The sequence below is a fragment of the Schistocerca americana genome, chromosome 10 (assembly GCF_021461395.2).
Source record: "Schistocerca americana isolate TAMUIC-IGC-003095 chromosome 10, iqSchAmer2.1, whole genome shotgun sequence".
Lineage (NCBI taxonomy): Eukaryota > Metazoa > Arthropoda > Insecta > Orthoptera > Acrididae > Schistocerca > Schistocerca americana.
The window spans coordinates 91596864-91712752 of record NC_060128.1 but is presented as its reverse complement, the minus strand read 5'-3'; the positions used below and the strand labels follow the sequence as shown (position 1 = coordinate 91712752).

Genomic DNA, 115889 nt, shown 5'->3' with positions numbered 1-115889 from the left:
TTCATCGCAGTTAAAACGAGGTAAGCAGGTGCCGTATGAAGATGGCGGCCCGTTTTGATGTTTTATGGGCCAGTTGTACAATCTTGGGCTGTAAATCCAGGGATGGCTAACCGCGAAACAGGCTAATCACGGGTTGGAGAGTGCGTTGTACGACACCTTCTTATTCCCCGATTTGTTATTCCCGCAACTGCGTTCCCGTTCAGTTAAGTTGGCAACAACTTAATATCACACTGGCTATTTTCATGTACTTCATTTCTATTACTTTAAATGTCGTCTGCAGAAATAGCAAGTCTAACGTTAGCAAAATTATTCGTTTGATGGTGGTAGATACTGTAGAAGGATTCAAGAGTGTAGTAGAAAACTTCAAGGAAGACATTAGTGCAAAACATTTAACTGAGTTTGTAGGGTGCTTGCATGTACAACTTGTAACGATCTATCGAAAAATTCGTTAAAGGATCATCAGGTATTTGTTGCTTACCAGTAAGAGATCTTTCATGGTTTCCAAATAAAGTATGAGAAAAAGTATGCAACAGTTTCCATTCAACTTCATAAATATCGACAGAGCAGCTACAGCAGACGTACGATTTGTTTTCTCCCAAAAAAGAAACGCATAAATATTACACCTAGGCGAGAGATCGCTGGCGTCTGATACGTGAAATCTAAGCTTCACGTTCTATACGATGAAATTTACGATTTGATAAAGTCAATGGAAGGACATCACAGTTTAAGTAGGGACATAATATAAAAGCAACTGCGAAATACGGTCAATCATAATCAGACCACGAAAATAAATAACTTTAATTTAACTGACTAATATGTCAAAATTAGATATATGATGATTAAAATCTTTATCTTATCTTAAATCTTTGAAATTTTTTTCTTCATACATTCTTTTTTGTTACATTGCTAAATAATGTCTCTTTTGTTGTTCTAAATCTTTATCAGCTCTTTTCTTCTTTATAACTGCTTTTACAATTGCTGCAGATGGGAATGAAGTTAATAATAATGGTAAAAATCCACTTCATGTTTCGTTTCTTGTTTGTTCATTAAATATTCAACAATGTTTTCACAATAGGAATACCTAATCTAATAATTAAATTTCCAGCAATTTTTTTACCTCTTCTTCATTTTTGTGCATCTGTTACATGCTGATGAATGTTATTTAATTATTCATTATTCAATTAACTTTTACTGATTTTGGTTCTATTTTGCCATTTGAATGTCTAGCATAATGAATAATAAAGTTATTCATTCATATAGATTAAAAATTAATAAACAATATTTTTGTACTCCTCATTCATTTTGATCAACATTTAACCCAAGTCCTAATTTTCGTTTTCCATACATTATTCTTCTAACTGCAGTTGAAGCTAATTCTCCACCAACTGGAGCACCTACATCTACATGTACATGGATACTCTGCAAACGACATTTAAGTGCCTGGTAGAAGGTTCATCGAACCACATTCACAATTCTCTATTATTTCAGTCTCGTATAGCATGCGAAAAGAATGAACACCTATATCTTTCTGTACGAGCTCTGATTTCCCTTATTTTATCGTGGTAATCGTTTCCTCCTACGTAGGACGGTGTCAACAACATGCTTTCACGTTTGGAGGAGCCAGTGATTGGAATTTCGTGAGAAAATTCCGTCGCAACGAAAAACGCCTTTGTTTTAATGATATCCATCCCAAATCCTGTATCTTCAGTAACACTCTCTCCCATATTTCGCGTTAATACAAAACGTGTCCTCTTTGAAATTTTTCGATGTACTCCATCAATTCTATCTGATAACGATCCCACACCATGGAGCAGTATTCTAAGATGGGCAAGTGTAGTGTAGGCTGTCTCCTTAGTACATCTGTTACATTTTCTAAGTGTCCTGCCAATAAAACGCAGTCTTTGATTAGCCTTCCCCACAACATTTTCTATGTGTTCCTAACCAATTTATGTTGTTTGTAATTGTAATTCCTAGGTATAGTTGAATTTATGGCCTTTAGATTTGACTGATGTGTCTTGTAACCGAAGTTTGACGAATTCCTTCTGGCTCTCATGTGGATGACCCCACAGTTTTTGTTATTTAGGTTCAAATGCCAATTTTCGCAACATTCAGATATCTTTTCTAAATTGTTTTTCAATTTGTTTTGATCTTTTGATGACTTTATTAGTCGATAAACGACAGCGTCATGTGCAAACAACCTAAGACGGCTACTCAGATTGTCTCCCAAATCGTTTATATAGATAAGGAACAGCAAAGGACCTATAACACTACCTTGGGGAGCTCCAGAAATCACTTCTCTTTTATTCGCTGACTTTCCATCTATTACTACGAACTGACCTCTATGACAGGAAATCACAAATCAGGTCACATAACTGAGACATTATTTTATAAGCACACAATTTCACTACAAGCCACTTGTGTGGTACAGTGTCATAAGCCTTCCAGAAATCCAGAAATACTGAATAGATCTGAAATCCCTTGTCAATAGCACTCAACAATTCATGCGTATAAAGAGCTAATTGTGTTTCACAAGAATGACGTTTTCTAATCCCATGTTGATGGTGTGTCAATAGACCATTTCCTTTGAGGTAATTCATAATGTTCGAATACAATATATGTTCCAAAAACCTTGCTGCATATCGACGTTAATGATATAGGCCTGTAATTAAGTGGATAACTCCTACTACCTTTCTTGAATATTGGTGTGACCTGTGCAAATTTCCAGTCTTTGGGTACGGATCTTTCATTGAGCGAACAGTTGTATATGATTGTTAAGTATGGAGCTAATGCATCAGCATACTCTGTAAGGAACCTAATTGGTATACAGTCTGGACCAGAAGACCTGCTTTTATTAAGTGATTTAAGTTGCTTCACTACTCTGAGGATATTTACTTCTATGTGAGTCATTTTGGTAGCTGTTCTTGATTCGAATTCTGGAATATTTAATTCGTCTTCTTTTGTGAATTCATTTCGAAAGGCTGTGTTTAGTAACTCTGTTTTGGCAGCACTGTCTTCGATAATATCCTTATTGCTAGTGCGCAGAGAAGGCATTGATTGTGTCTTGCCGCTAACATACTTCATATACGACCAGACTCTCTTTAGACTTGCTGCCAGGTTTCGAGAAAAAGTTTCGTTTTGGAAACTGTTATAAGCATTCCATACTAAATTTCAAGCTTTGTAAAAGATCGCCAATCTTGTTGACTTTGCGTCTGTTTAAATTTGGCATGTTTGTTTCGTTGTTTCAAAAACAGTGTTCTGACCCATTTTGTGTACCAGGGAGGATCAGCACTGTCGTTTCTTAATTTAGTTGGAATAAATCTTTCAATTTTTGCCGATGCTGTTTCTTTGAATTCAAGCCACATCTGGTCTACACTTATATTATTAATTTGGAAGGAATGTAGATTGTCTCTCAGGAAGACGTCGAGTGAATTTTTATCTGCTTTTTTGAATAGGTATATTTTTCGCTTATTTTTGGGGGATTTGGGGGTAACAATATTCAGTCTCGGTACGACAATCCTATGTTCACCAGTACCTGTATCAGCATTGATGCTTGTTATTAATTCATGATTATTTGTTGCTAAGAGATCAAGTGTGTTTTCACTACCATTTACTATTCACGAGGGCTCATGGACTAACTGGTCGCAATAATTTTCAGACAATGCGTTTAGCACGAATTCGGATGATATTTTATGTGTGCCTCCACAATTAAACATGTATTTTCCCCAACATATCAAGGGTAAATTAAAGTCACCACCAACGATAATCGTATAAGTCGGGTACATGTTTGAAATCAAAGTCTAGTTTTCTTTTAACATTTCAGCAAATGTATCATGTAAATTGGAGGGTCCAATAATTATATTATTCCGATTGTCAACAATGACATCTTACCCATACTAACTCACAGGAACAAACTACTTCAATTTCGTGACAAGATAAACTACTTCTAACAACAACAAACACCCCACCACCGACCATGTTTAGCCTATTCTTTCGGAATACCGTTGAGTTCTTCCCAAAAATTTCGGCTGAGCTATAACGATTTGAACATCAGTGCTTTCTATTAGCTCTTGGAGCTCTGGTACTTTCTCAATACAGCTACGACAATTTACAACTGTTATACCAAAGGTTCCCGTATCTACATTCTTCCTGTGTTCAGCCGCACCCTTTGTGACTGAAGCCCTCCTTGTGTTTTCCTGAGACTCCCTAACCTAAAGCATATGCTTTTTCTTTTGCAGCTACTTGTAGTTTTTTATCAGTATCATAGTTTTTCTACTTGTTTTTCATCTCTATACAAAATATCATATTCTTACATTCTTTATCTAATGGATTTATTCCTTTATCTCCACGTTCTAATCTTTCATTTACTTTAGTCCCAGGGTCATAACAATTACGACCACGTTAATGCATTTCAGATGGTAAATAATTAATTCCATTTCTTTTGGATTGTTAATCATTGAATTCATTAGTAAACTTTTTTGATATTCGTAATTTTTCATTGTGATAATTTTTCTTTCCAGCTAATTCTTCTCTGAGGATTGTTGTTCTGCTATCAAAAAAATGGTTCAAATGGCTCTGAGTACTGTGGGACTTAAAATCTGAAGTCATCAGTCCCCTATAATTCAGAACTAATTAACCCTAACTAACCTAAGGACATCACACACATGCATGCTCGAGGCAGGATTCGAACCTGCGACCATAGCAGTAGTGCGGTTCCAGACTGAAGCGCTTAGAATCGCTTGGCCACACTGGCCGGCTGTTCATCTATCAATTAATTAACTTACATTATTCATCCACATATACTCAACTGGTTTTTCTGAATATTTTTTTTATTAAATCTTCACCAACATTTTGAAATGAATTAGTAAGATTCTTTCTGAAAAACTAGGAAAATAATCGTCAACAATTTTTTTATCAAATAATTATTCTTATTTTCTTTAACCCGATTTTATTTTATTTGGCTTATTCTCAGAATAAGCAACATTTGAGTCATATAAAATTATAGCATAAATTTATAACTCAAAAGAATGGAATTCCTTGCCTAAATCATCCAAAGTAATTTGTTTTTCAGTTCAAATATTCGTCAATCCATCAGGAACTAAATATTCTTTTTCATCGGTTTTTAATTTATCTTAACTGAATTCAACTGAATATTCACAGGTTGCAATCCAAAAAGAGTAGATTTACTATGATTGATAAATTTTAACATTCTTTCACTTATTTTTTTTAATAGCTTTTTTTTATTTTTTCCATCATTAACTTCTTCTTCATATATCTTAAATAAGTCATGTAATTCTGATTCACTTATTGGATAATGTCTTTGATCACTATCTATTGTTCAATTAATGGAATATCGTTGAATTCTTCTAAATATTGTTGACTATATGGAACATTTGTTTTTCAACTCATATATTTTGTTCACTTGCTTTTATCACATTATCATCCATCCTTTCCTTGTTTAACTTGTTCAGTTACATCGATAACTGGTTTTTACTTTTTCACAATCTGTTCTTGGTTGTTTCTTACATTTTTTAAACTCTTCTTTTAATTGTTCTTTCACTTATCTATTTCGTTTAGCTTTTTTAACAATTGCTGGGTCGTATTCTGGAAACATTTATTTAGCATAAAAATACAATAATCATTTTTTATTTCTTGTCCATCTTTTATGTTCAACCTCTTTATGTTCAACTTTTATTTAACATTTCAAATTTAAACAATTTTTAAGTTTTTTTCTGTATTTACCATTATTAATTTTTCTTGTCACATCTATTGTTATAATCCAGATTCATCATTATTCCAACATTTGCTTCACATTTCTTTAAAAATGTCAGTGTTTAAGTTACCACCAACAAATTCATGATAAATTTGTGTCATCTTGCCTGAAAATAGTTAAAAAGTTTAGATTATCTAACCTATGTTTTGATATTATTGAATAAGTTTGAGCTAAGTAAACACAATCTACTCCTTTAATCTAGTACAATATTCTCTTACTACATTTTGATTTTCAGGAATGAAATCATCATAAACTAGAACTGAATTTTTTTGCGTTCATCTAATGGAATAATTTCATCATTATTTTCAAGTAGCAATTTTTAATTCATCTTATCTTCAATTTTTTCACATCTTTTTATAAATTCTTGATATTTTGCCTCATTGAAACTTTTTGAACAAACTTACAAATGATTAGTTTATTTTCAGTTTAACCATCCTGGAGCTAGAATATACTTATCATCCATTAATGTTGTTTTTACACAACCACTTGGTACTATCACTGATCATCGAATTGAGTGTGGCACAAGTTCATCATGTTTGGTTTTTTTTTATTTTTTCACGAATTCTTATTTTTGGTTTCCAATCTGAAATTTATTTACATAATTTTTATTAATATTAATGAGTAGATTATTTCGGCTGATTGATAAATCATCTGTTCTGAAGAAAAGACTATATGTTCCATTGAAAGAAACTTATAAAAATGTTTCACTGGTAGGTTTATATTTAACTTTTTTAACTCCAAATATTACAACAAAAAATAGTAAATATACTAATGAAGAAACGACAGAAATTCCAGTTGGTCAACACAGTTCGAAAAATTAAGAAAACTTTATACGGTGGAAAAAAATACAACATACATACTGAGGAAGATAATATTTTGAATAGAGTTGTTTGAAAGTTAAATTATTTATAGATAAGAAGATTGTATTGTACAACTTTTACGAGTTAATAATCAAATTACTGAAGCTAATGTATAAAACAATTGCTAATAATGTTCCTAAAATTAGTTCATTTGAATTAAGAAATATTAATTTTGATCTAGCTAATGGAATGTTAGTTAAACACAATGATAATTTTCATAGAGAAACTAATATTATTTCTGCATTTAAACCAAATTCTGAATTTGGAGGACCAATCATTTATGAACCAAATTATCCTATACATGTAACCAATTTTTGACACTATCAAAAATTTAATAACTACTATTACTGATGAGAATTTAATTGACTTCAATGGTGCTCATGTAACAGCAATTTTAGAATGAATTAATAATTTTTTCCTTAAAAATCATGAACAAAATCGAGCATTATCAGTTTTAGTCATTTCCTGTAAATGAGAAGACAAAAAGTAGTTTAAACCTTTGTAACAAGGAAACAGAAATTAATATTAATATTAGTGATACATGTATTCATTCTAATTTTTCACAACTTTATATGACATTTGATGTTATTCATACAGATGAAACAGATTTTTCTGCATATGATTGTAAGTTGAATATTAAACTAATTTATAATTATGTGTTAAAAATGTTTGATGTTATTACAGTTAAAAAGAAGGAAACAATACTTTATCTAGAATAGAACATCCATTTATTCCTTCACCAAATCTTATTCCATTAACTTCATTTCTGTCCAATGACTTTACTACTGAAGGACATATTATTGACAATGATGAAATTAAAAACTAACAAAATGAATTGCTTCATCAATTAGAATTACTTGATGGATTTTTAAGGAGTTTAAAGAAATAATTTTGTAAGGTGATCTAACAGTAAATTTCACCTGGGGTTCAAGAAAATACCAAGAAGATTCTATTCTTCAATGGCCTATTAATAATGAGAGTGGTACACCACCAAAAGATGGCAAAATTGTTGTAAAAAGTATGGAAATTCGTGTTCCTATTAATAAATATGAACCAGAATATTCCCTGAACTGGAACAAGAAAGTCTTAAAAAACGCAGATAATCCCATTTCTTTCCTTGAACTACAAACAAAAGTTTGTTGCATTACAGGGAAAAGAAATTTTGAACCAGATACTACTAATTATTGTAATTTTGCTGAATCTTGTGTGCCAAAATTTATTTTTTTACCAAAATAATCGAAAAAATAGTCAGTTTTATGATTCTTCTTTATTGTATCATGTTAAATTACAAATACTTAAGTTAAAAAATTGAAGAATTGAAGTTTTTCCTCAAGAATAATGGATTCTTGATCCTCCAAACAATTTTTAAAAGCTTTCAATGCTTTTGAAGGTATTAAAAAAATAATGCAATTAAATAACGATGTAAATGTAAATATTCAATTTCATTCAAAATTATCCTATCTATGTCATAAATAGAAAAAGAAGAATGAATGTTTTAACTACTGAAAAAACAGCAATGAAATTATGTGCACTTCTTATTGAAAATATACCTAATCATACAATAGCATATATAATTATATATGCTAAAAAGAATTTAATTTATGATTCACAACATACAATTTTAACTGAAAATTTTTAATTACGCAAATAAATAAAATTTTTTAACAAGTTATAAAAGTGTTATCTTTATTTTTCATTTCCTTTTGAAATGTTTTCAGAAGATTAGAGAAGACAAAAGCTGAAAACATTACGGTTTTAATTCTTGGAAACCAGTTTTTCTATATACATAAAATCAAAACCAAGTGCACATGAATGGTAGAGTTAAAATTCTTGTAAATCAACTTAACAGTTAAGCAATGGTTGTTTGTAAGTGTTCACTAAATTATAAGAACTTAAAGTAAATAAATCTTACAATATTTAAAAAGCTGGAAGTTTAATAACTAAATATGGTGAAAAAATTCTGTTTCTTTTAGTTTGTTATACTAAATATTTTCAGACACGATGATAAATTAGAGAAAATTGTTAGATTAAATTTTGTTTATTGGGGTGAAAAACAAAACAAAGATTGTTTGGTTCTGTTACTGAATTTGAATAAATTTTAAAATTTGTATTTTTTTTTAAATTGAATGATAATTTTGTTTGCAGATATAGACAAATTTTTAAATGGGGGAAACAGCAGAACTAAGATCTTGGCTTCATATATTTTCAGACACGATGATAAATTAGAGAAAATTGTTGGATTAAATTTTGTTTATTGGGGTGAAAAACAAAACAAAGATTGTTTGGTTCTGTTACTGAATTTGAATAAATTTTAAAATATGTATTTTTTTTTAAATTGAATGATAATTTTGTTTGCAGATATAGACAAATTTTTAACTGGGGGAAACAGCAAAACTAAGATCTTGGCTTCATATATTTTCAGACACAATGATAAATTAGAGAAAATTGTTAGAATAAATTTTGTTTATTGGGGTGAAAAACAAAACAAAGATTGTTTGGTTCTGTTACTGAATTTGAATAAATTTTAAAATTTGTATTTTTTAAAAATTGAATGATAATTTTGTTTGTGGATATAGACAAATTTTTAAATGGGGGAAAAAGCAAAACTAAGATCTTGGCTTCATATCGAGAAATTTTAAAAAATATTCTCTTTGGTCCAGATATCCCATACATATACTACTGACTATGGTGTCATCAGCATATCTTACTAGATGTGGCTTTGAGGGTTGTGTCATGTCATTGATGTAACAAAATTAAAAAAAGAAAAGGACCAACAATTGACTCCTGCAGCAACCTCTAAATTGCTGTACCCGTAGAAGACCGGAACTCTATGAACATATTACCTACAGCGGTACAGCATGTGTCACAGACGACTAGGGTGAACGATGGCTGTGGAGATGTGTACGGGTGAACAGATGTTCCACTGTTGGGATGCCTCCTAAACGGCTGTTTAGCAAATATTGGTGTAAATCAACCTCTACAGCAGGCGCTTGGTTCATGCATTCTAACTGCTGTTCATCAGTGACAAAAGCTGGAATTTGCATGCCAATACTGCAGCTGGATGTCCATTGAGTGGTGACAGGTGGCCTTTCCAGATGAATCACGTTTCATGCTGCACCAGACAGCCAGACATTGGCGTGCATGGCATGTAAACATCTGGAAGCAAACACCTTGCAACCAGGAGGTAACATTATGGTCTGGGAATTGTTTTCTGGCATTCCGTGGATGACGAAGTCATTCCGGAAGGCGCGATGGATCAACACAAATACGCATCTATTCTTGGGGAACATGTCCACCATTACGTGAAGGTTATATTTTCTTGGTATGAAGGCATCTATCAGCAAGATAATGCAACATTTCACACAGCTCGCAGTGTACACGTGTGGTTCAGAGAGCAGCAGGGTGAGCTTATCATACTCTTGGTCGTCAAACTCTCTGAATTTAAAGCTAGTTGAGAATCGGTGGGACCTCAATCTGGCTCCTTGTGCCATTGATTCTCATCCGAGAAACCTAACGCAGTTGGCCACTGCACTTGATTAAGTATGGCTCCACATCCCACTTGGAACCTTCCAGAACCTCACTGTCCCTCTTCTTGCATATCTAGTATTGCAAAAGATGGTTACTCAGGCTTTTGATGGGTGCTCACATTAATGTAACTGGACAGTGTGGATACTTACAGGTCTAGTATGAGAAGGATATGACACGTAGTTGTACATGACCTTATAGTAGGGAACATCTCGGCTTCTGCCTGAAGTAATTTGAGAAAACCTGGGAAACCAAAATCAGGATGAAATCAAAAGAGTTTTATAATCAATAACTGTTTATAGAAGTCGTTGATTTTCAGCTGTTTTGCCATACAACTGTCTCACTTGTACAAATTTAGATAAAGTACACAATAGAAATATTAATATTAGTTAAGGTGCTGAACAGTTCATATAACAACAACAGGTATGTTGATTCAAGTATTGCAATAGTAGTAGAATAATTATTGCTAAACTAACATATCATAAACACAGAGTTCACTATTTTGTCATATGTTGTTTAGATATTTTCTCACTATGTCATAGACGGTGACTCTCCAAGAGGTTGCTACTGGAAAGAGGGACATGTACACGTTTCTGAAACAGATTCTTCAGTAATTCTTCATGGTGAATCCTTAATAGGGAGCAAATAAATGGGAGGCAGTGCACATGAGCAACTGTTTCATTTCCTCCTCACAATAAGCTGCCTTATTAAGACTGAGGAGGTACAGCTGGTCTGGTAATTTCCCATGAGATAACCTCAACTATATTAAAATGGAGCTCCTTCTTCTCCTGTAGTTTGTTTTGTGGAACTGACGTCACAATGGGATCTTGAACTTCTGTGTAGTGCCTGCTCTTTAATTACCTTGATGAAATCTAGTCTTCTTGCCAAAGGATATTGATGCTGGATATGATGATGTAAAATTCTGTATGAAGTAATTTTATACTTAAAAGTATCCCTGTTGTTAATACTGCCATTGCAAGTTCGTCCACTTTTTCATTGTTTCTGACTTCTCTGTGTGCTTTCACCCAAGGCATCTCTATGACTGTTTTACTTTTCTGTTACACCGAATACAGTGTTCTATTCTATTGATAGTACAATTATACAAAATTGAACTCCAGTTTCTTGTTGACATAGAATTTAAGAGAGACATTGAATCATTGACCATCAAAACTACATTTGGGACTATGTGCACAGCATAATTTAGTTTTTCAATTATAGTGAATGATTCTGGAGAAAAAATTGAGGTGTTTTCTGCTAACTGATATTTTCTATCATCTCTTAATCGTGGGTACTGAAAAACGCATCCTAATTAGTCATTTAAAGTTTGCTTAGATCTAGTATAGTTGAAGAAATAACCTGGCCATTTATTGAGCATCTCCCCATACATTTTTGAGTAAGTATTGACATGATTTTTTTATGGACTAACAATAAGACGCATAGGTAATTTGTACATTATAACGGAACATAATGCTTCTTGATGACAATAATTTTCTTTTTTAAATAATTCCATAACTTGTGATTATGGTACAAGGTTTGGGTGATTTTTCTTCTACAGTTACCTTTGGCCACAATAGAGAAGGGGCTTGTACATGTGATTGCTGGGTGCTCACAAATGGACAGTCGCTTTAAGCTCAGTTGCTTGTGAATCTACATAAAAAATATATTTTTACTTTTTCCTCTTAAATCAAAGTTTAAAGTATTTTGAAAAATTGGTAGTTAAAAGAATCTGGCTTCAAAAAAACATTTCAAGTGTCTGCTCTTTAATTACCTTGATGAAATCTAGTCTTCTTGCCAAAGGATATTGATGCTGCATATGATGATGTAAAATATATTTTTACTTTTTCCTCTTAAATCAAAGTTTAAAGTATTTTGAAAAATCGGTAGTTAAAAGAATCTGGCTTAAAAAAAAACATTTCAAGTGTGAAAGCAGTGGAAACATAGATATGGCCACACACAGGGATCTTCAAGCTGGTTTTTAAGCAACCCCCACCCCCAGTGTCCAAAGTACAACCATGTTGAACTTCTTGTGGCACAACAAAATTTACGTCTCTTAAGTTGCACTACTGAAAATTGGGAGTTCACAGAATCAACTGCATTGCAAATGCAGTACGCCACTAGCTGTGGAGACCCTTTTTTTGTGTATGTGAAGCTGACTTAAAGACGACATTTGAAGTGTGAAAGCAGCGGAAACACGGGTACGGTCACACAGTCGGGGATCTTCAAGTTGGTTTCCAAGCAACTCCCCAGTGTCCAAAAAGAGTGGCACCACAGCTATAGCCCATATCACATAGGGCAGCACATCCGCGCATAGAGGTGAAGGGGTAAGAAAGCACGGAGGGATGAGAACTGCGCATGTAGCTGCAGAGAATGGGCAAAGTAAGTCCATTTTGCCTAGCTGCACTGCTGAGGACAACAGTTAGACTCATTTGCCTACGGTACATCGTATTATACGTTCAGATCAATGAGGGGAATAGTAAATACACTCCTGGAAACGGAAAAAAGAACACATTGACACCGGTGTGTCAGACCCACCATACTTGCTCCGGACACTGCGAGAGGGCTGTACAAGCAATGATCACACGCACGGCACAGCCGACACACCAGGAACCGCGGTGTTGGCCGTCGAATGGCGCTAGCTGCGCAGCATTTGTGCACCGCCGCCGTCAGTGTCAGCCAGTTTGCCATGGCATACGGAGCTCCATCGCAGTCTTTAACACTAGTAGCATGCCGCGACAGCGTGGACGTGAGCCGTATGTGCAGTTGACGGACTTTGAGCGAGGGCGTATAGTGGGCATGCGGGAGGCCGGGTGGACGTACCGCCGAATTGCTCAACACGTGGGGCGTGAGGTCTCCACAGTACATCGATGTTGTCGCCAGTGGTCGGCGGAAGGTGCACGTGCCCGTCGATCTGGGACCGGACCGCAGCGACGCACGGATGCACGCCAAGACCGTAGGATCCTACGCAGTGCCGTAGGGGACCGCACCGCCACTTCCCAGCAAATTAGGGACACTGTTGCTCCTGGGGTATCGGCGAGGACCATTCGCAACCGTCTCCATGAAGCTGGGCTACGGTCCCGCACACCGTTAGGCCATCTTCCGCTCACGCCCCAACATCGTGCAGCCCGCCTCCAGTGGTGTCGCGACGGGCGTGAATGGAGGGACGAATGGAGACGTGTCGCCTTCAGCGATGAGAGTCGCTTCTGCCTTGGTGCCAATGATGGTCGTATGCATGTTTGGCGCCGTGCAGGTGAGCGCCACAATCAGGACTGCATACGACCGAGGCACACAGGGCCAACACCCGGCATCATGGTGTGGGGAGCGATCTCCTACACTGGCCGTACACCACTGCTGATCGTCGAGGGGACACTGAATAGTGCACGGTACATCCAAACCGTCATCGAACCCATCGTTCTACCATTCCTAGACCGGCAAGGGAACTTGCTGTTCCAACAGGACAATGCACGTCCGTATGTATCCCGTGCCACCCAACGTGCTCTAGAAGGTGTAAGTCAACTACCCTGGCCAGCAAGATCTCCGGATCTGTCCCCCATTGAGCATGTTTGGGACTGGATGAAGCGTCGTCTCACGCGGTCTGCACGTCCAGCACGAACGCTGGTCCAACTGAGGCGCCAGGTGGAAATGGCATGGCAAGCCGTTCCACAGGACTACATCCAGCATCTCTACGATCGTCTTCATGGGAGAATAGCAGCCTGCATTGCTGCGAAAGGTGGATATACACTGTACTAGTGCCGACATTGTGCATGCTCTGTTGCCTGTGTCTATGTGCCTGTGGTTCTGTCAGTGTAATCATGTGATGTATCTGACCCCAGGAATGTGTCAATAAAGTTTCCCCTTCCGGGGACAATGAATTCACGGTGTTCTTATTTCAATTTCCAGGAGTGTATTAAAATCAGTTCTGATCAATCATCATGAGAGAAATATTAACACTTACCATGCTAAGCTCTTAACTGCATGCCACTCCCTGTGTGCTGGTTGATTTTTTCTATTTTCAACAGATTTTAAATAGCTGTAAAGGACGTTAAGTTAGAGATACATAAAAACTACAGGTATGGTTTAAAACTTTAAGGTTTCAACTTTACATGGGTTAACATTCATGTGTATGGGGCATATACTGCTTCCGAGAAGTGATGCGGATTTCTCCTCGATTTTGCGAAAATAAATTTTTGTCAAAAATTTATTTTTACTACTTTATTCAATTTAAAGAAGAAATAAATTTTGGAAAGTGATCATTTGACACAGAAAAGACATTTGTTATACCATTTGCACATAAAGCATAGCTACATACACATAAGCTATTTTGCATAGTGAACAACAGTGTGATAAAGCTTGAAGCACGGGGTGACACACAAACCTACATTACACTCACTGCACTCATAAGACGTATCTTTCCTCCCAGCTTTCCCAGTAATGTTCTTTTGTTTTCCACTACACACTACACAATGTCTTTGTGCTTTCTTCTTCCCTTCTGCCATTTCCACACGTTTCGGAAAATGTTTCTGCGACAATCGAGCAATCGTTGCAGATCCATGAGAATCCTCAATTCTCTCTCCTCTCTGTAACACTAATGCAGTGCAGACCTCCTGAATAAACTTAGGAGTGCTCAGTTTCTTCTCATTGATGCAATTGTGTAAAATACAACCATTGGAAACTGCCATAATTGTACAGTGGAAGGCAAGCTTTCTCCACCACTTCGCTGTTTTGTGATCAAGTGCTCCATATGAAAGACGCTGATCAAAAAGTTCTACACCAGCTTTATGTTTGTTGTAATCCAGCACTGCCACTGGTTTCAACTTCTCATTGGCTTCTCTTGTAGCAACAGGCAACATTGAGGATGTGTGCCTGGTACTTATCATCCACGCATCCCTCTTGTCTTTCCATTGCAATGCTAGCACATCGTTCGTGTGGCGAAATATTTGTTCACCCTTTTTGAGTTTACCCTCTTTGAGAGCCTTGGGCAATCCTTTTCTGTTTGGCATTACATTCCCTACAAGACCAGTGTTGATTCTAGCCAGTTCTTTGGCTAGCTGAACACTGGTGTAAAATCTGTCAACATATACAGTGTGGCCCTTACCTTGGAGTGAGCCGAGCCGGTGGGGTCTGGGATGGGGGGGGGGGGGGGAACACAGGCGCTGGCTCGCCTTCATCTGAAGACAAATCTGTGTCTGAAATAATACAGAACAAATCGGAACATGAACTGTCTTGTTCTGCATCGATTTAGTAAGATGTTAGACTTACCTGGACTATCGTTATTTTCCGGCATTTCGTAATCACTGTCACTATCGAAATCCGAAAAATCATCATCAGTAGGTTCAGCAAGTACTTCTTCAATCATTTTTCAAAGTTTTGCATCTTCATGACTTGCCATTGTGAGTAAAAAGAAGATAAACCAGCTAAAACCAAAATACTAGCGCCAAAATCAACGGTAAACAAACGACAGGATACCACAGAACACGTAACATACGCGTGAAAAACACACGTGAATTCGTTCGGAAATAAATACGGATATATCGCACACTAGGTGCTGCGACCTAGCGCTCATATGATGAACTACAAGCATTACAAGACCTACAGGTTGTAGCGGGAACGCTAACAATGCGTTTGAAACACTAAAACAATGTGGAATGCAGCAGGACGTAATATTACGGCGGCCGCATTTTCTTCGTTTCCGCCCGCGACGTAATATCACGGCAGCCGCACGGTAAGTGTTAATTCACATCTTGATGACATTGCATCCACTGCTCCACAGATTTACTCTGCATGATGTTGGGAGGTGAGAACAGCTGACACAGCTTTGTGAAGATGTGAAGTACAATTTTTCTCAAAATGACAATTGTCTAATGACAAGATCACTGAAACTGCTTGAAATAATTATCATTTATTGCTCTAAGCTCTACAACCATGTTATCTGAATAACAACTTACATCACACAGTCAAACATGAAAATATATATAGGTATATGAGTTGAGAAGGGATATAGTGGGAAATATTCAGTCTTCTCAAATAAGAACAGCAATTTACTAAAAATATACTTTTGTATTTTTTCATTAGAGAATATATAATCACAAAAATTTTGTTATAAATGTCTGCAGAAAAGGCAGCAATCACATATGCTGCCAAGAATTTCATCAGACGTCCCTGATAAAGCTTCCAATACATTGTCTAGTGCTGCAAGTACTGAAATATCAGTATCTCTCGTGGAATGGATACTCTGGATGTTTTGTTCTTCTGGAATAGGGAAAAAGAAAGATGAGAAAGCAATCAATAATACATACACCAACTAAATGAAGCTATGAGGCATATTATAAAATTAAAGGCCATTTGCTAACAGTAAAATTTAAACTTTTACATCCATAAAAGACACACTTCTTAAAATATTCCGGGCTATTATGCTGTTGTTTGATATATTTCTTGTTAGCTTTCAACAAGAAATTCATCTGACCACAACATAACAGTTGTAATACTTTAATAAGGGTGATATTTGTTAATATATAACAGCATTCAGCTCAAAACAATGTTGCAGTGTCATGTATTAATTATTTACAGAGCCATACAAGTCAGCATTTTGAAACAGTAGAAGAATGGAAAAACAGTTAGAAGCTGAGCTCAGGAAAAGTCAGTTTATGTTCCACATATAGAAAGGAACACACAAACACATACTGGTCCTGATGTATTCTAGAAGATAAGTAGAAGAAAGGGAAAACCATGGTTGTAGCATTTGTAGATTTGGAGGAAGCCCGACATACTGTTAACTGGACTACATTCTTTGAAATTCTGAAGGTAGTAGGGGTAAAATACAGAGAGTGAAATATTGTTAGAACTTGTACAGAAACCAGATGGCAGTTATAGGAGTTGAGGGGCATGAAACAGAAGCAGTGGCTGAGAAGGAAGTGAGACAGAGTTGTAGCCCATCTCCGATGTTATTGATTCTGTACATTGAGCAGGAAACCAAAGCAAAATTGTGAGTAGAAGTTAAAGTTCAGGGAGAAGAAATAAAAAATCTGAGGTTTGTCAATGACACTGTTATGCTGTCAGGGACAGCAAAGGACTTGGAAGAGCAGTTGAATGGAATGGACAATGTCTTGAAATGAAGGTACAAGATGAACATCAACAGAAGTAAAATAGGGGTAATGGAATGTTGTTGAATAAAATCAGGTGATATTGAGGGAATCAGATTACGAAAAGAGATGAGTTATGCTATTTCGACAGCAAAATAACTGATGATGGCAGATGTAGAGAGGATACAAAATGTAGAGTGGCACGATGAAGACAAGTGTTTCTGAAGAAGCGACATCTGTTAACACTGGAAATTAATTTAGTTGTTACTAAGCCTTTTCTGAAAGCATTTGTCTGAAAGTGTAGCCTTATATGCAAGTGTAACATAGATGATAAACAGTTCAGACACAGCATGGATGATAAACAGTTCAAACAAGAGGAAGCTTTTGAATTGTGGTGCTACAGAATAATGGTGAAAATTAGAGGGATGAGATGGTGGTGGTGGTTTTCAGTCCAAAGTCTGGTTTGAAGCAGCACCCCACACTACTTTATATTGTGCAAGCCTCTTCATCTCTGAATAACTACTGCAACATACATCTGCTTACTGTACTCGCCTCTTGGTCTCCCTGTACGATTTTTAACCCCTCACACTTTCCTCCAATACAAAATAGATGATCCCTTGGCATCTCAGAATGTGTCATATAAACCAACCCCTTCTATTAGTCAAATTGTCCCATAAATTTCTTATCTCTCCAGTTCTATTCAGTATCTCATTAGTTACGCTATCTACTCATCTAATCTTCTACATTCCTCTGTAACACCACATTTCAAAAACTTCCATTCTTGTGTAATTTGTGTATTGTCCATGTTTCACTTCCACATATGACTACACTCCATACTAATACCTCCAGAGGAATGGGGAAAAAAGGAATTCATGGTACACTTTACTAAAAGAAGTGATTGGCTGACAGACTACATCCTGAGGAATCAAGGAATCACCAGTTTTGTAATGGAGGGAGTTTTAGGGGGTAAAAATTGTAGAGGGAGACGTAGGGATGAATACGGAATTCGGTTCAAGTACATGTAAGTGGCAGTAGATATGCAGAAGCATACATGCGGCACACTAGCGCGGAGACCTGCATCAGACCAGTCTTTGGTCTGAAGACCACAATAACAACAGTCCTTTGGCTGCAAGTGTAAGCAAAAAAGAATGCCTTTGAAAACTGTTGATTCAACCAGAGGTGAAGGGTGCACTGTAATTCAATGCAAAAGGATCTCGAGACATTCAGATTCATCAAGAATAGTGACTGGTTTATGGGCTTACAGTAATGAGTCACAGGGAACTTGAAAAACCAATAAAAGGTTGGACATAATTTCCAGCCTAAATACCTTGGTGTCACACTAGATTGGTCTCTGACATATAAAAAATACTTGGCAAAAACAAGTCAAAAACAAAAGACCGAAAACAATGTTGCAAAGAAACTAGCTGGTACAACACGGGGTGCTGACGCATCAACTCTACGTACTACCGTACTTATGCCGGTGTACCCAGTTGCTGAATACTGCGTTCCTGTGTGGCAACATAGTGCCCACACAAGGAAGCTGTACATACACCTGAATGAGTCAGTGAGGATTATTACAGACACATTAAAATCCCCTTCAATCCCTTGGCTGCACCCAGTCAGTAGCATCCCACCACCTCAATTGCGACACCAAGAAGCAATCGATCGAGAATGGGGGAAACTACACCACACCAGCTACCCACAAGACCTCTCAATTCATACAGTCTTGAACAATCCTCCCCCAGACTCCTTTAAATCTTGCAATCCACTGTGGCATAATGAAAGGAACAGTAAGAGGCTTGACATTAAAGAAGTTGTTGTTGTTGTGGTCTTCAGTCCTGAGACTGGTTTGATGCAGCTTTCCATGCTACTCTATCCTGTGCAAGCTTCTTCATTTCCCAGTACCTACTGCAACCTACATCCTTCTGAATCTGTTTAGTGTATTCATCTCTTGGTCTCCCTCTACGATTTTTACCCTCCACGCTGCCCTCCAATGCTACATTTGTGATCCCTTCATGCCTCAAAACATGTCCTACCAACCGATCCCTTCTTCTAGTCAAGTTGTGCCACAAACTTCTCTTCTCCCCAATCCTATTCAATACCTCCTCATTAGTTACATGATCTACCCACCTTATCTTCAGTGTTCTTCTGTAGCACCACATTTCGAAAGCTTCTATTCTCTTCTTGTCCAAACTAGTTATCGTCCATGTTTCACTTCCATACATGGCTACACTCCATACAAATACTTTCAGAAACGACTTCCTGACACTTAAATCTATACTCGATGTTAACAAATTTCTCTTCTTGAGAAACGCTTTCCTTGCCATTGCCAGTCTACATTTTATATCCTCTCTACTTCGACCATCATCAGTTATTTTACTCCCTAAATAGCAAAACTCCTTTACTACTTTAAGTGTCTCATTTCCTAATCTAATTCCCTCAGCATCAACCGACTTAATTCGACTACATTCCATTACCCTCGTTTTGCTTTTGTTGATGTTCATCTTATATCCTCCTTTCAAGACACTGTCCATTCCGTTCAACTGCTCTTCCAAATCCTTTGCTGTCTCCGACAGAATTACAATGTCATCGGCGAACCTCAAAGTTTTTACTTCTTCTCCAAGAATTTTAATACCTAATCCGAATTTTTCTTTTGTTTCCTTTACTGCTTGCTCAATATACAGATTGAATAACATCAGGGAGAGCCTACAATCCTGTCTTACTCCCTTCCCAACCACTGCTTCCCTTTCATGCCCCTCGACTCTTATAACTGCCATCTGGTTTCTGTACAAATTGTAAATAGCCTTTCGCTCCCTGTATTTTATCCCTGTCACCTTCAGAATTTGAAAGAGAGTATTCCAGTTAACATTGTCAAAAGCTTTCTCTAAGTCTACTAATGCTAGAAACGTAGGTTTGCGTGGTGCAAATGTGGAATGCTGCAACAATAGCACACCTAGGTGTCCGAGATCCAACTGACAGCCTACCAGGATTTCATCTGCAGAGAAGTGAGTGGACAAGGCTGAACAGAATAAGAACTGGCCACGCCAGGTGCAATGCTATGGTGCACAAGTGGGGACTCCGAGATCCTCCAGCCTGTGATTGTAGGGCCTAAGAACAAACTATTCAACGTATGTTAGAGACTGTCCTCAGAGGAAGAGTCCTGGACCATATAATAACTTTGTTAATGCTACTCCCTGTGCTGTTAGTTGGCTTCAATCATTAGATATTGAAATATAATTAAATCAAACAATGGAAAATCCAGATGGAATGTAACAATACAAGAGAAGGAAAGTTGCTACTCACCATATAGCGGAGATGCTGAGCCACGATAGGCACAATAAAAAGATTCACACAATTAAAGCTTTCGGCCATTAAGGCCTTTGTCAGCAGTAGACACACATACACTCACGCACACACACACTCATGCAAGTGCAACTTGCACACACATCTGCAGTCTCAGAGAGCTGGCAGTGTAGTTTCAGCTCTCTGTGACTGAAGACGTGTGTGCAAGTTGCACTTGCGTGAGTGTGTGTGTGTGCGTGTGTGTATGTGTGTGTGTGAATCTTTTTATTGTGCCTATCACGGCTCAGCATCTCTGCTATATTGAAATATGATTAAATGTATCTGGCTTTTTAAACTTGCAATTATATCAGTTAAGTAGTCAGTAATATTAAGTTAGTAATTTTCACAATTTAAAAATGTGTATAAAATTTGTGCCAAAAAGTAAAACTAGACTATATGTAAATACTTAACTAGTTATACATGTATAATTAAATTTTATGTACTTGTCACTGTTTGCTGTTGTTCCCATACGATAAATAAATAAAGACTTGGAAAGTGGTAGCTTAACTCCGCATGATAAACAACCTAGTGTCAGGCATAGTATCCATACTGACAAATCGTGCAACTCGTGGAGGAGTGGGCCAGAAACAAAGATCTGATCAACAGATGGCCATCGGAGCTGTGGCTTACAAATTTTCTCACGACAGATGCTCCATTATTTACACAATTATCACAAAACTCAGATGTAGTGAGTTGTAGGCAACATGAGTACTGAAAATGGTTACCGAGTGACACACTGTCACAATGCAAGTGGAATACAGGGCTGTGGAGTAATTCTGGAACACAGTGATCCTCATACTGTCTGAAGGTATGTGGTTGATCACACACCTGCCCTGCTAACTGCCCTCTGCATTACGTCGATGTGTGGACCACTGCCATAACAATAAGTCGATACAGCATTTCATCAATCGGCTCTGCGCAATACCTTGCCGGACAGGAAAATAACTCGACACAGGGGTGCTACAAAGGGGTATGCTCGACAGTTTACCAGCAGGTGAGAGTACTGCGATAGAGTGCAGATTGGAGGGGACCTTTGTGTCAGGTCAGACAGCCTCTACCAGGCAGCTGTCTGCCACACTCGTCTAGTCCTGAGGTTCAACACTGCCGGGCTGCCCACAAAACCTTTGCCAAGTTGACACAAGTTGTAGTAAGTGAAGTCACTGGCACACGAGGGCACTGCACGGGTACCGGCCAATCACCACAAGTGCTTTGTCATCACACAAACTCCCAGCAGAGTATGCGGCTTTACAGCACGACCATCCTCTCTGCTCCAGATAGGAAGCTGTCGTGGACCGTCACCGATCACACCCGACAGAGGAGACCACGCACCCGTATCGGCTCCTGCTCGACGTAACAATAAATAGTTTTACTGCGACCTATTGGTCTCGCTGCAGCTACCTCTGACAGTCTCGAGCCCTGCCTGCTGACCAAACCCACAGTACCTGGACAGGAGAGCAGCTATATCATCCTGACAGACCGAAGCAATGTTCTCCCACCTCACAATGATGAACTGTGACACCCATCCATTACAGCAAAGAGCAAAGAATGTCCACTACCGACAACATGGAGAGAATTTGTCTCACACTGTTACAGGCAACTAGATTCAGATGCCCTACACTGACATAGTATCAAAAGAGCAGTCAGTGCAGTTTTAACATTTAAATTTGCAAAGAAAAATAATTGCGTACTCTTCTTACTCGAGTTGCAAATTATGGCTGCCACTTTCTGGAATGAGAAAGGCATGCTTTAGGTTGATTTTATGGAATGCTGCTCAATAATTACAGCTGACACGTAATGGGCAATGCACACCAAACTGAGACATACCAGCCGATATTAACGGTGTGAGGAAATTGTCATGTGCGGTAGTATTCCTTCGTGACAAAGCGTGCCCACGCACTGTTGCCTGTACTGATGAAAAGATTCATTGTTTGTGTTGGGAACTTTCTGATCATTCACCCTACAGTTCTGACTCTGCACCAGGTGGTTATTACCTTTTGTTGCATTTTAAAAAATGGATTGGTGGTCAATTATTTGAACATGACAAACTCAAAACTTGTTACTAACTGGATCAACTGACAGGTAGAGAACTTCTAAAGCAGACAGGTTGAAAAATTTGATCCAACATTACATAAAATGATCAGCAACATAAAATGAATAGCAGTTATCTAGAACAGCAAAGAAGGTATGCAGGAAATAAAAGCCACTAAAAAAAAGTTTTTTCTAAAGAAGAAAGAAATGGAATCAAACAATGGAAAATCCAGGATGGAATGTAACAATATTCTGAGAAGGAAAGTTGCTACTCACCATATAGCAGAGATGCTGAGTTGCAGGTAGGCACAACAAAGAGATTTTCACACTTAAAGCGTTTGGCCAATGGCCTTTGTCAACAATAGACACACATACATACAAACCACACTAACGCAAACGCAACTCACACACGTGTCCGCAGTCTCAGGCAACTGCAACAACACTGCAAGCAGCAGCACAAGTGCACGATGGGAGTGGCAACAGGGTGGGGGAAAGGAGGCTGGGGAGGGGAGGGGGAGGGATAGTATGGTGGGGATGGCAGACAGTGAAGTGCTGCAGGTTGAGCGGCGGGCAGGGAAGAGGTGGTGACGGGGGAAGGAAGTAGTAGAAAAGGAGAGAAATAGGCCGCAACCTCGGTTAGTCGCCGTCCTCACCCATCCAGCCCCTTCCCTGCTCCCATTCCAGCACTACACAGCCATCACTCCACCACCGCACCCAGTCATTTATTTTATTTTATTATTTTTTTATTTATTTCTCTCTATTTCTCTCATTTTCCCCCGCCCAACCTGCAGAAATTCACTGTCGGCTATCCACGCCATTACTATCCCTCCCCCTCCCGTCCCAGACTCCTTCCCCACCCACTCACCACTCCCATCATGCACTGGTGCTACTGCTCACAGTGTGGTTTGGGTTGCCTGAGACTGCAGTCGTGTGTGTGAGCTGCATTTGTGTGTGTGTGTGTGTGTGTGTGTGTGTGTGTGTGTGTGTGTGTGTGTGTGCGCGTCTATTGTTGACAAGGGCCGTTGGTCATAAGCTTTAAATGTGAAAATCTTTTTGTTGTGCCTATCTGCAGCTCAGCATCTCCACTTCATGGCGAGTAGCAACTTCCTTCTCAGAAGAAAGAAATCGAAGATTCCTAGACAATGCTTCACCAGTTCTATGACCAAGCATTACAGAAACATAGAATAAAAAATAATTATTGCTACACTCATTAATAAATATGACTGTAATGTGATACATTATGCAACTATAAAGCAGTTTTTAGACCATTTTCATAATTTTCAATACCATACTGTGACTAATTTTACTTTTATACGATCTTCATAACGTTGTTGTTGTGGTCTTCAGTCCTGAGACTGGTTTGATGCAGCTCTCCATGCTACTCTATCCTGTGCAAGCTTCTTCATCTCCCAGTACCTACTGCAACCTACATCCTTCTGAATCTGCTTAGTGTATTCATCTCTCGGTCTCCCTCTACGATTTTTACCCTCCATGCTGCCCTCCTATACTAAATTGGTGATCCCTCGATGCCTCAGAACATGTCCTACCAACCAATCCCTTCTTCTGGTCAAGTTGTGCCACAAACTCCTCTTCTCCCCAATCCTATTCAGTACCACCTCGTTAGTTATGTGATCTACCCATCTAATCTTCAGCATTCTTCTGTAGCACCACATTTCGAAAGCTGCTATTCTATTCTTGTCCGAACCATTTATCATCCATGTTTCACTTCCATACATGGCTACACTCCTCACAAATACTTTCAGAAACGACTTCCTGACACTCAAATCTATACTCGATGTTAACAAATTTCTCTTCCTCAGAAAAGCTTTCAGTTGAGTCCCATAGTGCTCAGAGCCTCAGAAAAGCTTTCCTTGAAATTGCCAGTCTACATTTTATATCCTCTCTACTTCGACCATCATCAGTTATTTTGCTCCCCAAATAGCAAAACTCATTTACTACTTTAAGTGTCTCATTTCCTAATCTAATTCCCTCAGCATCACCCAATTTAATTCGACTACATTTCATTATCCTCGTTTTGCTTTTATTGGTGTTCATCTTATATCCTTATATCCTCCTTTCAAGACACTGTCCATTCCGTTCAACTGCTCTTCCAAGTCCTTTGCTGTCTCTGACAGAATTACAATGTCATCGGCGAACCTCAAAGTTTTTATTTCTTCTGCATGGATTTTAATACCTACTCCGAATTTTTCTTTTATTTCTTTTACTGCTTGCTCAATATACAGATTGAATAACATTGGGGAGAGGCTACAACCCTGTCTTACTCCCTTCCCAACCACTGCTTCCCTTTCATGCCCCTCGACTCTTATAACTGCCATCTGGTTTCTGTACAAATTGTAAATAGCCTTTCGCTCCCTGTATTTTACCCCTGCCACCTTTAGAATTTGAAAGAGAGTATTCCAGTCAACATTGTCAAAAGCTTTCTCTAAGTCTACAAATGCTAGAAACGTAGGTTTGCCTTTCCTTAATCTAGCTTCAAAGATAAGTCGTAAGGTCAGTATTGCCTCACGTGTTCCAGTATTTCTACGTAATCCAAACTGATCTTCCCCGAGGTCGGCTTCTACCAGTTTTTCCATTCGTCTGTAAAGAATTCGTGTTAGTATTTTGCAGCTGTGGCTTATTAAACTGATTGTTCTGCAATTTTCACATCTGTCAACACCTGCTTTCTTTGGGATTGGAATTATTATATTCTTCTTGAAGTCTGAGGGTATTTCGCCTGTTTCATACATCTTGCTCACCAGATGGTAGAGTTTTGTCAGGATTGGCTCTCCCGAGGCCGTCAGTAGTTCCAATGCAATGTTGTCTACTCCGGGGGCCTTGTTTCGACTCAGGTCTTTCAGTGCTCTGTCAAACTCTTCACGCAGTATCGTATCTCCCATTTCATCTTCATCTACATTCTCTTCCATTTCCATAATATTGTCCTCAAGTACATCGCTCTTGTATAGACCCTCTATAAACTCCTTCCACCTTTCTGCTTTCCCTTCTTTGCTTATAACTGGGTTTCCATCTGAGCTCTTGATGTTCATAGAAGTGATTCTCTTATCTCCAAAGGTCTCTTTAATTTTCCTGTAGGCAGTATCTATCTTACCCCTAGTGAGATAAGCCTCTAAATCCTTACATTTGTCCTCTAGCCATCCCTGCTTAGCCATTTTGCACTTCCTGTCGATCTCATTTTTGAGACGTTTGTATTCCTTTTTGGCTGCTTCATTTACTGCATTTTTATATTTTCTCCTTTCCTCAATTAAATTCAATATTTCTTCTGTTACCCAAGGATTTCTACTAGCCCTCATCTTTTTACCTACTTGATCCTCTGCTGCCTTCACTACTTCATCCCTCAAAGCTACCCATTCGTCTTCTACTGTATTTCTTTCCCCCATTCCTGTCAATTGTTCCCTTATGCTCTCCCTGAAACTCTGTACAACCTCTGGTTCTTTCAGTTTATCCAGGTCCCATCTCCTTAAATTCCCACCTTTTTGCAGTTTCTTCAGTTTTAATCTACAGGTCATAACCAATAGATTGTGTTCAGAGTCCACATCTGCCCCTGGAAATGTCTTACAATTTAAAACCTGGTTCCTAAATCTCTGTCTTACCATTATATAATATATCTGATACCTTTTAGTATCTCCAGGGTTCTTCCATGTATACAACCTTCTATCATGATTCTTAAGTTGTGCTCTGTGCAAAATTCTACCAGGCGGCTTCCTCTTTCATTTCTTACTCCCAATCCATATTCACCTACTATGTTTCCTTCTCTCCCTTTTCCTACACTCGAATTCCAGTCACCCATGACTATTAAATTTTCGTCTCCCTTCACTATCTGAATAATTTCTTTTATTTCATCATACATTTCTTCAATCTTCATAACAACTATTCAAAATGGACAGGCTCCCACAGGAACAGAGAAAATATTTTCAAGTTACTTTAAAGAAATTAATTACACTCATATTTATACCAATGATGAACAATAATTAAATGTAATTGAGAACAAATTATAATCTCCCTAGTGTTAAATACATTAAAACATCGAACTTATATATAAGAGCTTTGCAACAACTGTTTGAAAGTAATGTGAACCGGAGGTATCAAGAAACCTTTACTAATTTATTTAATGACAATTACATGCAGTCATAGCCACATACACCGCACATAAGATAAAGTGAATAGCAGCAGAAGGCATCATGAAACCATTCAATAAATTCATTGCACCTGAAGACCCTATTGAAATGAAAATTATAGATTTTGTGTCTTTTCTTTTTGTGACTGAATGGTGCTTAGTTTCTGAATACGCCTTGTACAATTATATAAAGGTAGAAAACATACTTGCTAGGCTGCCATAGACTCACAACCAACAAATACACAGTAACGAATAAAGCAATGAGAAGAGAGAATACTTACTCTGGTGCAATAGCATCATTAAACATTCGGCCCTTTGGTCCTTTGTCAAGAGCATCTAGTTCATACATATCTTCTTGCGTCAGTTCAAAATCGAAAATCTGAAAATTTCCTGAATGGTAATGTTATTGTATCACAGGTATATGACAGGTTTTCATTTAATACCTCAGAAACTGTGTACAGGTGCGTGCAGCAGTTTGTTTGGAAGGACGGAGGGGGAAGGGGGAGGGGGGGAAGGAAAGTATGCCACAATACAAACAATCGAAACTCCAGGTTGGAATACCCATGATACAATGAAAAAATAGATTGCTACAGACTGTAAAGATGACACACTGAGTTGCAGAAAGGCACAACGAAAAGACACTTACACAACAACTTGCAACCAAAGCCTTCGTCAGACACGTGCATTCGTGCAAGCAAGTACACCTCATGTACACACGGCTGTCATCTCCGGCGGCGTTAGCTGAAAGCTATTGTGCATCTTTTTGTTGTGCCTGTCTGCAACTCGAAGTGTCATCTTTATGGTGAGTTATCTTTTCCTTACATTGCTGATATGCCACAATACAGGTATACTAGTAAGGACTGCAGCAAAGGCACAATTTCTGGGAGTGGGCAATAGTGTATTTGATTAGAGCTATCACAATAAGGTGCAAAGGAGGGGAAATTAAAGAGATGGAATCTGGGCAAGCTGAAACAACCAGAGATAGTTGAGAGTTTCAGAGGATGTACCATGCAATGACTAAATGAAGCAGAGGTAAGGTATATGGTAAAAGTAAAACCAGAAGCTAGTTTACATATCCTGCCTACTTATGATGCCTATATGTTACAAATAATGTGCACAATTAGACAGACACAATTAAATGACATATCAGACTACAGATCGGATTTGGAATTTTCATTCTTTTGTGGAGCACACACATCAAACGAAAGAAAATTCTAGAGTTAAACATTTTCCTATCATACAAAAGTATTTTTCAAGTATTAACCTCGGTTATTGGATACAGCATACAAATTATTGGAGTAATAATGTGTTTATGTGCTGTCGTGATTGTACATAGAAAGGTACAATAATATGATGGTGAATGAAATGCAATCACATTCAAGAAAACTGTGACTCTGGACAAAAGTTTGTTACATGTAATTAAAATCTGCCTGTGTAAACAAAATACATTAACAAATAAATAGTATCACTTTATGTTTCCTGCGAGCTCTGCTGTCACTTGATACACATGAAATTCTCTTTAGCTGGATCACAATATAAAACTGTTTGAGTTGTAACCCTGCCTACAGAATATTCATCCACTTTCTAGATGTAACTGTTTGTTGTGCCACAGACATGTACACTCTGGTTAGCCTTGGAAGGACTGAACTATGCCTGAATAGACATCAATGAGAGCAACTGAAGTTAAACATGATTTTGAAGAGAAGAAAAATGTTGGACATAGTAACAGTGGTGATTCTGGATAAATATATGTAGTTAAAAGTACCATTTATGAAACTCATAGGTAACCACTATAAATGCAAACTTATTTTTTTATCCCCCCCCCCCCCTCCCCACCAAAGTTATAACTTGTTTGCAGAAATCTGTGGTTGGAATTCTTTCTACTTTAAATACTGTTATTCTGGTATTGTGGTACAGAAACATAAATCAATTTAATTTAGTTGTATTTACTGAATTAAAGAAACAAAAAGAATTATTGTATTCAAATACAACAGCAAACTGATGAAATTTTGATTTAAATTCCTTTCATAGCCAATTTATACATATAAAACACAACATCAAAGTGTAGATCTGCATCCATAATGCAGTATAATGTCTGCTTGTGCAATTTGATGTCTACGAAGTGACAGTAGTAGGTGTTTGAGTGAACAGACATTTTTACACCAATTCCAGCTGCTTCTGACATCTGGTGTTCAATGTAGAAGCTGCGAACTTTCTAGACCACCACAGAGATTCACAAGAGTTGTAAATATATTTTCAACATTGCGGTAAAACATGTCAACTGAGCTGACATGATGTAAGGTTACATCCAATGCACTTTCTGGCACTTCCTCATTTTCTGTTACCACCATAATATCATGTGAGCTGCACACTAACTGTTCAAAATTCGTAACTATTTTTTGTGCTGTCCTTTTACTATTGAACACATATTGTATTAAAGTAGATGTTAAATATATTTAACACATACAACTGTGAATATCAATAACTTTTTCAGATTTAGCATTATTACGTTACAACTAAGACACACTGTCATGAACATTTGAAGCCAAAGGTATTCACATTTTTGAAATAAAATTATGATAAATCTACAGCACTTTGATGCCTATGTGACAGACTACAAGTTCACAGGTTTGGGATTCTATCCTCGGAGTGTTGTAAATTTATTCTTGTAGTTAATGTGGCTTTTATCTTTGGCAACACCACATATGGGAAAAATCTAGATGCATTACTATTTTAATTCCACATTAAACTGTAGGCCTCCTAGAATGAGTAAAACAGTTGTAAAGATGGAGGAAGATCTCTAATCGGACAAACCGATCTTAAGAGAGATGATGATTACTTTTTGGACCTGTGGTACTACATTTACGACAGTGCAGGCAAGTATGTCTTAAGACAATAAATTAAACTATAATCATACTGAATCTGAGAATCAATTGCCTGCTGCTCTAATTTACTAGATAATTCACCAAAGACAAACACTGAATATATGTTCTGAAGCTACATCTGTAAGTTATATACTGTTTTCACCAATTAGAATGGGGATCACAAAGTTAAGGGGACTGCTGTACGAACACATGCGGAAATCTTGCAAAATTTGTCAGTTTTCTAAATAGTGAAGCTCAAAGAATAAGAATTGTAAGTCTATGTAACACCTATACCATCTTTTAACAGATCTTTGGAGAACATTCATACAAGTGGTTCTCTTCTCTCCAAATGTCTCTTTAATTTTCCTGTAGCCAGTATCTATTTTCCCCCAAGTGATATGCGTCTCTACATCCTTACATTTGTCCTCTAGTCATCCTTGCTTTGCCATTTTGCACTTCCTGTCAATCTCATTTTTGAGAGTTTGTATTCCTTTTTGCCTGCTTCCTCTACTGCATTTTTATATTTTCTCCTTTCATCAATTAAATTCAATATCTCTACTGTTACCCTTGGATTTCTATTAGCCCTCATCTTTTTACTTACTTGATCCTCTGCTACCTTCACTATTTCATCTCTCAAAGCTACCCATTCTTCTTCTACTGTATTTCTTTCCCCCATTCTTGTCAATCGTTCCCTAATGCTCTCCCTGAAGCTCTCTACAACCTCTGGTTCTTTCAGTTTATCCAGGTCCCATCTCCTCAAATTCCCACCTTTTTGCAATTTCTTCAGTTTTAATCTACAGTTCATAACAAATAGATTGCTGCCCCTGGAAATGTCTTACAATTTAAAACCTGGTTCCTGAATCTTTGTCTTACCATTATATAATCTATCTGAGACCTTCCAGTATCTCCAGGCTTCTTCCACGTATACAACCCTCTTTCATGATTCTTGAACCAAGTGTTAGCTACGATTAAGTTATTCTCTGTGCAAAATTCTAGCAGGCAGCTTCCTCTTTCGTTCCTTAGGCCCATTCCATATTCACCTACTATGTTTCCTTCTCTTCCTTTTCCTACTATGGAGTTCCAGTCACCCATGACTATTAAATTTTCTTCTCCCTTGTCTATCTGAATAATTTCTTTTATCTCATCATACATTTCTTCAATTTCTTTGTCATCTGCAGAGCTAGTTGGCATATAAACTTGACTGAGACATGAATGTGAGCTCACTGTTATGCTCCTCAAACCACTGTAGCACAGACGTTACCCTGCTGGAAGAAGCCATTACCATCAGGGAAGACATCGAGGGCAAAGGGATGCTGGTGCATTGCAGTAATATTCACGAAGTCCACAGCTGTTACTGTGTCTTCAATTACTATGAGTTGCTCCACAGACCTATATCTGTGGCACGATGCACATTTCGAGCAGCCGTTCACTGGACAATGGTGTATCCAGACAAGAATATCGACCTGGTGTGACAAAGAATGTGATTCATCCAACCGGGCTAAAAGTTTGCACTGATCCACAGTTCAATCTCTGTGGTCTAGTACCCACAGCAACTGCAACTGATGATGACGATGTGTCACACGTGCCGCAAAAACCCACATTCGACGAAGTATGCGGGATGGCGTGCTCCAAAACACTCGTGCCTCCTATGTTACTGTACTCTGTCATTAGACACCGCTTTCCAGAGCAGCAAACCTCCGACCTCCACATCCTGTGACTCGAGGTGTGGAAGTCCGACAGCTTGTTGCCTACTCACAGTTTCACTGTCCTCTATCCACAACAGTAGCACACTAACAGCTTCACCATTTTTGAGGTGCCTGTTCCCTGGGGCCGGACTGTAACAATGTGTCCTTTGTCAACATTTTTTACATCAGCAGATGTCCGCATTTGTCAGTAGAATGATTCCTCACTTGTCTGCTCTGCTTGTACACTATCCTTACAGCATCACATGTCCACAATGCCACCAGGAGGGACTCTATCTCACAGTTTGGATCATCAGTGTACTTTTGAGGAGGATAGTCCCTAAGTTTGCACTCACAGGTATCAAAACACCGACAGTATTTGCGCATCCTCATACTGTCTCCCAATATCCACCATTGCAAGTAGAAGCACAAATATCAGTGTATTCATTTATAACAACAAATGTTGTCATTTTGATAGTAAAAACATAATTGTGCATAAAATACAATAGTGGTCACTGTTAACACATTGCATGCACTTTCAAACTGACAAACAAACTGTCAGTGCTGTTCATGTGGAAAGCAAACTGACAGGGAGACCATGCCTATTTGTCACCACCAGTTTCCTCCAAATTTATGGTGGCCTCGGCTAGAAATAAAACTGACTAAGTGTGAGCTCTACATGGCCATGCATTTAGGAAGAATTGTGGCACAGATCTGGTGAGGCACAAGCCATTTGTGTTAGCATAGTTTCCAGGCTGCAGTCGTAATGTTTGAATACTCCATTAGTAGTGTAGCACTTGACACAGTCGTGTCGATTAATTATTTGGGCGTAACATTGCAGAGCGATATGAAGTGGGACAAGCATGTAATGGCAGTTGTGGGGAAGGCAGATAGTCATCTTCGGTTCATTGGTAGAATTTTAGGAAGATGTAGTTCATCTGTAAAGGAGACCACTTATAAAACACTAATAAGACCTATTCTTGAGTACTGCTCGAGCGTTTGGGATCCCTATCAGGTCGGATTGAAGGAGGACATAGAAGCAATTCAGAGGCGGGCTGCTAGATTTGTTACTGGTAGGTTCATGAGTGTTACGGAAATGCTTCAGGAACTCGGGTGGGAGTCTCTGGAGGAAAGGAGGCATTCTTTTCGTGAATCGCTACTGAGGAAATTTAGGGAACCAGCATTTGAGGCTGACTGCAGTACAATTTTACTGCTGCCAACCTATATTTTGCAGAAAGACCACAACAACAAGATAAGAGAGATTAGGGCTCATACAGAGGCATACAGGTAGTCATTTTTCCCTTGTTCTGTTTGGGAGTGCAACAGGGAGAGAAGATGCTAGTTGTGGTACGAGGTACCCTCCACCACGCACCGTATGGTGGATTGCGGAGTATGTATGTAGATGTAGATGCAGATGTAGATGATGTAGAAAGAGTACAGAACACTAATCCGTGGGTCGCGGGGTGGTTCTCTATGTGGAAGCTTGCTTTATTTTAAATTTTCGCATTTCTAATACTGCAAATAAACAAAGTAACCCAGTAGTTTACAGTGGAATATGCTACAACCTTTCACAAAAAAAAAGTTACCCACAGTCTTTGTATGCCTACAAGGAGTACTGGCTCCATTGGACTGAGGATTCAAAGAACACTAGATCAGTGCAAAGCAAAATGGAGGAATCCCATCATTACTTGTCAAAATCTCGGAAACTTATAACAACCTCATACAAAAATTTTTTGACTGATGTGATGAAACCCAATTTATAACTGACTCTTGGGGAAAATAAAAGAAATGATACAGGATGAGATTTTTCAAGATGAAGAAGGACTGCTATCATGCAGCATTAAAATGATTCCTTTCAAATCACCTCCACTAGTGCAAGACTTGTAATGTCTATTTTTATTCTACATCTACATACATATTCCAAAAGCCATCATAAGATGCAAGGTGGAGGGTACCAAGTAGCACTTGTAATGGGACACCCTCCTCTAGCATTGCCTTTTTTTTATGTTGGAGTAGCCAATAGCAGGATTAATCTCGAATCTAGTATGGGTTAACATTATCTCAGCTGTTTCACTAAATGAATTTCATATGATTTTGTATACAATGTATTATATTTTGGCTAAAATGTATAAAAAGAAATTAATTTGTTACAATCGATATGTACAGCTAAAATTACTCTTATTTTAGAAATATTTGAAACCAAAAAATATCTGGCATACTTAAAATTCATTTATTAACTATGCAATCTAATGCTAATTATAAAATTAATTTCTGGCCTCATTTATAAAGTAATGATATAACTTGGTGAAGATTCTTCATTTGTCAAGAAAGTTTGTACACTCTTTTGCTTTGTAAACTCTTTGGAATACTCTGAGGACTGCAGAATGTAGGTAGTAGTGAATATGCCTCTGATGGAAATGCACAAGTTTTTTAGTTTTGTCAATAACAAAGTAATTGTTGGTTTTATGAAAATGGAGATTGTGAAGTCACTGTGATATAGAACAATGGGATAAAATACATTACTGGCCATGAAAACTGCTACACCACGATGACATGCTACAGATGCTAAATTTAACTGACAGGAAGAAGATGCTGTGATGTGCAAATGATTAGCTTTTCAGAGCAATCACACAAGGTTGGCGCCAATGGCGACACCTACAACGTGCTGACATGAAGAAAGTTTCCAACCAATTTCTCATACATGAACAGCAGATGACCGGCATTGCCTCATGAAACGTTGTTGTGATGCCTCGTGTAAGGAGGAGAAATGCATACCATCACATTTCCAACTTTGATAAAGGTCGGATTGTAGCCTATCGTGACTGCGGTTTATCGTATCGTGACGTTGCTCCTTGCATTGGTCGAGATCCGATGACTGTTAGCAGAATATGAGATCGGTGGGTGCAGGAGGGTAATACGGAATACCATGCTGGATCCCAACGGCCTCATATCACTAGCAGTCGAGATGACAGGCATCTTATCCGCATCGCTGTAATGGATCGTGCAGCCACATCTCGATCCTTGAGGCAACAGATGGAGACGTTTGCAAGACAACAACCATCTGCACGACGCCATTTGCTGCAGCATGGACTATCAGATCGGAGACCGTGGCTGTGGTTACCCTTGACGCTGCATCACAGACAGGAGCACCTGTGATGGTGTACTCAATGACTAACCTGGGTGCACGAATGACAAAACGTCATTTTTTCGGATGAATCCAGGTTCTGTTTACAGCATCATGATGGTCGCATCCGTGTTTGGCGACATCACGGTGAACACACTTTGGAAGTGTGTATTCATCATCGCCATACTGGCGTATCACCCGGCGTGATGGTATGGGGTGCCATCGGTTACATGTCTCGTCACCTCTTGTTCACATTGACGGCATTTTGAACAGTGGATGTTACATTTCAGATGTGTTACGACCAGTGGCTCTACCCTTCATTCGATCCCTGCAAAACCCTACATTTTAGCAGGATAATGCACGACTGCATGTTGCAGGTCCTGTACGGGCCTTTCTGGATACAGAAAATGTTCGACTGCTGCCCTGGCCAGCACGTTCTCCAGATCTCTCACCAATTTAAAATGTCTGGTCAATGGTGGCCGAGCAACTGGCTCGTCACAATACGCCAGTCACTACTCTTGATGAACTGTGGTATCGTGTTGAAGCTGCATGGGCAGCTGTACATGTACACGCCATCCAAGCTCTCTTTGACTCAAAGCCCAGGCATATTGAGGCTGTTATTACGGCCAGAGGTGGTTGTTCTGGGTACTGATTTCTCAGGATCTATGCGCCCAAATTGCGAGAAAGTGAAATCACATGTCAGTTCTAGTATAATATATTTGTCCAATGAATACCCATTTCTCATCTGCATTTCTTCTTGGTGTAGCAATTTTAATGGCCAGTAGTGAAAAAGAAAGTCATAGCAACAGAAAGTACTACATTAACTATCTAGTCATCTGGAACCCACACAATTAACATTTCAGCTTCAAGAGTCTACCCCTAGATGCAAGAACTGCAGCCAACAACAAGAGAAAATGAAGATAAGTAAAAAGTTTTGTATATCTTATGCCTCTCTAAGCTTTCGACACTTTTGTAGAGACAGAGAAATTTAATGGTGATGTGTGGGAGGGTAATATTACACACTATTAGTCACGTCCTTTCCTGTTCAACTCACAAATAGTGAGAGGAAAAAACAACTGTCTATATGCCTCTATATGAGCCCTAATATCAGGTAAAGAGTAAAAATAAAGTGTGACCAAAAAGCTTCAAAACTGACTAACAACCAAAACATGGTATGATCACTTACATCGAAGTTCTGCTTGATGCGATCGGGGTTGACACTTTTTGGGATGACCACAATGCCTCGCTGTACGGTGTGACGCAGTAACACTTGGGCAGTCGTCTTCTTGTACTTCTCTGCAATACGTGACACTACCGGATCTGTCATGGGGCTCAAGCTTACTAACCTGAAAAGGGAAGCAAAGGAAGGACATCCACCCATTAATCTCATTTAACTCTAGACTCTAAAATATTCTGCTTTCTTACAGTAAAGTTATAACAGTGACACTAAAGCATTGTCAATGGGTCTGTACATGGGAGTTGAATGTTCAATAAGCCGCTGCAGATAATTGTAAAGGCAGAAAGGCTTCAGTAATGACGTCTTCTTTGGTTATCAGCTGAGTCAAGATGTTACTCTGCCACAGAACAACACCTCGATTTGGCTGATAATCCGAGAAGATTTATCATCAAAATTAGTTGAGAAACCTTGCACTCCCATAAGGGCTTCAGTACTCAATTCTTCCTCCTAACCATCACTCCCACCTCAAACTAAAGCTGCAAATGTTTTTTTTTTCAGTTTTTATTCCATCACATCAACAAATTACTGGAACATGTATTTCATGCAATGCCACTAGGAAGAAGAGTGTAAAAAAACTTTAACTATAAGTGTAAAATTATTTAATTGTATCTAAAAACAAAGATGATGTAACTTACCAAATGAAAGTGCTGGCATGTTGATAGACACACAAACACAAACATACACACAAAATTCAAGCTTTCGCAACCAACGGTTGCTTCATCAGGAAAGAGGGAAGGAGAGGGAAAGACGAAAGGATGTGGGTTTTAAGGGAGAGGGTAAGGAGTCATTCCAATCCCGGGAGTGGAAAGACTTACCTTAGGGGGGGAAAAAAAAGCTTGAATTTTGTGTGCATGTTTGTGTGTCTATCAACATGCCAGTGCTTTCGTTTGGTAAGTTACATCATCTCTGTTTTTAGATATAATTTTCCCACGTGGAATGTTTCCCTCTATTATATTCAAATTATTTAATTGGATAGATAAGAATTCTACTCACCAAGTGGCGGCAGAACACAGACATAAAAGACTGCTGTGATTGGCTAGCTTTTGGAGCCAGTGGCTCCTTCTTTACACAGAAGGGTTGAAGGGGAAGGAAGAATGGTGAAGGGTGAAGGAAAAGGACTGGAGAGTCTGGGAAAAAGAGTAGATTTCGGGAAAGTCACCCAGAACTGCATGTCAGGGGAGACTTATAGTATAGGATGAGAATGAAAGACTCCTTTTCCTTCACCCTTCTTCCTTCCCCTTCAATCCTTCTGCCTGAAGAAGGAGACACAGGCTCCAAAAGCTTGCCAGTCACAATAGTCTTTTATGCGTGTGTTCTGCTGCCACTTGGTGAGTAGATTTTTTATCTGCCCAATTAAATAATTTGAATATAATAGAGGGAAACATTCCACGTGGGAAAAATATATCTAAAAACAAAGGTGATGTGACTTACCAAACGAAAGCACTGGCAGGTCGATAGACACACAAACAAACACAAACATACACACAAAATTCAAGCTTTCGCAACCAACGGTTGCTTCGTCAGGAAAGAGGGAAGGAGAGGGAAAGACGAAAGGATGTGGGTTTTAAGGGAGAGGGTACGGAGTCATTCCAATCCCGGGAGCGGAAAGACTTACCTTAGGGGGAAAAAAGAACGGGTATACACTCGCACACACACATATATCCATCCACACATATACAGACACAAGCAGACATATTCAAAGGCAAAGAGTTTGGGCAGAGATGTCAGTCGAGGCACAAGTGCAGAGGCAAAGATGATGTTGAATGACAGGTGTGGTATGAGTGGCGGCAACTTGAAATTAGCGGAGATTGAGGCCTGGTGGATAACGGGAAGAGAGGATATACTGAAGGGCAAGTTCCCATCTCCGGAGTTTGGATAGGTTGGTGTTGGTGGGAAGTATCCAGATAACCCGGACGGTGTAACACTGTGCCCAGATGTGCTGGCCGTGCACCAAGGCACGTTTAGCCACAGGGTGATCCTCATTACCAACAAACACTGTCTGCCTGTGTCCATTCATGCGAATGGACAGTTTGTTGCTGGTCATTCCCACATAGAATGCATCACAGTGTAGGCAGGTCAGTTGGTAAATCACGTGGGTGCTTTCACATGTGGCTCTGCCTTTGATCGTGTACACCTTCCGGGTTACAGGACTGGAGTAGGTGGTAGTGGGAGGGTGCATGGGACAGGTTTTACACCGGGGGCGGTTACAAGGGCAGGAGCCAGAGGGTAGGGAAGGTGGTTTGGGGATTTCATAGGGATGAACTAAGAGGTTACGAAGGTTAGGTGGACGGCGGAAAGACACTCTTGGTGGAGTGGGGAGGAATTAAATAATTTTGTCAATAATTGATTGTTTACATTGTTCTATTAACTATAAGTGTGTAACATTCCGTGCAATATTAGCGATGGTGCTAGATTACTCTTTCTCCCCAAATCCATTTTTGGTTTCTCAGTTGAGGCCCCATGGCATAAACAGCACAACCAACATGGTGACACATATTCTTGATTGGGTTTAAATCTGGGTTGTTTGGTTGCCAGGGGAGTACAATAAACTCATGCTGGTACTCCTTGAACTTGCTTGTAGTGGTGACATGTTGCCCAGGGATATATGCATACTTTTCTTGGTCCATCCTGCCTTCCAGATCTTTGAGATCACCACGTACAGAATGCTGAGTTGGGGATTTTCTCCACTCAGGGTCTAAGTGTTTGTGTTGTCCTCGTCATTCAGGAATCAGTGATACTGGAAGGTGAAAAGACTGGGAATTTGTACAAGTGCTGATAACTGCACTGTTGAGTGCCCCAGAAACCAAAATCATCATCATCATCACCACTATTGAGGAGCATTTAGTGACAAGGTGATTACAGATCATCGTCCAGGGCTGACTTAGACAGGGAAGTCATTTAGTGAACTCTTAGAGACAGTTGTTGTAAATTGCATTTGCTATGTACTGTGAAGTTTACCTATGATTATTTGCACTCAGCCATTGAGGGTCTTTTTTGTGTTACATTAAATATAGTGTTGCAGACTTCATTATTCGACAAATCACACGGATAAGTAAACCTTTTTAACTCATTTGTGTGACTTTGGTCCTAATTTGTTGCAGTGTTGTAGAATCTTCATTCTCCTATCCTGTTACCTGACCCTGGGGCATGGCTGTGTAATAGTGGCAGGGAGAAATTGTTTTAGGAGTGTACTGCACCAGAAGCCATTTTACGAACTCACAACCTTGGCCTACTGTAACAACAGTGGCAACTTGGCCTCCACAGCAGTAGCGACGAGGCCTTTACAAAACTGACAATTAGGGTTTACAAAACTGGTGACGAGGGTATACAAAATGAAGCAAATATTTAATAAGGCTCAACTGCAAAAGGCAACACTTCTGGATCGGGAGAGGCGTACTTTTGTTTTTGGCACTCTTAAAGACAGGCTGCAGAGTGGAAGGAAGAAGACACAAGATGAAAGAAGTGCCGGAGTCTCTGCTACAATTGAACAATCTCCTACAAAATTGACATGGAAATGTGCCTCAGAACTTGGTATACTGAGGACAAAAATGTGAGATCACATGAAAAAAAGTCCTTAAGGTGAGATTTTTCTGAATGGAGTTCGTAAGTAAGTTACCAGATGAGTGCCCTTTAGCATGCCACATTTTATACTTAATTTCCAAATGCAGTGAACTGTGCCAAGGTCATGTTTTCAGATGAATGTGTTATATATTACACCTCACTTACTATAAATACAGGGTGTCCACAATGAGACTCGAACATTTTAATATCCTACATCTTTTTCATTTCAGATGGTGGACCTGTGAATCCTGAAAGGGCAGACAGAGCAACTCAACAAGTTTCAATTGTTTTAGCAAAATGGAGGATATGAAGGAGTGTGCACAAGTGGTCTGGTGGTATGCAGAGACAAAATCGGCAACACAAGTGCAAAGAAACTTTCGTCGAGTTTACAACAAAGCGCCCCCATCGTTGAAGACTATAAAGAAGTGGTCTGATCAGTTTTTGGCTACTGGGAGTGTTGCGAAAGGGCACGGTGGTGGTAAGCCTGGGATCAGCGAACATCATGTGGAACAAGTGCAGCGGTCATTTGAACAAAGTGCACAGAAGTCAGTGCGACAGGCAGCACGAGAACTTCGTATGAAATGTTCAACAGTGCACAAAGTGCATCAGAGATTACGTTTGTACGCATATAAAGTGCAGGTTGTGCAAGAAATCAAGCCTGATGATCGATCAAAGCGAGAAGAATTTGCACGTGTCATGTTAGATTGCATTGCTGTGGGCGAGACATTTTTATCACGCATGATGTTTACTGATGAGGGAACCTTTCACGTATCAGGGGCAGTCAATCGTCACAATGTGCATCTGGGGTCTGAAAATCCACATGCACCTAGGGAACACATGTGTGACAGTCCGAAAGTTAATGTGTGGTGTGGTTTGATGATAAATCGCATTGTTGGGCCATTTTTCTTTCAGGAGCCGACTGCGGATGGAGCCATCTACCTGGACATGTCGGAACAATTTGCCATGCCACAGATAACAGACCTGCAGCCAAATGTGATGTTTCAACAGGACGGTGCACCACCCCATTGGAGCCTTGGCGTCTGAATATTTTTAAATGACACATTCCCGCAACGATGGATTGGCCGTGGAGGTCCAATTCCTTGGCCGCCACGTTCGCCCGACATAACCCCCCTCGATTTTTTCTTGTGGGGTTATGTGAGATATCGGGTATACGCTACACCACTAAAGGACCTGCAAGACTTGAAACAGCGCATAAGAATTGTCATCAACTCTGTCACAGAACAGATGCTCCGCAACACATGGCACAAAATCGATTACAGACTTGATATTCTTCACGCTACCCGTGGTGCCCGTGTTAAAGGGTACTGAACCGTCCACCTGTGTATGAAAACTTGATGAGCTGCAGTATGATTTCCCTGTATTTGTTCGTCAATAAATTGTGTTTCTCCTCAGATTTTATGAGTTCAAATGTTGGAGTCTCATTGTGGACACCCTGTACTGTCATTTGGGTCAAAGGGAATCCTCATCACATAGTCGAGTTAGAAAGAAACCTGCCTCATGTACTGATACAGGCTGCAAAGACACTGCAACATCTGCTTGGACCGCAGTTTATGGAAGGGACTGTCAATGGTGCAAATTATTTGCACATGCTACGAATATGATTAATACCTCAGCTAGAGGAAAAGGGGCCTCACAGTACACACACAGTTGGAGCAAGATGGTGCACCTCCATACTATGCTTTTGCAGTGCCCGAGTTCCTAAATGAACACTTCCAGGATGTGGATAGGTCGTGGTTCAACAGTAACACCAGTTCCCTCGAAATGGCCACCAAGAAGTCTGTCCTCACCACACCTGACAGCTCGTTAGGGGAGTCATTAAAGTGCATATGTCTGCTCGTCGTCATGCTATGAACAAAGAATTGCACACACTGTTGATGATGTATTTCAGACTATAACACCAGACATGTTCAAGAATACGTCAAGAAGAGCATGGAGGCATATGGAAATGTGCTTAAAGTGTGATGGGGGACATACCAATATCCTGGAAACTTAATACGTAAGTAAATACTTGTGCTAAAACAAATCAAATCAATGAGCATTTGGTACTAGGAGGTATGCGGTGTCTCACACACTGTGTAGATGTAAAAGTCTAGTGAAGATGCTACTGTTCCACAGAGAATAGCAGTTGATATTTGTCCTTTATTCATTTTCATTTCTTCTAGAACAGTGGTCAGCCTGGGGGCTGCACGGACCAATTTCGTCTATCCAGCAGAGCTATCATCTTTTCAGTCACAATACGTACAACAAAGCTACCAGAGATGAAATGTTCTCGGGTGATCAGCTGAGAGGTGGCATCAGCTTGTCACAACATTTCAACAAGTTTCGTACACACGGTCCTCGCTTGATGGTGGGAATGAAATTCATCGAAATGTTGCGACAAGATGACGCCACCACTCAGTTCATCACTCTAGAAGACAGTTGTTTTCAATTTTATTTCACTACTCTGTTCAAGAATTCATGCCCTCAACACTGTATTGGGTAAGAAATGTCAAAGCACTGTCAAGTTGCTTTGTTTTGTGGACATCTGTAAGCATTTTCAGAATACAATGGAACACAATTTGTGAAAATTTAAAAGATACGTGACAATCCCATGTAAAACAGTTTTTGAAATTTGTGGTAACTCATCACAAAGTATTCTTATTGTGAACCACCTGTTTTCACAAATTTTCTCATTCACTTTCTCAACTAAACCACCACTGACAATGGGACCCTCCATACTGTAAATCATGGATTTTGAAGCTCTTCCAATATGTTGTAGAGGCACTTACCCTGAGTACCTGGCTATCCGCTTTTTTAGTGATGGGCCTCGGTTTTTGAGAAAATCAATTTTGAAGTTTATTGCGCCCTTTGTATACCCATAACATTACGTATATTCCAAGCAAGTCAGTGTAGCGCAATGGTAAAGGGTCACGGCTACTGTGCTGAAGGTACCATGTTCAGATCCTGCTTTTTTTTCCAAAATCAATCAAATTTTTCAATTTTATTTCAAAGAATATCAACAAACAGTGTAAGGTGTGCAAAATTATGAAGATATATTCAGTTATTAATTTTTCCAAATATTAATTCCATTTGTGGTTCGCAGTTGGAGTTCCAAATGTTTGTACAACGGTCGCTTCTTGTATTACCTGAGATCGATCTCCGCCCATTATCGTCCCCTCTCCCACGAAGAATGTTTGTCATAACAGGAACCCCAGCTCCTAGCGGCAGCCAATGACGATGTAAATTGCTTTTCTTTACGTTCACATCTAACTTCAGTGTCAGTTGCTCACAAAGCGTCTCTAGTGCCGTGTGTTAGAAAAATTCTGTGAAATGGAAGAACCAAGTGTTTCTGCAGTAGTGCAGCCAGAAGAAGATCCACAAGGAGATGAGTTGAATGAAGGATCAAAAGGCGAAATCACAAATGCCATTAAATAGGCCGAAAATCTACTTCGCGATTTGAATCTCATAACGAATACACCGCCTAGCATGATCTCTGCCAATTCTGTTGCAATTGGCAAAGAGATATGTATCGCAATACAGGATCTCTTGGCTGAAAGACAGATCATTATTGATGATGAATTGATAGATTTCATCGAAGAAGATGAACTAGGAGACTATGTTGCGAACCACAAATGGAATGCATATTTGAAAAAATTAGTAACTGAATATATCTTTATAATTTTGTACACCTTACACTGTTTGTTGATATTCTTTGAAATAAAATTGAAAAATTCAGTCGCTGTTATCAAAAAAAAGTACACGAGCAGGATTAGAACACAGTACCTCCATTGCAGTAGCCATGAACTTTTGAAAAGTTATGTGTGCTTCACTGTTTTTTTTTCTTTAACTAATTTGTGCCTGATTTTATTCTGAGAAGCTCAGTAATGTATGTAAATACCGTAAATGTAAATGTGATTCAAAAAGTAATTGAAGTGAAGTGAAGCACAGCTGGACAGCAAGAAACTCTTTTGCGCACAATCCCCGCAACGATAGTATTAGAGAAGCTTTGAGTATGGACTCTAAAAAAAAAAGCAAGACAATTGATTTCATTTAAAAGAAGACTGTTAATCTGTATCTTGCGAAAAGAGGACGTGTTGCTAGGCCATCACTCAGAACGTATTGTTACATTCAATGAAAATTGATATTTTAGTGATAGAACTAAGTAAAGTACGAGGGCTATCCAAAAAGTACATTACGTTTTCATTTGTGTCCGTTAGGGGCGGGGCTAGTGCGGCCATCTTGGTGTCATGGCATTCCGCCGCTCAGTCGGCATCCTGCCGTGTTAGTGAGAGGTTCGTGCTGTACTCTGTTGAGTTACTGTGACAGTTTGAAATGTCAGCGTTAATTGAAAATGCCGCAAAGTGTGAAGCGCGTGCTGTAATAAGGTTTCTGACTGCAAAAAACTGTACACCGATAGAAATCTATCGGCAGCTTTGTGAAGTGTATGGGGACAACATAATCACTGAAGGTGGAGTGCGTCAATGGGTCATAAAATTTAAAAATGGGCGAACTAACGTTCACGACAAAGAGCGAAGTGGAAGACTCAGCATAGTGACTGCCGAACTTGTCGAAAAAGTCGATGTCGCGGTTTGTGAAAACCGTAATTTCACAATAATGGAACTCTCTATGAGTTTTCCACAAATTTCACGAAGTTTGTTGCACAAAATCATTACCGAAAAGCTTGGTTACCACAAGCTTTGTGCAAGATGGATACCAAAAATCTTGACAGAGATTCACAAAAATCAGCAAATGGCTGCAGCGTTAACGTTTTTGGACGCTTACGAGAAAGATGGCGACTCATTACTCGATCGCATCGTTACTGGTGACAAAACATGGGTTAAGCATGTGAACTGTGAGACAAAATTGCAGTCAATGCAGTGGGGGCACACAAATTCCCCCCAAAAGCCCAAGAAATGCGTGCAGACAATGTCGGCAAGGAAGGTGATGGCGACTGTCTTTTGGGACAGAAAAGGTGTGATTTTTGTGGATTTCCTGGAAACAGGCACTACAATAAACTCTCAAAGGTATTGCCAAACTCTGCACAACCTCAGAAGAGCAATACAAAACAAGCGCAGGGGAAAGTTGGCCTCAAAGATCTTGCCGATTCACGACAACGCCCGGGCCCACATGACAAATGCCACTCGTGAAGTCCTCGAATCTTTTAAGTGGGAGTTGTTTCCTCATCCACCGTACAGTCCCGACCTGGCACCGAGCAACTTCCACTTATTCCCAGCAATGAAGAAGTGGTTGGCTATGCAGCATTTTGATGACAACGCACAGCTTCAAGAAGAGGTAACCACGTGGTTGAAGGTGCAGGCGGCCGAATTTTACGACGAAGGAATTTCCAAGCTCGTCCATCGCTACGATAAGTGCCTTAATTTAAATGGCAACTATGTAGAAAAGTAGTATTTAAGTATGGCTTTCATCTGTATATAATAAAAAAATTTCCAATACTTTATTTATTTTTAATTCCAAAACGTAATGTACTTTGTGGATAGCCCTCGTATGTGTAAGAGTTGCCAAAAATTTATGTATACAAATTTTCTGGTAGCGAAGAACAGAGATATCTTGTTTTTGGAAAAGGAGGTGAACTTCATTGTCGTCGCCGTCTATCAATCGACAGAATTGTAAGTGTACAAAGTTCACTAAAATACAGGAAAAGAAATACATTCTCTATAGTTTTCATTCAATAAGTAACAATCTCTCATAATTTCTTGATTACAGTAATTGGATTATGTCCCATATCCATCCACACATATACAGACACAAGCAGACATCAATGTCTGCTTGTGTCTGTATATGTGTGGATGGATATGTGTGTGTGTGTGTGTGTGCGAGTGTATACCCGTCCTTTTTTCCCCCTAAGGTAAGTCTTTCCGCTCCCGGGATTGCAATGACTCCTTACCCTCTCCCTTAAAACCCACATCCTTTTGTCTTTCCCACTCCTTGCCTCTTTCCTGATGAGGCAACAGTTTGTTGCGAAAGCTTGAATTATGTGTGTATGTTTGTGTTTGTTTGTGTGTCTGTCGACCTGCCAGCACTTTCATTTGGTAAGTCACGTCATTTTATACCTTTACTACTGCGCTACACTGACTTCCTCGAATTATATGTAATGTTACAGGTATACAAATCATGCAATGAACTTCAAAATCAATTTTCTCAAAAACCAAGGCCCGTCACTAAAAAACCAGATAGCCAGATACTCAGCGTAAGTGCCTCTACAACATATTTGAAGCGCATCAAAATCCGTGATTTACAGTATGGAGGGTCCGATTGTGAGAACAGGAGACCACCCCCTCTGTGCTTCGTCATGAACACACCCTGAGGAGCTGTCACCAGAGTTATTGGGGGAGGTTATTATTTTTCAAAGATCGACCTGGCAGAGGCGTATTTACAGCTGCCACTTGACGAGGAATCTAAATGCCTTCTAGTTATCAATACCCCATTTGGATTTTATCAACACCAGCATTTGCCTTTTGGTGTGGCAAGCATGCCAGCTATACTTCATTGCTTTTTGGAGCAACTTATTGCATCAGTTCCAGGCTGCATCAATTATTTTGATGACATGGTAGTGTCTGGTGACTCCACAGGGGAGCATCTGCAGAACCTTCATGCTCTGTTTTCTGTTTTACAGCCTGAGGGTGAAAGTGCAGGTTGCACAAAAGACAGCTTTTTCAACTGCCAATCATTTATTTGGGTTATGAAGTGTCATATACTGGCATTAAACCATTGTACCAGCATAGTGATGCTATTACCACCCTGCCACACCCCACATCCATCAAGAAATTACAGGTTTTTTTAGGAAAAATTGCATACTATCACAAATTCATACCAGACGCTGCTGCTGTGCACAGCCACTCCACGAATTATTACGTGGGTCACTCCAAAAGAAATGTACGCTATTTTTGTAAAAGTACAGTTTTCATTCTGCATGTGTGAAAGTTTTACAGTGTGTAGATACATCCTTCCCACTTGTTTTCAAACTTAGTTCAACCTGTTCCCATGAATGGCGCTGTCACAGCATGTCTTCAACATGGCTGCTACACTTGACGTTCGTCAGAAGCAACGTGCTGTCATAGAATTCCTGTGCTGTGAAAAACGAGACAGTGGGAAACTTCCAGAAGAGGTTGGAAAAGGTGTACGGAGATGCTGCTGTCGATCGCGGTACAGTTAGTCGGTGGGCAAGCAGGTTACGTGTTACGTGATGAAAGCAGAAACAGCAATATTGAGGATTGTCCTCACAGCAGCAGGCCTCGTACTGCACACACTCCAGACAATGTGCAGGGAGTTAATGAATTGGTGACTGCTGACAGATGCATCACAGTGAACGAATTGTCATGCTACGTTGGGATAGGGGAAGGAAGTGTTTGCAGAATACTGAAAGTGTTGGCATTAAAAAAGGTTTGTGCCAGGTGGGTTCCCAGGATGTTGACAGTGGCTCCCAAAGAAACGAGAAAAACGGTATGCGGCGAACTTTTGTAACAGTACGAGAATGGTGGAGATGAATTTCTTGGTAGAATTGTGACAGGTAATGAAACGTGGCTCCAACATTTTTCACCAGAGATGAAGAGGCAATCAATTGAGTGCCATCATGCAAATTCACACAAGAAAAAAAAATTCAAAACCACACCTTCTGCTGGAAAAGTTATGGCTACAGTGTTTTTTGATTCCGAAGGACTCTTGCTTGTGTACATCATGCCAAGTGGAACCACCATAAATTCTGATGCATACGGGATGACACTGAAGAAACTTCAAGCTCGGCTGAGTCGCGTTCGACCAAATTGGCAAAAGCAGGATGTTTTGCTGTTGCACAACAATGCACGGCCACATGTCAGTCAAAAAACCATGGAAGCGATCACAAAACTCGGATGGACAACACTGAAACACCCGCCTTACAGTCCTGACCTGGCTCCCTGTGACTATCATCTCTTTGGGAAACTGAAAGACTCTCTTCAAGGAACGAGGTTTGAAGATGATAACTCCCTTGTGCACGCTGCCAAACAGTGGCTCCAACAGGTCGATCCAGAATTTTACCTTACGGGTATACAGGTGCTCGTTCCAAGATGGTGTAAGGCAGTTGAGAGGGATGGAAATTATGTGGAGAAATGAAAATATTGTTCAAGGATGTATCTACACACTGTAAAAGGTTCAAACATGTAGAATAAAATATGGATTTTTAAAAAAACAGTACATAAAGATGCTCCTTTCCACTGGGCCCCAGGTTGTGACCAGGCATCCAAGCTGTTGAAATCTAATCTGCAGTTGGCCCCTTGTTTGGCACTTTTAAGCCAGGCCAGTAACTTGTGTTAGCAACGGACATGTCTCAGTCTGGCCCCGTGTCATCCATGTTCATAACCGTGTGGATAGAACTGAATGCCCTACTGCATATGCCTCTGAATCCTTAAATTCAGCACAAAAGCATTACCCTCAGACAGAGGACGAGGCTTTGGCAATCGTATATGCTCTAAAAAAATATTAATGTTTTTCTATACGGATCCAAGTTTCACCCGAGCACAGCCCACAAACTGATGGTTGTCTCTTTTTAAGTCTCTGTTTTAGAGGTCCAAACACATAAAAGTCACACAGTGAAAGGTCGGGACTGTACGGTGGATGTTCCAGCGTTTCCCACCAAAACTGCGGCAATGTCATCTTCACCGCTTTGGCTGTATGTAAGAGGCATTATCGTGCAGGAGGATAACGCCGCTGGACAACATGTCTCGGCATTTCGACTCGATGGCTCGTCTGAGGTTCTGTAAGGTGGCTTGATAACGCTGGGCATTGATGGTGGTTTCCTGTTCCAGTAACTCGACAAGCAGTGGGCCCTTGTGGTCAAAAAAGGAGGACATCGTGGCCTTACCGGAACTGGTTGCACGGCCTTTGATTTCTTTGGAGGTGGGGAATTTGCATGTTTCCACTGTTTGCTCTGATGCTCGATTTCCTGTTCAAAATGGGGACACCACATCTCGTCACCTGTGACAATATGCAATAGAAAGCCGTATTCCTCCTGACGATAACATTGCAAATGACTCAAGACAGTACCATTTGAGTATTGCACTGTTTGGCTGTCAGTTGGTGGGGAACCCTCTGTGCACAGATTTCTCAAAAGTTCAAGTGTTAGTGCATTACAGTGTGGGCGGTGCTCGCGCTAATACCCAGTAACCGATGGATCTCCTCCACAGCGATTCTGCAGTTGTCCGAGACTAAAGCATTCACTTCCGCAACCATTTTCAGTGTGATGACACGAAGATCCTGTCTGGGACGAGCATCGTCTTCCAGTGACTCGCGACCCTCGAGGAATTGTTAGCGGCATTCCACAACACTTGAACGAATCGGACTGTACTCACCCTACATGGCCTTCATCCGTCGATACATTTCATGGCCTCCAACTCCCTCTGCCACCAAAAATCGAATCCCTCCTCATCGCTCCTGCTTACTCGCCTGCACGTTCGGTAGTGGACAATAACTTGTGTGATCACCTCCTCTTTGGCATGAGACCGCACTGGCACTATGCAACATGAAACGGTGTGCGCGCGTCAATCTCTCTGCCGATAGATGGCGCCACCGTACCCGCAGTTATGTGGTGCCACCTTACGGGTGAGGCAAAGGTAGACACATTGACCTGGTTTCATTTGAATGAACCTCATAGTTCAAATGGCTCTGAGCACTATAGGACTTAACTGCTGAGGTCATCAGTCCCCTGGAACTTAGAACTACTGAAACCTAACCAACCTAAGGACATCACACACAGCCATGCCCGAGGCAGGATTCAAACCTGCAACCGTAGCAGCTGCGCGGTTCCAGACTGTGACGCCTACAACTGCTCTGCCACTCCGGCCGGCTGAACCTCACAGTTCCCTTCTACAGCTGTAGACTGGTTGAGTCATCATTCCCAGTCTTGTTAGCAATGCTGAAAGGCTTCAACTGGTGGAGCCTTTAACATGTCAGTCACATTCTTTTGAATGTACTACAGAGTCCCACAATTATGTCGTTTTAAGGCATTTTTTCAATTTTGGGGAAAGAGAAAAGTCATAGGGACTCAGATCAGGTGAAAAGTGACTGTGGAATAACAGGAACGCCTTTTGAAGTCAAAAATTCTGTGATGGAAGTGGGTGTGTGACACGGAGTGTTGTCATGATGCGCCATCCACTTGCCTGCAATTTCCGGTCTCACTCAGTTCACCCTCTTCCTGAGCCTTTCGAGGTCATCTTCGATCTTCGTAAAAAACCTGGTTGACAGTTTGTCCTGGAGGAACAATCTCACAAGAGGATGCACACATTCAATGTTTTCATTGGTTTTTAAAGCTGAAGGTCTCCCTGAGAAAAGTTCATCTTCAGCGTGTTCTCGGCCTTCGTAAAATGATTTGTACCACAGAAAAACTTGTGCTCTTTATGAGAAATTTTTCCCCGTAAGCCTGATTCAACATTTCAAGGGTCATACTTGTGAATTCCCCAAGTTCGACACAAAACCTGATGGCATAACATTGCTCTAAATTCCGCTATTCCATTTTTTGTACCACACAACAAAATACAGCTTTGGTGATGGCACTTTCAAAACCATGCAATGACTGCATGGAACTGAAACTAAGACTGAACATCAGGAAGGGATGAGCATACCAGTCTACACAAGTAGAACAACACAGCATTGCCATTTCTCTCACAGTGTAGTCAGTCTTATTGTTTTTCTCGTACACCTCATAAATTTGTGAGAATGTACATTTGGAGCACAGAACTGTATGGCACTGTGGACTCAGAAAACTGGAAAAGAAGAGGAGTGAATCATTTTAGATGTGGTACTACAGAAGGATTTTGAAAATTAGGTGAAGTGTTAAGATGAAAAATGAGGTGGTTCTCTGCAAAATCAGCAAGGAGGTGAACAAATGGAAAATATTGACGTAAAGGAGGATGGGACGAAAGGACATGTGTTCAGCCGTTTATGAACAACTTCCATGGTACTTGATGGAACTGTAAGGGGAAGACAGATTTGAATACACCCAGCAAATTTTGGAGGAAGTTGAATGCCAGTGCTACTCTGAGATGACGATGTTGGCACAGAAGAGGAATTCACAATGGGCTCCATGAAACCAGAGAAAAAAACAAAAGGACAAGTCTAATTAGGACTAGTGCTGTGGAGTTTTTGTACAAACTTAATTATGTACAAGATTTTCAGAAACAGACTGAAAAGCTTGTAATGGTGTTGTAGGGTAGATTGTGCTGAGAGATAATTGTTAAGAAAACAGTTTGATAAGTTGTAACATTACTCATTTAATTAGCATTGCTGCTAGCCAGTCAGGTCATTGTACACCACTGGCCATTAAAATTGCTACACCATGAAGATGATGTGCTACAGACGCGAAATTTAACCGACAGAAAGAAGATGCTGTGATATGCAAATGATTAGCTTTTCAGAGCATTCACACAAGTTTGGCGCCGGTGACAACACCTACAATGTGCTGAAATGAGGAAAGTTTCCAACCGATTTCTCATACACAAATAGCAGTTGACTGGCATTGCCTGGTGAAACGTTGTTGTGATGCCTCGTGTAAGGAGGAGAAATGCATACCATCACATTTCCAACTTTGATAAAGGTCAGATTGTAGCCTATCGCGATTGCGGTTCATTGTATCGTGACATTGCTGCTCACGTTGGTCGAGATCCAATGACTGTTAGCAGAATATGGAATCGCTGGGTTCAGGAGGGTAATACGGAATGCCGTGCTGGATCCCAACGGCCTCGTATCATTAGCAGTCAAGATGACAGGCATCTTATCCGCACTGCTGTAACGGATCGTGCAGCCACGTCTCAATCCCTGAGTCAACAGACGGGGACGTTTGCAAGACAACAACCATCTGCACGAACAGTTCAACGATGTTTGCAGCAGCACGGACTATCAGCTCGGAGACCGTGGCTGCGGTTACCATTGACACTGCATCACAGACAGGAGTGCCTGCGATGGTGTACTCGACGAAGAACCTGGGTGCACGAATGGCAAACCATCATTTTTTTGGATGAATCCAGGTTCTGTTTACAGCATCATGATGGTCGCATCTATGTTTGGCGACATCGTGGTGAACGCACATTGGAAGTGTGTATTTGTCATCGCCATACTGGCGTTCACCCGGTGTGATGGTATGGGGTGCTATTGGTTACATGTCTCGGTCACCTCTTGTTCGCATTGAGAGCACTTTGAACAGTGGACATTACATTTCAGATGTGTTACGACCCGTGGTTCTACCCTTCATTCGAGCCCTCTGAAATCCTACATTTCAGCAGGATAATGCACGACCACATGTTGCAGGTCCTGTACGGGCCTTTCTGGATACAGGAAATGTTTGACTGCTGACCTGGCCAGTACATTCTCCAGATCTCTCACCAATTGAAAACATCCGGTCAATGGTGGGCGAGCAACTGGCTCATCACAATACGCCAGTCACTACTCTTGATGAACTGTGGTATCGTGTTGAAGCTGCGTGGGCAGCTGTACCTGTACACGCCATCCAAGCTCTGTTTGACTCAATGCCCAGGCGTATCAAGGCCGTTATTACAGCCAGAGGTGGTTGTCCTGGGTACTGATTTCACAGGATCTATGCACCCAAATTGTGTGAAAATGTAATCACATGTCAGTTCTGGTACAATATATTTGTCCAATGAATACCTGTTTATCATCTGCATTTGTTCTTGGTGTAGCAATTTTAATGGCCAGTAGTGTATTTGAGCACTTGCACATGGTAAAATGCGGTAATGTACAGATATCTGTAGGTTCTTGAGTTACCATGTGTTGAAATGGTAATTAAGAGTTAAAATGTGCCCATTTCATAACTGATAAATTTAAGCCAGGTACATTTCTTTGCTTTGAGGAAACCAAACGAAGAACATATTTGGTGACACTGTCCTTGTCAGGCTGCTTGAATTTGCATGTGCAACAACCTAATTGGCTAACTTCAATGCTAATTAAATTGGATACCACTACATATCACATTTTTCTTAGCAATTATTTATCAGCACACCCTACCTTGCAATGCCCTTACTTTTTTTTTTTACTCACTGACCCCGTGCACTTTTTTCTATTCGCCACCATTTCAGCAACTTGTGTGTCCCTAATCAACCAAAGTTATCCAATCAGGGAAATGGGGTGTATGGTTTAACGTGGTATCCAAACTGCGTGTTGTTTCTGGTGAATCCTCACATCATTGAGAGCTTAAGTCTACGTTCAAACAATACAAAAAACCTTTGGTCAGATCGGGATTCAATCGCACGACCTCTCAGTTTCCATTACACCCCCCCCCCCCCCCCCCCCCACACACACACACACATATACTCTTTACTACTCAACCACCTGGCCCAAGATGGATATAAATAGTTCATCTGCAAGTTTTGATGACTGAGTTTGTGAGTATCAAAACATTTGATGTGTATGGCCCTATCTTTTGATTGCATTGACTTGGTAGAAGGTAAAGTTATTTACGCTACCAAGGGACCACAGACCTTAGTATTTGATATAGATTTCAACTTGATATATCTACCCTTTTCTGACTTAAACGAGTCTTAACAGATGGATGACAAATGGCGAAATAAATATTTTTTAGGTGACATAATTGCAAATTAACAACTTCTGATGTTTTTTTAACTTGCGCTGTGAAACTTTGCTTCTTGCTAAATTTTATTATTGTAGGTCAACAGGAAGTATCCTACAGGTTCTGATGAGTAAGTTTTCGAGTATCAAAATATGGGATATAAACTGATTGAATAGCGTTAAGAGCTTAAATTTTTTTTGCCCCGCCAAAGGACTATAGACCTTAGTACCTGACAAAATTTCAACTTATATGCATACCCATTCCTGAGAGAAAGGGTTCTTGATAGATAGACAGATGGACAACAAATGGACAGAAAATATTTTTAAAGTCCATGTTGGAGTATCAAACAATATTGTGAAAAGGATAGATTGCCACTCACCGTAAAGATCACCCACTGAGTTACTATTCACCATAAAGCATAAAGACAGCCCATTGAGTTACAGTCTTTCATTGTGCCTGTATACAACTCAAAAGGTCATCTTTATGGTGATTACAATCTACACTTTCTGTAATACTGCGGAAAATATTTTTTTAGTGTGAATTAATTGCAAATTGACAATTTTCAAATTTTTTGCTTTACTTGCACTGTGGAACCTTGCTCCTTGTCAAATTTCATGTGTGTATGTCAACGGCAAGCGCTCTATAGGTTTTTATGAGTGACATACACGAGTTCAGTGTCTATATTTGATGGTGCCTGTATAGTCCAGTGCAGTAGTTCTTCAGACATGCATGCGTACATGTCAGTAGGAAAAGAAACCTCTGGCAGTTAATAACTGTATTGAATCATGAAATGTATAGACATGAAACTTCCTGGCAGATTTGGCAGATTAAAACTGTGTGCCGGACTGAGGCTTGAACTCGGGACCTTTGCCTTTCGCGGGCAAGTGCTCTACCATCTGAGCTACCCGAGCACGACTCACACCCGTCCCCACAGCTTTACTTCTGCCAGTATCTCGTCTCCTACCTTCCAAACTTTACAGAAGCTCTCCTGTGAACCTTTCAGAACTAGCACTCCTGAAAGAAAGGACACTCTGCTGCAGAGTGAAAATCTCATTCTGGAAACATCCCCCAGGCAGTGGCTAAGCCATGTCTCACCAATATCTTTTCTTTCAGGAGTGCTAGTTCTGCAAGGTTCGCAGGAGAGCTTCTGTAAAGTTTGGAAGGTAGGAGACGAGATACTGGCAGAAGTAAAGCTGTGAGGACAGGTGTGAATCGTGCTCGGGTAGCTCAGATGGTAGAGCACTTGCCCGCGAAAGGCAAAGGTCCCGAGTTCGAGTCTCGGTCCGGCACACACTTTTAATCTGCCAGTAAGTTTCATATCAGTGCACACTCTGCTGCAGAGTGAAAATCTCATAGTGTATTGACAAATTATGAATATGGCACAATAGCTAAGCAGTTTACCGGAAACAAGTGAAAATTTGTGTTTGACTGTGAATCAAACCAGATTTACCGATTGTCATGAGTGGTCACCTTAACAACTTTGGCTATCGCTTTCAGGACTGACCCAAATCTCCATGTCCCACTGTCTCCTTCTCATAGTGCTCACACAATTCTGTGATTCCCACACAGGAAGAGACGTATTTATGAGGTACTGGGAGAGACTTAATGCCTGGAAATTAAGTCATGTTTTGTTCTACTGCCACCGCAGCACTGGTTTTGCTGTGCCATTCGTATGCACTCGCCTCTCCACTACATTTCCTTCCCAGTGATGCCATTACATATTTGACAACCTCTGAGCCTACTGACTATGAATTGTGTTTTGTAATATGGTTTTTTAACATAGAGAATGTTAAGCCAGCTGAAATTTATCACCAACTTGTAGAGATTTATGGCGAAAATGTAATGACTGTTAGATTGGTGAGAAAGCAAATGAGACAATTAAATGATAGAAGAAACAATGTTCATGATGAAGCACAGAGTGGACAACCATCTATTCTCAGTGGTGGTTTGGTTGAGAAAAGTGACCGCCGATGAAACTTCGGTTTGTCTATGTACCGACTTGACAGAAAATCCTAGGAAGTTCTGGTCTTACGTTAAATCAGTAAGTGGCTCGAAACAGCATATCCAGACACTACGGGATGATGATGGCATTGAAACAGAGGATGACACGCGTAAAGCTGAAATACTAAACACCTTTTTCCAAAGCTGTTTCACAGAGGAAGACCGCACTGCAGTTCCTTCTCTAAATCCTCGCACAAACGAAAAAATGGCTGACATCGAAATAAGTGTCCAAGGAATAGAAAAGCAACTGGAATCACTCAATAGAGGAAAGTCCACTGGACCTGACGGGATACCAATTCGATTCTACACAGAGTACACGAAAGAACTTGCCCCTCTTCTAACAGCCGTGTACCGCAAGTCTCTAGAGGAACGGAGGGTTCCAAATGATTGAAAAAGAGCACAGATAGTCCCAGTCTTCAAGAAGGGTCGTCGAGCAGATGCGCAAAACTATAGACCTATATCTCTGACGTCGATCTGTTGTAGAATTTTAGAACATGTTTTTTGCTCGAGTATCATGTCTATTTTGGAAACCCAGAATCTACTATGTAGGAATCAACATGGATTCCGGAAACAGCGATCGTGTGAGACCCAACTCGCTTTATTTGTTCATGAGACCCAGAAAATATTAGATACAGGCTCCCAGGTAGATGCTATTTTTCTTGACTTCCGGAAGGCGTTCGATACAGTTCCGCACTGTCGCCCGATCAACAAAGTAAGAGCCTACGGAATATCAGACCAGCTGTGTAGCTGGATTGAAGAGTTTTTAGCAAACAGAACACAGCATGTTGTTATCAATGGAGAGACGTCTACAGACATTAAAGTAACCTCTGGCGTGCCACAGGGGAGTGTTATGGGACCATTGCTTTTCACAATATATATAAATGACCTAGTAGATAATGTCGGAAGTTCCATGCGGCTTTTCGCGGATGATGCTGTAGTATACAGAGAAGTTGCAGCATTAGAAAATTGCAGCGAAATGCAGGAAGATCTGCAGCGGATAGGCACTTGGTGCAGGGAGTGGCAACTGACCCTTAACATAGACAAATGTAATGTATTGCGAATACATAGAAAGAAGGATCCTTTATTGTATGATTGTATGATAGCGGAACAAACACTGGTAGCAGTTACTTCTGTAAAATATCTGGGAGTATGCGTGCGGAACGATTTGAAGTGGAATGATCATATAAAATTAATTGTTGGTAGGGCGGGTACCAGGTTGAGATTCATTGGGAGAGTGCTTAGTCCATCAACAAAGGAGGTGGCTTACAAAACACTCGTTCGACCTATACTTGAATATTGCTCATCAGTGTGGGATCCGTACCAGATCGGTCTGACAGAGGAGATAGAGAAGATCCAAAGAAGAGCGGCACGTTTCATCACAGGGTTATTTGGTAACCGTGATAGCATTACGTGTTTAATAAACTCAAGTGGCAGACTCTGCAAGAGAGGTGCTCTGCATCGCAGTGTAACTAGCTCGCCAGGTTTCGAGAGGGTGCGTTTCTGGATGAGGCATCGAATATATTGCTTCCCCCTACTTATACCTCCCGAGGAGATCACGAATGTAAAATTAGAGAGATTAGAGCGCGCACGGAGGCTTTCAGACAGTCGTTCTTCCCGCGAACCATACGCGACTGGAACAGGAAAGGGAGGTAATGACAGTGGCACGTAAAGTGCCCTCCGCCACACACCGTTGGGTGGCTTGCGGAGTATAAATGTAGATGTAGATGTCACTGCAGAATCGGAATGACAGTTGATAGATGGATTTTTTTTCCTCATTACACGATACATTTTCAACATACAGCACAATGTGCAAATGCTGACACTTTATCGTGTTTACTGATCGATCTGGATCCAGAGATTGAAAAAGAGGATTTGCTATGTTTTTATTTAGGTGTTACGCTTACCGCTAATGTCAATCCTGTTACTCCTTTATTACTTATGTCTCTCTTCATTTCATTCTCAATCTATAGTGAGTGCTCTTAGGCTGTTTACTCCATTTAACAGATCCTGCAGGTCTTCCTCCCTTCCAATGAGGTTAGTGACATCATCGGCGAGTATGGTCACTGACATATTTTCACCGTGAATTTTAATCCCACTCCTGAATATGATACTGGCTGTTGTTGTTGTTGTTGTTGTTGTGGTCTTCAGTCCAGAGACTGGTTTGATGCAGCTCTACATGCTACTCCAGTGCCAACTGCAACCTATATCCTTCTGAATCTGTTTAGTTTATTCATCTCTTGGTCTCTACTCTAAGGTTTTTACCCTCTGTGCTGCCCTCCAATATTAAATTGGTGATCCTTCATGCCTCTGAATATGTCCTACCAACCGATGCCTTCTTCTAGTCAAATTGTGCCACAAATTTCTGTTCTCCCCAATTCTATTCAATACCTTCTCAAGAGTTATCAGCATCCTTCTGTAGCATCAAATTTCGAAAGCTTCTATTTTCTTTTTGTCTAAACTATTTAATGTCCATGTTTCACTTCCATACATTGCTACACTCCATACAGATACTTTCAAAAAAGACTTCCTGGCACTTAAATCTATGCTCGATGTTAAATTTCTCTTCTTCAGAAACGCTTTCCTTGCCATATGGTCATACTGGCTATATATGCAATAAACTTACTTGCTGGCATCACCGCCTCTTGCGTGGAACAGGTTGGGCATCTGAGGAGACCCCAATGGAGCGAATGCGCAGACCGTCACGTCGAGTGCTTTGCAAAAGGCTGCCAACTCCCGCTGCTGGAAGTAGATGTGCAGCTCCACCTGCAGGTTGGCCGGCTTGATGCGAGCAGCCTGCCAGATGCGTTTTATCTGGCTGGAGTTGAAATTCGACAGCCCGACGGAACGGGCTCGACCGGCGTCCACTTGTGCTTCCATCGCCTGTGAGATGGCAAAAAATGTACAAAAATTATTGAGACACAAATGCCGAAGGAACATCTTTCACTTTTACAATACACTGCTAAAGTAAAATCAAACAATGGAAAATCCAGGATGGAATGCAACAATATTTTGAAAAGAAAAATTGCTACGCTCCATATAGTGGAGATGCTGAGTCACAGATAGACACATCAAAAAGTCTCTCACAAATATAGCTTTCGGCCAGTAAGGCCTTTGCCAAAATTAGACAAAAAACACACACATACACACTCATACAAACGCAACTCACACACACACGACTGCAGTCTCAGGCAACTGAGGCCACACTCAGTGTGGCCTACTATGACTCAGCATCTCCATTATATGGTGAGTACCAACTTTACTTTTCACAGTATTGTACTTCAGTAAAAATTATTCCATTCCATTGTGACAGGGTGTTACGGCAACAGTTTCAAAACCCGCAACTAGTGATTCTATAATCTGTGCTTCCTCCTGCTACCCTCATCAGTGTAAGTTGAGCATTTTTAAATCTATAGTGTGCTGAGAGAAATAAAAACAATAATATTTTTTTATTTTTATTATTATTTCTCTCCTTTCCGCTACTTACCCCCTCCCCCCTCCACATCTTCTCACCTATCCTCAATCTAAACTGCAACACTTCACTGTCTGCCACTCCCACCACACTATCCCTCCCCCTCCCCGCCCCAGCCTCCTCCTCCAGCCAGTCGCCACTCCCATCATGCACTGGTGCTGCTGCTCGCGGTGTAGTTTCAGTTGCCTGAGACTGCAGTCGTGTGGCCAAGTTGCGTTTGCGTGTGTGTGTGTGTGTGTGTGTGTGTGTGTGTGTGTGTGTGTGTGTGTGTGTGTGTGTCTACTGCTGACAAAAGCCTTAATGGCCGAAAGCTTTGATTGTGTACATATTTTTATCGTGCCTATCACGGCTCAGCATCTCTGCTATATGGTGAGTAGCAACTTTCCTTCTCTCGTATTATTAGACATATACAGACATCTTAAATTGTGCCCAGGTTAAGCTGACCCAATATGGGTACTTATGTTACTTCTTGTTAAGTATGTCTCTTTAGAGGTACTTTAGTGATGAGGGAAACCATCTTGAAGCCCACCAAAAGGTCATCCTGGTCTGGTCGAAAGTTCTGAACCTGCTGGATTAGAAAGGCAGTATTTCATACCTGGTGCATGCATGCACGCATTTGCCAACAGAGGGGCTAAGTATCACTGTCAGGTGTTTTACCAGCTCATACATTCATGTACCAATACGGCATCAATGGGAGGGAGTGGAGTCCGTCTGTTATGGAGTGTACATAATCCATGAAGTTTACAGGGGGCAGCAACTTGTGGACAAATGCTTTTCCTGTGTTACTTCAGAAAGCATTCTTGTGAAGTTGAATGGTCTTTCTTTTCACATGGTTGGTTGGATTATCATCTATTCACTTTCTTGCAGACGTCATCCTCTAGTGGGTTGTAATGGGAATTTTTTAAAATCTTCTTGTTGCGTATGTTCCTGATGTATTTCTGCATTTTCAGCTGTTTTGGACATTTGGTTTATAGTTGACAGTAGAAAAGGTTACACATATTTTTGATTGCATGACAAATTTTTACTTGCCAAAAAGATATATCACAGAATTTACATTAAATTTTGCTTGTAAAGTGGAATAAGATCCAGCACCGCATTCGAAATGTTGATTGTAGCTTTTGGCGAATCTGCTATGAGTAAGACAAGAGTTTATAATTGATATAAATGTTTCAAAGAGGGTTGAGAAGATGCTGAACCAAACAGTGAAAAGACCAGGAAATTAGTATAAATCATAAAAGTGAAGAATTAACAGAAGTGCATTCTGCCAAATTTCTAGGTCTGCACCTCGATAAGAATTAAAACTGGAACACACATATTGAGTACCTGTGCAGCAAACTGGGTAGCTTTGCATATGCCATGCATAAATTATCAAGTGCTGCAAACATTTCCAATCGCAAAGTAGCATATCTAAGTTACTTTGAATCAGTGATAAGATATGGCATTATTTTCTGCAGGAGCTTCAATAATATATCTCGTGCACTGAAGCTTCAGAAGAAAATCATCAGAAATATGTGGACTGCACAGCAAAGAGAATCATGTTGTCCATTATTACAGAAACTAAAAATTTTGACTGTCCCCTCTCTATACATATACGAGCTAATGATATTTTTACACAACAAACCAGAATTGTTCATTAAAAACCAATTTGATCATCCATAAAGTACAAGAAATAAAGATAATTTTATGCTTCCTGCCCATAGATTGAAATTATATGCTCAGACATGGGCATGGAAGTCTACAACAAACTTAAAGGCAAAAACATTCTAAACATGGAACTAGGGATACTAAAAAAGAAGTTACATGAAATTCTTATACACAAATGTTATTACTCGTTAGAAGAGTTCATGGAAGATGAACTGATAATTTGAGCAGAATCCAACCACAAATTAGCATTATATAGTGAAAAAAAAGTCCATTATCGAGAAAGATATTTACCTATGCTGGAAAATAAAAAAATATAGATACTGCTACATAGACTAAATATAGTTCTAAAAATTAATATTAGATTCTAGTTTTTTATTTTTGATGTGTCTCCTGTACCATAATCACATGATTTGTAAGTGTATGTTATGAGACTAATAAATCACAATTCACAATTCTCAATGACCGCACTGGATGCCGTAGCACATCAGTTACTGATGACAATGTGGAAGAAGTAAAGAAAATGGTTCTTGAAAATCACTGAATCACCATCAGAGAAGTTGCTGATGATGTGGACATGTCCTTTGGCTCAAGCCAAGCAATTTTTTTGCACGTAGCGGCAAAGTTTGCTTCGAAATTGTTGAATTTCGGACAAAAACGACATCGCACAGGCACCACTCGGGAGTTACTGAATAAAGTCAGCAACGATCCAGACCACTATACAAGGTTATAACAGGTAACAAAACATGGGTACACGGGAATGACATCGAAACTGAGGCCCAATCATCCAAATGGAAACTATCTGAAGAGCCAAGACTGAAAAAAATTCAAGTTCGACCACATGTGACGGTTGTTCTCACTGTTTTCTTTGATTACAATGGGATAGTGCATCAGGAGTTTCTGCCTTATTGTCATACAGTCAATAAGGAATACTACGCGTAAGTTGTGTGTCGCCTGCATGAAGCAATCCAGAGAAAACAAGCAGAAATGTGGCGCAACTGCTTGTGGAAGTTGCATCACAATAATGCACTCGCTCACACCTCAATGCCTGACTGCAATTTCCTGGCAAACAATGAAACCGTTATTTGCCTCAGCCACCGTATTCACTGGACATGGTCCCCTGAAGCTCCTTTCTATTCCTGAGGCTGAAGAGAATGATGAAAGACTGTCGCTTTGCCACCACTGATTTGGGGGGGGGGGAGGGGGGGGGGAGGGGGGGGGGGAGGGAAGGGGGGGGGGAAGAGTGTGAGAGAGAGAGAGAGAGTTCCTGAAGGAGCTGAACATTACAAAAAGTGAGTTCTGGAAGCGCTTCCAAGACTGGAGAAAGTATTGGCACAATTGCATTATATCAAAGGGCAATGACTTTGAGGGAAACACAGTTGATGTTGATGAAAAATAAATATTCTTTAAGAAAAAAAAAAAATTCCCATTACTTTGTGATCACACCTCATATACGTCTACCATAAATCACAATATATTAGCGATCTGTATCACCCGCAACTGTAAAAATAAGTACAGGGCTATTACAAATGATTGAAGCGATTTCATAAATTCACTGTAGCTCCATTCATTGACGTATAGTCACGACACACTACAGATACGTAGAAAAACTCATAAAGTTTCGTTCGGCTGAAGCCGCACTTCAGGTTTCTGCCGCCAGAGCGCTCGAGAGCACAGTGAGACAAAATGGCGACAGGAGCTGAGAAAGCGTATGTCGTGCTTGAAATGCACTCACAGTCAGTCATAACAGTGCAACGACACTTCAGGACGAAGTTCAACAAAGATCCACCAACTGCTAACTCCATTCGGCGATGGTATGCGCAGTTTAAAGCTTCTGGATGCCTCTGTAAGGGGAAATCAACGGGTCGGCCTGCAGTGAGCGAAGAAACGGTTGAACGTGTGCAGGCAAGTTTCACGCGTAGCCCGCGGAAGTCGACGAATAAAGCAAGCAGGGAGCTAAACGTACCACAGCCGATGGTTTGGAAAATCTTACGGAAAAGGCTAAAGCAGAAGCCTTACCATTTACAATTGCTACAAGCCCTGACACCCGATGACAAAGTCAAACGCTTTGAATTTTCGGCGCGGTTGCAACAGCTAATGGAAGAGGATGCGTTCAGTGCGAAACTTGTTTTCAGTGATGAAGCAACATTTTTTCTTAATGGTGAAGTGAACAGACACAATGTGCGAATCTGGGTGGTAGAGAATCCTCACGCATTCGTGCAGCAAATTCGCAATTCAGCAAAAGTTAACGTGTTTTGTGCAATCTCACGGTTTAAAGTTTACGGCCCCTTTTTCTTCTGCGAAAAAAACTTTACAGGACACGTGTATCTGGACATGCTGGAAAATTGGCTCATGCCACAACTGGAGAACAACAGTGCCGAATTCATCTTTCAACAGGATGGTGCTCCACTGCACTTCCATCATGATCAGCAATTCATGTCACGGCCTCCACACTCTCCCGACTTAACCCCATGCGATTTCTTTCTGTGGGGTTATGTGAAAGATTCAGTGTTTAAACCTCCTCTGCCAAGAAACGTGCCAGAACTGTGAGCTCGCATCAATGATGCTTTCGAACTCATTGATGGGGACATGCTGCGCCGAGTGTGGGAGGAACTTGATTATCGGCTTGATGTCTGCCGAATCACTAAAGGGGCACATATCGAACATTTGTGAATGCGTAAAAAAACTTTTTGAGTTTTTGTATCGGTGTGCAAAGCATTGTGAAAATATCTCAAATAATAAAGTTATTGTAGAGCTGTGAAATCGCTTCAATCATTTGTAATAACCCTGTATAGAGAAGACACTGCAATTACAATATGGAAAAGTTGTTGCAAAACAGTTTACATCATTTAGTAGCTCGAATAGAGCAGAGCTCTCTTTCAGCACCAGCCTAAACCGCAAATGATGAAGTCACATGGTAAGAACTAGTAGCACACCACAGCAAGTCCACTCAAGCATTTACCTTCAAGAATGGCAACTGTGAATTATTCGTAAGGTAAAGGTGGCACACACGTGCAATGAGGTGCCAGATCGTGTACGGAGTGGAGCCCGACCCGTAACACTCCGACATATATTATCCATCTAATTGTAACTGAAATACAGGGTCGGCATTAATAAAACCAACAAACTGCAGGAACAGATTACTGACAGGAAATGGTGGAAACGAGGTCCTAAGAACATGTGTCCAGAAATGGATGGCATGTTTGCAATGAAAAAAATTCCTCCCAGAACACAGTACACAGCTGCATCGCATTCACAACACAATAGAAGCTCAAAGAGGCCTCTATGAGACTGCAGGTGGTGGTGGTAGTAGCAGTAGTATGGTATTCTGCCTTATGGCAGGTCTTGTCATGGGTTAAGCCTCTTCCACTTTTGTCTGTCCATAGCCAGTCTTTTCATTTCTGAGTATTTGCCTCCTTTGATATTGTCCAGCATTTGATATCTTCTTTTTCCTCTTCCGCTTTTTCCCTCCACCATTCCTTCCTTCAATAAACAGTCACTCCTCAAACAGTGTCCAATCCAGTTCTGTTTTTTCTTTCTGATGACTTTCAGCATGTTTCTTTCTTCTCCAACTCTTCTTAATACTTCTCCATTCCTTACTCAGTCTTCCCATTTCACTTTTTCCATTCTTCTCCATATCCACATCTCTAGTGCCTCCAACCTTTTTTTCATCTTCGTTCCTCAATGTCCAGGTCCCTGCACCATACAGTGCAACGCTCCAGATGTAACATTTGGCAAGTCTTTTCCTCAGATCTTTATTTAGTGGTCCACAAAGTAATTACTGTGAATCCTTCTTTTGTCATTGCAATTCTTTTCCTAATTTCTGTTGAGCAATACATACCATCCATTATTACACTTCCCAAGTAATTGAAGTTATTCACTTGCTCTATTTCCTCTCCCCCTATTTTCATACGGCATTTTCTCCCCTTTCCTCCAATTACCGTGCTTTTTGTTTTCTTCTCGTTAATCTTCGTTCGTAGGACTTGGAATGTTTTAACCCTTCTCCAGGAAGGGAAATTAGGAAACACCAAACGTGAAATGACAAGAAACAAATTGGATGTACTCGGAATGTGCGAGGTGAGATGGGGTGGTTGTGGAGAACTAGAAAGTGACAACTTCCGATTGTACTACTCAGGTGAAGATAAAAATGGAATGTATGGGGTTGGAATTTTGATAGGTAAAAGACTGAAGGACAAGGTTATCGAGGTTGAATATGTTAGTGGAAGAATAATAATGATGAGACTGAAAGGGAAAAAGAAAGACTTAGTTATCATCCAGGTCTATATTCCAACAAGTAATCATCCAGAATGTTATGAGATGATAGAAAACTTAGCAGAGAGAGAAAATAAATGCACGTATTGTTATAATGGGTGATTGGAATGCAGTAGTTGGCGAAGGACGAGAAGGAAAAGCTCTGGGAAAATTTGGACTGGGGGAAAGAAATGTGAGAGGGCAAAGATTGTTGGAAAACTGCAATGAAAATTTCATGGTAGTTGGAAATACTCTATTTGATAACCACAGAAGATGACAGTATACTTGAATATCTTGATTTGACAACAAAAGATATGAAACTGATTACATAATGATAAAACAAAGATACCAAAGTTGCCTAAAGAGTGTCAAAAGCTATCCAGGGGCAGATATTTATTCAGATCATATATCAGTAATAGCTGAGGTCCTAGTTAAATTGAAAAGAACCTGGAAATGACAGAAGAGAGAGCACATTAACTTTGAGAAACTGAAAGAGAAAGGCAACTGTGAAAAATTAGAGAGTGCATATTGTGAAATCATGATGAAAGGACAGGAAAACGGAATGCACAGAAGGAAGATGGGATCATTTTAAAAATGGGATCTAAAAGGCAGCTAAGGAAACTCTTGGAATCAAGGAGAGGAAAAAAGTAAAGAAAGACTGGGTAACACCAGATATGATAACAGGATGATTGCAGGAAATGGAAAACTGTAAACACAGAAGAAGGGAAGTGCAACAACAGGAGGTTAAATAATCAATTAAGAAGGGAGTCAGAAAAAGCAAGGGAGAAATGGCTGACAGAAAAGTGTGACAAGATAGAGAAGTTAGAGAAAGAAGGAAAATATTATTTTATGTACAAAGAAGCAATGGATTTGACATTCAGGGAAAAGAGAAACAACAATGGACTAAAGGAAGTAGTGGCAGCAGACGGTAAAATGGTGAGTGAACCCCAAGAAATAATGAGAAGAAGGGGAACAATATATACAATGGCTATACACTGCAGACAGCCGACCAAGTGAAGAAGACGTTGGGATAGAAGAAAAAGATCAAGTTGCAGATGATGACAAAGGAAATGCAATACTAACTAGTGAGATTGAACAATCTATGAAGGGCGGTAACAGGGATGTTGTTGTTGTTGTTGTGGTCTTCAGTCCTGAGACTGGTTTGATGCAGCTCTCCATGCTACTCTATCCTGTGCAAGCTTCTTCATCTCCCAGTACCTACTGCAGCCCACATCCTTCTGAATCTGCTTTGTGTATTCATCTCTTGGTCTCCCTCTACGACTTTTTACCCTCCATGCTGCCCTACAATACTAAATTGGTGATATCCATAATCATTATTTGGCTTACATCATGTTTGCTGGCCACTTGTCTGGAGGTTGTACTAGAGTTCACCTCAATAAAACCAGTCCTCCAATTCTGGTGAATTCACAGTCCACTGTCCCTCTGCACGTTTGTCTGTCTGAAAGGACCCACAATCATGGAAAAGCCGAAAAAGGGCTCGAAATGTTCTCTGATGCGGTGCGTGTCTGTGAGGATACTCGTTTCGGTACGGCCGTGCTGCCTCTCGGCAGTTTTCATCTGCTCAGATGTACACAAACACCATCTCAGCTTAATTCTGACATGAATACCAGACCATTCTGCTGCTTACAGCATGCTGGATCAATCACACAGCCCGCAACATACACGAAATACACAGCATGTGTTCAGAGAAATCGTCATTCATCAGCGCCATCTACTGTGGCAATGACACATTTCCGGACACGTGTTCATAAGACTTTCTTCCTCCACTTCCAGTGAGGAATCTGTCCTGCAGTTTGTCAGTTTTATTAATATTAACCCTGTATATTGCTCCAGATTGTAACAACAACAATGTAATGAGAAGAGACTGCTGGTTACCATTAAGATGACATGTTAAGTTGTAGACAGGCACTATGAAAACACACTTACACATTAACTTTCGGCCAAAGCTTTCGTCTGAAAAGGAAATACCCACACAATTATTCACACAAGCTAGTACACCTCAAACACACACACGATCATCATTATTGGGAGCTCAAACCGGAATGCAACCGTTACATACATTATGTGATCAAAAGTATCCGGATACCTGGCCCAAAATGACTTACAAGTTCATGGTGTCCTCCATCGGTAATGCTGGAATTCAATATGGTCTTGGCCCACCTTTAACCTTGATGACAGCTTCCATTCTTGTGGGTATACATTCAATCAAGTGCTGGAAGGTTTCTTGGGGAATGACAGCCCCTTCTTCTCGGAGTGCTGCACTGAGGGGAGGTATCGATGTTGGTCAGTGAGGCCTGGCACGAAGTCAGCATTCCAAAACATCACAAAGGTGTTCTATACGATTCAGCTCAGGACTCTGTGCATGCCAGTCCATTACAGGGATGTTATTGTCATGTAACCACTCCGCCACAGACCGTGCATTATGAACAGGTGCTCAACGGTGTTGAAAGATGCAATCGCCATCCCCGCATTGCTCTTCAACAGTGGGAAGCAAGAAGGTGCTTAAAACATTGATGTAGGCCTGTGCTGTGACAGTGCCACGCAAAACAACAAGGGGTGCAAGCCCCCTCCATGAAAACCACAACCACACCATAACACCACCACCTCTCAATTTTACTGTTGACACTACACACACTGGCAGACGACGTTTGCCAGGCATTCACCGTACCCACACCCTGCTATTGGACTGCCACATTGTGTACCATGATTTGTCACTCCACACAACATTTTTCCACTGTTCAATCGTGCAATGTTTACGCTCCTTACACCAAGTGAGGGATCGTTTGGCATTTACCGGCGTGATGTGTGGCTTATGAGCAGCCGCTCTACCATCGAATCAAAGTTTTCTCACCTTTTGCCTAACTTTAATAGTACTTGCAGTGGATCCTGATGCAGTTTTGAATTCCTGTGCGATGGTCTGGGTAGATGTCTGCCTATTACACATTATGATTCTCTTCAACTGTCGGCGGTCTCTGTCAGTCGACAGACAAGGTCAGCCTGTACACTTTTGTGGTGTACATGTCCCTTCACATTTCCACTTCACTATCACATCGGAAACAGTGGACGCAGGGAGGTCTAGGGGTGTAGAAATCTCACATACAGTTGTACGACACAAGTGATACCCAATCACATGACCACGTTTGAAGTCCACGAGTTCTGCAGAGCACCCCATTCTGCTCTCTCACGGTGTCTAATGACTATTGAGGACAGTGATATGGAGTACCTGGCAGTAGGTGGCAGCACAATGCACCTAATATGAAAAATGTATGATTTTGGGGGTGTCAGGATACTTTTGATCACATAGTGTAGAATAGAAGCAGCAATGTGAAGGGGGGCGTGGGCAGGGGGGGGGGGGGGGGGGGGCAGGGCAACGGGATGGCAGAGCACAGGTGGAGGGAGATAGAGGTACTGTCTGGCAGAGAATCAGGAGGCTATGGGGTAAGGAGGTGAGGAAGTGGAAATGGGGAGCGAAAAGGAAAGGAGCAGTGAAGGGGGAAGCAGCACACAAAGAGCCTGAGAGGTGAGAATAGGGAGGAAGTGACAGGACAGAGGGGGTGGAAACTGTAGGACTGATGATGTGGGGACAGTAGGTTGCCACAGGTTGAGGCCAGGACAATTTCAGTAGTGGAATATGTGTTCTAAGGTAACTTCCATCTGTGCAGTTCAGAAAAACTGGTGGTGGAGGGGAGAATCCAGGTAGCTGAGGTAGCACTTGCTTGGCTAATGTGTGTGTATGTGTGTGTGGGGGGGGGGGGGGGGGGGGAGGAGAGGTGGGTGCACGTGCATGTTTGTTCTTTTTCTGACGAAGGCTTTGGCTGAAAAATCATGTGCAAGTGTCTTTTCATGGTGCCTGTCTGTAGCTTAATGTGTCATCTTCATGGTAAGTAACAATCTATCACTAAGTAGTGAACAGGCACACTTAAAAGCAGGCTATCGGAATAAGTCTTTCGTCAGATGAATGGATACAAGTGCATGAACACAAAACCACACATGCTTATGAGCACATGCACGTGCCAGTGCCCATGCTCATGCTCATGCTCATGTCCATGCACACATGTGCACATGCACATGGGTGCATGCGCACAGATGCATGCATGTACATGCACATGGGTGCATGCGCACAGATGCATGCACGTGTGCGTGCACACAGATGCATGCCTCCGCGCGTGTGCACACACAGATGCATGCATCCGCACGCGCGCACACACACACACACACACACACACACACACACACATTACTTAACACATATGGCCACTGTTGTCTCAAGACACTGAGGCCCGGCTTGGGTTAAGCAGCAATCTCCACTGGGGTAGGCAGTAGGTGTATGGAAGAGGTGAGGGGGAAGGGTAGCAGGGCATAGGTGGAGGAAGATGCTGTAGTACTGCCTGAGGGAGTGTGCAGGACAGGGTGGTGGGCTGCGAGGTGCAGCACCGGGAGGCTGTGCTTTTGGGGGGGACGGGGGGGGGAAGGGGACAGAAGCAGAGAAAGGACTACAGAAGTGCACTGAGCAGGGGAGAGGATGGAGCGAGATGGAGGACAGGGACTGACAGAGGTTTGCGACAGGGTGGTTGCAGGGACAAAAGATATATCGCAGGGACAGCTTCCCCCTGTGCATTTCAGCAAAGCTGGTGTCAGTGACAAGAACCCACATGGCACACGCTGTGAAGCAGTTACCACAATCGAACACAACGTGTCGTGGGGCACACTCGGCAACTGGGTGGTCTGGCCACCGCTCGGCACATTTTGGCAGTGATCACCTGTGTGGACTGACAGCTCAGAATGCAGCACAGTGATTGGAGCAAAGTTGGTAGGCCACATTGCAGCTTTCAGGGGTGGCTCTGCCTTTGATGGAGTAGGAGATGCCTGTGAAAGGACTGGTCAGTGGTAATAGGAGGGAGTACAGTAACAGAAAGCTCAATCGTGTTAAAAATGAGCAGCGAGGCAAATTCTGAGCTTTAACTGAGGCATCCTGTTAACTCTTTTGCTGCTCCAGATGTGCTCTGTGCATACCGTGCCGAGCGAGACTGTCGTCACTGCACTCCTCGCCAAATGCTGTGACCTGTGCTCGGAGATGGCATTCCAGCTGTGATGAAATACTTATTGTTCAATTTTAAGAAAAATCTTAGGTGAAAAAATTATATTTTTGCAAATCTTACAGTCTGATATCTTCTCTCGATCGAGGGCTGAATTTACTTTCTTATTTGTCGTAATTACTGCACTGCCTCAAACTAAGTAAAACACTGCACAAAATGTTAAAGAGCTTGCGAAGGTAAAAATGACCTGTGTAAACTTTGCTTACAGTTGCTCATACATTGCTGTGTGTGAAATGCAGATAAAATATCGAAATTTTGTTTAAAATTGAGAGCAACAAATCTCATTTCATTCTCGAGTTACTGGATTTTATATCCAGTGGATGGTCACATGTGAAATGCCCAATTGTGTGGTCATAACAATTGTCATATTTTATAAGCAGTTCAAGATTTTGAAATGAGTTTCTTCACGAATGATAGCCCATAGAGAGGGACATATGTTGTGTGACATATACTTTAAAATGTTTTTTTTTTTCACCAAGGTATGGAAATAACTTATGTGTGGCAGTCAGAAGTCAGTGGAACGAGACTTGTTAACACCTCAACAGCACTTAAGGAAAACCCAGGGGCCAAATTTAAACACATCCTCATCATCTGGGTGCGGTGGAAAGTGAGGTGTTAACTCATCCACAGTAGTCGAAGGGTTAATCCGTCCTAGGTTTTCCATCACTTGATTGTAGTTACAGTCGCAACAACAGAGAATGAAAATGTGTATACAGCCAAAAAGTTGTATAAATTATCACAGCTACAGCCGTGTGACTCAGTTTGACTCAGTATGTCTCTGGTCGAGCTCAGTGTTTGTCTCAGTGCTGACTTTGTTAACAGCCAAGCTGTCTGTTATTTAAAACCTTTTGGATTTTTGTGCAGGTCAGGTACTTTTATGTCTGATACAAGAAACAGAAAATTGTAACCAGGCTCTGCCACATTACTTCTGCTTCATGGAGCCACAACCAGTTTATTTATGATGGAAATGACATAAGTTCTGGAGTCATTGTTTCTAACATTGCTACTTCCATTGATAATGTACAATGATATTATTAGCACACTTGCTAAAAAAATCACCTTCTTGAATAAAATTTGTTTGTTAAAGTAACCAATTTTATATATTTAAAAACAAAGATGAGGTGACTTACCGAACGAAAGCGCTGGCAGGTCGATAGACACACAAACAAACACAAACATACACACAAAATTCAAGCTTTCGCAACAAACTGTTGCCTCATCAGGAAAGAGGGAAGGAGAGGGAAAGACGAAAGGATGTCAGTTTTAAGGGAGAGGGTAAGGAGTCATTCCAATCCCGGGAGCGGAAAGACTTACCTTAGGGGGAAAAAAGGACGGTTATACACTCGCACACACACATATATCCATCCACACATATACAGACACAAGCAGACATATTCAAAGGCAAAGAGTTTGGGCAGAGATGTCAGTCGAGGCAGAAGTGCAGAGGCAAAGATGATGTTGAATGACAGGTGAGGTATGAGTGGCGGCAACTTGAAATTAGCGGAGATTGAGGCCTGGTGGATAACGGGAAGACATGTCTGCTTGTGTCTGTATGTGTGGATGGATATGTGTGTGTGTGTGTGTGTGTGTGCGAGTGTATACCTGTCCTTTTTTCCCCCTAAGGTAAGTCTTTCCGCTCCCGGGATTGGAATGACTCCTTACCCTCTCCCTTAAAACCCACATCCTTTCGTCTTTCCCTCTCCTTCCCTCTTTCCTGATGAGGCAACAGTTTGTTGCGAAAGCTTGAATTTTGTGTGTATGTTTGTATTTGTTTGTGTGTCTATCGACCTGCCAGCGCTTTCGTTCGGTAAGTCACCTCATCTTTGTTTTTATATATATTTTTTCCCACGTGGAATGTTTCCCTCTATTATATTGAAATCAATTTTATATATTATTTAATTGGATCGATAAAAAATCTACTCACCAAGCGGCGGCATAACACACACATAAAAGACTGTTGTGATTGGCAAGATTTTGGAGCCAGTGAGCCCTTCTTCAGGCAGAAGGTTTGAAGGGGAAGGAAGAAGGGTGAAGGGAAAGAACTGGCAAGGTCTAGAAAAAGGGGTAGATTTTGGAATAATTGTATGTAACAGGTGGGAAGGGGGTGGTGAAAAATAGACGGGAAAGACAATAAAAGATGAAGAAAACTCAAATGGAGTGAAGCAGAGATTAGTTACAGTGAAGAAAGCTGAGACAGAAGAAATTAACATAAATTAAGGCCAGGTGGGTGGCAAGAACAAAGTACATGTTGTAGTGCTAGTTCCCACCTGCTGAGTTCTGAGAAACTGGTGTCTGGGGGAAGAATCCAGATGGCGCATGTGGTGAAACAGGTGCTGAAGTCACAAATGTTATGTTGCAGAGCATGCTCTGCAACGGGATACTGTGAGTTACCAGTATCTACCCCTTTTCCTAGACCTCTCCAGTCCTTTTCCTTCATACTTCTTCCTTCCCCTTCAACCCTTCTGCCTGAAGAAGGAGCCACTGGCTCGAAAAGCTTGCCAATCACAACAATCTTTTATGTGTGTTCTGCCACCACTTGGCGAGTCGATTTTTTATCCATCCAATTAAATAATTTTATCAGTAATTGGTTGTTTTCATTGTTATAATTTTCTATATTATATGATGGAGTAATAATTTGTCAGAAAATGCATGTCTTCAAGACTCTCAATGCAATGGAATTCACAATAATTGTGTAACAACAACAGCAATGAAACTTACCTTCCACAGGCTGATGATGTCAGTATTCATGTCCAAGAGAACTTTTCCATCCTTGTCTCTTGGGAAAGTATCACCACCCACATCCTGGAAGCCCACAGGTTGGTGTATCAGGTACAAGTCGACGTAATTCAACTGCAGAGCTTCCAGAGATTTTTTTAGGTACTTTTCAACAGACTCTGCACGGTTTGCAATAGCTGGAAGCTGAAAGACAACAAGGATCATACAGTTAATCCCTCATCATCATTAACATCTTTGATAAGGAACAAAATATGTGCAATTATTCAGTTGGTGGATAAGTTCATAGCATTTTTGTTTGCATGTTGCTATTCTGGTAGCTGTGGGTTTATTTATCGATTTCATTTTTTAATTTGTAGTTCACTGTTGCTATTGGTGTTTACATATTGTGATTTTGTCATTTGGAGATAGTGAGTGGAGTTGTGGACACTACAAAATGGAGAACTGAGTGGAGAAATCAGAACTTTTCCGACATATTATTCTGTTTGAGTTCAATAGAGGGGTGATAGCAGCAGAGGCAGCCATAAACATCTTATGCCATGTATGAGGATAATGCCATTGGGAAGAGCATGGCAAGAAAATGTTTTTCTCATCTTAATGATGATTGTTTTGACATTAGTGACTCTCCACATTCAGGAAGACCTTCGTTGTTTGATGAACATCATTTAAACACATTAACCTACAATGATCCACGTCATTGTATTTGAGAACTGGCACATGTGATGAACTGTGATCACTCCTCCATTTTGTGACATTTGCATGCAAAGGGGAAGGTTCAATAATCAGTTGTATGGGTATTGTGTGCTATAAGCCAAAATCACAAAAACCAGTGAGTGGTCATACGTGCATCAATTGGCTCTTGAACAAACCCGATCATTCCAACCCTGTATCATTACTGTGATGAGAAATGGTGTCTTTATGCTACCATAAGGAAAAGAAACGAATCATTGAGCCCAAACAGAGCAGCAACTCCTTGTACCAAGACTAGCATGCATTCAAAAAAGATAATGTTGTGCATCTGATGGAACAACGATGGTGTGGTGTACTATGAACTGCTTCCTTGTGGTGTACCCTTCGCGGCTGGCAATTATTGTCAACAACTGAGGTGTCTTGCAGACATAATCCAAGAAGAACAACCAGGAAGACTGCAAGAGGTGATGCTACTCCACGAAAATGCCTGCCCTCATTCTGCTAGACTGGGAGTCATTCCGTACCCATCTTAATCACCCGGTCTTGTGGCCTCAGATTTTCAACTTTTCCACTCTCTATTGAGCAACCTTCAAGGAACTTCCTTTCCAGATGAAAATGTGCCCAAAACATGGCTTGATGAGTTCTTCATCTCAAAACCATGTGATTTCTACAGTTGTGGAATCAAAAAGTTATCCCAGCATTGGCAGACTGTTGTAAATAGTGAAGAAGGACATATTATTTACTACTAAAGTCTCTGTTATGTGTATCTGTTGTGATTATTAAACTTATGGAAAAACTCTAAGAATTAGTGCACCAACCCAGTACATAGACAGGCTTAAGTACTGGCAGATTGCTTCATAAGAATTCCAAGAAATTACTCATTGCATTTCTTTTTTGTGACATATTCCCTGTCGGCCTTTATCCCAGGGTCTTCGGCTGACAATTGTTTAATGATATTTTTATGTTTTGCCAGCACGAGCAGCTAGTACTCTTAAGGACTCATCTGAATTGCATGTGGCAGAATATATTTGAACCCACAGCCAGAGATTGTACACCCTTGTCATGCAAACATCTGAAAGCCTTTTCCTGGTCATTATTGCTTTGGTCCTCCCCATGTTACTTGCAATGGTCATTCACAGCAGCACATGAATGCAGGTCAATTTCCCCTTTCTGTCATGTGACTGAATTTCAATGGCTTCCCCAACTGTTCGTTTTTATAGGGTGCTCCGTCTCAACAAATGCATGTTGTACCACAGCCAATATCTCCTCCTGTCAATATCTCCTCCTGTCCACCCTGCAATAGAATTTATGTTTGATGATGCTGGTATTGATAGATTGTCCAGTTATTTCAACATAAAACTTTTTCCCATGTACAACGCAATCAGTATACTCCTGACATTACAACTGGAACCCTCTTCAGAATGAGATTTTCACTCTGCAGCGGAGTGTGCCCTGATACGAAACTTCCTGGCAGATTAAAACTGTGTGTCGGACCGAGACTCGAACTCGGGACCTCTGCCTTTCGTGGGCAAGTGCTCTACCAACTGAGCTACCCAAGCACAACTCACACCCCTTCCTCACAGCTTTACTTTTGCCAGTACCTCGTCTCCTACCTTCCAAACTTTACAGAAGCTCTCCTGCGAACCTTGCAGAACAAGCAATCCTGAAAGAAAGCATATTGCAGAGACATGGCTTAGCCACAGCCTATGGGATGTTTGCAGAATGAGATTTTCACTGGAGCAGAGCGTGCGCTGATATGAAACTTCCTGGCAGATTAAAACTGTGTGCCGGACCAAGACTCGAACTTGGGACCTTTGCCTTTTGCGGGCAAGTGCTCTACCAATTGAGCTACCCAAGCACGATTGACGCAGAAGTAAAGCTGTGACGAGGGGGTGTGAGTCGTGCTTGGGTAGCTCAATTGGTAGAGCACTTGCCCGTGAAAGGCAAAGGTCCCAAGTTCGAGTCTCGGTCCGGCACACAGTTTTAATCTGCCTGGAACCCTTTTGTCCTTTGCTCATCTGAGACACTTTTTTTTGTCATCTTGGTTAGTTCTATATAGTCTTTACATTGTCTGGGCATATACAGCTGATTTTGTCTGTCACCCTGGGGACGAATGGCAGGAAGGACTTATCCAACATTTCATTTCGCAGGGTGTTAGGTTTCATGACTCTTTTTGTGTCAGTGCAGAGGTACTCATTGTTCCTTAGAATTCACTCCAGTTGTCGCATCTTGAATCTGAGGTTCTGTGGTTCACATATTCATCTTGCACATGCAATACTATATGAATCACACCTCTTTTCTGAAGCCGCTGAAATTTATGAACATGACAATAGTTTTAACAATAAAGAAGTGGATGACTGCCGTAAATACTAATGGAGCAGCTACAGTGGCAGTTAATAGAAAAATGCTCCCCCCTCCCCCCCCTCCCGGGGACATTTGTGTGTACAGCAAATATAACCTCCAGCTGTGGGCTCAACTCTGGTCCATCACCTTCAATGGAGGGTGAATCTTCATGAATGCCTACCACTCTTGCTGGTGCAAGGTCAGGAAAATCACTAAACAAATCTCAACTGAAGCTTCCAAGATGAAAGCCAATAGGCAATATGTCAACATGTGGCTACAAAAACCTCATACATTTTGTCTCCATTTTTAGGGTTCTGAACATCAATCAGTGAAAATGGAACCCTTATAGGATCACTTTGTTGCCTGTCAATATATCTTTTCCTCAAGAACAGGGAGAGGCATCAAACTGAAATTCCTGTCAAATATTAAGATCCACAATCCCTTGGCAGTATAAAAAATTTAAGCTTCTAAGTCAATGTAATCAAAAGATGTGGCAATTTATGTCAAATGTTTTGATACTCAAACTCTCACCCATCAAAACATATAGGATACTTCCTGTTGCCCTAGAGTTATGAAAGTTGGCAAAAAGCAATGTTTCTCAGTAGTAATAACTAAAAAATTCAACAGCTGTTAATTTGTAACCAATCACAAAAAAATATTTTATGCCATCTGTCATCTGTAGGTTAGGAACTCTTTTCTCAAAAACTGGTAGAGGTATCACATCGAAATTTATTTCAAATACTAAAATCCATGGTCCTGTGGCAGTGTAAAAGAATTTAAGTTTCTAAATAAATGAAGCCAAAAGATGCAGCCATTTATGTTGCATATTTGGATACTTGCAAACTCACTCATCAAAACCTGTAGATGATCTATCTATATACATAATTAACTTTATATAGAATCTTCAGAGAGTAATGCCTACTCCCAATTATCCAGCTATTTACTCATGTCTACTCTTCTAAGTCAACTGGCAGAATTTGTTTTCAAATGATCACGATTTGTCATCTGTTCTAAACTGACACTTTATATGCTCTATTTACTATTTATAAAAAAAATAAACATTTTTTAGTGATTCAGTGCCTCGTTTGGAGTGCTGTTGCCGATTGTATAAAAAAAAAAAAAAAAGCTTTTTGTGTGTATAGTCTTTCCTATTCACCTCAATCCCTGGAATTCTTCCCTTTACTCCCTTATGGTCATCAAATACCCTTAATGGGTTTCGACACAGAAATGAGTTAAATATAGGACTATAAAACTCTTTCTTATGCTTATCCTATACAAAAAATGCTTGAGATGACAGAAAGATGTGTAACTGCAGGGAAACTTAGTCTCTCTTGAAAGCTCTGTTCGAGTACAACAGAATGAAAATATTAGGTATATGGGTATAGCCATAACAAATTATATATCTGGGGAACTATAGTCACAGCAGAAGAAACACAGATGCACCACTACAAGCTGGAATACAAATTTCAAAGTGTGGAGAGGAATCTACGCACAATAGCTAATTATAAGTGACCACAATGGGTGCTATAAGGCGCAGTCAAATGAAAACCAAAAACCTGTCACAAAGGGACCATAGAACGGTTCCATTCAAGTTCAAAAGAATGATAGCATTCTGACAGCCCGAGAGCACATGGCAAAGTCTACAGTGGAAACATCTCACATCTCCCCCAACAAAGAAATCCACAGCTGTTCACATAAGTCTGCTAAGGTCACATGAACCTTCTTCCTTGACCGGAGGGGTCCTGTGCTTGTCAAGTTCCTCAAGTGCACAATCATTGCCCAGTGCTACAAAGACATTTTGCAAAAAATGTGATGTGCCACAAAGTCAAAACACCCAGGAAAGTGGTCAGATTGAATCATCCTGTTGTGCAATAACACGTGCCACCACACTGCCAATTGGACGAATGCTACACTTAAGCGATTTGGTCGGGAAACGCTGCAATATCCTCCACAGAGCCCAGATCTATTGCCTCTTTACTGACCTGAAGAAAGACGAGTGGATGTTGGTTTCAGTCAGACAAGTCTTGTCTTCCAGTCGATTACATATCTTAACACATGTGGGGATTACTTTCAAATGGAACCTTTTCATGCTGCTGTTGTGGCAGGTGGTTGGTTTTCATTTGACTGCCCCTCATAGGTGACCATCTGTGGGATAGGAGACTGCAGCTGTGTTTTGCAAGTGTAAAATTCCAGAAAAAACTGAAGCTGTTCCTTATCTATATAAGTGATTTGGGAGACACTCTGAGCATCCGTCTTAGGTTGTTTGCACTGTCATTTATCGACTAGTAAAGTCATCAGAAGATCAAAACAAATTGCAAAATGATTTAGAAAAGATATCTGTATGGTGTGAAAATTGACAATTGGCCCCAAATAGTGAAAAGTGTGAGGTCATCCACATGAGAGCTAAAAGGAATACTTTAAACTTTGGTTGCATGATAAATCAGTCAAATCTAAAGGCCATAAATTCAACTAAATACCTAGGAATTACAATTAAAAACAACTTAAATTGGAAGAAATACACAGAAAATGTTGTGAGGAAGGCTAACCAAAGACTGTGTTTCATTGGAAGGACACAGAAAATGTAACAGATCTACTAAAGAGACTGCCTACACTACGATTGTCCGTCCTCTTTTAGAATACTTCTGCGCAATGAGGGATCCTTACCAGATGGGATTGATGAAGTACATCGAGAAAGCTCCAAGAAAGGCAGCACATTTTGTATTATTCTGAAATAGGGGAGAGAGTGTCACTGAAATGGTACATGATTTGGGATGGACATTATTAAAACAAAGGCGTTTTTCGCTGCGGAGGAATCTTCTCATGAAATTCCAATCACCATCTTTCTCCTTTGAATGCGAAAGTATTTTGTTGATGCTGACTTACATAGGGAGAAATGATCACTATGATGAAATAAGGAAAATTAAAGCTCATACAGAAAGATACAGGTGTTCCTTTTTATCTGCACGCTGTACAAGATTGAAATAACAGAGAATTGTGAAGGTGGTTTGATTAACCCTCTGCCAGGCACTTACATGTAATTTGTGGAGTATTGATGTAGATGTAGGAATATTATAAACCTTTGGACCTTGGCTATACATTTATGAAAAGTATAAAAAGTACATTACAGAAACTTACTTAGTTTAGCAGGTAGTCAGTAACTTATTTGGAACTGATGACTGAAATTTATCCTGAAAAAATAGTTCAATTGCTGAAAATTACTGCCATGAATAAAATAACAGACGCATTATCTTGTTGAAACATTAGACTTTTGTCCCTTAGATCCTCATACAATCAAATCAGTTCTGTCTCTAACATCTCAATCTCTATGTTAGAGTTCATTCTAGTCACCCAAGCAATGCGTGACTTACCTTTAGCACAGATGGCTGCCCAAATCATAACACTTCCACCATCAAAACTTCTGCTCATTTTTACTTGTTGCTCTGTTCTCAGATCATGCCAGTAATACTGAAACCCATCCGGCCCATCTAAATTACACTTCTTCTCATCAATGAAGATCACTTTATCCTATCCTGAAGTCCATGACACGTGTCTTCCAGCAAACTCCAGTCTACTCTGTTTACTTTTGGGGGTTAGAGTAAGTTTCTGCAGTTGCTTCTTGAATGCAAAATGTTTATCATTTGAGAAAATTTGTCATATACATCTGGGAGATACTGGTAATTGTAAATCAGCAACAAGTTGAGAAGAATAATGGTTTGCGGCCACTTTTTTTTTGCAAAAGTAACCCTGAAATAATTTTCTGCTGTGTTCATATTTTCCATTCTGTCCATATCGAGTGCCCAATCTAATGAAATTATCAATCACTGTAGTTGAACAGCACAACCGCTTGGTGGTTTGTCGATTACAGAGAACCATTTCCTTGTACACACCAATTTTTGACTTTTGGTCATATAATAACTGTTTTCCGTGTGGCATTGTCACAATCATGGTTTATGTGCACAACACACACTGTCATTATTGGTGTCTTTTTCCTATCTGAGTAAAGGCCTGTACGCATGCACTAACACCACACAGAGCTTACTGCCTCTATACCAAGTTCCACCCTCTACCACGTGGTCCATTGACATCTTGTTATATACTGTACGATCCTGCCCTGAAATGAGATCCATCCTTCATGAAATCCTCCCCACTCCGCCAAGAGTGTCTTTCCGCCGTCCACCTAACCTTCATAACCTGTTAGTTCATCCCTATGAAATCCCCACACCACCCCCCTACCCTCTGGCTCCTATACTTGTAACCGCCCCCGGTGCAAAACCTGTCCCATGCACCCTCCCACCACCACCTACTCCAGTCCTGTAACCCGGAAGGTGTACACGATCAAAGGCAGAGCCACGTGTGAAAGCACCCACGTGATTTACCAACTGACCTGCCTACACTGTGATGCATTCTATGTGGGAATGACCAGCAACAAACTGTCCATTCGCATGAATGGACACAGGCAGACAGTGTTTGTTGGTAATGAGGATCACCCTGTGGCTAAACATGCCTTGGTGCACAGCTAGCACATCTTGGCACAGTGTTACACCATCCGGGTTATCTGGATACTTCCCACCAACACCAACCTATCCGAACTCCGGAGATGGGAACTTGCCCTTCAGTATATCCTCTCTTCTCGTTATCCGCCAGGCCTCAATCTCTGCTAATTTCAAGTTGCCGCCACTCATACCTCACCTGTCTTTCAACAACTTCTTTGCCTCTACACTTCCACCTCGACTGACATCTCTGCCCAAACTCTTTGTCTTTAAATATGTCTGCCTGTGTCTGTATGTGTGGATGGATATGTGTGTGTGTGCGGGTGTATACCTGTCCTTTTTTCCCCCTAAGGTAAGTCTTTCCGCTCCCGGGATTGGAATGACTCCTTACCGTCTCCCTTAAAACCCACATCCTTTCATCTTTCCCTCTCCTTCCCTCTTTCCTGATGAGGCAACCGTTGGTTGCGAAAGCTAGAATTTTGTGTGTATGTTTGTGTTTGTTTGTGTGTCTATCGACCTGCCAGCGCTTTCGTTCGGTAAGTCACCTCATCTTTATTTTTATATGTAATTTTTCCCACGTGGAATGTTTCCCTCTATTATATTGACATCAAATGTGGTACCATTTGACTGCATTTTTTTGGTATACTGGAACTCATACTATTGTATGCACACTGGGCACACCTATTTCAACTGACAATGTTAATTTTTGCACAAATATCCATACCTTTATACAGATTTCTACTAGTGTATGTTCTGTGTATCAGAAGACATTACTAGGCATCAACTTTCACATTAAACAACATAATTGTGTTTACCTTCAGTGTGTATCCACTAGCAAGTACAAGTCAAGCATTCTGCTCTTCTCTGCAACGAAATCCCAGAAAATGCACACTGATGGACTGACCAATGAAATGTTATGTCAGCTACTGGTGAATTACTATATGATCACAAATCAGTAATTTCTAACAGTGACAATGAAAATGAAATGGTGGCACGACATAATGCTACAGTCAACACCAGCAGACACCAAGGACATTGCAAAAAGTATAAAGAGTTTGAAGATGTTTGTGCACATGAAGCTACTATGTTGACTACTCACCTTAGTTACAATAAAAAGGTCTTCACGTTTCAGTTTCCCCGAGTCAAACCATTTTTTTAGAGCTTGCCCTATTTCTGCTTCATTTCCATACAGATAAGCTGCATCAATGTGTCTGTAGCCAGTTTCCAAGGCAACATCAATAGCACGCCCAACTTCACCTTTAGAAGCCTGTAAAAGCATATCGGATTCAACGTTACTACAACAAAAATGTTCCCATATTTTAATGTTACCCCCCCTCCCCCCCCCCCCTCTCTCACCACACACATACATTTTATATTGTCCGCACATCAAACTACTTGCCCATAAAATTTGTATCGACAAATATACTGACTCAAAATCTGAGTCTTAAAAACATATTATGAGAAAGAAAGTTGCTACTCACGACATAGGGGAGATGCTGAGTCGCAGACAGGTACAATAAAAAGATTTTCACACTTAAAGCTTTCAGGCAACGGCCTTTGTCAACAACAGACACACATACGCACGCGCGCACACACACACACACACACACACACACACACACACACACACACAAAAACTGAAACCACACTGGTTTCAGTTGCCTGAGACTGCAGTTTTTTTTTTGTGTGTGTGTGTGTGTGTGTGTGTGTGTGTGTGTGTGTGTGTGTGATGAGTTGCATTTGCATGAGTGTGTGTGTGCGCGTATGTGTGTCTATTGTTGACAAAGGCCATTGACCAAAAGCTTTAAGTGTAAAAATCGTTTTGTTGGTGCCTATCTGCGACTCAGCATCTCCGCTATATGATGAGTAGCAACTTTCCTTCTCATAATATTGTTATAGTCCATCCCAGATTTTCCATCGTTTGAGTTAGCAACTTTCCTTCTCATAATATTGTTACAGTCCATCCCAGATTTTCCATCGTTTGAGTCATAAAACGTATACTTCTACATGCAGTAATTCCATTTTGCATTCATTCAATTCATTCATTCATTCATTCATCATTTTCTGTTGATCCCATGAGGAAGGATGAACCTTCAGGCATGTGGAACAAGTCAAAGCATACACTGCAATGAGACAAAGACATTGCATAAACATCATCATTACAGCTGTATTAAGGTGTCACTCTCCTGTTTAATGCTATTCATAGTTGTGGCATATAAATTTAATCCAGTAAATTAGAAAGAAAGTTGTTAGTTTGAAAAAAGCTGCTGCCTCCTTAATTGTTTCACATAGATGCTGTTAATTCACTTTTACTACATTATTATTTACTTAAATACAACAGTATTTTTCCAAGAAAATATTTTCGTACCTCTAAATTCTGAGTACTATTTATAGTACACTAGCCTTTTACCTGCAACTTCTCCCACAAATGTGTGCAACACATATATTGAATACACCTCTGTCACCCCCTCTCTGTGTCTACCTCTTCTTCCCACTCCCTTTGTCTGTCCGCCTCATCCTCCCACCTCCATCTATACCTCTTCCTCCCCCTCTCTTTGTCAGTTTCCTCCAACCCCACTCTCTGACTATAGCTTCCTCCCCATCCCTCTGACCATATCCTCCTGCCCTCTCTCTTTCCATCTCTATCTTCCTCTCTTCCTTTTCCACCTGTCTCACTACCCCTCTACGCATTCCACCTGCCTCATCCATCTCCCTCGCCTCCTCCTCCTCTATCTGTGCATTCCCTCCTCTCCCCTTGCTCTGTCCATCCCCTCCTCTACCCACCTCAACCTGCCCCTGGCCACACTCATCAGCATGTAGCCCCTGCAATACAGTTCAATAAAGCAGGTCGAAATTACTCCCACAACATGCCTATCATGCTGGCCAGGCTACATATCTGGGGCTTGACAAGATATGTGATATGTGGTTTATTCATCTCATTATGTACAATTTTCAAATCATTTGATTTGATGTACAGGGGACTTGTCAAGGCTTACAAAAGAAACTTTTTTCCCTTTTTTTAAGATAAATACAAAAGTTTACATTATATTTTACATTCCTAAGTTACAGCTACACATGTACATAAAATAACACATGTAATACAATCCCTGTGTTCAGACTGTGAAGCTGTCCTCGATGAATTCATTGACAGAATAATAACACTTTTCCACCAGAAGAGTAAAGAGCAATCTTTTCAGTGAACCAATCTCCTTTTTAAATATATTACTGCCTTTTATTTTATTGAAAATTTTTAACTCCATATACTCTGGCGTTTGGGCATAAAGTTTTAAACGATGTGTTGAAAGTTTGAAGTTATCTCTGTGGCGAGTGCTGTAGTTGTGGTCAAAACGGAAAGTGTCTAGTGTACGTTGATTTTTATATAGGAACACCACCATCTCATATATGTAAAGCGAGGGGTCGACAGGATTCCCATTTTTTTGCAACACACATGTTTCTAATTTCTTTCTTTTGTAATACTAGGAGCCTAGTGACATTTGCTGAATTTCCCCAGAAGATTATGCCATAACGAATAACTGACTCAAAGTAGCAATGATAAACTATCTTTCTGGTATCCACGTTTGTGGCACCTGACAAAATACACATTGAAAATGCTAAGTTGTTCAGTTTATTAGCTAAGTAATATATGTGTACCTTCCAATTTAAATTCATCATTTTGGTTTTAGTTACATTTAGTTTTAGTCCATTTTGATAGAACCAAGATTCAAGTTTTTCTAAAGTATTTTTGGCTTTTTCTGGAATATTTTCAGATACCTCATTTTCGATTAGAAGTGATGTATCATCAGCAAATAATACTGAATGAACATCAATAGCAAGTGGTAGGTCATTTACGTAAGAAAAAAAAAAAACAGATTGGGACCCAATATCGAACCTTGTGGGACTCCTTGGCGAACTGTTTTCCAGTCTGATGAATAATTGGTTCCATTTGCAGTTAAAATTACTCTTTGTGTCCTACCTGACAGGTAAGAGCTAAACCATTTTAAAGCAGTGTCCCTGATTCCAGACATCTGTAATTTGTGGAGGAGTAATGCATGGTTCACTGAATTGAAAGCTTTAGTCAGATCACAGAATATACCTGTGACCTTTCCACCTTTATCTAACGTGGAGCATATTTTTTGGATAAACTCATTTATAGCATTCACAGTGCTTTTCGGCTGTTGTAATCCGTATTGGTTTTTAAAAATTATATCATTTACGGTAAGAAAGTTATTAATTTGTTTTGCTGCAATCTTTTCAAACACTTTAGAGAAGACCGGCAAGAGAGAGAGATAGGGCGGTAATTCCCCATTTGTATTTGCCCCTGGCATACAGGTCACCATTCAAAGCAGGTCAATAAAGCAGGCTGAAACAACTTCAACATAACATGCTTGTCACGCAGGGCAGTCTACATGCTGAGGCCTGGAAAACTGTTTTTGCCCCTGAAAAGCAGGCTGCCCTGCAAAGCAGGCTGATTGTTTTCACACAACATCCCTGATGTGCAGTGCAGCCTACATGGCAGCACCTGAAAAAAAGACATTTTTGCACATATCTCCGCTCCTGCTGGAGCTATTGGGTTGTAAACCCCACAGTGCTTATACTCATAAGGCCTGTTGCTACTGTGCTAAATTTAGTTGAAATCGATAGATCCTTGACATACACACATATACTCTGCTTTATATATACAACAGATTATTACTTATCAAACAGTTTTGTAATGAACACAGGTGCTTGTCATCTAGCTAACATAAATGTTCAATCCCGTAAGATAGATATCCAGATAATTTGCAGAAAGTTAATGAGGTACATTTTTAATTCTCTTTTGGGTTGGAAGCAATTCGCAATTTCTTGCTGCATGTTGTTGGAGAGTTTGTTGAATACCTTGTCACTGACATGCGTAACTAATTCTGAATGGTGGAAAGAGTGCAGAGTCCAAAGTCTACATGGGAATTATCTGAGTGTCTCGAACTGTGATTGGATAAATCAGTCCAACTGGAAACTGATTTTTTTTATTCTCATCAACAAAAACCTTTAAGGAGTAAATATATTGGAAAATGAATATAAGATTTCAAAGATCCTTGTGAAGGCTTCTGCAAGACATACAGTTATCTAATTTACATATTATTTTTATGGTGCACTTCTGCTGAATGAACACTTTATTTACTTTAGAAGCAGTGCCCACCCCAAAGACAATTCCATAAGACAACAAGGTGTGTTGTGTAACAATTACTGATGGTTGCACTTGTGTCTTTCCCACCTGGAAAATGTCCAATAAATATTTATCAATCTTTATTTCATTGTATCCGTGTTAGCTTTATTTCAAAACATTCACACGATTTTGTTTGTTTTCTGATTCATGTGAAGTTTATGGTGACAAAGTGGCATCACACTTCTCTGTTGAACTGACACTTTGCTATGCTGGTTGCCATGACAATTTATACGATGAAAACCAATTGCCTTGTTATGTGTTCGTACAATACTTAATAATAATTGAAACTGATAGTTTTCTAACTGCACCTATAATTAATGCAATGAAAATGTTTAGTATCAATTAAGAGCTGGTTAACCGTGGATGTGGTCTGTTCACTCTGCTAATATTAATGTTGTATATAGACAATGAGTAATTTATCAATGCAACAAACATTCAATAGCCTTCACTGTGAGAAGATTTATGAAGGATAAGGTACACTATGTGATCAAAAGTATCTGGACACCTGGCTGGAAATAACTTACAAGTTTGTGGTGCCCTCCATCGGTAATGCTGAAATTCAGTATGGAGTTGGCCCACCCTTAACCTTGATGACAGATTCCACTCTCACAGGCATACGTTCAATCAGGTGCTCGAAGGAGTGCTGCACTGAGGAGAAGAATCGATGTCGGTCGGTGAGGCCTGGCACAAAGTCGGCATTCCAAAATATCCCAAAGGTGTTCTACAGGATTCGGGTCAGGACTCCGTGCAGGCCAGTCCATTACACGGATGTTATTGTCGTGCAACCACTCCACCACAGGCTGTGCATTACGAACAGGTGCTTGATCGAATTGAAAGATGCAATCGCCATCCCAAAATTGCTCTTCAACAATGTAATGCAAGAAGGTGCTTAAAACTTCAATGTAGGACTGCACTGTGATAGCACCACGCAAAACAACAAGGGGTGCAAGCCCCCTCCATGAAAAATATGACCACATCACAACACCACCGCCTCAGAATTTTACTGTTGGCACATCGGATTGCCACATTCTGTACCATGATCCATCACTCCACACAATGTTTTTCCACTGTTCAATCATCAATGTTTATGCTCCTTACACCAAGCAATGTGTTGTTTGACATTTACCAGTGTGATGTGTGGCTTATGAGCAGCCGCTCGACCATGAGATCTAAGTTTTCTCACCTCCTGCCTAACTATCACAGTACTTGCAGTGGATCCTGATGCAGTTTGGAATTCCTGTGTGATGGTCTGGATAGATATCTGCTTTTACACATTATGACACTCTTCAACTGTCGGCGGTCTCTGTCAGCCAATAGATGAGGTCGGCCTGTACACTTTTGTGCTGTATGTGTTGCTTCACATTTCCACTTCACTATCACATTGGAAACAGTGGACCTAGGGATGTTTAGGAGTGTGGAAATCTCACTTACAGACGTATGACACAAGTGACACCCAATCACCTGACCACATTCGAAGTCTGTGAGTTCCGCGGGGGCCCCATTCTGCTGTCCCACAATGTCTAATGACTACTGAAGTTGCTGATATGGAGTACCTGGCAGTAGGTGGCAGCACAATGCACCTAATATGAGAAATGTATGAACCATGGACCTTGCTGTTGGTGGGGAGGCTTGAGTGCCTCAACGATACAGATAGCCGTACTGGAGGTGCAACCACAACAGAGGGGTATCTGTTGACAGGCCAGACAAATGTGTGGTTCCTGAAGAGGGGCAGCAGCCTTTTCAGTAGCTGCAGGGGCAACAGTCTCGATGACTGACTGATCTGGCCTTGTAACACTAACCAAAATGGCCTTGCTGTTTTGGTACTGCGAACGGCTGAAAGCAAGGGGAAACTACAGCTGTAATTTTTCCCGAGGGCATGCAGCTTTACTGTAAGATTAAATGATTATGGCATCTTCTTGGGTAAAATTTTCCGGAGGTAAAATAGTCCCCCATTCGGATCTCCGGGCGGGGACTACTCAACAGGACATCATGATCAGGAGAAAGAAATCTGGCATTCTACGGATCGGAGCGTGGAATGTCAGATCCCTTAATCGAGCAGGTAGGTTAGAAAACTTAAAAAGGGAAATGGATAGGTTAAAGTTAGATATAGTGGGAATTAGTGAAGTTCGGTGGCAGGAGGAACAAGACTTTTGGTCAGGTGAATACAGGGTCATAAATACAAAATCAAATAGGGGTAATGCAGGAGTAGATTTAACAATGAATAAAAAAAATAGGAGTGCAGGTAAGCTACTACAAACAGCATAGTGAACGCATTATTGTGGCCAAGATAGACACGAAGCCCACGCCTACTACAGTAGTAAAAGTTTATATGCCAACTAGCTCTGCAGATGATGAAGAAATTGATGAAATGTATGATGAGATAAAAGACATTATTCAGGTAGTGAAGGGAAATGAAAATTTAATAGTCATGGGTGACTGGAATTCGAGAGTAGGAAAAGGGAGAGAAGAAAATATGGATTGGGGGAGAGAAATGAAAGAGGAAGCCACCTGCAAGAATTTTGCACAAAGCATAACTTAATCATAGCTAACACTTGGTTCAAGAATCATGAAAGAAGGTTGTATACATGGAAACCCTGGAGATACTAAAAGGTTTCAGAGAGATTGTATAATGGTAAGACAGAGATTTAGGAATCAGATTTTAAATTGTAAGACATTTCCAGGGGCAGATGTGGACTCTGACCACAATCTATTGGTTATGAACTGTAGATTAAAACTGAAGAAACTGCAAAAAGGTGGGAATTTAAGGAGATGGGACCTGGATAAACTGACTAAACCAGAGGTTGTACAGAGTTTCAGGGAGAGCATAAGGGAACAATTGACAGGAATGGGGGAAAGAAATACAGTAGAAGAATGCGTAGCTTTGAGGAATGAAATAGTGAAGGCAGCAGAGGATCAAGTAGGTAAATAGATGACAGCTGGTAGAAATCCTTGGGAAACAGAAGAGATACTGAATTTAATTGACAAAAGGAGAAAATACAAAAATGCAGCAAGTAAAGCAGGCAAAAAGGAATACAAACGTCTCAAAAATGAGATCAACAGGAAGTGCAAAATGGTTAAGCAGGGATGGCTAGAGGACAAATGTAAGGATGTAGAGGCTTATCTCATGAGGGGTAAGATAGATACTGCCTACAGGAAAATTAGAGACCTTTGGAGAAAAGAGAACCACTTGCATGAATATCAAGAGCTCAGATGGAAACCCAGTTCTAAGCAAAGAAGGGAAATCAGAAAGGTGGAAGGAGTATATAGAGGGTCTATACAGGAGTGATGTTCTTGAGGACAACGTTATAGAAATGGAAGAGCAGGTAGATGAAGAGGAAATGCGAGATATGATACTGCGCGAAGAGTTTGACAGAGCACTGAAAGACCTAAGTCACAACAGGGCCCCGGGAGTAGACAACATTCCATTACAACTACTGACAGCCTTGGGAGAGCCAGTCCTGACAGAACTATACCATCTGGTGGGATGTATGAGACAGGCGAAATACCCTCAGACTTCAAGAAGAATATAATAATTCCAATCCCAAAGAAAGCAGGTGTTGACAGATGTGAAAGTTACTCAACTATCAGTTTAACAAGTCACAGCTGCAAAATAGTAACACGAATTCTTTACAAACAAATGGAGAAACAGGTAGAAGCTGACCTCGGGGAAGATCAGTTTGGATTCCGTAGAGGCAATACTGACCCTACGACTTATCTTAGAAGAAAGGTTTAGGAAAGGCAAACCTACATTTCTAGCATTTGTAGACTTAGAGAAAGTTTTTGACAAGGTTGACTGGAATACTCTCTTTCAAATTCTGAAGGTGGCAGGGGTAAAACACAGGGATCGAAAGGCTATTTACAATTTTTACAGAAACCAGATGGCAGTTATAAGAGTCGAGGGACATGAAAGGGAAGCACTGGTTGGGAAGGGAGTGAGACAGGGTTGTAGCCTCTCCCCGATGTTATTCAATCTGTATATTGAGCAAGCAGTAAAGGAAACAAAAGAAAAATTTGGAGTAGGTATTAATACCCATGGAGAAGAAATAAAAACTTTGAGGTTCGCCGACGACATTCTAATTCTGTCAGAGACAGCAAAGGACTTGGAAGAGCAGCTGAACAGAATGGACAGTGTCTTGAAAGGAGGATATAAGATGAAAATCAACAAAAGCAAAACGAGAATAATGGAATGTAGTCGAATTGAATAAGGTGATGCTGCGGAAATTAGATTAGGAAATGGGACGCTTAAAGTAGTAAATGAGTTTTGCTATTTGAGGAGCAGAATAACTGATGATGGTCGAAGTAGAGAGGATATAAAATGTAGACTGGCAATGGCAAGGAAAGCGTTTCTGAAGAAGAGAAATTTGTTAACATCGAGTATAGATTTAAGTGCCAGGAAGTCGTTTGTGAAAGTATTTGTATGGAGTGTAGCCATGTATGGAAGTGAAACATGGGCGATAAATAGTTTAGACAAGAAGAGAACAGAAGCTTTCGAAATGTGTTGCTACAGAAGAATGCTGAAGATTAAATGGGTAGATCACACAACTAATTAGGAGGTATTGAATAGAATTGGGGAGAAGAGGAGTTTGTGGCACAACTTGACTAGAAGAAGGGATCGGTTGGTAGGACATGTTCTGAGGCATCAAGGGATCACCAATTTAGTACTGGAGGGCAGCGTGGAGGGTAAAAATCGTAGAGGAAAACCAAGAGATGAATACACTAAGCAGATTCAGAAGGATGTAGGCTGCAGTAGGTACTGGGAGACGAAGAGGCTTGCACAGGACAGAGTAGCATGGAGAGCTGCATCAAACCAGTCTCAGGACTGAAGACAACAACAACAACATGTTTCTGGTGGTGTCTGGATACTTTTGATCACATAGTGTAATTCAGAATGGAATTACTCTGCATGTTAATACTAAATATGAGGTAATTATTATTATAATTCCATTTTAAAAATGTTGTAAAGCACATATCACTGTTCAGAACAATATCAAATTTGAGAGAATATTATAGAGGAAGGGGGAAGACATTAAGGAAACTAAAAAACTTCATGAAAATTTTATCACTACATGGCAGAATGTGCAAAATAAAAGAAGTGGGGTACACAACTGCCCCTCAGTTTGCATCTGAGATGCTAGATGTGACTGTCTCAATGTAAAATCACATGCTGTTTGTAAAGTTATTTTACAAGAATGGTGACTGTGCGGCAGTAGCTCTGCAGTGGTTCATGACACTCAAGGGTATGAAAAAAGGTGTTGGTCCAATTTCTGGCAAGCGTCTGGAGAAAATGATTATAGAATTCAAAAAAAGAAAGGTTCTTTTCAAGTGCAATGTGGCAAAGGAAGGGAAAAAATAATTCTGCATCAGTAGAAGATGTGGCCATACCATTGCAGGAGGGATCAAGTAGTGGTGTGCTAACATGCAGTTCATGAGGAATTGAGCAAATTTTGGAAATGCCTGGGAGTACAGTATGTGAAATTCTATGAAACATACTCCATTGCAATCAGTACAAAAGTACCTGTGTTCAGGGCTTGCTTCACCCTGACCTTCCAGTAAGACAAACATTTGGTATACAATTTCTTGCTCACATTCAAATCGACAATGAATGGCCATCAAACATTCTGTGGACAGACGAAGCCCATAGCCATTACTAAGGACATGTCAATACACAGCATTGTAGAATATGGGCACTGGAGAATCTGCTCACATGTCAACTGGTACTGCTTCATTCTGCAAAAGTAAGTGTGGTGAAGGTTGACCGCATCATTTATCATAGGGCAGCATTTTTTCATGGAGATGATTCCTGCAGCTCCTGTTACTTGTACCCTCACTGGTAAATGCTATGAGAATCTTTTGCACACCAACATCATTCCATCCCTTCAACAGTGTGGATGTATGGGTAGGATCATTTTTATGTAATATGGGGCTCCTCTGCACATTGCACAGCCAGTGAAACAGCTGCTAAAGAGGCACATTGAAAATGCAAGAATTATCAGCCATCATTTGTCTACAGACTGGCCGTCCAGATCACCTCATCCTAATCGGTGTGACTTCTGGCTGTGGGTTTATATGAAAGATGCTGTGTTCAGAGCTCCAACAATAACTGAATTGAAGGCACACATTGCACAACACATTCTGAACATGACTGCTGAGACACTCCCGATCTGTCATGAAACGTGCCGTTTCTCGATTTCAGCTAGTGGAAGAAAATGGTGGATGGCATATTAAACCTGCCTCATGCAAATCTCACGACAATTAAAACTGAATGTCATTGTTTTTCTTGATGTAGTTTTTGGTCTCAGAAGAATTAAAAGCCGATGCCGTTGTCAGTTTTTATGCAGTTTTTGGCTTCAGGGCAATTAAAAATCGATTTTCTCCATCCAATGTGCTATGACATTCCCATGCTGGATGGGCTTACATAACTAACAGTGCCACAGTAGCTGAATGCCACACTTGTGAGGTGTACACTGCACATTGATTTAAAGTGCAACCCACACCATAGCCACTGTATTGCCATTCGTCTGTCATCTGCTGACAAACCGATTTACGTTATGGCACTTACAGCAACATCTAGAAGGAAAATTTAGAATAATTTTTCTTTGTTTAAATAACGTTTCTCCCTTCTTTGATTATATTCCATTCAAATCTGATGTCATTATTGCGATATTGGTCACTATCCAGCTGGCCACACTTTCAAATATGTGCGCTGCCAGTTAACGCCACCGCATTTCCTGAGCCACTATTGCAGCATGAAGATGTTGCCACAAATGAATGATTACATCACTGCCAATGAGATGCCAGCATCCCCTCTCCGGAGTTCCGCAGTAGGTGTACTTAAGATGATCATTCATACACTGACCCCCATTTTGTGTGTTTCCCAGCTGAATAACATTTACAGACTTTCATAGTGACCAGGACTCGACGTATTCTGAACAGACATTGTACTGAAAAGTGACAGATTTATAAATCTCTTTTGTCTTATTTACGCTGCCATTACAGTAACAAAGTTATATATCATTTTTACTGTTTGATATTAAATGTAGAATAAATCATTATCTGAATTCTCTGTTCATGAACAGCATCCGTTCCTTGCTCCTGTATCCACTAAAGAACTACAAAGTGTGCTAGGAAGACATAGCAATTCTGAACTAATGGTTCTTTTTTCACAGCGTTCGAAAGTGGTACTTTACCTGGACATTGAATGCAGGTATTATTTGCAGATATCACTGAAATCCATATATACCATCAGTGAATGATAGTAATATCTGACTTAATAATTAGAAACTTTGGTCTACTAGAGAAAATCTTGAGGTTATGTACTTTTCTCTATGTACAATGGTCAGCAAACCTACATATTTACAAGAAAAGTATTTCGAAGCTTTAAAAAAGCTAGAATTTTTACATAAAGAAAAAGAGAGAGAGAGAGAGAGAGAGAGAGAGAGAGTAAAAATAAAACTATAATTATACAATTTCATTTTTATACAATTTTCATTTTGGTCTGTCTTTTACAAAATTTTATTGTATTTTTGGTTTACCAGTCTATTTTTTAATGCTACTGTTCCTGTTATATAATTTTAATTTTAATCAAAGATTATGTCGTGCGATACCATGAAAATTACTGAAACAACCATGACCCTCTGTTCTTTAGGGGAAATAATACCCTCTTTGCAATACTTTGCTGAGAGAAACAGTACATTTAGCGTGTGAACTTGCAGTCTGTTACGTAGTACTCCATCAGTGTCTCATAACATTTAACTTCTTTGTTGTATATTGTAATATCTTGATGTATTTCAAATCACAGTTTAATTTCGTTGGCAGTTTTTTTTTCCATAGAACACCAGACCAGGAGTATAATATCTTTAAAACAGCATTGTGGCACTCGACAATGTGCTTTTAAATAGAAACTTAGCTTGTGTGAAATAAAATTTTGTGTTGCCTAGTGCAATTATTTACAAGGTTTCACCCAGAAACCACAGTAAAACAACACAATGTTTCAAAAAAATTCATCCAATTTCAAAAGACTTCATGTTCCACGTGAATGAAGATAGAATACATTTGTGACTCACTCTACTATTGTCAATTAATACAAAGATGGCGCCGTTCAATCCATTATGGACGAGCCTAAATAGGGGACAAAGGGTGTTGAGATAAGAGGTGCAATGCACTATGTACGTGGCAGCAATAGTGAATCATTTCACACATTACATTTAAGCATGAAGAATTTCAACTATTTATTATTAGCATGGTGTTTGAAATAACATAAAAGAACATGTCATTTCTATTGTAAAACAGGTCCTTCAGATAACAGTAACTGTTCACAATGCAGTCTTCAGCACAAGCAGGCCCACCCCCTGTAACCTCTTAAAGATGTTGTTATTCATTCATTCATTCAACATGTTCCATAAATTCCATCAAGTAGGAGAACCTTCAAGGACATAGAAAGGGTCAGGGAAATCATAGACTTAATCTGTATGCAATGTTAACAGAAAATCACAACTAAGGTGCATAATGCTATTCTTGCTTATGACAGCTAAATTTAATCATTTAAATTTGAAAGAAAGCTGCCACCTTGTAAACAGCTATACTATACCAATAAACCCAAGATTCCAGAATGAAATTTTCACTCTGCAGCAGAGTGTGCACTGATTTTGAAACTTCCTGGCAAATTAAAACTGTGTGCCGGACCAAGACTCGAACTCGGGACCTTTGCCTTTTGTGGGCATGTGGTCTACCAACTGAGCTACCCAAGCACGACTCACGACCCATCCTCACAATTTTACTTCCGCCAGTACCTCGTCTCCTACCTTCCAAACTTCACAGTTGTTCTACGAAACTTGCAGGACTAGCACTACTGGAAGAAAGGATATGGTGGAGACATGGCTTAGCCACAGCCTGAAGGATGTTTCCAGAATTAAATTTTCACTCTGCAGCAGAGTGTGCGCTGATTTTGAAACTTCCTGGCAGATTAAAACTAGGTCCCGAGTTTGAGTCTTGGTCTGGCACACAGGTTTAATCTGCCAGGAAGTTTAAAATCCATGATCATTTACAAAATCGAACTCCCACTTATAAAACAGCTTCAAATGTATGATTACTTTACAAATGAGTTAATGTGTTAAATATAAGGTTATTAATATGGTCATATGATTTTTCAGTTTGTACGTCTGTGCTGCATACATGTGACCATATCGATTTCTGGTGTCAGTGCGCCTTTATGCAAAGAAAAATTGTTCTGTGGTCAGAGATGCCAAGCATGGACAGCAGATTTAAGCACAAGTCGGGTGAGCCTGTGTTGATTGGTGGACTGAATGACAGAGGGCAGAGTAAGCCGTGTAGCAAGAGCCAGCTGCATGCTAGTTGTGCATTGCAAGCACGGGAAGTGCTACGGCGTTGTCTAAGTGATGGGTCCATGGCCCATAGGTTGCTGTTTAGTTGGCGGTGGTGGGAAATCCGTCACGTCGAAACTAGTGCCTCACTTTCCTACTAACTTTGGTGAGCGTCAGCATTCAGTTAGGAATTTGAACTGGGTCATTCGCCTTGGCTGGAACAGTAATTCATCCGTCTATGATCGACTCCAGTCGCATGCAGATTTGTTTGTATAAATTAAATAGTTTTCAAACAATGGAAAATCCAGGATGGAATGTAACAATACCACAGAAGGAAAGTTGCTACTCACCATATAGCGACCGAGCGAGGTGGCGCAGTGGTTAGCACACTGGACTCGCATTCGGGAGGACGACGGTTCAATCCCGTCTCCGGCCATCCTGATTTAGGTTTTCCGTGATTTCCCTAAATCGTTTCAGGCAAATGCCGGGATGGTTCCTTTGAAAGGGCACGGCTGATTTCCTTCCCAATCCTTCCCTAACCCGAGATTGCGCTCCATCTCTAATGACCTCGTTGTCGACGGGACGTTAAACACTAACCACCACCACCACCACATAGCGGAGATGCTGAGTCGCGATAGGCACAATAAAAAGATTCACACACTCATAGCTGCAATCTCAGAGAGCGGAAACTACACCAGCTCTCTGAGACTGCAGGTGTGTGTGTGTGTGTGTGTGTGTGTGTGTGTGTGTGTGTGTGTGTGTACTGCTGACAAAGGCCTTAACGGCCAAAAGTTATGAGTGTGTTAATCTTTTTATTGTGCCTATCGCGACTCAGCATCGCAGCTATATGGTGAGTAGCAACTTTCCTTCTCTGCTATTGTTAAACAGTTTTCAGTTAGCAAGTCTCGGAAGCAATTTTCTTATGGGACACATCACATTGGATGTTATGCCAAAGAGCGAGTAGGGCTTATCATTGACAGTAGTGGCAAGAAATTGTACCGAGGCAGTGTTCTGCAAATTTCCATGTACATGTTGCTAATCTGATGCCCTTGTGTTGTAGACTTTCCGGGGTGTGTAAATCATGGAATATGTGCATAATATTCTACAGAAGTGATGTCAGCTTCGGGGCACTTTGTGATTGTGAATACATGTTCTCGGGTCCCACTGATCGAAATTTGTATTTCTGTGATTACAACACTGTCAATAAATCCTATCAAAGTTTAACTGTATTGTTCCATCCTCAACTGCTGGTCTAGTAAAGAAAAACTGAAAAAAAGAGGAGGAACAAATGTGAAAATAGAGGACTGAATGTAAAATGGCTGAAACTAGAAGACGATGTATCGAAAAGGGTTCAAGGACACTGTCAAAATGGTATTGGAATTAATACAAAAATGATTCAAATACACTTTTGTAAGCTAGCACTACAGTGAAATGTAACAGACTTTAAGGGTGGAAACGGTTGGTGCTACAGATCTATGGAACATCATGGGCTTAGCATGCGAACCAAAACCAAAATATCTCAGAAAATGCCACAAGAGTATGAAGAGAAAATGTTATCTTTCCATCACTTTATTATTCAATATCAAAAGAAAACCAGTGTGGAAGGGCACCAAATAGAGAATATGGATGAAACTCCTGAATATTTTGTGTGCCTGGTAACACAACTGTTGGCATGAAAGGTGCCAAAACTGAAACTATAAAATCAAATGTGTGGACATGAAAAAATGCACTACACTATTGTCCTTTCATGTTGTGTAGGTGCTACTAAACTTAACCCAATGACAATTTTCAAGCGCAAAACAATACCAAAACATTCTGAAATTCCATAGCCAGATGGATGAGGCTGGTACAACATTACGGATTAATAAGAAGAGAAGGAAAGGCGCTTTATTGAAGAAGAGTTCTCTTCTTGTGCTAGATCAGTTTTCGTAGTCATTTGAAAAAATCCGTGAAAGAGAAATTCATACAGGGAAATACAGAGCTTGCTGTTATTCCAGGAACATTTACTTCACAACTGCAACCTCTTTGATGTCTCAGTAAATTAACCATCTAAAGTATATATGAGAGAGAAATGGAACAAATGTTTGATGGGTGAAACCCAACATGAATTCACGCCAATGAGAGCTTTAAAACAATTAAACAAGTCTGTCTGTGGATAAAACAGTCATGGTTTAGACTTTAGAGTGAGAGACGGCACTGTTGTTAAATCTTTCAAGAAGTGTAGCATAAGTGATGCTCTCAATGGCAGTGAAGACCTTCTTATATACGAAGAGGAGGACAAGAAGAGGCAGGAATAGAAAGTTCATATGACAATCTTCAGGGGTTTTAAAGGTCAGTTCAGTTTTATAAACAAAGAATTTTTTTAGGCTGGCTTTGCAATCTACTAATAAAAATGCTAAAAATGTTATTTTACAAAATTGCTTAAAAATTAAGGTGTATCTTATAGTCTGTAGTGTCTTATAGTCTGTAAAATATGGTGTACAATAGTTGCCATGAATTACCGAACAACTCTTGCATTAGTCAGAACTGTGTACCGAAGTTTGAAGTTAAATTATGTGACTGTCCTACAGTGCTAGTTACATATAAATAGTACTCTCATACTCGGTGACAGCAATAAATATATTGCGATTCAAGTGGACCTGAATTGCATCCAAGTTAAGTATTACATATTAAAGTGTTTCATGAAAGTTAACTTATCTTTTATGTGTGTTGTAATAAGCTCTTGACTTCTTCCTGAAGTAAATCCAGGCTTGCTACAGTACATAGGTATGCTGATGAGAATGTCTCAAGTGTTCTTCTTCTTCTTCTTCCTTTTTCATTCACCAAAGAAAGGGCAACATTGATGGTTGTTTTTCTCATGCAGTATTCTCCCCTAGTCCGCCAGGCATAACAACAATGATGTATGCATGTGCCCTAGTCTGCTTTGTGGATCTTGTTACTGTTCTGCTGGTCCCAAGGGCCAAAATAATATTTCTGTTACATTTAATATAAAGTGTTTAACCATGGCAAAGTCTCCATGAGAATTGTCTCTTAACAAAGTTTTTAGGTTTCAGTTGTTGCGGATTGATCTGTGTACAACAGACAACAAACTTACTGTTGCATTAAATAGCACCACAGCCAGTTGTTGCATCCGAGTTTCACCAGTTTAACAGCAAAGAAGATGACTGGTGCAAATACCACATTCAATTGGAAGCTCAGTTCACAATATACACTATTAAAGGTATGGCACGCATTGCTTGTATTTTTGCTATCAACATCGGAGCTGACACTTACAGACTGAGTATAAAGTTATCTCCAGACTCTTGTCTGGAAGAAGTCGGTTATGAGGAACTAGTTTGAAAAATCGATGAGCATCACGAGATACAGGTTCCCGTCACTGCAGAACACAAAGGGCTAACAACACATTGGAGGTTCAAATGTTCTTGCAGACTGGGTTATATGAATAGTGATGTTATGTTACGTAATGCAATCATGCAAAATGTGCCAGACACACACTTATATGCTGCTATCCTAAAATTGGCAAATACAGATCTGAGAACAGTTTTGTCAAGCGCGGAGCCTCAAAGTATTGAGGACACAACTGAAGTTGATTCTGAAGCTCCATGAACAAGGGTGGTTTGAAAAGTTCTCTGAATCACCGCAAGAGGTCAGCACTAGTGCAATGAGTTGTTCACGTGATATTTGTTAGACTGTTGCCTGTAAACACATGCCACATCAGTGCTCTCGGAAGAGAGTTGTGGTGGTGACGTGGCTATGTTGTTGTTCCCGCACAGTGATTTGCAAATATGGAAAAAAATCGAGATTCAAACATGGTTGAGAACATCAAGTAAAAAAATTTGCATTGCCTTTTGGTTTTCAGTTGCTCTACAGCAAGACACTGAAACTTCATAAGAAGAAGAAAAGGAATCTACTGGACATACACTATGTGATCAAAATTATCCGGACACCCACAAAAACACATGCTGTTCATATTAGGTGCATTGTGCTCCCATCTACTCCACATCAGCGATCTCAGTAGTCATTAGACATTGTGAGAGAGCAGAATGGGGTGCTCAGTGGAATTACAGACTTCGAATGTGGTCATGTGGTTGGGTGTCACTTGTGTCATATGCCTGTAAGTGTGATTTCCACATTCCTAAACATCCTTAGGTCCACTGTTTCTGGTGTGATAGTGAAGTGGAAACACGGAGGGACACATACAGCACAAAAGTGTACAGAACAACCTCATCTGTTGACTGACAGAGACCACTGACATTTGAAGAGGGTCGTAATGTGTAATAGGCAGACATCTATCCACACCATCACACAGGAATTCCAAACTCCACCAGGATCAGCTGCCAGTACTGTGACAGTTAGGCAAGAGGTGAGAAAACTTGGACTTCGTGGTCGAGCGGCTGCTCATAAGCCACACATCATGCTGGTAAATGCCAAACGACGCCTCACTTGGTGTAGGGAGTGTAAACATTGGATGACTGAACAGTGGAAAAACGTGTGGAGTGATAAATCACAGTACACAATTTGGCGATCCGATGGCAGGGTGGGGGTATGGCGAATGCCCGGTGAATATCGTCTGCCAGTCTGTGTAGCGCCAACAGTAAAATTCGGAAGCTGTGGTGTTATGGTGTGGTCATGTTTTTCATAGAGAGAGCTTGCATTCCTTGTTGTTTAGAGTGGCACTATCACAGCACATGCCTACATTGGTGCTTTAAGCCCCTTCTTGCCTCCCAGTGTTGAAGAGCAATTCAGGAATGGCAATTGCATCTTTCAACATGATCCAGCACCTGTGCATAATGCACGGTCTGTGGTGGAGTGGTTACATGACAATAACATCCCTTTAATGGACTGGCCTGCACAGAGTCCTCACCTGAATCCTATGGAACACCTTTGAGATGTTTTGGAACGCCGATTTTGTGCCAGGCCTCACCGACCAACATCAATACCTCTCCTCAGTGCAGCACTCCATGAAGAATGGGCTACCATCCTCCAAGAAACCTTCCAGCACCTGATTGAACATATGCCTGTGAGAGTGGAAGCTTGATCAAGGCTAAGGGTGGACCAACGCCATACCGATGCAGGGCGCCATTTTCAGCCATGTGTCCAGATACTTTTGATCACATAGTGTAATGAAATATATGAAGCCAAAATACAGGCACTTTTATGAAAACCTGCAGTATGATAACTGAGTTTAATGTACGAGATCTGTGTCTCAACTTGATGTCAACGCCATGTTCTATTACTTTTTTTGAGACCAAAATGATCAGTTTACAATAAATATTATTTTGTATCTTGTTATAATTTTCTTACTTACGTCCCTTGATTCTAAAGAACGTTACTATAACAGCAGAGTACAGAGCGCTCTGGAATAATGTTGTATATCCATTGCTACACAGCATTTTTCTCTCGTAATATTTGGTTATTTTTTAAAAAGGACTATGCTTAGCACATTTAGAAAGCACAAACAAGTATTTTCAACAGTATGTATGCACAAACAATACATATCTGCAATTACATCATTATTTTGCATTAAATCTCTGGAACTGACAGTTTTTGTCAATTTCCTAAAAGCTGCAAAATGAGTTGTACAGCATAATTCATGCAAATTCTTAAATTGTTGAACCACTTGCACCTTGCAGGGATGAAATTTAATATCGAGACATCACACCTGTTGCACACTTCTGTCTGGTATGTTGAGAGCTTGTGTATGCTGACAAATCACTCAGCCAAAAGCAGTTCACTCCTGCAAGTTTAACAACTGTGTGGTGCCTGTCCAGTAGTTTCTTGTCATTCTGAACTACCTGACATACTTTTGCGTCACCTTCTTCCATTGAGCTTTGTCCATTCTGATGCACGTCCAAGAGTTGCTGTTTGTAAGGTGTATGACATTCATTTGGCTAGTAAACCAAACTACCTACCATGCGAGTTTCACTGCAACTGCTTAAGGCAGCCAGACACTGTTTTTAACTTATATCACCTCTCCACCTTTTGCTTAAATTATACCTTTGGCTCTCAGATGTTGGAGGTGATTTGTTTACAAGTATGCATGATGCAGTAATTCTTCCTAGTTTGTGTTACCATTCACAATGTGTCTCAATAAATGTTCATAAGAGGGCGTGCTGGGAAATAGTTCATCTGAAATTTTTATGTGACAACTGTTACAGCTTTTTAAATAAAACAAACATTATTAACATTCTATACCTTTATTCTTCATGTCTACATATTTGCAACCTTCTGCCGCTACAGGGCTCCAAATTATTGTCCGTAACATGGTGGTGTCTAATGTAGCTATGTCGGTTCACAAGAAGCAGCATGCTGTAATCAAGTTTCTAATTTGAGGATTTCATCCCCACACGGAACACCCTCTCGTCCTGCACGACAATGCCAGATCACACATGAGTGCTGCAACATCTGCAACAACCCGATGCCTCCGCTTCACTGTCATCAATCATCCTCCATATAATGTCAACTTGAGTCCACTCAATTTTCATCTGTTTCCAAAATTTAATGAACACCTTTGACAGCTTCACTTTGATAGTGATGAAGTGGTGCAAGCAGAGGTGAGGTTGCAGCTTCGTCAAAAAAGTCTAACATTCTCCAGTGACAGTATCGACAAACCAGTCTCTCGTTGGAAGAAATGTGTTTATCACCTGGGAGACAATGTTGAGATGTAAATATGTAGACATGAAGAATAAAGATGTAGAAGGTTAAGAAGTATCTGAGATGGGAACGGGAGGCACAACTCACTCAATTATGATAATTTCAGGTATCTCAGCAGCCTGGTGCAAGTTTTTCAACTGGATACCACATTGGTGATTGCATTTCTGTAACCTATCCCAAAAATCACACTGGGAAAAATCCAAACCATATGGTGTTCCTGATGGATCTTCACATCACTGACAGGTGAAGGCTATGTTTAAGACAGACTGAAGAGATTCACAGCCCGATCAAGAATTTATCCAATGATCTTTCAGTTTCCAAGCGTGCACTTTACTGCTAGACCGTACCTATATAACACAATTTCTGGTGTTTCCTTTGTGTACGAATAACATCACAGTGGTCAGACAAAATTTATCTTTAAAATTTCAGTCCAAATACCTTGTGTAAAATTTTAAGCTGTTTTCTGTGTTGATTGTGTCAAAATTTGTGAATGTATCATGATATAGGTATTATGTATTTTCCTACAGTGTGCGCAGTGAAATGTGTATCCTGTGTTACAGCATCAGCTGAAATCTGTAGTTGTGCTTTATACATTTTTAGCAGCAGTAACCTCATTCAAAGAGCCATTCACCACAAACATCAGTGTATGTCAGCATGAATAAACTTAGATTTTTGAGAATCTTGCAGAAGCTAAACATGTTGTACACAATATATTTCATACCAAATCAGTGTTTGTGATATAGTTACAGTATCACATAGTTATAACTAACATATCATGCTAAATTCAGTTTTTCCCTCCAACAGGAGCGTGTATTGTCTGTATTTATTACAAATTAAGGCTATTTTTGAGTTAGTTAGTGACTATAGCCTCAAAAAATTTCAGGAAATGAGTAACTTTCATTCCAGATTTTTCTGTTGCCTTAATTGAAATCACATTTACTACTTCTAGCTTAAAAGGTTCAGAAATTAAAAAGAGAGTCAAAAAACATATTTTAAAATTATTTGTTTACTGTTCTGTGCAATACTGCATCAGCCACAAAGCAGATGCTGTTCTCAAACAATGGACGAGTTAACTGATAGTCATAACTGCTGGAAACAGCCCTGATTACTATCAAATAGCAGGAAGATGCTGTGGAGGGGTATGTTTGGAAGACTTCTGAGGGACATGTACCAGAGATACCAAAGGGACCTTAAGTACTATCCTCTCATGTGGATTCTGTCTCCACTACAGAAAGTACAGGATCCATCACTACTTGTCCACTCAACTGGGCAGGGACTGGCTGACGTCAGCTGCACAAAGAGGAAATTCGCAAGCAAAAAATTCTTCTGATTATGACAGATAGCCACGAGCTCTTTTTCAGAAATCTCTCTGGAAGGTTTTGCTATTACTGGGAGGTAAGAAATTTTGTACTAATACTTTCAGCAGACAAATTCAGTACATCATTTCTGTGCGAACAGCTGGTTTGGTGGATTGGTACTTGTTTTAATAAAATGACAATTTGCATCCATTAACTGCACTAGTATAGGTCCACAATCGAATTGCCACATCAATTCACTATGTCCAATAGGTTATTGTGCTAACAATGTACGTGTGAAGGAAACTGTCTGCAACGACATAACTAGGCTGACCAGAAGTCCCAGTTTTGTCAGAACCAGTCCCGTTTTCACATAAATGTCATGGTGTTCCAAGAAAATCATTTGGGACACATAACTGCCCCACTTTTCAATCAAGAAACAAAATGCGAACAAATAATATTTCTCATTAATTTAGTATCTGTGAAAAACAAGTTTCTTAGAAGCAGAGCATTATGGAAATATATATATTCAAAATATACACGCTTGCCGCATTTGGTTTAATTAGTCTTATGTTTGAAGGAAAAGAAATAGATATACTGAAAAGAAAATCAGATATTACCTACTCCGGTCTCTAACTTGCCGACCTTCCACTTTGTGACCCTCGGGACAAGTAAAACCAAAACCAAAGGAGGTATAAAGAAGCATCACTTAAACTACTATTCCTAATGAGTCCGTAGCTATATGCAAGTCAATTTGTAAAGAATGTGAGTGCTGAGGTGTGTGTTGGGAGTTCTTATTGAATACTGTTTGGCATGTGTGCACACTTGCCCTAACAAACTACAATCAAACAAAATCTGAAATTTTGGTATGAAATGTATAATTTGTGTCTGATTACTGATTAGTAATATTATGTAGTTTTTAAGATTAATGAATTGTACCTACGTATTTAATAAGTGACAAAACATTGCAGAAAATACATCCAAGCTGCTACTTTAAAAAATATACATATCAATCTTTTTTTATTTCTGAAGAAATATATATGTGTAATGTACCTAAATTTTCCTTTCAAATTCACAAAATGAAGATACATTCTTATTGACTATTTTCCATCCTTGTTTAACGGTACAAAAGAAACTTAAAGCACTTTTGCTTGAAATTCGTCTTTTGCTACTCTTGATATCGGTACAGCTGGTATCTCACTTCTTGTTTCCCGTAAGCTGCAGTAAGGATATATTTCAGTTCACAATATGTCAGTAGCACTATGTGTCTGCCTGTTACACTAACAGACAGTAAAGCTCTGCAGTTAGCATAATGTAACGGCAAAGAGTCCCATAAATTATTTACTCACAAAATCTGGTTCTGATTCTTCATGCTATTTAGTTCCATGTTCTCTAGGATGTTATGATATAATTACAATTACGAACAACTTAAATTGGAACCACCACATAGAAACTATTGTGGGAAAGACATAATAAAGACTGTGTATTATTGCCACAACCCTTAAAAGGCTGCCTACGCTACAATCATTTGTCCTCTTCTCGAGTGTTGTTAATGCAGTATGGGATACTTACCGGCTAGGTTTGATGGAGGACATCAAAAAAGTTCAGAGAAGGTAGCTCATAGATATGACAAATGAGTTGCGGGTGGCAATGATTAAAACAAAGCCTTTCATCATTTTGGTGAGGGCTTCCCACGATATTTCAGTTACTAAGTTTTTCGCCCGAATATCAAAATAATTTGTTGAATGCACATACACACAGAGAAATGACTTGGTGATTAAATGAGGGAAATCAGAGCTCGCGTGGAAAGATTTAACTGTTCATTTTCCCCACATACAAATGTGCCCAGAAAAATGTGGGCACTCTTTGATAGTTAATATCTTTGGAACAAAATGACATTGTTCCAAATTTTGTGCAGTAGCGTAGTCCATTGTTTTCTCAACAGATCTTAGTGCGAATTTTCCAGCAGATGACAGTGCAGAAATGAATGAAGTAAGACTGTCATCTGATCAATGCAAGACTGTACTGAAGTGGTACTGGAAGTATGAAAACATGATGGAGGAACAATGGCAATGGTGTCATGTGTACCTAACTCGGCCACCAACATGTGCAACAATTCATCATAATTGGGATAAATTTTAAGCTGATGGTACTCTTCAGAATGTGCATAAGGAAAAGTCTGATTGACCATAAACATCAAGTAGGCCATCTTCCAGTGCTGCAGTGTTGCAACATTTTATTAGGTCATCTCAAAAATCTGTGAAGCAAGGTGCATGTGAAAATGGGGTAAGCCGATCAAATGTGCAACGAATTCTGAAGGCTGCAAAGTGGAAAGTGTATGTTCCAAGATCACTGCATGCTATGAATGACGACGACCCGGATTGAAGGATGGAGTAATGCGACTGGTTTGAAGGCATGCTTCATGAGGATGAACAGTTTGTGCAAACGGTTATCTGGTCTGAGGAGATGCAATTGAAACTGAACAGTTCTGTAAACCGCCACAACTGTATGTACTGGGCTCCTGGAAATCCTCATGTTCACATGGACAAACTTGTTAATCTACTGGATGCTAAAGTGTGATATGGTGTGGTCTGTCATCACGCGGTTTAATTGGCCCACTCTTCTTTGAAGGTATTGTGCCTGGTGAAGTACACAGGGTTATTACAAATGATTGAAGCGATTTCACAGCTCTACAATAACTTTATTATTTCAGATATTTTCACAATGCTTTGCACACACACATACAAAAACTCAAAAAGTTTTTTTTAGGCATTCACAAATGTTCGATATGTGCCCCTTTAGTGATTCGGCAGACATCAAGCCGATAATCAAGTTCCTCCCACACTCGGCGCAGCATGTCCCCATCAATGAGTTCGAAAGCATCGTTGATGCGAGCTTGCAGTTCTGGCACGTTTCTTGGTAGAGGAGGTTTAAACACTGAATCTTTCACATAACCCCACAGAAAGAAATCGCATGGGGTTAAGTCGGGAGAGCGTGGAGGCCATGACATGAATTGCTGATCATGATCTCCACCATGACCGATCCACGGTTTTCCAATCTCCTGTTTAAGAAATGCCGAACATCATGATGGAAGTGCAGTGGAGCACCATCCTGTTGAAAGATGAAGTTGGCGCTGTCAGTCTCCAGTTGTGGCATGAGCCAATTTTCCAGCATGTCCAGATACACGTGTCCTGTGACGTTCTTTTCACAGAAGAAAAAGGGGCCGTAAACTTTAAACCGTGAGATTGCACAAAACACGTTAACTTTTGGTGAATTGCGAATTTGCTGCACGAATGCGTGAGGATTATCTACCGCCTAGATTCGCACATTGTGTCGGTTCACCTCACCATTAAGAACAAATGTTGCTTCATCACTGAAAACAAGTTTCGCACTGAACGCATCCTCTTCCATGAGCTGTTGCAACCGCGCCGAAAATTCAAAGCGTTTGACTTTGTCATCGGGTGTCAGGGCTTGTAGCAATTGTAAACAGTAAAGCTTCTTCTTTAGCCTTTTCCGTAAGATTTTCCAAACTGTCGGCTGTGGTACGTTTAGCTCCCTGCTTGCTTTATTCGTCGACTTCCGCGGGCTACGCGCGAAACTTGCCCGCACGCGTTCAACCGTTTCTTCGCTCACTGCAGGCCGACCCGTCGATTTCCCCTTACAGAGGCATCCAGAAGCTTTAAACTGCGCATACCATCGCCGAATGGAGTTAGCAGTTGGTGGATCTTTGTTGAACTTCGTCCTGAAGTGTCGTTGCACTGTTATGACTGACTGGTGTGAGTGCATTTCAAGCACGACATACGCTTTCTCGGCTCCTGTCGCCATTTTGTCTCACTGCGCTCTCGAGCGCTCTGGCGGCAGAAACCTGAAGTGCAGCTTCTGCCAAACAAAACTTTCTGAGTTTTTCTACGTATCTGTAGTGTGCCGTGACCATATGTCAATGAATGGAGCTACAGTGAATTTATGAAATTGCTTCAATCATTTGTAATAGCCATGTATAAGGTATCGTACCTGGTGAAGTGTATCTTCAAATGCTGCAAACATCAATTTTACCCGCCATTCAAGAGGTATTTGGAAATGAAAGATTTAACCTACAACAAGATGGCGCTCAGCCTCACCACCACAGAGATGTCAGAGCCTACTTGGATGAAAATCTATCTGGACAATGGATAGGTTGTAGAGGAGCTGTTGAGTACCCATCACAGTCTCCAGACCTTACACCTCTTGATCTCTATGGGGGACATTGCAAAATGAAGTTTATCAACAGAAGCCAGCTACACTGAATGAGCTATGAGAAATCATCGAGGCATCTTGTGCAGCTATCACACCGACAGCACTGACACCTATAGTTCCGTCAACAGTTCAGTTCAGTGACATCAACTAACCAACTCTCCTTTTGCAGCGATGCGTGATGAAATAGCACATTATTAAATAATTTGTAAATTTGGCACAGAGAATGTTGAGGGTTAACTGTTACGAGTTGCTTTACTGAATTCCACTTAGGATCAGTATCTAGGAGTGCAAAAAGTACTTGAGATGCATCGGATCCTTCATGAGTAGAATTCTGTAGTTGGACATTTGCTCAATTATATTTGGTATAACAAAAGAAAACATAAAGCTTGATGATCAGAAAAAACTTTTATCTTGCGTCTGTATATATAATAATTAAAATGCCTGAAAGCCCAAACAATAGAAAGAGCTTCCAATTCTGTCACAGAATAAGATCGTTCTGCTTCAGTAAGGACTCTGCTTGCAAAACTGATATTTCATATTTCTTTTTGTTCATTCCTTTCCTCGAGTTGAAACAAGACTGAACCGATGGCCTGGCAAGAGGCATCTGAAGCGATACAAAATTCCTTGTTCATATCAGGATGACGTAAGATGGGACTATTTACCAATCAAAAGCTTGTTGACAATCGTCAGTCCAGTTCCAATGGACACTTTTCTTTAGCAATGATAATAAAGGTGTACTATTTAAAATTTGTCCAGACAAAAATTTTTGAAAAAATGAGCACATGCCAAGGAATCCTTTTAGCTGCCTTTGGGTAGTAGGTCTTGGAAAATTTCTTATGGCACTCATCTTTTGAGGACCAGGTTTTATTCCAGAGGGCGAAATAATGTGACCTAAAAATTTGATTTCTGATCGGGCAAATCGGGACTTTTGAAGATTTGCAGGCACTCCAAATTCTCTGAATTTCTGAAATATACGCTATATAAGGTGAAGATGCTCTTCCCAAGTTTTTGTGGCAATGACGAGATCATCAGCGTAAATGGTAACTTGATCAACTAAGTCATCTCCTAACACACGATCCAAAGCAGATACGAATAGACCTGAACTAACGTTCAATCCAAAGGGCATAACTCAGAATTGGCAAGAACATCCTGCAAAGAGGAATGCAGTATATTTTCTAGATTCTTTATGTAGTTGCACCTGCCAATATGACATTTTTAGGTCAATGATGGTCAGATATCTCACATTATAAAATTTCTGTAGGAGTTCGTCTATGGCTTCAGGACGAGTTCTGACTGGTACAATAATTTTGTTTATATTCCTAGCATCAAGAACTAATTGTACAGTATTATCAGTCTTGGGTATAGTTAGCAAGGGGCTACTATACAGTGAATTGGATGGTTCAATCACCTTCCACCATAACATTTTTCTAATTTCAATTTTTACAGCCTCCCTTCTTGAAAATGGTATCGAATAGGTGGTGCAACAGAAAGTGAGGTGGGGTATAACCTCCATTCTGTATTGAAAGTCTCTAATTATTCCAGATCTCTTCGAGAAAACTGATATTAAGTCAAAAAGGATTTGAAATAATTCTTGTCTCCGTTCATCTGTCAAATTGGTGGATTCTGCCGCTTTAGTTGTAATTTTGTTTCTGTCTGGCAAGTAATCTGGTTCATCTGGTTCTTGTATGTCACAGTCAGAACTGTTCCAGCCATTGTGTATTGGTATGCTTTTTCTAATAAGTTTATGCATTCTAAAAATGTTTCCAGAGAGATAATTACGTACTTTTTCATGTGTGAGTCTAATAGTTATTAGGCCCACTTGTTCATTTACATTTAGAGTGCAAGTTCCTTCGGCAAAATCAATCTTGGCCTTCATCTGTTTGAGAAACTCAATACCTAACAAGCAGGGTATTGACAAGTTCTTTACTACCAGGAAAATACATTCAAGTATTACTGTTTGTATAATAACAGGGATCAATGCTTGCATCGTGTGTGAACTAATAGCTCCTGTAATGCAACATCCTTGTACGGGTAATGTGGGTATTTTTTGTGTGGCTGTTATCTGTTTGAAAAAACATAGTGAGATTGCATTTATGTTTGCACCAGTATTCAGTACTGCTGTAGTTACATATCCTGCTAGTGTGATTTGGGTTGTCACCTGAATTGTCACAATGAATACGTAAAATAACCTTCCCTCGTGCAAGAACTGTAATGGTATGTCATTTTGTTCCATTAATATTGACTATCAAAGAGTGTACATTTTTCTGCACCCCTCTATAGTATTCAAGAAAGGGGGGGGGGGTTGAGTAATAGTCTGAAAGTGGTTCTACGAACACTCTGCCAAACACCTAAGTGTGATCTGCAAAACAGTCATGTAGTTGACAACAAAAGACTGTAGACACAATTAAAGAGATTGTAGAGACAATTATTGTCATGTATGTTTTTACAGCATTGTAAATTGGCTAATGACTCCTGTTTAAAGAGTGCTCTATAATATAAAAGGCACTGGCAAGGAGAAACAACTTTAATTTACATTTGAAAACACTGCTGTTAACTGTCAGACATTTTGTTCTAGTGTGCAAATTATTAAAGTGTTTTATAACTGAGTATTGCACTCCTTTCTGTACCCAAGTTAGATTCATTAGAGGGAAGAACAGGTCATTTTTCCTTCTAGTATCATGTTGACCAATATGTCTATTACACTAAAATTGCAAAGAAATGTTGATAAAGTTCATGAGTGAATAAATCTACTTTGGTGCTGTGTGTCACTTTTTATGCCACACCTTGTAGTAGCTAGATCACTTGTCATTTCTGTACGGAAGTGAAGAAAATAGTGAAGTGTTTGCTAAACTTATAGTACCACCACTTTTCTCATTATGTGCTGCCGTTGTTAGTGATTACCATGATACATGATGGGAAGAGGAAACAACGAACCGTCAGTCAGATGTGGGTAGCAAATCGCATTTATTGTGTATAATTCCGTAAGATTTGTAAATGAAGTCTGCTGGGAACTCAACATAACAGCCACCTCAAAAATCACAATACATTCAGAAAAGTAGAAAAGCACTTATAAGAACCAAAATTATAAGAATGGGCGGGTCGACAGAAGCGTCCGATCCAACGCGTCGGCTTTGACCCGTGACGTAAGGGTGTTGTCGTGTGTGACGTCATGACGGCGCGGAGTTTGGTTTGAGTGTGGCTGTCTCCAGTTCTGTTTTATCTTATTTTATTTACTTTTCTGATCTGTTCGTTCTATCTCGTGAGATTTTTTTTTTTTTTTTAAATATAAAAACACTTATTACTTATTTTAATTATCTATTTCCTCGAATTTCTGTTTTAGTTTATTATATTTATCTTTCTGATCTGTTCGTTCTATCCCATGAGATTTTTTTTTTTTTTAAGACAAAAAACACTAATCAGCTACTGAAGCATCTTTATCTTCTATGGGTTGCAGGGGTTACGACCCCTGGGGAGGTGGGTGGGTATTCATGCATGGCTGTCTTCACTTACACGTTGTAGCTACGCAAGGCATCTAAATTTGTTTATATTTAGTTGGCCCCCCACCCAAAACGCACCATTTCCCGCACTTGTCCTGTTAGTGTCATTAGGCTTCTTGTGGAAAGTGTGTGTGTTTGTTTTTGTTTCCGCCATATTTGTGACGTCATGGGTCAAAGCAGACGGGTGGGATCGGACGCTTCCGTATTTCCGAATGGGCTAGCCTCCCTCCTATTTTATACTAACACCTGATTGGCTACGAACAACCACAATGAACAGCCAGCAGCAGCACACAATGGAACAGCTGTGGTACACTTTAAGTGCACTTTAGCCAACTGTTTTCCTAATCACTGTTCTATCATTCAGCTTTTGCCTCACACATGTAACTTTACTCCAAACTGCATTCAGTCAATAGCCATGGAAACTGGCTTCATATCAATTGTATAACAACATAAGTTACCATAACTAGTCTGAAGAACACCGAACAAGAGTTACAGCCATAACGAACAACATTAACTACAGGAAGTATAAGGAACTGCACCTTTTCTTTAATCACTTTCTTTATTTATAAAACGTGGAAAAATTCTTACAATAAGGGTTTCTGCAGTACTGAAGAAAAGAGACATACATTATCTTCTCATTTGTACCATATTATTTATAAGTAATCAAGATATAATGTACTTTTGTAAATGTTCTTATAATCTTATATTACATGTTCATAAACAAAAAAAATCTTGTAATTTTCTGTGGAAAATAAATGAATAAAAACCAAGAAAAGAGAAATTAGAGGTTACACCAGTTTTAGACAAACATTCACAGACTTTTTTTTATTTTTCTAAGCTGAAGGCAATATAATAAAAAACTTTAGCAGTAAGTTAGTAGCCTTTTTTAAAAAAAAATTTAAAGAAAGAAAAAAATTTATGTCCCCTCACCTGCCCTGTTCCTAGTCCAACAATAGGCATTTTATGCCCATTAAAGAATGTCACAGCCTCCAGTTTTGATGTCATCTTTTTTACGCCAAATTTGGTGCTCCAAGAAATGCTGGAAAATCCACCCCACACTGCTGCAACTTGTGAACAGCAACTGAATTTAGCCCACTGCAAGATAACAGCTTACAGCAGGACCCACTCGACTGCTAATCTATATGATAGAAGAAGCTGTCAGCCTTATCATGTTTACTGAGGGAGTAACTTGTGTTACTGCACTGATTTAGTAGAGTAACCCCACAAGTACACACATTTTAGGAACCATCCCCCACACCTCCAATCTGAGCCAAATTTTGCACAATGTCCCCCTAAAAATGAAATAAAACTGATAAAATTCGAGTCTGAGGAGGGAGAGGGGGGGGGGGGGAGGGGGAGAGAGGGGGGGAGAGAGAGAGAGAGAGAGAGAGAGAGAGAGAGAGAGAGAGAGAGAGAAAGTTTTGTGTGGGATACACTGTCAGGTCGAAAAATTTCATGCAAGCTCAGTGATAGTTTTGGCAAATTTAGGGCAGCTTAAACTTGAAACTAGTGGCCATCTACGGGAGATATTTGGATAATATACACAGCTTTTTGTGTTCAACATAACAGCTCAAATTTCAAGGCTATGTTGTTCACTATTTTTATGCTGCACCAGACCAAAGTGACAATTTTTCAAACATTGGTGCCTGCAATAATTTGACTAATGTAGACTGAGTGCCCATTAGCAGCTCTGCAGAGAATTTAGCAGGTTTCAGTTGTAACAAGCTGCAACAGTTATTTGTGTATATTACAGAAGTAATATTTTGAAAAGGAATTAAAATTCTGGGAGAAATTCTAAGACTTGCTAATAACATTGCAATTCTGTCAGAGACAGCAAATGACTTGTAAGAGCAGTTGGAAGAATGGACAGTGCATTGTAAAGAGGTTAAAAGATGAACATTTAAAAAAGTAAAACAAAGGTAATGGATGGTAGTCTAATTAAATTGAAGCAAATTATGCACTAAACATAGTAGGGAAGTTCCTCTATTAGGGTAGTAAAATAAACGATCATTGTTAAAGCAGAAAGGATATAAAAAGCAGACTGGCAATAGCCAAGTAAGCATTTCTGAGAAACAGGATTCTGTTAACACAAAGTTAAATGTTAAAAAGTAGTTTTTGGGAGTGTACCCATGCACAGAAGTGAAATGTGCATGATAAACAGAGCAGATAAAATCGTGTTGCTACAAAATAATTTTTTTGAGTTAGATGGTTCGATCATATAAGCTAACGATGAGGTACTAAACTTAACTGGGGAGAAATGTATACCTTGAATAAAAGGATTCATTTGATTGGTCACATGGTGGGGGTGAGGATGGGTGAAAGAAACTGCAGGACACCAAGGGTTTTCTAAGTAAGCAGATGAAGTTGATGTTTTATTGTTTGCAACGGCAGTTGTATTGAGATGAGGCTTGCAGAGGCCACATTAGCATGGAGAGCTGCATCAAACAAGTCTTCGAACTTAAGGCCACCACAACAACAACAATACAATTCCACAGAGAGCAAAACTGTGCAAAATTTCACTCAAAATGCAGATAGTCAGTTGGGTACCACTCAGTTTCTCTACATGGAATGACCCAATAAAGTACTGTCATCCAATCAAACAAGTCTACAAAACCCTTAACGCAAATCTTTTACATAAAGTTAATTTCAGCCTCACTTCCACAATTTTAATACCCTAGTCAGATTGCTATTTGAATCTACACTTTTCTAATTCAGAGTAAAACACGGAAACCTCCATTGCAACACAATGTGTGCTACAAACACTGCCACCACTTTTCCCACAAAGCAGCATCAGTTCTGTTTTATTTACGAAACTTATTCCTCAACTAGGAAAGAAAGAACAAGTGAACAATGAGATTTTCATGTCTCATTAAGAGTGAGGCCAACACTTTACTTAAATTATAAGCTACAACCAATGTTTATACCTCTTTTACTGTGGTCTCAGGCATTAAATTTATGTCTTCCTTCTGTTTATCATTATCTATATGTTCGGGTAATTTACATAGGTGACCAATTGTTGTCTAATTGGGGCAGGAAAAACAATTTAAATATCACCTCAAAGTGGACTTCTGGTACTTTGATGTCTAGCTTGCCACAATTTTTTTGATGCATAACTAGGATTTAACCCGTTTCATCTTTTCAGATTTGTACTAACACAAATGTATTATGAAACTTCAATGTTTCTGGCTGTCATTTCAGAACTTTATAGGATTAATTTGAAAATTATTTGCTTGTATGGTAGATTACCCCCAGTCACAAACATTTCTACTGACCAGATAGCAAAAGAAAGTAACAGTGCACTTTACAGAATTTTAAATGGCTCATAAATAGATGATTTGGTACGCAATCATGTCAGTGTGCAATAATACATCGTTTATTCATACTCTACTCTTCCTCAGCAAATTCTTTCACGGCACCAACAGTTTTATTACCCAGGACAATTCCTTGTTTTCTGCCCGGAGATATTATACGTAATAAAAATTACTGGTTACTCTCACTGGCCATGTAAATCAGGTGACTGCTGCAGTCTAAGCAGAAAGATAAAAAAAAAGTGTCTAGCTTTTCTAGTAGACACCCAAGATTTATCTATCTCAGATTATACCTATTACAAGTAACATCGCTACATGCGCTAAGACATGGCGTAAATACATAAATATGGTTTTCCCAGATTTCTTTTGTCACTACACAACCTGTACACCACCAATTACACATTATCAGAATATAGTTCAGTGTCAAACAGCATGTTTTCTTCAAAAATAAAATAAGTTACATAACTGTTCGCCCATGTGGGGATGTCGCATTAGGAATTCATTCAGGCTGCCTAAAAATTCCTCTTATGTGGCATGATGCTTACAGTACTACAACCGAGACTATACATCACGCTAAACATTTGCAGTGTTGACAAAAATTAAGCCATTTCAGAAAAGAAGTCGGTGTTGTTGTATCAAAACAAAGTCCGAAGGAAATGCAACCAACATTTTCAAAGCGATAACCAACGCTATTCACCCATATCTGATATTTTACTTTCAAATTGTTGTGCCATTCACTATAATTATGGAGCTTAGTGTTAGCGGCTATCAGCTACCAACGTAACGAATGTGAATCTAAGCGTGGTAGCGAAATTTTGCTGGCCTCTTACAATTACTGTGGTGACATTAACGTGAGGATTACTAACGATTATCGCGTCTCCGCAATCTGCAGCCACCTCTGCACCTAATATGAAAGAGCTTGGCAACTGAGTTATTACAATACAAAATCAGCATTTTTATAGGTTACTTACACTGTATAAACAATCGCGTGCTCCTCAACTCAAGTAACAAGTATATAGAACTGTCAACAAGTTATCTGCAATTGCGAAAGATGTAACGTAAGCGATCTATAGGCTGTCAGTAATATTGTGCAATATTTTATATAATGCAATAGTGTTGACCGTCTGTAGATAAAAGTGACGGCGCTAACATAATTAGATATGCTGAGCCGTGGCTGCCTTGTTATCTCTCAGCATCCCCTCTCCAACAAAAAAACGCACACACAATTAGTACTAATATTCGCCACCAGTGGGCTGGAGCTTGCAAGCTTCGACCTTATCGAAGCCTGCAAGCGTCTCTTATCGTGGGACAAACGGTTATTTTGGAGTAACTGTTATCACGGTTAAAGTTATTTTTATAACCGTTATTTTTAACGGTTATAAATAAGAAATATTTTTCAGCAACGAATACTCCAGACGGGGTTACAATCACAGTCTTGTGGTTATGGTTAACTAACAAATTAGATGGAATCCATCACTTCACTTATCAGTGTAACTGCGAGTAGATCAAAGTGGGAGGAATGTCGTACGAATCGTGCCCTAACCTTGGCTGATTAACTGTCCGGTGCATTTCAGTTGATGTATGGACGGTTACTGGTGTTTCGTATTATTTGTATGTAGTTATGGGTCGCTATTAGAAATATTAACCTCGCAGCTGCGATAGAAAGTACGCTGAACTTCGCCACAGCACTGTTTAAGTGAAATAGTAAAAACGTGCTTTTTTAAGTATGCACTAAGACGAAAACTGTATACTGTAGGCATTCGAAGCTTAATTTATTGTGGTATCACTTAATACACACATAAAAAAAGTTTTACATCACCTCGGTTGCGGAACCCACATAATGGAAATGAGCATACGGCATTGTGGGCCGGGAGTCCCCCATTCGAGGATGTTCGGCCACTGAGGACAAGTACTTATTGCATTCGACGCCACATTGGGCGACTTGCGCGTCGGAGATGGTGATGAAATGACGATGAGGACAACACAACACCCAGTCCGTGAGCGGAGAAAATTTCCTGCCCCAGATGGGAATCAAACCCAGGCCCATTGGCGTGGCATTCCGCTTCGCTGACCACGCAGCTAATGGGGGCGGGCGGAACCTGTACAGAAAATTGGGTTAGAGATCAACATAAACATCATTTCCGCCCTTCTTATTGCTCGTGAAAACCAAACATTGCATATTGTACCACCATACAGCGAGACCTTCAGAGATGCTGGTCCAGATTGCTTTACACACCGGTACCTCTAATTCCCTGTAGCAAGTCCTCTTGCACTGATGCATGCCTGTATTCGTAATGGCATACTATCCACAAGTTTATCAAGGCACTGCTGATTCGCATTGTACCACTCCTCAACAGCGATTCGGCGTAGATCCCTCAAGAGTGGCTGGCGGGTCACGTCGTCCATAAACACCCCTTTTCAATCTATCCCAGCCATGTTCGATAGGGTTCATGTCTGGAGAACATGCTGGCCATTCTAGTCGAGCACTGTCGTTATCCTGAAGGAAGTCATTCACAAGATGTGCACTAAGGGGGCGTGAATTGCCGTCCATGAAGATGAATGCCTTGTAAATATGCTGCCGATATGGTTGCGCTATCGGCTGGAGGATGGCATTCACGTATCGTACAGTCGTTACGGCCGCTTCCATGACCACCAGTGGCGTACTTCGTCACCACATAATGCCACCCCAAAACAGCAGGGAACTTCCACCTTGCTGCACTCACTGGACAGTGTGTCTAAGGCGTTCGGCCTGACTGGGTTGCCTCCAAACACGTCTCTGATGATTGTCTGGTTGAAGGCATATGCGACACTCATCAATGAAGAGAATATGATACCAATCCTGAGCAGTCCATTTGGCATGTTGTTGGGCCCAT

General features: G+C 40.2%; 1 protein-coding gene across 5 annotated transcripts; it reads right to left on the bottom strand.

Annotated features, from left to right (window-relative positions):
• Positions 1-16189: 16189 nt before the first annotated feature.
• LOC124552509 (1,5-anhydro-D-fructose reductase-like) lies at positions 16190-114232 on the bottom strand. 5 transcript variants are annotated; one of them, XM_047126795.1, is made up of 8 exons: positions 113988-114232; positions 110639-110846; positions 80606-80773; positions 71969-72169; positions 57396-57652; positions 35590-35749; positions 27015-27112; positions 16190-16401 (listed from the first exon to the last, which is right to left on the bottom strand). In XM_047126795.1, the coding sequence occupies exons 2-8, from the start codon at positions 110711-110713 to the stop codon at positions 16359-16361; spliced, it is 1002 nt and encodes a 333-aa protein (XP_046982751.1). In that variant the 5' UTR covers positions 110714-110846; positions 113988-114232; the 3' UTR covers positions 16190-16358. The 5 variants fall into 5 exon arrangements, with proteins under 5 accessions (XP_046982751.1, XP_046982755.1, XP_046982753.1 ...); XM_047126799.1 differs by having other exon boundaries at positions 110639-110803; XM_047126797.1 differs by lacking the exon at positions 113988-114232 and adding an exon at positions 113883-113983.
• Positions 114233-115889: the final 1657 nt, after the last annotated feature.

What these genes read in the sequence shown, in the direction of transcription:
- LOC124552509 (XM_047126795.1), bottom strand. Translation starts at nt 110,713, where the DNA reads ATGACATCAAAACTGGAGGCTGTGACATTCTTTAATGGGCATAAAATG. An exon ending in AGAGGCGGTGATGCCAGCAA is followed by an intron (nt 35,750 to 57,395) that starts GTAAGTTTATTG and finishes TTCCCTTTTCAG; the next exon opens with GTTAGTAAGCTTGAGCCCCA. An exon ending in GCATCAAGCAGAACTTCGAT is followed by an intron (nt 27,113 to 35,589) that starts GTAAGTGATCAT and finishes GGAAATTTTCAG; the next exon opens with ATTTTCGATTTTGAACTGAC.